This window comes from Scyliorhinus torazame, chromosome 19 (genome assembly GCF_047496885.1).
Source record: "Scyliorhinus torazame isolate Kashiwa2021f chromosome 19, sScyTor2.1, whole genome shotgun sequence".
Taxonomy (NCBI): domain Eukaryota; kingdom Metazoa; phylum Chordata; class Chondrichthyes; order Carcharhiniformes; family Scyliorhinidae; genus Scyliorhinus; species Scyliorhinus torazame.
The window spans coordinates 93,286,754-93,413,291 of NC_092725.1; the positions used below are offsets into that span (position 1 = coordinate 93,286,754).

The 126,538-nt window shown below is 49.0% G+C and overlaps 1 protein-coding gene across 4 annotated transcripts; it reads right to left on the reverse strand.

Annotated features, from left to right (window-relative positions):
* Positions 1 to 1,519: 1,519 nt before the first annotated feature.
* On the reverse strand, positions 1,520 to 111,908 carry dram1 (DNA-damage regulated autophagy modulator 1). Of its 4 annotated transcripts, XR_011936506.1 has the most exons (8): positions 111,568 to 111,899; positions 89,112 to 89,179; positions 82,415 to 82,557; positions 74,463 to 74,640; positions 62,815 to 62,879; positions 52,931 to 53,023; positions 39,371 to 39,548; positions 2,927 to 3,042 (listed from the first exon to the last, which is right to left on the reverse strand). XR_011936506.1 is itself a non-coding variant. In XM_072484780.1 (7 exons), the coding sequence occupies exons 1-7, from the start codon at positions 111,696 to 111,698 to the stop codon at positions 2,899 to 2,901; spliced, it is 744 nt and encodes a 247-aa protein (XP_072340881.1). In that variant the 5' UTR covers positions 111,699 to 111,908; the 3' UTR covers positions 1,520 to 2,898. The 4 variants fall into 4 exon arrangements, 3 of the variants coding, with proteins under 3 accessions (XP_072340881.1, XP_072340879.1, XP_072340880.1); XM_072484780.1 differs by lacking the exon at positions 39,371 to 39,548 and having other exon boundaries at positions 1,520 to 3,042; positions 74,463 to 74,562; positions 111,568 to 111,908; XM_072484778.1 differs by lacking the exon at positions 39,371 to 39,548 and having other exon boundaries at positions 1,520 to 3,042; positions 111,568 to 111,902.
* Positions 111,909 to 126,538: the final 14,630 nt, after the last annotated feature.

Here is a 126,538-nt window from a genome sequence, read left to right on the forward strand (position 1 = left end):
TTGATTTGCACACCAAGTAGCAAAAGGTTTTGTGGTGGAAGCAGAACTCTGGGCTAAAATGATCTGGGCTAAAATTGATATCGCTCTCTGAAGATTAAATATTAAAGGCGTGGTTATAAATACAAGTTGTAGACTGGTGTCAGCACGAGATGTGTAATGAATGCCCCACATCAGTTAAAGATTAGAGAACATTCCGCTACCTTCATTGATTGCACAGCTTTTCAGTAGTTCATCTTCCTGGAATGAGAACACATCTCGTCAACAGCACCTGTTGGACACCTTTGGCATTTTTTGAGTTCATTGGGTTCTGAAAACGAAGTCTCGCGGGAATTAAACTAATATTACTTAGATTTCTGTCCATTACAGATTAGAAGCAATTGGTCAAGATATTCAATTTCAGAGGATGAGGGTATGGCCGCTGTGTCATACTCCAGTGGCCTGGTCCTGAACTAACCAGCAGTAACGAGCATGTTCAAGCAATGGACAGACAAATCAGCAGACTACCTGAACTGAATCTGTATAATCCAGAGAAGTGTAAACTCAGGTAATTTGATCAAGATTTATAAAATAATGAAGGGATTAGATTGTGTTTACATGGACAAATTGTTTCAACTAGACAGACTGAAAGACTTGGGGGTTATACAGCTTGCAAATTAAGTAAGGGCAGAATAAAGTTGAATGTTGGGTAGTTCTCCGATAATAGTAAAAGACTTGAATTTGTATAGCACCTTTCATGAATTTGGGATGCTTCAGAGTACTGAAGTATTTGAAATGTCACTATCGTAGGAAACATGCCACCCAAACTACACACTACACAATGTAATAATGACTAGCTATTGTGCTTTAATGATGTTGATTGTGGGATCAATATTGGACACGACATTCGGGATAACTCCCTCTTCCTCAAAGGACAATGGGATTGCTGTTACATGCTAAAGAAGGAGCCATACTGCCTGGATATTTATGTTCCAGTCCCTCGTGGGATTTGAGCCCTTTAGATTCTTATTCACAATCAGGAGTACTAGCTGCTAAGCAATGCTGTTGGCTTGGGTGGTGACTGCTGATTTGCTGTATACCTAGAAAAGATGGCTGGTCCCTGTCCGGGTTGCAAATAAAACAATAGGTAACTCTGGGTGAGTGGGGTCCAGACCAGTTTTGATCACCTAAAGAATTCTGAGATGAGATTTTCAGATTTTTTTGCTCTTGGCCTGCACTTAAATCTAATTTTGTTACTCCAGCACCTTCCAATTAAATTGCTCGTTTTTATATTGTAACAAGGCTGTGAGATTTAGTTTTGGATTACTCCAATAAGAAGCCAGTACAGACATGATGGGTTGAATGGCCTCCTGTGCTTAATGGTTCTATTAACAATGCTGCTGCCTCTCAGTAATGCCACATTTAGCACATGTTGCTAACTTTGGTTGGCTCTTAATTTGTTGCGCGTTGTGTCTTTACTTAATTTGCACTGTTTCTATAATCTTTGCTCTAGAGTCGCCAGGTATCTTTATGATACCACCACGAGGTTCAAGTTCCAGTACTGATCAATAACTTGACACACCAATTAGTAAGATTCAAATCAAAACACATTTATTATACACCGTCAATCACTACTCATGCATAAAACTCTACTTACTAGAGGCCACCTCTGCTATTACTAATAGGCCTATACTTGGCTTCGGAACTGGCCCACCAGGTCAGGGGAACAAATGGCCTTTTGTTCGATTCTGAGTCTGCAGGATTCAAAGCTGGTATGGACTGGTAGCTAGGAGCGCCTATCTCGTAGCGTGCGTTGACTGGAGACTTACTTGGTTGTTGCGGCAGCTAGGTAGTTTCACTGTCGAGGGTTTCACGCTGCTGAGTGACCTGCCAAGAAGGATGAATTGAACTTGGGGACTACTTTATAGTCCCCGGGGACTTCGGGGCGGACCCCGTATCTGGTTCCAAGTGATTGGACTACGTTCCGATCACTTGGATCGATTTCTCCAATACTGGAGCCGTTCCCTGATCGCTGGGCGGTCCTTGAGTGTCCGTTGGCATTCCTTTGTCTTGGCTCCTGCTGGCGCTGAGGAGTCTGGCTTGGCCTTATTCACCTTACATGTTTCAATTGTTCCCGGGGATCGCTCATTAGTATGCAGATGGCTGAGAGTTTCAGTGCTGTCTGGGTTTCTGCAAATTCTAATACACAGGAGACTTTGCACCTAGTTTTTCCTGGTTTGGCTGAATTTCCCTGCATTCTTTGCGGATTTCCATTTTAAGTCGGGAAGTGGCCAACCCAGTGGCTACACTCCCTCCTTGTGATCCCTAACGCGAAGCGTGAAGGATCACATAACTGCATCATCTTCACTTCCTGACCCAGCGAACACTCTTCCATGGCCTCTACACTGACCATAACTATGTATGAAAATTTTTAACTAACAATTCTAAGTGGCAATATGTCACAACAGGGACATGCATTACAACATTAAAAAAACAGTACCTCTAACTATCCTCAATAAACTATCCTCACTCAAATCAAAAATAATCTACAACACTTTAAATGTACAAATAGCAGCAACAAAGTTTCTCTAGCTTGGCAGTCAAGCACAGAGATTTACATTCTCTCAGTTGTTTTTATTCACAAAATGGCGCCGAATGAATGTCCTTTATTGTAGATCAAGGAGTTCGGGGGCCTGGTGAAAACCGAAAATAGGGGATCACATCCTGTATACCAGGGTGCGAGAGCGGTAGGCTCTCCTTCGCCATTTTCTCATGCGGATAGTCTGCACGATGCTGCAGAATATCGCCAGTACTAGAAGGGATTCAATTACGTATGAAAGGGAGTACCATGTTATAAACCTATCGCACCATGATAGTGTGTTGTTACTTGTCACTGGGCTCTGGGTGCTATGGGGAAGTGAATCATTGACGGCCGGAGGGGTTGGGGTCAGGATTCGCATTCGCACGGAACCGGATACAGATTACAATAACGACGAAAAACACGTATGACGTCTTCATTGTTTTCTCTTCTTTTCCTTCCTCTGGAGTTCCTGAGGTTCCGGAGTTCTATGGACACAAGCATAATATCTGTTACTATCTTGTGTAATATCTTGAATGTTAGCATGTCTGTCTTTAAGTGCAAATTTCCCTTTATAATTGGTCACCATGTGTGACTCCCTCATTTTTTTTAAACCAAAAATTTGGACTAGACAAAGAGAATACTACCGTACTACGAGCCGCCTCACAGCCTGTGTGATTTACCATCCTAGTGTTTTGAGGATGTAAATAGCAGAGGGAAACAACCAAAATCAAACAAAAGAATTTTGAACATAATGAGCCACAAATGCGGTGCGTATGGGACGCGGGGGGTAAGATTTGGATGGAATCCCCGGGTAGGATGGTGATCTATGCCGTATGTGCTCTACCCGAGTGTAGGTGACCAGAGGGGGGGTCCTCAGGCAGGGCGGAGACCAATGCAGTTTCTCCACTGCCTGAGCAACCGGCAAGAACGGGTAAGAATGTGGTCATCGTGGGGGGTTGCTGTAAAGATTCTACCGTCAAACCAGAAGAGTAGTTATGAACGGGGGTCTGGCAAACTTTCAGCGGTTTCTGCCGATAAGCGTGCTGGCAAGTTTTCACAGGTTTATGCTGACAAATATGGCGTGTGGCCGTGGAAGCGATTTAAACTGAAACAAAGAACATTAGGCAAACAAAACATGCAACGAATATTGTGCAGGTTCCATCAGGACACCGTTTCTCCCAAGCGGTTCCTTTTAAACATCATCTGGACACCTCAGTTATCAGTTGCGAACAGGGTCGCAAAGGGGTTCTCGTTTTGGGAGTCAGACTCAAAGTCATCCTCTTCTCCCGGATGCCATACTCCTGAATGGATGAGGGTTGCCAAAACTGCATGGTGTGACTTGGGGTCCATCTCGTTGTTTCGGAAGAGCCTGTATGAATTGTCACAGTGCCAAAAGGTGTTGTCTAATTCTGTGAGGACGGAGTTGGGGTCATCATCGTAGGGCGGTGGTCTTTGGTGAGGTTTGTTGAGGAATGTGATCAGGAAGGGATCACTCGAATCGTGTTCAGATTCGCTGGGTGTGGGTCCTGTTGCATGGGGATAGTAAGGAGGCGTGCTGTGGCTATTGTCTGTCACAGTCGCCGTCTCTGCTGCTGCTGTCTGTGGGCGTTCTGGGGCGGAGTCTAGAGTTCGGGGGTGGAGTCGAGGGAGAGTCCGTGGATGGGTTGGACGTGTTGGGGGACGGTAGGGATATGTTGGCTGTGAGCGGGGTGTGGTCTGCTGCATCGAGCATGACGTGGCGTGTGTGGTTACACTGCGAGCCATATGCCTTGAGCTGGTTAATATGGAACCACGCACTCTTCCCGTTGGGGTTCTTAATTTTATACACGGAGGGGCTTACTTTGTCCGCAACGGAGTACGGATCCGAATACTTGGGTGACAGGAACGAGCTGGGGTTGTAAATGGAGAACATGACCTGCTGTCCTACTTCAAACTCAGTCGCGTGCACTGTCTTGTCGAAACAGGCCTTTCTCTGTTTCTTCCTGGTGCCTAATTTTACTGCGGCTGCTAGCTGAGCCGTTTTTACATTTTCCACTAATTGACTGCGTTCTCGTGTGTGAGGGACGTCACTTCGGGGCTGGTCAAGTCAAGTCCTAATAAAAATTCTGTGCCTTTCATGGGTCGTCCTGTCATGAGAGTGTGTGGGGTGTAGCCTGTGGATGTTGAAACAGTGTTACGTAAAAACATTAATGCAAAAGGGAGGACTGAATCCCAAGTGGTGATCTTTTGTCAGACCATTTTCCTGAGGGTTGCTTTTCGGGTCCGATTCATTCTCTCCATGATACCACTTGACTGGGGGTGGTATGCGATGTGGAATTTTTGGGTAATGCCAAATATCATGAGGATGTTCTTCATGACACGTCCCGTAAAATGGGAACCTTGGTCGAATTCAATGCTGCAGGGGAGTCCCCATCTCGTAAAGATGTGAGTTAAAATCTTTGCTGTAGTCTTTGCCGTGTTTGTCCTAGATGGGAATTCTTCTACCCATTTTGTAAACGTGTCTATGACAACTAACATGTACTTGTGACCATTCCTGCTAGGGGGCAATGGTCCTATAAAATCAATCTGGAGGTTAGTCCAGGGGCCATTAACGGGGCAGGTGTGGCTAAGCTGAGCTTTCTTTTTTTTCTGTCCGGATTGTTTTGGGCACAGATAAGGCAATTTTCAACGTAGTGCGTGACGTCGTCCTTTAAATTCGTCCACCAACAGAGCTGCCTGAGGTGGGGTCAATTTCCTGATGCCCATGACTATCATGGAACGAACAAATAAGCTGATTCCTGTCCTGTTCAGGAATCACATAAAGGGTGTCTTTCAGGATCACACCATCATGTGTGGTCAGTGCATTTGTAAACCTATCATATGGGGCTGGAAAGTTTCCTTTTAAAATCTCCCTGAGATTACTATCTTGCTTCTGGGTCTGCACTAAATCCTCGATATTAGTCTGTGAGACCTGAACTGCAATCACTGGGGCGTTTTCGGGGGGGTTCCAAAAATATCCGTGTCTGGAACCTGCTTTAGCCAGTGCGTCGGCTTTTACATTTCCAGGTGGGGAGGAACGGTGGTGACTTCGGACTTTAATGATGCCAAAAATCCTGTCCTGTGCTTTGTCTAAAATGGGCTGGAGCAATGGGGCTGAAGGGAGGGGTTTTCTGTCGGCGGAAACAAATCCTCTTGCTTTCCACAGGGGTAGGAATTCTGTGAGGCTGTTGCAGACATAGAGGCTGTCCGAGTATATGTCTGCTGGGCTGGGGGAAGGGTGATCTATAATGTACACAATGGCTGCTAGTTCTGCTGCCTGCGTGCTTAAGTGCCCTGGTAGTTTTAAGGAGATTTCTTCTAGGGCGAGTCCCTGCGTGTCCTCAACATAGATGCCGCATCCTGTAATGTGCTTCCCGTCTAATACAGTGGAAGAACCATCCACATATATTCTCAAAGGTGCGCATGTGTCTGTGTGCTGGGGACTCTGGTGTGAACTACCTATGTTTCTGAGGGGTGTTTTTGCAATAAAGAGGCCTGTGTTATGGTGCGGTGAGATGATTTCACATTCGTGGGGGTGCCTGGGTACTGAAGGTTGTCGGCTAGGAAAGTGTGGGTCTTGGTCCTTTTAACAGTGATGTCCCGTCCCTGCAAAAGAAGGGTCCATCTGGCTGCTCTAATCTGGCTTACTGTACCGTCCTTAAGTCGTCCGTCTAGTAAAAGTTGGGTGGGGTGTGTTCCGTGAGGATTGTGTTGGGGTTTAGTCCGGTGATGTATGAGAAGTATTGAACTGCCCAGAAAACTGCGGCCGAAAATCCCTGCTGCACAGGATCTAAAACTTTGGAGGCGTAAGCCACGGGTCTTAACTGTTTGTGCCGTTCCTGGAGGAGCACGGCCGAAAGGGTGCGGTCTGTGCTAGCTATCTCTATAGCATAGGGGGAAAGCGGGTCTGGAGCCTGTAGTGCGGCGGCTGCAATAAGTGCGTTCTTTAAGGCATCTACTGCATCCGTGTGCTGCGGAAGCCATTCCCAAGGGGCTCCTTTCTTTAGGATGTCCGAGAGGGGTGCTGCTTTGGTGGCGAAACCGTCAATCTGGGTTTCGGCAGTAGCCAACCAGTCCTAAAAACGACCGGAGGGCTGAATCATTCTGGGGAAGGGGCAATTTGACAATCGAGTCAATCCTTTATGCTCGATCTCGCGTTTACCATGTGTGATAATCGTTCCCAAATATGCCACTTTGTCTTCCAAAAGTTGGGCCTTTTTGGGGTTCACTTTGCATCTAATCTGCTGTCGGCGTACCAGGAGTTCGGCCAGAAGCTCAATGTGCTCTGCCTTGGTGTCTGTCTACAGTAATAGGTCATCCACATACTGGACCAGACATTCGGGGCGAGAAAATTTTGATAAACCATTTGCCAGCTGTCGGTGGAAAATGGAGGGGGAGTTGTGGAATCCTTGTGGAAGGCATATCCACGTGTACTGCTGATTTTTAAAAGTGAAGGCAAATTTTACTGGCATGCTTTTGCCAATGGAATGGACCAGAATCCGTTACTGATGTCCAAAACCATAAAATAGTGTGAGTTGTGTCCCTGTTTGAGCATGGTCTCGGGACTTGTGGCTACCGTGGGGGCTGCTGCGGGGGTGACTTTGTTGAGTTCCCGGTAATCGATGGTCAGTCGCCATGATCCATCGGGCTTTCTCACTGGCCAAATCGGGGCATTATTAGTAGAGGCTACTGATCTAAGTACGCCTTGTTCTAATAAGCTATCGATAACTTTTGAGATTTCTCCCACTGCCTCTTGGGGAAATCCATATTGCTTCTGGGGTCTAGGGTCAGGTCCTGTTATTTGAACGGAACCAACCATCCTGCCGCGGTCATGCTGATGACTCGCAAATGCAGTCCTGTTTTTCTGTAGAACTGCCCTAACCTGTTTGTCTGCACTAATCGTGGTCGGGTCAAACTAAAAATCGCCGACTGCGCTAATCTAATTAGCATACTCACCTACTGTGAGCGTTGCGGGGGCTCTTGCTGACTTTGTCATTTTCCAGACACATTGATTTACTGGGTCAAATGAAAGGTTGTGGGAGTTCATGAAATCGAAGCCCAAAATGTGTTCTGCTGTGTGGTCCAGATCGACCAAAACTATGGGGTGTTTTGTGGTAATATTGCGAATTTGAATGGGTACAGGGGCTGTGATGTGTCCCTGTTGTGAGTGGCCTGTGAAGCCGCTGAGGGTGATTGTGGCTGCAGTGGGCCACGTGTCTTTTTGGAACATGGTGGAGGAATTAATTGTGGTGCGGGACCCTCCTGTGTCCCAGAGAAATTCGATGGGCTGTCCCCGTATTTTCACTGCAACGACTGGTCGGCCGGACCTATCCTAAAGGATGTCGCAGTCCCAAGTGGGGGAGTCCGAACACCGTCAATCAGTTCCGTTCATGTCTGTCTGGTCTGAACGGGTGCTTGCACTGTATGGGCTCTGTCCTGTTTCTATTCAGAGTGCCTGCCTGCTGGGCTCTCTGTGGTTTTCGTGGGGCGTTGCATTCTCGTGCAAAGTGACCTAATTGTCCACAGTTGTAACACTCCTGTGGTTTCTGTGGGGGGCTGTTCATGCTTTCGTTCACCCATGCGGGGTTCTGGTGCGCTTTAACTGCTTGGATATCTGCCTCTGCCTGCTGTTCTTCGGATTTCCTAATCGCGGGTTTGTTTTGGACAGATTGCTCCCAGGTGCGGGACAAACTTTTTAAAACCCATTTTTCATTGTGCGCTTCTTCCGAGGGGTCATATTTGGTGCAAGCTTTTTGTCCTGCCTCTGTGGCATGGGAGATAAGGGTACGGGTCCATTTGGCCATGTTTTCTGGGGACAAATGGGTGCGGGCTAACTCTCAAAAAAACTGCTGTAAAATGGATCCACAGGCGTCCAGCAAACGCTGTGGGGTGTTCTGTTTTCTTCTGCCTGCACTTATTCAGGCCTTCTACTGGGTCACCTCTGTTATAACCGATCACATCTAGGATCGCCGTGTGCATCTCTGCAAAGGTGCCTCTTCCTACATTCTGTGGGTCGGGAAGGGCTGCTACAACCGGAGGGTCTAAGCTTAAAACTGTGAGCTTCACTTGCTCACGCTCATCCAGGCCGTACATGGTCGCCTGCTGCTTCACTCTAGCAAAGAAGTGGTGGGCGGTCTGAGGTGGGGAGGAACGGTGTGATCTTTTCGCACGGGTCCCGTAATTGGGTCATGGTTAAGGGGGTGGTGTAGAGGAATTCTGCGTCTCCTTCCAATGTGACTGTGTGGTGGGTAGTGACTGGATTCATGGATGCCTGATCTATCTGCTCCTGTGGGGTGTTGGGGTGCTTTTCTCTTTTGGGGCTTTCCTTGCGCACATGTTCCCTGACATACCTATGCGCGGTTTTGTTTAATTCTTGCCAATCAGGGCCGTCTTCCTCATCTAATTGGGATCCAAAGGTGCTCTGAAACCCATTTTGCACTGAAAGCAAAGACTGCAGTTCCGCAATCTGCTTCCGGCACTTTGCGTGATCTAATGAGCTTTGTCTGTGCTCCATGGTGGTAGTATGGAGTGCTCTTAACGCTGCAGTCAAAATGCAGAAGTTTGAGAAGGAAATGTAAGCTTTTTAAGTCCTTGACAGGTTAAGGCACAGACATTAGTGGATAAGTACAGAAAAATAGGAATAAACAATGGACCAGAATTGGAGTAGTACAGACATGTTAGAGGATTTTGAAGTTGGAGGAGATTACAGGATTGTGAAATTGGAGGAGATTACAAAGATCGTGAGGGGTAAAACCACAGAAAGATTTGCAAATGTGACTTGGCGCGAGATACAATATGGGTGGCAAGGTTTCGATAAATTCAAGATTACACAGTCTCAGAGTAAGGGGCGAGCCATATAGGTCTAGGGTGAGGAGACATTTCTTCATTCAGAGGGTGGTGAATCTTTGGAATTCTTTGTCCTAGTGTGCTGTGCAGGCTCAGCTGTTCAGTATGTTCAAACTGAAATTGATAGATTTCTACATAATAAAATCATCGGGGATAGTGCAGGAAAATGGCTTTGAAGTAGAAGATCAACCAAAATCTCAGTGAATGGCTTAGTGGGCTCTTGCAGGCTGAATGGCCTACTGCTGCACCTATTCATATGTTCTTATGAGCGGCATTGTAGCACGGTGGTTGGCACTATTGATTCACAGCACCAGGGACCCGGGTTCAATTCCTGGCTTGGCTCACTGTCTGCGGAGTCTGCACGTTCTCCCTGTGTCTACGTGTCTTTCTTCAGGAAAGTCCAGAGTGATTCGCCTGTGTTTTCACGCTGGAGTGGGGACATAGCCCCATTATTGGAGAATCCCGCCCATGGAGTTGGAAGTTTAGCTTGGGGTTGAACAAGGCACCAATAATGGCTTTGATCTTCCACATTGAAGAAACTAGCTCATTTAAGACTCAATGCCAGATAAGCAATCTGATATTAAAGATCAGGGTTCTCTTCTAGCCCCTGTATTAAACCAGGAATGATGCTGTTCATCTGGCTCACTTATATTTTTCTTTCATAAGTGGGACTGCCAAATTAGGTGCTGACTTCAAAAATACTTTGTGCTTATGCCTTACAGGCTGGCAAACTTATTCTGGCAAACTTGCTTTTTACAAAGGGTAGAACAGATGGTATTTTTTCCTAGATTGCAATCACATGATAATTAATTGGGCCAAAGGCTGGTGAATCAGGCGAATGTTGAAGCCACTGGCATTGCCTGTTCCTTCATTCACCGAGATAATTACTGGCCATAGTGTTAGATCAATGCTTGTTTCTGAGACAGAAGGTTATGGGTTCAAGCCTCACTCCAGAGGTTTAAATACATGATCTAGGTTGTCCATCAGTGCAGTACTCAGTGCCTTCCTGTTGGAGGTGCCACCTCTCTATTGAGATATTAAACCAAGATCTTATCTGCCCTCGCGGGTAGATGTAAAATATTCCATGGCACTATTTGAAAAGAAAAGTCAATTTCTCCTTGTGCCCTAGCCAACATCTTTTTCCCAAGGAACATCATTAAAACATTTTTTCTTTAAGGCCTCTGTCTAAAGGCAGGTCCTTGGTGATTATTTGCACGCATAAAAAATGCTACTTTGACTGTGAAATGCTTTGGGACAACCGGAGGTCTTAACATGCGATGTGAATGAACGCACTTTCAAATAACCCCCATGTCCTTATTATTAAGATATAATTTTGGTAGAACCACAAGCTGAGTTTTTTATTAAAACATTGTGTTCCTGTCATAAGCAGCTGATCTCTTGCATTCTATTTCAAGGGGCTGTTTGGTCTAAGAATTCACCAAATGAGATCTTTGTTGTTTTAATAAAAGCAAAACAAATGAAAATGTTCACAGAATTATTTAATAATTCACTGTATTAAAGAGGCATTTCCACAATCTCTCATTCCCAGTTGAGGGTGTGTGTGTGTTAAATGTAGGGCAGTGGCATTATTGCTGGATTGTGAACACTTGATTTGTAGAATTACCTCAAACTATTGTTTTCACATTTTAGCCAGTCAGTCAATGTAACACAAGGACACCTATGTCAGACTGCTGTTCATAGACTACAGCTCCGCCTTCAACACCATTATCCCGACAAGATAATAACCAAACTCTGCAATCTTGGACTTGATCCCTCCCTGTGCAGCTGGATCCTTGACTTCCTCACCAACAGACTGCAATCTGTCAGGCCTTTCACAGTAACTTCATTGCATTGTTAATGTAAGCCTACTTGTGACAATAAAGATTATTATTATTTAAACAACACCTCCTCAAGAGTCCTCAACACCGGGGCCAAGCAAGGATGTGTGCTCAGTCCTCTACTGTACTCCCTATACACGCACACACGACTGCGTTGCAAGATTTAATTCCAATTTGATCTATAAGTTTGTGGGTGTATGACTGTGGTGGGTCATATCACAAACAACGACGAATCAGAGTACAGAAGGGAGATCGATCACTTGGTTGCATAGTGTAGCAAAAACAACCTCTTTAAAAGTCGGAAAGACCAAGGAATTGAACATCAACTTCAGGAAGCGTAGCCCGCCCCCTGTCCCCTGGCTACCTCAATGACTCCGAAGTGGAGATGGTCGATTGCTTTAAGATCCTGGGGATCACCATCACCAACAGTCTGTCCTGGTCCACTCGTTGATGCAACAGTCAAGAAAGCCCAACAACGTCTCAACTTCCTACGGAAGCTAAAGAAATTCTGTATGTCTGCATCGACTCTCTCAAACTTCTACAGATGTGCCAGAGAGAGCATCCTATCCGGTTGCATCGCAGCTTGGTATGGCAACTGCTCGAACCAAGATTGCAAGAAACTGTAGAGTCTGGTGATCTCAGCCCAACGCAGCAAACAAACTTGCCACCCTCCCATTGATTCTGTCTACACCTTCCACTGCCTCAGGAAGGCAGACAGCATTATCAGAGACCCTTCACATCCAGGCTTTGCCGTCTTCCAGACCCTTCCATCAGGCAGAAGTCTGAAGACCCGCACATCCAGACATAGGAACAGCTTCCCCACAGCTACTAAACTCAATGACTCTCCCTCGGACTGATCTGTTCCATGTAAGAACACTATTCTCGATGCCCTATGCTGCTCTTGCTCATGTATTTGCTTTGTTTGGCCCTTGTTTCGCACTGTAACCAATCACCATTTGTCAATGTACTTTGCCGATTATTCTTTTTGTCTACTGTGTACGTATTGTGTATGTTCCCTTGGCCACAGAAAAAAATGAATTAATCAATCAATCAATCAAACATGCTCCTTCAAAATGTTGTTTGGTGGATTATGGATCATCTTCATTTGTAGTCGCTGACTATCCGCATAGCTGAGAACATAGTAACTGGAGTAGACCAGTCAGCCCCTCAAGCCTGTTCCCCTAATTTAGTTAGATCTTAGCTGACCTGTGTCTCCGCTTCAACTACCTTCCTTTGATCCATATCACTTGTTTCCTTTATCCAACAAAAATCTGTCATCCTTCCTGATTCAATATCAGGGTCAACAATTTCCGATTGAGCAGCACTGTAGCACAGTGGTTAACACAGTTGCTTCACAGCGCCAGGGTCCCAGGTTCAATTCCCAGCTTGGGTCACTGTCTGTGCGGAGTCTGCACGTTCTCCCCATGCCTGCGTGGGTTTCCTCCGGGTGCTCCGGTTTCCTCCCACAGTCCAAAGATGTGCAGCTTAGGTGGATTGGCCATGCTAAATTGTCCTTAGTGTCCAAAAAAAAAAGGTTAGGTGGTGTTACTGGGTTACAGGGATAGGTTGAAGGTGTGGGGCTTAAGTGGGGTGCTCTTTCCAGGGGCTGCTTCAGACTCGATGGGCCAAATGCCTCCTTCTGCACTGTAACTTCTATGATTCTATGATATGAGATCATAATCACCAATCAGCATGGATTTCAAAGGGGAAACTTTTGCTTAATTTTTTTGAGTAGCTATGGCAATGCATTGGATGCAATTTATCTGGATTTTCAAAAGCGTTTGATAAGGTGTCTCATAGTAACTAATGAATAATGTCAGACAATGTGGAGTCGGGGAAAGTGACAGAACGGATTGCTACTTTATGAGAGAATGCTGAGATTGAGAGGAAAGGATTGTTATTTAGATTGGCAGAAGGTGGGAAGTGGTATTCCACAAGGTTCAGTTCTGGGATCATTCTTATTTACTGCAGCGCAATCTCAAATGGGGTGTGGAAGTTTGGTGAGCTGAGGCAAACTTAAATATCTTTAAAATCTAATTTTAATTAAAATTTTAATTTAAAATCTAATATTGTTTGTATTTAATATTTAACTGCAAGTACTGTTTAACTTCTATGTCTCATCCAGGGGCCTAAACAGGGAGGTAGAAGCTATCTACTGGCAGCAGCTGAAATAGTTAATTAAGAAAACTGGCTTGAATTGGTCTCTGCTGGACCTGGGCTCAGCTACCTGTGTTCAGAACATAGAAATCCAGATACTCCCTGTGTGAGCAGCACTGAGTGCAACTTCCCTGTAGGAAGTGGTTTCTGCTCTACTACAGTGGAGGTGGTAAACTGTTGGTCGGTATCTGGTAAATATCCGGTAAGTGGTCAAGGTCTATTTTCCTAAGATTTAAAATAGTAGTGGAATTTGTGATCATATTAATAAATATCTTTTTAAAAATTAATAATTGAATAACCTACTTGAGTAATTAAACTTCATAAGTATGGCAGGACAGTTGATGTGTTAAGGCTGCAGCCTGTGGGAGCTCATGGATACTGGTGTTATCCAGGGCAAGCACATCTACAGTAAATGTCTGCGGCTTGAGCTTCAGCTCAGAGTCATTGAACTGTGGACACTGCGACACATCAAGGAGGGAGAGAGTTACTTGGATGCTTTGTTTCAGGAGGTGGTCGTATCCCTTGGGTTTTCCCGTTTGGAAAGTGGACAGGGACAGGGGGTGTGTGGCTGTAGCTGAAGCGGATAACGAGACCCTAGAAGGCAGGATTATCAGCCACTGCAATGGTCCAACAGGTTTCAGGTTAATTCAGCTAGGTAGGATGTGATTGGAGGGTGCAGGGTGGATGAGCTAACTGACCATGGCACTGTGGTACAGGAAGCCATTCAAGTGGGGGGAGCACATAAGAATGCAGTGGTAGTAGGGGCAGTACAGTGAGGGAGATTGACATTGTTCTCTGTAGCAGGGAGCAAGAGTCCAGACAGCTGTGTTGCCTGTCCAGTGCCAGGGTTTGGAACATCCGCACTGGGCTGGAGAGGAACTTGTGGTTGTTGTCCAATGACATAGGCAGGATGAGGAAAGAGGTTCTGCATAGTCAATGTGAGGAGCTAGGCACCAAATTAAGAAGCAAAACCTCAAAGGTAATAATTTCTGGATTATTATCTCAGCCAAGTGCAAGTTGGCATAGGAGAAATATGATTAGAGAAATTAATGCGTGGCTCAAAGACTGGTGTGGGAGAAGTGGGTTCCGATTTGTGGGACATTGGCACCAGTACTGTGAAAGTGGGATCTGTACCATTGGGTTGGTCTCCACCTGAATGGAGCTAGGACTGATGTTCTAGCGAAATGCATAACAAAATGAATGAAATGAAAATCGCTTATTGTCACAAGTAGGCTTCAAATGAAGTTACGGTGAAAAGCCCCTAGTCGCCACATTCCGGCACCTGTTCGGGGAGGCTGTTACGGGAATCGAACAGTGCTGCTGGCCTGCCTTGGTCTGCTTTCAAAGCCAGCGATATAGCCCTGTGCTAAACGAGGGAAGTAGAGAGAGAGAGTTACAAGCTGAATATCAGGGAAAGGAACCAAATTTGTGAAGATGGGGTATATCAAAAAGTAGAGACAAGGCAAGAGAGATAGATACTAATATGGGAAATGATAAACAGATGGTGACAAGAAGGGACAGAATACAAATCTAAGAGTAAATCAGCAGATAAGGCTACATGTTACAATAATAATAAAAAAAATAAAAGGACAACATTAAAAGCTCTATCTAAATACACATTGCATTTGAAATAAAACTGATGAACTGATCTAATTTTATTAAATTCATTTACGGGATGTGGGCGTCACTGGCTAGATCAGTATTTATTGCTCATCCCTAGTTGCCCTTCAGAAGGTGGTGGTGAGTTGCCTTCTTGAACTGCTGCAGTCCTTGAGCTGCAGATACACTCACTGCTGTTCGGGCTGGAGTTTCGGGATGCTGACTCAGCGACAGTGAAGGAACGGCAATATATTTCCAAGTCAGGGTTGTGAGTGGATTGGAAGTGGTGTGGTTCCCAGGTATCTGCTGCTCTTGTCCTTCTAGATGGTAGTGGTCGTAGGTTTGGAAGGTGCTGTCTGAGGAACCTTGGTGAGTTACTGCGTGCATCTTGTAGATGGTATACATGGCTGCCACTGTTCATCGGAGGTGGAGGGTTTGAATGTTAGTGGAAGGGGGAACGATGAAGCGGGCTGCTTTGTCCTGGATGGTGTTGAGCTTCTTGAGTGTTGTTGGAGCTGCACACATCCAGGCAAGTGGAGAGTATTCCATTACACTCCTGACTTGTGCCTTGTAGACGGTGGACAGGCTTTGGTGGGCCAGGAGGTGAGTTGCTCGCCATAGGATTCCTAGCCTTTAACCTGCCCTGGTAGCCACAGTATTAATATGGCTAGTCCAGTTCAGTTTCTGATCAATGGTAGCCCCCAGGATGTTGATTGTGGGGGATTCAGCGATGGTAAGTCAGGGGATGGTGGTTATATCCTGTCATATAGGAGATGGTCACTGCCGGGCACTTGTGTGGCATGAATGTAACTTAAATTAATAAGTACGATCTGATAGCTAGGGATATGGCTACAGGATGACATACATTAAGACATGAAGAGTATGTGACATTTAGGAAGGGCAGGAGTTGGAACAAGGTGGAGGGGTGGCTCTGTTAATTCATTATGGTATTTGGAAGCACAGTGGTGCAGTGGTTAGCACTGCTGCCTCACGGCACCGAGGTCCCAGGTTTGATCCCGGTTCTGGGTCACTGTCCATGTGGAGTTTGCACATTCTCCCCGTGTTTGCGTGGGTTTCGCCCCCACAACCCAAAGATGAGGTGTTTCATAGAATGTTTTCAGGATAGTTTCTTAAAACAGCACGTTTTGGAGCCAACAAGAGGACAGGCTATTCTAGACCTGGTTTGTGCAAGGAATGAGATGGGATTAATTGATAACCTCATAGTCAAATCTCCCTTAGGTAGCAGCGATCATAATACGATTGAATGTTACATTCAGTCTGAGGGAGAGAAGGGTACGTCCAAGACTAGTATTTTAAATTTAAATAAGGGCAACTATGAGCAGGGCTAGCTAAAGTGAACTGACAAATGTGCTTAAGGGATAGATCAATAGAGGTTCAGTGGCAGACATTTAAAGGAGTATTTCAGAATGCTCAGAATCGACACATTCCAATGTGAGAAAGAAACTCCAATAGGAGGGTCCATCATCCATGGTTAACTAAAAAAGTTAAAGACAGTATTAAATTTAAAGAAAAAACATAGAAGTAAATCATTGACACATGCAGTGCGGAAGTAGGCCATTTGTCCTGTCAAGTCTGCATCGATCCACTCTACCCTTTACCCGTAATCTCATTACTTAACCTGTACAGTGTTGGCACAGTGGTTAGCACTGCTGCCTCACAGCTCCAGGGTCCCAGGTTCAATTCAGGCCTCTGATGACTGTCTGTGTGGAGTTGCACTTTCTCACCGTGTCTGCATGGGTTTCCTCCAGGTGCTCAGGTTTCCTATCACAGTCCAAAGATATGCAGGCAATTTAGCAAGGCAATCTATCTACACTGCATATCTTTGGGTTGTGGGAGCATGATCCATGCAGACATGGGGAGAATGTGCAAACTCCACACTGTCCACTCCGGGGTCGGGATCAAACCCGGGTCATCGGTGCCGTGAGGCAGTAGTGCTAACCACTGCGCCACCATGCTGCCCTGGCCAAAGTACAGAATATGAGAGCAGGCAGGTTATGATGGAGCTGTATAAAATGCTCTTTGGGCCACAGCTAGAGTACTGTGTACACACTATAGGAAGGATGTGATTGCACGAGAGAGGGTGCAGAGGAGATTCACCAGGATGTGTTATTAATTATTAATTAATTAATTAATTAAAAATTAATACTCATGTTAAGAAGTAAAAGTGAAGTTCAGTATCACAGGTTAGATGATGCCATGTTGCACCCTCAAAGGTCTGTGGGAGGAGAGTGAGTCTAGAGGAGGTGGAGTTGAGTATCACAGGTCAGATGATGCCATGTTGCACCCTCAAAGGTCTGTGGGAGGAGAGGGAGTCTAGAGGAGGTGGAGTTCACAGTTTTGAGGTTGTGGGAAAATCAACTTGAGTAAGAAACTGTGATCAATCTTCATTTCAATAAATGAGACTAGGCAGCAGGCGGAACGTTTCGATGGGCAGCACGGTTGCATTGTGGATAGCACAATTGCTTCACAGCTCCAGGGTCCCAGGTTCGATTCCGGCTTGGGTCACTGTCTGTGCGGAGTCTGCACATCCTCCCGTGTGTGCGTGGGTTTCCTCCGGGTGCTCCGGTTTCCTCTCGCAGTCCAAAGATGTGCAGATTAGGTGGGTTGGCTATGCTAAATTGCCTTTAGTGTCCAAAATTGTCCATAGTGTTGGGTGGGGTTGATGGGTTATGGGGATAGGGTGCTCTTTCCAAGAGCCGGTGCAGACTCGATGGGCCGAATGGCCTCCTTCTGCACTGTAAATTCTATGATGTTGCCTGGGGTGGAGCGATGAAAAAGGGCTGGTTAATAATAATCCTTTATTGTCACAAGTAGGCTTACATTAACACTGCAATGAAGTTACTGTGAAAAGTCCCTAGTCGCCACATTCCGACGCCTGTTCGGGTACACAGAGGGAGAATTCAGAATTCCCAGCCGGTACGGGAATTGAACCCATGCTGCTGGCCTTATTCTGCATTACAAACCAGCTGTCTAGCCCACTAAGCTAAACCAGCCCTGTGTAGGCTGTAGTCAATTTCCTCACAGCAGCGATGGCTGACCAGGGGACCTGATTGAGGTGTACAAAATTATGAGGGACATGAATAGCGTAGATAGGAAGAAACTTTTCCCTTTGGAAAGGGGTTAATACCCAAGTGGTGTGGATTTAAGGTAAGGGGCAGGAGATTTAGAAGGGATTTGAGGAAAAGTCTTTTCACCCAAAGGGTGGTGGGAATCTGGAACTCACTGCCTGAAAGGGTGGTAGAGATGGGGACCTTGAAAACATTTAAGAAGCATTTAGATGAACACTTGAAATGCCATTGTATACAAGGCTATGGAGCAAGTGCTGGAAAATGGGATTAGAATAGTTAGGTGCTTGATGGCTGGCGCAGACACAATGGCCGATGGGCCTCTTTCTGTGCTGTAAAATTCTACAACTATGAGGACACTAGTAACATCCCAGAAATAATTGTAAATCGGGAAATAGAAGGGAAGGAGGATCTCAGTAAAATTACAAACACCCGGGAAGTGGTATTGGGCAAATTATTGGGTCTGCAGGCTGGAGCTAATTAGAGGACAGGTAACGAGATGGGATTAAATTCATAACCTGATTTCTGTGAAGAGGGGAGATTGAATAGAATAAGTGTATATTTCCTGGAGTTTGGAAAAATTAGAGGAGATCCCATTAAAACGTATACTTAGGAGGTTTGACAAGATAGTTGCTGAGAAAATGTTTCCCCAGGCTGATGAAGCTAGGACATAGGATCACAGCCTCAGGATAAAGGGTCTTCCATTTAGGACTCAGGCGAGAAGAATTTTTTCAATCAGAGGGTCGTGAATCTTTGGAATTTTCTATCTCAGCGAGCTGTTGGTGATTGCTTGTTGACTATATTCAAGACGGAGGATGATAGATTTTTGGATGACAAAGGATATGGAGGTAGTGTGGGAAGGTGGAATTGAGGTAGGAAGTCAGCCTTGACCTTATTGAATGAGGGAGCACAATAGCCTACTCTGCTCCTATTTCTTGTTTTTAACCTTCCTGTGAATTGTTTTGAGGCATTTACATGAAAGGCAGTGTATAAAAAACAAGTTGTGATCATTCACCAATATAAGCTGCAAATTGTAAATGAAAAATGTAATATTTTATGCATCATGTTACTGCCATTCAACCTTTGAACCAGTCGAGGGTGCTGCTGTCCATTCTCTTCATTGAGTTTGCAATATAGCTAACTGGCTCTGTTGTGTTCCGTCCATTCATATTCTGGGTCGCTTTGTTTCCTCACCCTTAACCTCGTTGACATGCCTTTGACCTGTTTGACCAGTCTATCCTTTTTTTTATTCCTTCATGGAATGTGGACGGCACTGGCTGGTCCAACAGTTAGTTATTGCCAATCCCTAATTGCCCTTCAACTGAATGGCTTGCAAAGGCCATTTCAGAGGGTTTCCTCCCCATACCTCTCAACTGATGTCTGCCAGTGTGGGACGATCTTAAACTGATACCATTCTCATCTATTTAAACATCACCCGTAAATCCTTATAATGTCTTCTCCTCCTACTCCCACACCATTACCTCTGGTATTGCCCGTGGATCTATATTTGATCCCCTCCTATCTCTCATCTACCTGCTGTCCCATCTGAAAATACAGTAACAGTTTTCACATGTACGCTGACAACGCCAAGTTCGATCTCACCACCAGGAATGCGTGAGAATGTGCAGTTAGTCACTGACAGGAATGCGTGAGAATGTGCAGTTACTTCGATGGGACTTCGATGTTGTGGCCATTTTGGAGACATGGATAGAGCAGGGACAGGAATGGTTGTTGCAGGTGCCGGGGTTTAGATATTTCAGTAAGCTCAGGGAAGGTGGTAAAAGAGGGTGAGGGGTGGCATTGTTAGTCAAGGACAGTATTACGGTGGCAGAAAGGACGTTTGATGAGGACTCGTCTACTGAGGTAGTATGGGCTGAGGTTAGAAACAGGAAAGGAGAGGTCACGCTGTTAGGGGTTTTCTATAGGCCTCTGAAAAGTTCCAGAGATGTAGAGGAAAGGATTGCAAAGATGATTCTGGAAAGGAGTGAAAGCAACAGGGTAGTTGTTATGGGGGACTTTAACTTTCCAAATATTGACTGGAAACGCTATAGTTCGAGTACTTTAGATGGGTCCGTTTTTGTCCATTGTATGCAGGAGGGTTTCCTGACACAGTATGTAGATAGGCCAACGAGAGGCGAGGCCATATTGGATTTGGTACTGGGTAATGAACCAGGACAGGTGTTAGATTTGGAGGTAGGTGAGCACTTTGGTGATAGTGACCACAATTCGATTACGTTTACTTTAGTGATGGAAAGGGATAGGTATATACCGCAGGGCAAGAGTTATATCTGGGGGAAAGGCAATTATGATGCGATGAGGCAAGATGTAGGATGCATCGGATGGAGAGGAAAACTGCAGGGGATGGGCACAATGTGGAAATGTGGAGCTTGTTCCAGGAACAGCTACTGCGTGTCCTTGATAAGTATGTACCTGACAGGCAGGGAGGAAGTGGTCGAGCAAGGGAACCGTGGTTTACTAAAGCAGTCGAAACACTTGTCAAGAGGAAGAAGGAGGCTTATGTAAAGATGAGACATGAAGGTTCAGTTAGGGCGCTCGAGAGTTACAAGTTAGCTAGGAAGGACCTAAAGAGAGAGCTAAGAAGAGCCAGGAGGGGATATGAGAAGTCTTTGGCAGGTAGGATCAAGGATAACCCTAAAGCTTTCTATAGATGTGTCAGGAATAAAAGAATGACTAGGGTAAGAGTAGGGCCAGTCAAGGACAGTAGTGGGAAGTTGTGCGTGGAGTCCGAGGAGATAGGAGAGGTGCTAAATGAATATTTTTCGTCAGTATTCACACAGGAAAAAGACAATGTTGTCGAGGAGAATACTGAGATTCAGGCGACTAGACTAGAAGGGCTTGAGGTTCATAAGGAGGAGATGTTAACAATTCTGGAAAGTGTGAAATTAGATAAGTCCCCTGGGCCGGGTGGGATTTATCCTAGGATTCTGTGGGAAGCTAGGGAGGAGATTGCTGAGCCTTTGGCTTTGATCTTTAAGTCATCTTTGTCTACAGGAATAGTGCCAGAAGACTGGAGGATAGCAAATGTTGTCGCCTTGTTCAAGAAGGGGAGTAGAGACAACCCCGGTAACTATAGACCAGTGAGCCTTACTTCTGTTGTGGGCAAAATCTTGGAAAGGCTTATAAGAGAGGATGTATAATCATCTGGAAAGGAATAATTTGATTAGAGATAGTCAACACGGTTTTGTGGGAACTTCCGGTTGCGGCTATGCGGAGCTAAGGCGCACATTCGGCGGCTTCTGCAAAAACGTACTTTTGGGCTTTTTTCAGGGCCCCTAACGGCACTTTTTCGGCGTTTCCCGGTGTGTGAAGGAGTCTACAACAGCTCCCCGTCAGTATATGGCTTCAACTAAGAGCGGGGCGACAGAAACGGTGGTGGTGGACCCAAAGAAGGTGCGAGTGAAGAAGGACAAAATGGTGGCGGGCGGAGACCAGGCAGCGTGGATGCAGTGGGCGGAAGAGCAGCAGGAGGGTATCCAGCTCTGCTTCAGAGAGATTAAAACTGACCTGCTAGAGCCGATGAATGCGTCTATTGATAAGCTGCTGGAGACACAGACGGCCCAGGGAGTGGCGATCTGTGAGGCTCACAATGAGGACGAGATCATAGGCCTGGCGGTAAAGGTGGAGGCCACGAGGCGCTCCACAAGAAATGGCAGGAGCAGTTCGAGGAGATGGAGAATCGGTCGAGGCGGAAGAATCTGCGGATTCTGGTCCTCCCGGAGAAGCTGTAGGGGCCGGACATGGGGGCCTATGTGGTCACCATGTTGAACTCGTTGATGGGAGCGGGGTCCTTCCAGGGGCCCCTGGAATGCTGGCGATGAGGCCCAAGGCTAACGAGCCTCCGTGGGCGGTGCTGGTGAGGTTCCATCGGTTCGTCGATCAGGAGTGTGTGCTCAGCTGGGCCAAGAAGGAGAGGTGCAGCATTTGGGAGAACGCGGAGGTCCGGATATACCAGGACTGGAGTGCGGAGGTGGCGAAGAGGAGGGCCAGGTACAATCGAGCGAAGGCGGTGCTGCACAGGAAGGGGGTGACGTTTGACATGTTGCAGCCGGTGCGACTGTGGGTTACCTACAAGGACCGGCACCATTATTTTGAGTCTCCGGAGGAGGTGTGGGCCTTTGTTCAGGCCGAGAAGTTGGACTCAGATTGAGGGTTGGGACGGGCGATTGGGGACTGCGGTTGATATGCTATGTTTATTTTTGTTTCGAGGGGGGGGCCATTTTATTGCTCTGGGTTTCTTTTTCTTTGTGTTTTTTCTCTTTTGGTCGGTGAGGGTGGCTGGGGCGGGTTGGGCACTGTTTTGGTTGGTTTGGTCGGGGGGCTCTTGGAGGTGAGATGGGACCCCGCGGGGGAGGGGGAGGCCCGAGTCAGGGGTGAGGGGACCGGGCCTGTAAAAGGAGCTGCGTCAGAGGTGGCGGGGCCTGGTAGGTGGAAAGCGCGGGCTTTTTCCCGCGCTGAAGACTGGAGGGGGCGGGGCCGGGGCGGGGAAGCGAATGTTGTTTCCCGCGCTTAGAACAGAAGGGGGAGAGCCTATGGATGGGGACGGGAGAGGAGGGTGTGCCACACAATGGGAGGAGTTGAAGGAGAGGCGGGAGTGGCCGGGGTCAGCAGGAGTCAGCTGACTTGCGGAAGTGCAATGGGGGGAGTAAATCAGCTAGGACGGGTCCTAGCCGGGGAGGGGTGGGGTGTTGGGTGGGGGGGGGAAATCGAGTTGCTGCTACTATGGTCAAGGAGGCGCTGGAGCGAGTGTGTGGGGGGGGGGGGGGGGGGGGTTGAGACGGGGGTATGCCGCTGTGGGGAACGGGCCGGGTGTGGGGTGCGGGCGCATGGCTGGCCGAGGAGGGGTCATGGCTAGTCGGCGGGGGGAGGGGGGCGGGTAGCCCCCTGATCCGGCTGATAACCTGAGTGTAAGGGGACTGAATGGGCCGGTTAAGCGGACCCGCGTGTTCGCGCACCTGAAGGGGCTCAAGGCGGATGTGGTTATGCTTCAGGAGACACACCTGAAGGTGGCAGACCAGGTAAGATTGAGGAAAGGGTGAGTAGGTCAGGTGTTTCACTCGGGCCTGGGAGCCAAAAATCGAGGGGTGCGATCTTGGTGAGAAAGAAGGTGTCGTTTGAGGCGTTGAGTATTGTGGCAGATAATGGCGGCAGGTACATAATGGTAAGTGGTAAGTTGCAGGGAGAGAGGGTGGTACTGGTCAATGTGTATGCCCCAAACTGAGACAATGCGGGTTTTATACGGCGTATGTTGGGTCGTATCCCAGACTTGGAAGTGGGGGGCCTGATAATGGGGGGAGACTTTAACACGGTGCTGGATCCGGCACTGGATCGCTCCAGGTCTAGGACGGGTAGGAAGCCGGCGGCGGCTAGAGTGCTGAGGGGGTTTATGGACCAGATGGGAGGGGTGGACCCTTGGAGATTTGCAAGGCCGTGGGCTAGGGAATTTTTATTCTTCTCACATGTCCATAAGGCTTATTCCCGAATCGACTTTTTCATCTTGAGTAGGACGTTGATAGCAAGATTAGAGGATACTGAGTATTCGGCAATAGCCATTTCGGACCACACCCCGCATTGGGTGGACTTGGAGATGGGGGAGGAGAGGGACCAACGCCCGCTGTGGCGCTTGGAGGTGGGGCTGTTGGCGGACAAGGAGGTGAGCGAGCGGGTCCGAGGAAGTATAGAGAGGTACCTGGAGACCAACGACAAGGGGGAGGTCCGAGTGGGGATGGTATGGGAGGCACTGAAGGCGGTGGTGAGGGGAGAGCGGATCTCCATTAGGGCCCACAAGGAGCGGAGGGAGCGGGGGGGAGAGGGAGAGGCTGGTGGGGGAGATTGTGAGGGTAGACAGGAGGTATGTGGAGGAGCCCAAGGAAGGATTGTTGAGGAAGAGGCGTAGCCTCCAGGCCGAATTCGACCTGGTGACCACCAGGAAGGCGGATGTGCAGTGGAGGATGGCCCAGGGGGCAATTTACGAGTATGGGGAAAAGGCAAGCCGGATGCTGGCACATCAGCTTCGGAAGCGGGACGCAGCTAGGAAGATCGGGGGAGTTAAGGACAGGGGAGGGAATGTGGTGCGGAGTGGAGCTGGCATCAATGGGGTCTTCAGGGACTTCTACGAGGAATTGTACCGATCCGAGCCCCCACGGGAGGAGGGAGGGATGGCCGCTCCCTGGACCAATTGAGGTTTCCAAAGGTGGAAGAGGGACTGGTGATGGGATTGGGGGCCCCGATTGGGCTGGAGGAGCTAATCAAAGGGATAGGAAGCATGCAGGCGGAGAAGGCACCGGGGCCGGACGTTTTCCTGGTCGAATTCTATAAAAAATATATGGACCTGTTGGGCCAGCTGTTAGTTAGGACCTTCAATGAGGCAGGGGAGGGGGGCCTTGCCCCCGACGATGTCCCGGGCACTGATCTCCTTGATCCTGAAGCGGGACTAGGATCCCCTGCAGTGTGGATCTTACAGACCGATTTCCTTGTTAAATGTAGATGCCAAGGTGCTGGCGAAGGTCTTAGCCTTGAGGATTGTGTGCCGCAGATCATCCATGAAGACCAGACGGGGTTTGTGAAGGGGAGGCGGTTCAACGCGAATGTGCGGAGGCTTTTGAACGTTATCATGATGCCGGCGAGGGAGGGGGAGGCGGAGATAGTGGTCGCGATGGAAGCTGAGAAAATCTTCGGTAGGGTAGATTGGGGGTACCTGTGGGAGGTGCTGAAGAGGTTAGGGTTTGGGGAGGGGTTTATCAGGTGGGTTAGGCTGTTGTATGTGGTCCTGATGGCGAGTGTGGCCACAAACAGGAGGAGGTGCGAGTACTTTTGGTTGCACCGAGGGACGAGACAGAGGTGTCCCTTATCCCCCCCTGCTCTTCGCACTGGCGATTGAACCCCTGGCTATGGCACTGAGGGAGTCAAGGAACTGGAGGGGGTTGGTGCGTGGTGGGGAGGAACATAGGGTGTCACTTTATGCGGACGACCTGCTGCTGTATGTGGCGGACCCGGTGGGAGGAATGCCGGAGGTAATGAGGAAGTATGGGCTCCCCCCCCCCCCCCCCCGGGGAACACCTTCAGGTACTTACAGGTAAGGGCATTCGCCAGACGGCAGGTGGTGGAATTCCCGCGGCTATGGCCACACACAGTACAGGACAGGGTGCTCTCGGGTGGGGGGGGGGGGGAGTGGGGAAGATCTCGGAAACTTGCCAGGTGATGCAGGAGGAGGACGAAGCCTCGGTGGTGGAGGTAAAAGGTAAGAGGGGGGAGGAGTTGGGACAGGAAATTGAGGAAGGGGTGTGGGCAGATGCCCTGGGGAGGGTGAACTCTTCATCATCGTGCGCGAGGCTCAGCCTCATACAATTTAAGGTGCTGCACAGGGCACACATGACCGGGACAAGGATGAGACGGTTCTTTGGGGGCGAGGACAGGTGTGTTAGGTGCTCAAGGAGCCCAGCAAATCACCCCCATATGTTCTGGGCATGCCCAGTGCTGGAGGAGTTTTGGAAGGTTTATAAGAGACAGGATGTATAATCATCTGGAAAGGAATAATTTGATTAGAGATAGTCAACACGGTTTTGTGAAGGGTAGGTCGAGCCTCACAAACCTTATTGAGTTCTTTGAGAAGGTGACCAAACAGGTGGATGAGGGTAAAGCAGTTGATGTGGTGTATATGGATTTCAGTAAAGCGTTTGAAAAGGTTCCCCACGGTAGGCTGCTGCAGAAAATACGGAGGCATGGGATTCAGGATGATTTAGCAGTTTGGATCAGAAATTGGCTAGCTGGAAGAAGACAAAGGGTGGTGGTTGATGGGAAATGTTCAGACTGGAGTTCAGTTACTAGTGGTGTACCACAAGGATCTGTTGCGGGGCCACTGCTGTTTGTCATTTTTATAAATGACCTGGAGGATGGCGTAGAAGGATGGGTGAGTAAATTTGCAGACGATACTAAAGTCGGTGGTGTTGTCGATAGTGTGGAAGGATGTAGCAGGATACAGGATACAAATGGAGTTTAATGCAGAAAAGTGTGAGGTGATTCATTTTGGAAGGAATAACAGGAAGACAGAGTACTGGGCTAATGATAAGATTCTTGGTAGTGTGGATGAGCAGAGAGATCTCGGTGTCCATGTACATAGATCCCTGAAATTTGCCACCCAGGTTGTGAGGGTTGTTAAGAAGGCGTACGGTGTGTTAGCTTTTATTGGTAGAGGGATTGAGTTTCGGAGCCATGAGGTCATGTTGCAGCTGTACAAAACTCTGGTGCGGCCGCATTTGGAGTATTGCGTGCAATTCTGGTCGCCGCATTATAGGAAGGATGTGGAAGCATTGGAAAGGGTGCAGAGGAGATTTACCAGAATGTTGCCTGGTATGGAGGGAAGATCTTATGAGGGAAGGCTGAGGGACTTGAGGCTGTTTTCGTTAGAGAGAAGAAGGTTAAGAGGTGACTTAATTGAGGCATACAAGATGATCAGAGGATTAGATAGGGTGGACAGTGAGAGCCTTTTTCCTCAGATGGTGATGTCTAGCACGAGGGGACATAACTTTAAATTGAGGGGAGATAGATATAGGACAGATGTCAGAGGTAGGTTCTTTACTCGGAGAGTAGTAAGGGCGTGGAATGCCCTGCCTGCAACAGTAGTGGACTCGCCAACACTAAGGGCATTCAAATGGTCATTGGATAAACATATGGACAATAATTATGATGTCATTAGACGTGACTTGGGGGGGATAAGGTGGAGAAGTAGGCTGCAAGTGTTGGGCACACTGGATAAGTGGAGCTTGTTCAAGGATCAGCTACTGCGTGTTCTTGATAAGTATGTACTGGTCAGGCAGGGAGGAAGGCGTCGAGCGAGGGAACCGTGGTTTACCAAAGAAGTGGAATCTCTTGTTAAGAGGAAGAAGGAGGCCTATGTGAAGATGAGGTGTGAAGTTTCAGTTGGGGCGATGGATAGTTACAAGGTAGCGAGGAAGGATCTAAAGAGAGAGCTAAGACGAGCAAGGAGGGGACATGAGAAGTATTTGGCAGGTAGGATCAAGGAAAACCCAAAAGCTTTCTATAGGTATGTCAGGAATAAGCGAATGACTAGGGAAAGAGTAGGACCAGTCAAGGACAGGGATGGGAAGTTGTGTGTGGAGTCTGAAGAGATAGGCGAGATACTAAATGAATATTTTTTGTCAGTATTCACTCAGGAAAAAGATAATGTTGTGGAGGAGAATGCTGAGACCCAGGCTAATAGAATAGATAGCATTGAGGTACGTAGGGAAGAGGTGTTGGCAATTCTGGACAGGCTGAAAATAGATAAGTCCCCGGGTCCTGATGGGATTTATCCTAGGATTCTCTGGGAGGCCAGGGAAGAGATTGCTGGACCTTTGGCTTTGATTTTTATGTCATCATTGGCTACAGGAATAGTGCCAGAGGACTGGAGGATAGCAAATGTGGTCCCTTTGTTCAAAAAGGGGAGCAGAGACAACCCCGGCAACTATAGACCGGTGAGCCTCACATCTGTAGTGGGTAAAGTCTTGGAGGGGATTATAAGAGACAAGATTTATAATCATCTAGATAGGAATAATATGATCAGGGATAGTCAGCATGGCTTTGTGAAGGGTAGGTCATGCCTCACAAACCTTATCGAGTTCTTTGAGAAGGTGACTGAACAGGTAGACGAGGGTAGAGCAGTTGATGTGGTGTATATGGATTTCAGCAAAGCGTTTGATAAGGTTCCCCACGGTAGGCTATTGCAGAAAATACGGAGGCTGGGGATTGAGGGTGATTTAGAGATGTGGATCAGAAATTGGCTAGCTGAAAGAAGACAGAGGGTGGTGGTTGATGGGAAATGTTCAGAATGGAGTTCAGTTACAAGTGGAGTACCACAAGGATCTGTTCTGGGGCCGTTGCTGTTTGTCATTTTTATCAATGACCTAGAGGAAGGCGCAGAAGGGTGGGTGAGTAAATTTGCAGACGATACTAAAGTCGGTGGTGTTGTCGATAGTGTGGAAGGATGTAGCAGGATACAGAGGGATATAGATAAGCTGCAGAGCTGGGCTGAGAGGTGGCAAATGGAGTTTAATGTAGAGAAGTGTGAGGTGATTCACTTTGGAAGGAATAACAGGAATGCGGAATATTTGGCTAATGGTAAAGTTCTTGGAAGTGTGGATGAGCAGGCGGATCTAGGTGTCCATGTACATAGATCCCTGAAAGTTGCCACCCAGGTTGATAGGGTTGTGAAGAAGGCCTATGGAGTGTTGGCCTTTATTGGTAGAGGGATTGAGTTCCGGAGTCAGGGGGTCATGTTGCAGCTGTACAGAACTCTGGTACGGCCGCATTTGGAGTATTGCGTACCGTTCTGGTCACCGCATTATAGGAAGGACGTGGAGGCTTTGGAGCGGGTGCAGAGGAGATTTACCAGGATGTTGCCTGGTATGGAGGCAAAATCTTATGAGGAAAGGCTGATGGACTTGAGGTTGTTTTCGTTGGAGAGAAGAAGGTTAAGAGGAGACTTATTAGAGGCATACAAAATGATCAGGGGGTTAGATAGGGTGGACAGTGTGAGCCTTCTCCCGCGGATGGAAATGGCTGGCACGAGGGGACATAGCTTTAAACTGAGGGGTAATAGATATAGGACAGAGGTCAGAGGTAGGTTCTTTACGCAAAGAGTAGTGAGGCCGTGGAATGACCTACCTGCTACAGTAGTGAACTCGCCAACATTGAGGGCATTTAAAAGTTTATTGGATAAACATATGGATGATAATGGCATAGTGTAGGTTAGATGGCTTTTGTTTCGGTGCAACATCGTGGACCGAAGGGCCTGTACTGCGCTGTATCGTTCTATGTTCTAAGGGAATAGTGTAGATGGGCTTTAGAGTGGTTTCACAGGTCGGTGCAACATCGAGGGTTGAACGGCCTGTACTGCGCTGTAATGTTCTATGTTCTGCCTCGTCCCCAATGCAGCCTGAAATATTCCGAACTCACCCGGTTCGTTCACACACCCGTACCGGTGCCCGGTATAACAGCCGGTCCCAATCCACAAACCACTGCCCAAACACAAACCGCCGAAGCACCTCCCACATATAGTCCCACCCCACCCGGTCGAAGGTCTCCTCTGCATTCATGGCGACCACCACCTCCACACTTCGTCCCTCCTGTTAGACGACAAATGCGTCCCCTTAACAAACCCGCCTGGTCCTCCCCGGCACACAGTCCTCAAACCTCAAAGCCAAGATCTTGGCTAGCAGCTTAGCGTCCACATTCAACAATGAGATTGGCCTCCAGGACCCACACTGCTCCGGATACTTGTCCCTCTTTAAAATTAAGGAGGTCGAGTTCAGCTTCTTCTCAATGGGTTGTCCATCATCGGCCCCGGAGCTCACAACATCACTGCTTGGACCTGCTGTGAACTCTCCTGAGAAGCTCAGACCCCCACTGCTTTGTCCTGCTGTGAACTCTCCTAGGCAGCTCACATCATCACTACTTTGTCTTGATGTGGACTCCCCTGAATAGCTTTCTCCAGCAAATTTAGTTGTGAGATCCTGACCTGTTTGTGTTTCTGGCCCTCTCTTCGTTATTATGAAACGATCCATTTTAAATTCTTCAATCCTGTTGCTTGCTTGCAACTACAAAATGGAGGAATCTCTCTTCAGTGATTTCGCACCCAGAGCACATGATATCAGTGTACAGGGCATGTGACCTGCTCTCTGCCGCTGCTTCTGGTGGGAAGACTCCATCAATTTAAAAAAAAAAAATCTGCTCCATTTGATTTGATCCAGGGACAGCTCTGACGTCCGGATGCGGTGGTTTGCCCTGCTGGGCTCCAGGTCTGCCCACTGCTGCATCCGGCTGAGGGGACAAGGATGCACGGGACAGCCAGCATTCGTGAAAGCCGTCGTGGCCGATATTTTTAAAAGCTGGTTGGTTGCAGCCTTCGGGCACTTCTTCCCACGATCGGGAAAGCTGCGACTGATCACTCCGCGACCCTCCTGACACCCGTCCATGATCCAACCGCAGGTCATGACCCTGAGTTTGAAATTGAGTGCCCTAAGGGAAAATTGAACTCCTCGCTGTGATTCCAGACAAGGTTCTTCTAAAAGCATCCAAAGACAGATTTCCATCCCCGGTAAAGCCAAAGGAACATAAAGACTCTCTCCTCTCAAAGACTCTGGGTATAATTGCCTAGACTAGACTGATGTCTTCTGGTTTTCTCTTGGAATATACGAAGAAGGGGGTTAAAAGTTAGCTGAGAGAGCTGCCAGGATTTTACTGCCTGCCTCCGTGTCTGCCTTGCGTGTGTGTATGAAGTTATCCACTCTGAAGGTGTGTAATACTGTTACAGAAGCAGTGGCCTTGGCAATAACTATATTTTGCAGGAATATCTAAAACTCTCTCGCTGATTGACTGGGAAGGTCAATCAGCCAGCAAAAAGGGATCGCAACTGGAAAGAAGAACCAAAATGTCTCTACCAAACCACAGAACAGCTGAACTGAAAAATCAACTACTTGCCTTCAGAAGTCAACTATACTGGAATCAATTCGTAACGGCCACAAAACTTCATCACCTACTCCCCGCAACTCAAGGACTGTTGTGTACAACTTTTTATTTATATTACTTACTATTGGATTCAATTCTTACTTCAAACCCACATAAAGCTAGATGCATGTGTTTTACCATTTCTGCTTAGCTCTTTAGTAATTCAAGGAAGCCTGGTTAAATTGGCTCCTTTGTAAACAAAATCAATGGTTCTGAAAATGGTATCCAAGGGAAAGGGAACCTGATTAAACAGGAGGGGGTGGGTTGAGTAAAGACACAGAGCCAGTTATCGCTTTGCTCGCGGGTTTGTAACTATTTGGGGGTATGCCAGCGGATAGTGACAAATTGAGGGGTCTCGCTCTGATCAACAATTTTTAGGGACCTCATCTGGTGGTAACTTAAATCGTCCAGAGATAACTTGGAACTAAACTGGGGGCTCATCATGCCGATATTGTTCCCACAGAGGGTTAACCAACTGGGGACTTGTGCTTGAGAATCTGTCCCCACAGATGAAACGGAAATAAATTGTTCCTTCAAACCGATTTTCTTGAGTCTGTATAGTTATTCTTTAAAAATGTGCACGTTTGATGCCAGTACTTTTCGAACAGAACTGGAGAGCGTTACAATTGAGGATTTAAAACTTCTATCCCTTGAGCAGTTAGAAGAGTTAGTGAGGCACTTAGAATTTCAGCTGAAAGCCAGAAAACCTGAAATATTAAAAGGGGTGGCCAACGGTCTGTAGGTAGAACATGAGGATGTTGAAATGGATATTATAGCGGTAGAGAGATTAAGATTGGAGAAGTTGAAATTAGAATTTTAGGAGAGAGCAAAGAAAGGGATTAGCAACTAAAATAGCTCAAACTATGGAGCAAAAATCCTGTTATGACTCTTCAAGATCTTGCAACTCAGACTAGAGGGTTGAGACAACCTGGTTCACTCATTTAATCCCCAAGTTTGATGAAGCAGAGGTGGAAGCCTTCTTTATCTCTTTTGAGTGGTTAAAGTGGCCAGTCCAGCAGGGGTCCTTATTATTGCAGAGTAAGTTTTTCAGGAAAACTCATGAGGTTTATTCCTTCTTGCTTGAGGAAAGTGTAATTGACTATGATGCAGCGGAAGGGGCTATTTTAAGTGTATACCAGTTAGTGCTGGAGGCATATCATTAGAAATTCTGTACCCTCAGGAAATGGACTGACCAGACATATTTGGAATTTGAAAGGCTTTAACAACTTGCTTTGGACCTGTGGATGCTGGCAGTTAAAACAGAGGCCACTTATGAAAACCTCCATGAAAGAATTATTGAGGTATTTAAAACCTCCGTAACCCGCCCAATAAGAGCACATCTAGAAGGGGGGAGGCGGGGGGCAGGCAGGCAGCAGCAGCAGCAGCCACAAGGGTCAGACAGGCAGCCACACTGGCTGATAATTATGAGTTGATCCACAGATCCTCATTCTGGAAAAGACCCTCCCTGAGTCGACCCCAACCGACTGGGATAGGAAAAGGAGCACCCATGGGAGAGAGGGAAATTCTGGGGGCAGAACAAGCCTTAATGTGTTAACTGCTGTAAGGTAGGGCATGTCCTGGCCAATTGCTAGCAGCATGGGAAAAACCAGTGGGGTTTATAGAGAATGAGAGTCATTCAGAGAGCATAGCAGACCAGGTTATGTCTGAGACTGCAGCTGTGAATCCCTGTAGGGGCACTCCTGGGAGTGCAGATGAGGTTAAACAAATCTCAGAGTTACCCGGATTTTGAGTCCCAAGAAAGGATATCCATATTCTCCCAGAGTGAGGCGAATAAACCTGTCGTGATACTGTGGGGTACAGGGGTCAGCCAGACTCTACTGCTGAGAAAAGGCATGACATTCCCACCAGAGTAGTCTAACAACACCAGGTTAAAGTCCAACAGGTTTGTTTTGAATCACTAGCTTTCAGAGTGCAGTGATTCACCTGAGGAAGGAGCTGCGCTCCGAAAGCTAGTGATTTGGAACAAACCTGTTGGACTTTAACCTGGTGTTGTAATACTGTGCCCATCCCAGTCCGACACCGGCATCTCCACATCATGATTCCCACTAGAGATGTACATAAGTGCCAAGGCGTTTGTAAAGGGGATTGAAGGAGGGTACATGGCCATTTCCCTTTACCGGCAGCATCTGGAACGCAGCCTTGTATCAGAGCCAATGACCTTGGGAGTCGCACCCAATTTGCCTGTGGATGGGGTCGACCAGCATCAACCTGGCAGCATCAAGTGTAATAGTGTCCCCAGTGATCTCAGAGAAGCCCATTGCGGTCAAGGAGACTGAACAACTGCAAGAGAAGCTGCCTGACACTTTCCCTGACAGTATGGTCAGACAATCTCCACCAGAGGAAGCTGATGTGATGCTGCAGACTGAATATCCTCCGGTCTGGTTATCCAAAACCTTTTTTGGGAGTCTAGAAGATCGTGAGGAGGAAATAAATAAATCTTCCTTGGTAGCGGCCAAGCAAGCTGACCCACGGTTAAAAACATTCGCTCAGACTACACACACAAAAGCTGAGGCAGAGACAGTCCATGTTAAAAATGAGGTGCTGATAAGAAAATGGAGATCTTCCTCACAGACCTGCAAATGAGAAGTGGACAGTGATCCACCAGGTAGTGGTGCTGCCAGGGTACCATGGGGAAATCTTACAGCAATCCCACAAAATCCCAAAGGCTGTGCATGCTGATATACGCAAAACCCAAGCCCGCATCAGCCACACCTCCACAGGGACGTAGTAAGGTTTTGCAGAACCTGCCATATGTGCCGGGTTGCAGGAAAACCACAGCCTGCAATATGACACGGAGCTATGATTCCCATTCTGGTTTTTGGGGAACCATTCAGCAATATGTTAGTGGACGGTGTGGGGCCCCTACCCAAATCAAAAAAGGGGCCACTGGTATATCATTACCAGCATGGACATGGCTACCCATTTTCCAAAGGCTGTTCCTCTAAGAACCATATCTGCCCAAACATATTCCTTATCCAAAGTATTCCAGGAGGTCATGGGTAACCTGAACTGAAGTCTTCAGTGTATCACCCACAGTTTCAGGGAGTGCTAGAATGATGCTACCAAACCCTCCAACAATGATTAGGGCATACCGCCACGAGCCCCCCCGCCTCTCCCCTGGGATAAAGGATTATGTTTCCTCCTGTTTGCAACCAGGGATTCATCCATTGAATCCACTGATTTTACTCTATTCAAATTAGTTTACAGGCACCAAGTGCGAGGGCCTCTGAATCTAATCAAAGAGAGGCTTCTGGGGCAGAAGGACAAACTCTCCATATTAGACCAAGTAACCGTGTTCCAGGAAAATCAAAATGACAACATGATTTGATAAAATATTGTTTATTTATAAAATATATTATACCAAACACTATGTATAGTGAAACACTTCATGAGGACGGCATAATAGACATCTATCTAATTTCTCTCAACCATTTTAAATGCATTAATCATTCAGACAAGCAGTTTTCTAATACAGTTCTCATCAGTTAAAAAACTACAATTCACACACGAAAGCTGTGAATTGACACACAGAAAGAATTATTATTCAAAAGCATCACTTATTCCATACCCCTCCCCCAAGTGAATTTATTTTATTTTTATCGTATTGCGATGATCCAACATCAAGATTAATCCAATTTTGATAAATTTATAATAAGAAAAGTTGTGTTCAAAGTTTAGAGGGGCTGGTTTAGCACAGGGCTAAATCGCTGGCTTTGAAAGCAGACCAGGCAGACCAGCAGCACGGTTCAATTCCCGTACCAGCCTCCCTGAACAGGCACCGGACTGTGGCGACTAGGGGCTTTTCACAATAATGTCTTTGAAGCCTACTTGTGACAATAAGTGATTTTCATTTCATAGAGGTAGTATTCCTTACCATCTTTTACACTGTCAGGGTGCATTTATGCACTAAGGTTAGTGTCCCAGCAGAGCAGTTTTACTTTGCTGTGATTGCGAAATCAGTTCATCTGCTGCTGAAACCCTCATCCATGCTTTTGTTCACTCCAGACTTGACTGTTCTATTGCTCTTCTGGCTGGCCTTATACTTTCCACCCTTCCTAAACTTCAGCTCATCCAGAACTCTGATACCTGTATCCCGACTCCCACCATGTCCCAACCACCCATGACCGCACTCCCCCCCCCCCCCCCCCCCCCCCCCCCGCCCCCCCCGTCCATCCCAATCCCAAACACCTCAAATTTAAAATTCTCATCCTGCCATTCAAATCCTTCCGTGGTCTCGTCCTTCTTATCTCTGTAACTTCCTCCAGCCCTATAATCCTCTGCGATCTCTGTGCTCAGTCAGTTCTGGCCTCCTGCACAGCCTTGATTGTAATCGTGCCTTCAACTGTCCAGGACTCGAGCTCTGAAATTCCCTCCTGAAGCCTCTCCACCTCTCTTCTTCTCCTCAAAGATGTTCCTTTAAAAGTTACCTCTTTAGGGCAGCACGGTGGCTTAAGTGGTTAGCACTGATGCCTCACGGCGCCGAGCTCCCAGGTTCGATCCCGGCTCTCGATCACTGTCCGTGTGGGTTTCGTCCCCACAACCCAAAGATTTAATTTAATAAGAAAAGCAAATTACTGGACTTCCAGTGACGGCGGACGGGAGGCAGCCGCACATTGGAGGGCTCCTGTTCGGAATGGTATTTTCGGGGTTTAACACCCAGTCCCAGGGGCAACAGAGGCGGCAAAAGCAGGGAGAAGGCACAGTGAAGGGAAATGTCGAAAACAAGTAAAAAAACAGCTGTGAAAAAAGCAGCTGAAAGTCCGTCGGGGAGTGGAAAGGTCACCGCGGGGACGGCAAAAAAAGTTGAGGCTGGGGCACCAGGGGAAGCCGCATTGCCCACGGCTGAAGAAATGACTACGGTGATGGCCGCGGAACTCAAAAGGCAGTTCACAAAGCACATGGAGGCGATGAGGAAGGAGATGGGGCGGTATTGAAAGTGCTGGTGGAGGAGGCGATTGCCCCGGTGAGGGCGGCGGTATTGGGCGGAGGTGCGGGAGCAAGGTGAGGCGCTGAAGGAAGTGGAAGAGACATTATTGCAGCACAGTGATCAAATTACCTCGATGGAGAAGGAGATACGGAAGGTGATAGAGATCAACAAGGATCTGCGAGCCAAAATGGGTGACCTGGAAAACAGATCCAGGTGACAGAATCTGAGGATTGTGGGTCTTCCCGAAGGAGTGGAAGGTCCGAGGCCGACTGAGTATTTTGCCATGATGTTGGCGAAGCTATTGGGGGAGGGGGATAATCCCTCCCGATATGAACTGAATCGGCTCATCGGTCGTGGAGGCCTGTACCATAGGAGAGTGAGCCGCCAAGAGTAGTAACTTTGTGTTTTCGTAGGTACAGTGTGAAGGAGAATGTCCTGTGCTGGGCAAAGCAGAAGCGGGTGGTGCAGTGGGCTGGAGCTGATACACGCATATATCAGGACTTTACAGTGGTGCTGGCGAGGAGGCGGGCTGCCTTCAGCCGGGTGAAGAAGGCACTGTACATCAGTAAGGTGCAGTGCGGCATAGTATATCCAGCTAAGTTAGTGTGACCTATAAATCCAAGGACTTTTATTTCGGGACGGCGGAAGCAGCGGAGGAGTTTGAGATGGCAGAAGGACTGTGGCTGAATTGAGAAGTGGTCATGTATCAATGTAGCCTCATGTAACTGTATTTTCCTCACTGCGGCTGGTGTATGTGCTAAATGAGCTAACGTTGTATATACTTGGATAAGGGAAGAGATGGGACTTTCGCTTGCAATGATGGTTCTTTGGGGCGTGGGTGTGTATGCGGGGTTTGTGTGCTAAAGGGGATTTCTTGGTTTTCCTGGGACCGGGCAAGGGGGAAAGAGACCCGGACGGGGTTCTCCACGTTGGCCGGTTTAAGGCGGCCAGTGAACGGGAGTGAGGTGGGGGGAGGGGCTGCGGCCATCAGAGCCTGGCAGAACAGGTTCCGATGAGTCTAGCAGGGCTGGAAAGTTGGGGGGGAAGGGGCAGCACAGTAGCATGGTGGTTAGCACAATTGCTTCACAGCTCCAGGGTCCCAGGTTCGATTCCCCGCTGGGTCACTGTCTGTGCGGAGTTTGCACGTTCTCCCCGTGTCTGCGTGGGTTTCCTCCGGGTGCTCCGGTTTCCTCCCACAGTCCAAAGATGTGCAGGTTAGGTGGATTGGCCATGCTAAATTGCCCTTAGTGTCCAAAATTGCCCTTAGTGCTGGGTGGGGTTACTGGGTTATGGGGATGGGGTGGAGGTGTGGACTTGGGTAGGGTGCTCTTTCCAAGAGCCGGTGCAGACTCGATGGGCCGAATGGCCTCCTTCTGCACTGTAAATTCTATGTTTTTAAAAAAACAGAGGTTGGGGGGAAGAGTTTTGTAAGAGGAAGTGGAGGGGAGGAGTCCGGGAGTCGGGGAAGTGGGGGGGGGGGGGGGGGGGGGGGAGAAGGGCTTGCAATGCATGGGTGTCATTTACAGTACTCGTTCGAGGATTCGATGGCATTGAATGTTGGGGGGGGGGGGGGGGGGGAGGACTCTATAGGTCAACGGTGACCATAGGTGATTCCTGATTCTTTTTTTCTTTTTTTTTTCTCCTTTGTTTGTCCCACCATGGGAGGGTTTGTTTTATTTGATGCTTATATTGTCAGGTGGACCGTTGTTTGGTGTGGTGGGAGGATGGGATCGTTGATGTTGATAAGGGAATTGACTTTGTATTTGTTACCATTTACTGCTTGTTGGTGGGGTGTAAATTTTGAAGAAATGTGAAAATGGAGAATAAAAATATTTTACAAAAAAAAAAGCAAATTACTGCAGATGCTGGAATCTGAAACGAAAGAGAAAATGCTGGAAAATCTCAGCAGGTCTGCCAGCATCTGTAGGGAGAGAAAAGAGCTAACATTTGGAGTCTGATGACCCTTTGTCACAGCTCAAAAGCTTTGTCATCAGACTGGAAACGTTAGCTCTTTTCTCTCCCTACTGATGCTGCCAGACCTCCTGGGGTTTCCAGCATTTTCTCTTTTGTTTAATTTAATAATCGCTTGTTGTCACAAGTAGGCTTCAATGAAGTTACTAAAGCCCCTAGTCGCCACATTCCGGCGCCTGTTCGGGGAGGTCGGTACGGGAATTGAACCCGCGCTGCTTGCCTTGTTCGGCACTACAAGCCAGCTGTTTAGCCCACTGTGCTAAACCAGCCATTGATGTGCAAAGTAGGTGGATTGGCCACGCTAAATTGACCTTAATTGGAAAAAATGAATTGGGCAGTCTAAATTTATTTTTAAAAAGTTATCTCTTTGACCATGATTTTGGTCACCTGTCCTTGTATCTCGACATGCCTTGGTGTCAAATTTGTGATTATAAAACTCCAGTGAAGTACCTTAGAGTGCTATATATAAATGTAACTTGAAGTGCAGGGTTTTGCTGCAGCGTGAATACAGCCTTTAGTAGTTTGGGTCTGGACAGGCAGTGTTGTGAGGTCAGAGATTCACAGGAAGAGAAGGTTAGAACAGGTTTGCAATAGCCAATTAGCACTCCAAACTCACAGTGAACAGAAGACAGACACAATTTCAGTTTGTGGTGTTTAAACAAGCCAAAGTTAGATTTGGGGTTCAGGTTCTTGGTGTAAGTGGATCAATGAGATTCCAGCTGATCACGCATCATTCAGAAACCAGCTGGATTATTTTACATTAATTGAATGATATGCAAAGCAAGTTTAAAGTAGGAAAATATCTTGAGGCAGTTCACAGTTGGAATCGCACCCTCATAATGCGGCTGAATGTTGAGTGATGAGTGGAGTGCCCCAAGGATCCATACTTGACCTTCTGTTTCTCAACTATATGCTGCTCCTTGGCAACAGCACCTGAAAATACAGCTTCCGTTTCTATATGAATGCTGACAGCACCCAGCTCTACCTCGCCCACCATCTCTTGACCCCTGAACTATCCAGCATGCTGTCAGACTGCTTGTTCCAACATCCAGTTCTAGACAAGCAGAAATTCGCCTCAATTAAATATTGGGAAGATCTTCAGTTCTCACTGCAAACTCCGTTCCCTTGCAACTGACACCATCCATCTCCCTGACCACTGACTATTAGCAATCTTGGCATTAAAATTCATCCCAAGATGACTTCATATCCTCTTCATCATTGAGAACTTTTACATTGGAACATTGTCCGTCTCCAGCCCTGCTTCAGCGTATCTGCTGCTTTTGTTACTTCCAGACTAAACTATTCAGGTGAACACCGGTCCAACCTCCCACCTTCCAACACCACCACCCACCCCTCCATAACCAAACTCTTCCAAAACTCTACATTCTGTATCCTAACTTGCACTAAGTCCCATTCACCCATCACCCTTATGCTCATTGACCGCTACCACAGCTCCCAGTTAAACAATGTCTTGATTTGTTTGAAATTCCTCACTGGCACCTTCCTCTCCCTATCTCTGTAATCTCCTTTAGCTATACAAACATCGGAGAGGCGCATTTCTTGAATTTTGACCTCCTGTGCACCCACATCTTCTCTTGTGCTTTCCTTGGTGGTTGCAGCTTCAGATATCAGGTGTAAGCTCTGGAATTCCATCCCTAATTCTCTCCATGAAACTCACCTGTCCTAATATCCCGTTCTTTGGCTTGGTGTCAATTTTTGTCTGATACTATTTCTGTGAAGGACCTCGGGACATTTTGCTACTTAAAAGGTGCAATATAAATGTAAGTTTTTGTTAGAAGAGATAGAGGAGAGTCTATAAGATACAAACCATTAAAAAAGACAGAAAGGAATGCTGATGATGATCTACATTTTCTAACATCTTTCTCGGCCCCAGAAATGGTCACTGAGTACACCGACTGGAGAGAGCAAAGTGTTTTTTATAATATGTTGTATGATTCATCGTGCGAGTCTTGAAGTAACACTGTTTTCACGTTTATAGTGAATGTCTGTCAGACAGAAAGAAAAGAAACATTGACTCTGTGATTCAGACAAGCATCGTTCAGTTCCAACAAGCTCGCAGATTAACAGCACAGGCTGTAAATAAATCTCAGATAAATGTTACATCAGAACATAGAAATAAAAAAGTGGGGTCAGAATGATGCACATGGGCAGCATGGTGACGTAGTGATTAGCACTGCTGCCTCACGGCGCTGAGGACCCTGGTTGGATCCCGGCCCGGGTCACTGTCTGTGTGGAGTTTGCACATTCTGAGTGGGTCTCACCCCTACAACCCAAAGATTGGCCATATCTTTTTATTAAGACAGTAAAAAATATATACAAGGCCAAACGGTACAAACACTAATTTTGTGTTGGAGAAACAGGGTACCCTCCCCTCAGTACCAATGTACGGGGAGTGGGGGTGGATACTCTGATTATTAAAACAGTTCACAACACAGTTGTACAAAAAACAAAAGGTACAAGCACTAAACTTTGCGCTGGAGAGATCAGATACCTTTGCCTCTGTACCAACAGAAGGGAAAGGAAGGGGGTGTGGTGGGGAGAAAGGGGAAAGGTGGGTGGTGGGGAGGGCCCAATAGGACACTGCCTGAACTACCTACAGAGGCAGAAAAACAAAAGAACGTTCAATTATGATGTGCTAGATGACGGGAGTCCCCCAGAGGGGGTGAGGGACGACACAGTGTCAGGCACGAGTGAGCCCTGCACCCCACTGCAGAGAGCCTCATGTGCACACTCCGTTCCTGACACTGGACGGCTGACAGTCTTCGGACAGTCACCCACCGGTTCCCGAATCCTCCACCACACTGAGTGCGGCGGGTGACACGGGCCCACCAACAAACCCATGGCCTGTCTTGATCCCGCCAGGTAGATTGGCCACGCTAAATTGCCCCTTAATTGGAATAAAAAAGAATAAAAAAACAGATTGAACCCATGATTCAACGATAGAACCCTCTACTCTGAGGCCAAAGGTCGCTAGTTCAAATCCCATTCCAGAGACTTGAGCTCATATTCTAGGATGACACTCTCTGTGCAGTACTGAGGGAGTGCTGCTCTGTCAGAGGTGACGCCTTGCAGATGAGACTTTAAACTGAGACCCCGTCTGCCCTCTCAAGTGAATGTATAAGATCACACAGCATTATTACAAAAAGAACAATGGAGATCCAGTGGTATTTGTCCCCAAACCAACCTCACTCAAACAGATTGCCTAGTCATAGGTTTATTGCTACTTGTGGGAATTTGCTGCTTGAAAATTGCTGTGTTTCCTACATTATACTAGTGTCGATACTTCAAAAGATAAATGATTGGCTGTAAAGCACTTTGGGGCAAAGGTTCTGAAAGATGTATTCTCTGATTATATAAATATTAATATTGTGTGTCAGCTGTGTACACACCTGTGGGTGGATTTAATGAGGTGAATGTTTAACCTGTGGCTTGAAACACTGCTGTTTGAGCCCTTCAGTTCATTTGCTTTTACATTTCTCACTCACTGCATCTTGCACGTCCCCTATTCTGATCGCTCCATCATTAGCAATTGTGTCTTCAGCTGCCTGGGTTTCTATCTTGCATCTCTTTTTCATCCTTCAAACGTAACCTTTTGACCAAGCTTTTTGACACCTTTTTTTCACTTTTACTGTCAACTGCATTAATTTATTAATTATAACAATAGTAGAGCTGAGAAATTATTGACTATTAATCCAGAGAATGTGAGTTCAAATCCCACTACGGCGGTTTGAAAGTAGGAATTCAGTTTTTTTTTAAAATCCAGAAATAAAAAGCTGGCAATCATGAAACTCTTGAATTGTCGTAAAAACCCAATTGGCTCACTGATGTCTTTGGCAAAGTGACTGGGTCTGAACATCTATCAACATGACGACCAGAATCAGATTATCTGGTCATTATCTCACTGCTGTTTTGGGGATCTTGCTGTGCACAAATTGGCTGCTGCATGCCCGCCCTTCATTGCAACAGTGATCACATTTTGAAAGTACTGGCTGTGTAGCTCTTTGGCATGTGCTGAGCTTGTGACAGGCATAATAGAAATGCAAGTCTTCCTTTCCATTTGTAGCACAAGTCCCTATACGAACTTGATGAACTGCAATTGTCCTCTGAAGAAACCCAACAAAACATTTGATTGTCACCTAACCACTACAAGTGAAGCGAAGGAAGTGCAAAAGATCATACAGCCTGATCAAGAGGTGATTGATAAGAAGGTGTCAGATGTCTTTAAAGAATTTACTTGTGTGGGTAAAGTTTACTCATGTGTATCAGGAGTAGCAGGTAAAGAAGTCACAATTTTAAGAGATACGGGAGCTAGTCAATCATTAATGGTAAGAGATGAGGAGTTATGTAGTTTGGGAAGAATGTTGCCAGAAAAGGTGGTGATATCTGGAATTCAGGGTGAGAGGAGTAGCGTTCCATTATATAAGGTAAGGTTGGAAAGTCAAGTGAAGAGTGGTGAAGTGGTAGTAGGAGTAATAGAGAAACTATCTTGTCCAGGAATACAGTTTATCTTGGGTAATGATACAGCTGGATCGCAAGTGGGAGTGATGCCTACTGTGGTTGATACGCCAGTGGAAAATCAGACAACTGAAGTGTTGAAGGACGAATATCCTGGGATTTTTCCAGATTGTGTAGTAACAAGGTAGCAAAGTCAAAGGTTAAGACAAGAGGAGAAATCAAAGAGTGAAGATGAAGTTGAAGTGCAATTATCAGAAACGATTTTTGATCAGATGGTTGAAAAAGAACAAGAACAGGTGGAGGATGAGGCGGATATTTTTAGTTCAGGAAAATTGGTGGAGTTACAACAGAAAGATATAGAAATAAAACGGATTTATCAGAATGCATAAACGGAAGAAGAAACTGCGTGTGTACCAGAATGTTATTACCGTAAAAGTGATGTCTTGATGAGAAAACGGAGACCTTTACATATGCAGGCGGATGAAAAGTGGGCAGAAGTTCATCAAATAGTATTGCCGGTGGGGTATAGAAAGGAGGTGTTGTGAGTTGCACATGAGGTACCAGTGGGAGGTCATTTGGGAATAAGGAAAACGCAAGCTAAAATCCAGAAACACTTTTATTGGCCTGGACTACATAAAGATGTAGTTAAATTTTGTGAATCATGTCACACATGTCAAGTGATAGGGAAACCTCAAGCAGTGATGAAACCAGCACCCTTAATACCCATTCCAGCATTTGAGGAACCTTTTACAAGGGTCCTAATTGATTGTGTAGGACCGCTTCCTAAAACAAAAAGTGGGAATCAATATCTTTTGACTATAATGGATGTGTCTACTAGGTTTCCAGAGGCCATTCCAGTACGTAATATTACAGCTAAAAAGATTGTGGAGGAATGACTTAAATTACTTAAATTCTTTATTAGATATGGACTACCCACAGAAATACAATTGGATCAAGGATCAAATTTTACCTCAAGGTTATTCATAGAAGTAATGGATAGCTTGAGAATAGAACAATTTAAATCAACTGCGTACCATCCAAAATCGCAGTGAGCGTTAGAAAGGTGGCATCAGACATTAAAGACAATGTTGAGGGCTTATTGTCAAGATTATCCAGAGGATTGGGATAAAGGAATTCTATTCGTACTGTTTGCAATTAGGGACGCACCTAATGAGTCAACCAAATTTAGTCCTTTTGAACTAATTTTTGGTCATGAAGTAAGAGGACCACTTAAATTGATTAAGGAAAAATTGGTTAGTGAGAAATCGGAAATTACCTTATTGGATTACGTGTCAAATTTTAGGGAACGATTAAATAGAGCAGGCGAATTGGCGAGACAACATTTGAAAGTTGCACAAAATGTGATGAAACAGGTCGTGGACAAGAAATCTAAAGTTCGTAGTTTTGCCAGTGGAGATAAAGTGTTAGTGTTGTTACCAGTGGTAGGTGAACCTTTAAAAGCTAGGTTTTGTGGACCTTATCAGATTGAAAGGAAATTAATTGAGGTGAATTATGTGATTAAAAACGCCAGATAGCAGGAAGAATCACGAGTGTGTCATGTGAATATTATTAAAAGGCACTTTGAAAGGGAAGGAGAGAAAAAGGAGGTTTCAATGACTTGAACTCAAAGTGACGAACCAAATACAGATGAATGTGAATTTGACATACCTCAAATTAAATTGGAAAATGAGGATGTTCTTAAAAATTGGGATAAATTGTTGAGTTACCTTCCAGAGGAAAAACAGAGGTGAAAGAGTTATTGTTATCACATGGGCAAGTTTGTGGAGATAAACTGGGAAGTACTAAAATGGCTATACATGATGTAGATGTGGGAAATGCTGTTCCTATCAAACAACATCCATACAGACTTAACCTTTTAAAATTGGCACAGGTTAACAAGGAGATTGAGAGTATGCTTTAAAATGGCATAATTGAAGTGGGTTACAGCCAATGGAGCTCACCCATAGTGATGGTACCAAAACCAGATGGTACCCAATGGTTGTGTGTGGACTATAGAAAGGTTAATGCAGTTACAAGAACGGACTCTTATCCTATCCCACGTTTGGAGGATTGCATTGAGAAACTGGGACAATCAGCTTTTATTTCCAAATTGGATTTACTTACTGGTTACTGGCAGGTACCTTTATCCGAAAGGGCGAAGATTTCAGCTTTTGTGACTCCAGATAGTATATACCAATTCAAAGTTATGCAATTTGGCATGAAAAACGCCCCAGCCACATTTCAACGATTACCTAACAACGTTGTTTCAGGATTACTCTATTGTGCGGTATACATCGACGATCTGGTAATTTTCAGCCAGACATGGAAAGACCATTTAAAACATCTGATGAAGTTATTTGATCGACTTCAGGAGGTGGGTTTGGTGATAAACCTAGCCAAAAGTGAGTTTGGAAAAGCCCAAATCACTTTCCTTGAGGAGTTTCCGATACCCTCAACACGAAGGGAAATAATGCGATTTCTTGGCATGAGTGGATTTGATCGAATATTTGTGCAAATGTTTCGTAGCACGATTGCTCCACTGATGGACTTGCTGAAGAAACGTCAAAAATTTTAATGGACAGCAGACTGTCAACAGGCATTTGACTGCCTGAAAGCTACAATAACCAATGCTCCTGTGTTAGAGAGTTGCAAGGGACGCTATGATCAGATTGAAGGAAATTATCTGACTTTAAAGAGAAATGCCAAGGCGTAGAGAAATGGATGGATTGTGCAGAGACCTTCTTGTTCAAAGCGACTGTCAATCGAGACGAATTTCAGTTGGAGGAAGAAGGAAAAAAATGGACTATATTATTATACCTGTTTGCGTGTATTGTTTTTTTGAAACAAACAAGTATATGTCCTGTGTGCATTTCTTAAACGATAGTGCAAAGGTGAAGAATGAAACCATCTTGAAGTTGATGGGTTTCTTTTTCTTGGGGGGGGGGGGGGGGGGGGAGGTGTCATGTGAGAGTACCCTTTAAGAAATGGGTGTTTAAGAAATGCACCTTTAAGAAATGGAGCTGCTCATGTTACTGGAGTGATGTCAGAGTGTGGGTGGAGCGGAGCTCCACTTCTGCTTTTTTAGTTTCAGTTTGAGAAAGCTTGAGAGTGTCTGTGAGCTGCACTGATGTTGATCTCTGCCATGAAGGAGTATCACTTAATCATTTGGTGAAGTCAGAGGAAGTATAAATGTTTTCAGTCTTTTTTTTAAAAATAATATATTATTGAAAATTTTTGGTCAACCAATACAGTACATTGTGCATCCTTTACACAACATTGTAACAATACAGATAATAATGACCTTTTTTAAATTTAAACAAAAACAACAACAAATAAATAAATATTAAATAACAAAAAATAAAAACTAGCCCTAATTGGCAACTGCCTTGTCTCAGGCCACACCCCCCCCCCCCCCCCCCCATCCCCCCCCGTCCCTCCCCCCCCCCCCCCCCAAGTCCTGGGCCGCTGCTGCTGCCTTCTTTGTTCTCCCCTATCTATCTTTCCGCAAGATATTCGACGAACGGTTGCCACCGCCTAGTAAACCCTTGAGCCGACCCCCTTAGGACGAACTTAATCCGCTCTAACTTTATGAACCCCGCCATATCATTTATCCAGGTCTCTACCCCCGGGGGCTTGGCTTCTTTCCACATTAGCAATATTCTGCGCCGGGCTACTAGGGACGCAAAGGCCAAAACATCGGCCTCTTTCGCCTCCTGCACTCCCGGCTCTTGTGCAACCCCAAATATAGCCAACCCCCAGCTTGGTTCGACCCGGACTCCTACTACTTTCGAAAGCACCTTTGTCACCCCCATCCAAAACCCCTGTAGTGCCGGGCATGACCAAAACATATGGGTATGATTCGCTGGGCTTCTCGAGCACCTCGCACACCTATCCTCCACCCCAAAAAATTTACTGAGCCGTGTTCCAGTCATATGTGCCCTGTGTAATACCTTAAACTGAATCAGGCTTAGCCTGGCGCACGAGGACGACGAGTTTACCCTGTTTAGGGCATCTGCCCACATCCCCTCCTCAATCTCCTCCCCTAGCTCTTCTTCCCATTTCCCTTTTAGTTCGTCCATCATAGTCTCCCCTTCGTCTCTCATTTCCCTATATATATCCAACACCTTACCGTCCCCCACCCATTTCTTTGAGATGACTCTGTCCTGCACCTCTTGTGTCGGGAGCTGCGGGAATTCCCTCACCTGCTGCCTCGCAAAAGCCCTCAATTGCATGTACCTGAATGCATTCCCTTGGGGCAACCCATATTTCTCGGTCAGCGCTCCCAGACTCACAAACTTCCCATCCACAAATAGATCTTTCAATTGCGTTATACCTGCGCTTTGCCACATTCCATATCCCCCATCCATTCCCCCCGGGGCAAACCTATGGTTGTTTCTTATCGGGGACCCCCCCAGTGCTCCGGTCTTTCCCCTATGTCGTCTCCACTGTCCCCAAATCTTCAGTGTAGCTACCACCACCGGACTCGTGGTATAGTTCCTTGGTGAGAACGGCAATGGGGCTGTCACCATAGCCTGCAGGCTGGTCCCCCTACAGGACGCCCTCTCTAATCTCTTCCACGCCGCTCCTTCCTCCTCTCCCATCCACTTACTCACCATTGAAATATTAGCGGCCCAATAATACTCACTTAGGCTCGGTAGTGCCAGCCCCCCCCTATCCCTACTACGCTGTAAGAATCCCTTCCTCACTCTCGGAGTCTTCCCGGCCCAAACAAAACCCATGATACTCTTTTCTATCCTTTTGAAAAAAGCCTTCGTGATCACCACCGGGAGACACTGAAACACAAAAAGGAATCTCGGGAGGACCACCATCTTAACTGCCTGCACCCTCCCTGCCATTGACAATGCTACCATGTCCCATCTCTTGAAATCTTCCTCCATCTGTTCCACCAACCGCGTCAAATTTAGCCTGTGCAATGTGCCCCAATTCTGAGCTATCTGGATCCCCAGGTAACGAAAGTCTCTTGTTACCTTCCTCAACGGTAGGTCTTCTATTTCTCTACTCTGCTCCCCTGGATGCACCACAAACAGCTCACTCTTTCCCATGTTCAATTTATACCCTGAAAAATCCCCAAACTCCCCAAGTATCCGCATTATTTCTGGCATCCCCTCCGCTGGATCCGCCACATATAGTAGCAGATCATCCGCATATAAAGATACCCGGTGTTCTTCTCCTCCCCTAAGTATTCCCCTCCATCCCTTGGAACCTCTCAGCGCTATCGCCAGGGGCTCAATCGCCAGTGCAAACAGTAATGGGGACAGAGGACATCCCTGCCTTGTCCCTCTATGGAGCCGAAAATATGCCGATCCCCGTCCATTCGTGACCACACTCGCCACTGGGGCCCTATACAACAGCTGCACCCATCTAACATACCCCTCTCCGAACCCAAATCTCCTCAACACCTCCCACAGATAATCCCACTCCACTCTATCAAATGCTTTCTCGGCATCCATCGCCACTACTATCTCCGTTTCACCCTCTGGTGGGGCCATCATCATTACCCCTAACAACCTCCGTATGTTCGTGTTCAGCTGTCTCCCCTTCACAAACCCAGTTTGGTCCTCATGAACCACCCCCGGGACACATTCCTCTATTCTCATTGCCATTACCTTGGCCAAGACCTTGGCATCTACATTGAGGAGGGAGATTGGTCTGTAGGACCCGCATTGTAGCGGATCCTTTTCCTTCTTTAAAAGAAGCGATATCGTTGCTTCTGACATAGTCGGGGGCAGTTGTCCCCTTTCCTTTGCCTCGTTGAAGGTCCTCGTCAGTAGCGGGGCGAGCAAGTCCAAATATTTTCTGTAAAATTCAACTGGGAATCCGTCCGGTCCCGGGGCCTTTCCCGTCTGCATGTTCCTAATTCCTTTCACCACTTCTTCTACCGTGATCTGTGCTCCTAATCCCATCCTTTCCTGCTCTTCCACCTTGGGAATTTCCAGCCGATCCAAAAACTCCATCATTCTCTCCCTCCCATCCGGGGGTTGAGCTTCATACAATTTTTTATAAAATGTCTTAAACACTTCATTCACTCTCTCCGCTCCCCGCTCCGTCTCTCCATCTTCGTCTCTCACCCCCCCTATTTCCCTCGCTGCTCCCCTTTTCCTCAATTGGTGTGCCAGCAATCTGCTCGCCTTCTCTCCATATTCATACTGTACACCCTGCGCCTTCCTCCATTGTGCCTCTGCAGTGCCTGTGGTCAGCAAGTCAAATTCCACATGCAGCCTTTGCCTTTCCCTATACAGTCCCTCCTCCGGTGCTTCCGCATACTGTCTGTCCACCCTCAAAAGTTCTTGCAACAACCGCTCCCGTTCCTTACTCTCCTGCTTCCCTTTATGTGTCCTTATTGATATCAGCTCCCCCCTAACCACCGCCTTCAACGCCTCCCAGACCACTCCCACCTGAACCTCCCCATTGTCATTGAGTTCCAAGTACTTTTCAATGCATCCCCTCACCCTTAAGCACACCCCCTCATCCGCCATTAGTCCCATATCCATTCTCCAGGGTGGACGCCCTCTTGTTTCCTCCCCTATCTCCAAGTCTACCCAGTGTGGGGCATGATCCGAAATGGCTATAGCCGTATATTCCGTTCCCCTCACCCTCGGGATCAATGCCCTACCCAACACAAAAAAGTCTATGCGTGAATAGACTTTATGGACATAGGAGAAAAACGAGAACTCCTTACTCCTAGGTCTACTGAATCTCCACGGGTCCACCCCTCCCATCTGCTCCATAAAATCCTTAAGCACCTTGGCTGCTGCCGGCCTCCTACCAGTCCTGGACTTCGACCTATCCAGCCTTGGTTCCAACACCGTGTTAAAGTCTCCCCCCATTATCAGTTTTCCGGTCTCTAGGTCTGGGATGCGTCCTAGCATTCGCCTCATAAAATTGGCATCGTCCCAATTCGGGGCGTACACGTTTACCAACACCACCATCTCTCCCTGTAATTTGCCACTCACCATCACGTATCTGCCCCCGTTATCCGCCACTATAGTCTTTGCCTTGAACATTACCCGCTTCCCCACTAATATAGCCACCCCCCTGTTTTTCGCATCTAGCCCCGAATGGAACACCTGCCCTACCCATCCTTTGCGCAACCTAACCTGATCTATCAGTTTCAGGTGCGTTTCCTGTAACATGACCACATCTGCTTTAAGTTTCTTAAGGTGTGCGAGTACTCGTGCCCTCTTTATCGGCCCGTTAAGCCCCCTCACGTTCCACGTGATCAGCCGAGTTGGGGGGCTTCCCACCCCCCCCCCCCTTGCCGGTTAGCCATCATCTTTTTCCAGCTTCTCGCCCAGTTCCCACGCGGCTGTATTTCTCCCAGACGGTGCCCCCCCGCCCATCCTTTCCCGCACCCACTCCCCCCCTTTCCCCAGCAGCAGCAACCCAGTAATTCCCCCCTCCCCCCCCCCCCCCCCCCCCGCTAGACCCCCCGCTAGCGTAATTACTCCCCTCATGTTGCTCCCAGAAGTCAGCAAACTCTGGCTGACCTCGGCTTCCCCCCGTGATCACGGCTCGCCCCGTGCGGCGCCCCCTCCTTCCTGCTTCTCTATTCCCGCCATAATTATCATAGCGCGGGAACCAAGCCCGCGCCTCTCCCTCGGCCCCGCCTCCCATGGCCAACGCCCCATCTCCTCTCCCTCCCCACCTCCCCCCATCACCACCTGTGGGAGAAAGAAAAGTTACCATACCGCAGGATTAATCATACAATCCCTCTTCGCACCCCCCCCCCCACTCGTCCCACCACTTTGTCCAAACGTTCATTTTCGTAGTCCAATCATTCCAATTTTTCTTCTACAATAAAAGTCCACGCTTCATCCGCCGTCTCAAAGTAGTGGTGCCTCCCTTGATATGTGACCCACAGTCTTGCCGGTTGCAGCATTCCAAACTTTATCTTTTTTTTGTGAAGTACCGCTTTGGCCCGATTAAAGCTCGCCCTCCTTCTCGCCACCTCCGCACTCCAATCTTGATAGACGCGGATCACCGCGTTCTCCCATTTACTACACCGAGTTTTCTTCGCCCATCTAAGGACCATTTCTCTATCCTTAAAACGGAGAAATCTCACCACTATGGCTCTGGGAGCTTCTCCTGCTCTCGATCCTCGCACCATAACTCGGTATGCTCCCTCCACCTCCAACGGACCCGTCGGGGCCTCCACTCCCATTAACGAGTGCAGCATCGTGCTCACATATGCCCCGACGTCCGCCCCCTCCACACCTTCAGGAAGGCCAAGAATCCTCAAGTTGTTCCTCCTTGCGTTATTTTCCAGTGCCTCCAACCTCTCCACAGATCGTTTCTGGTGTGCCTCCTGTATCTCCGACTTCACCACCAGGCCCTGTATGTCGTTTTCATTCTCTGCTGCTTTCGCCTTCACGACCCGAAGCTCCTGCTCCTGGGTCTTTTGTTCCTCTTTCAGCCCTTCAATCGCCTGTAATATCGGGGCCAACAACTCTTTCTTCATTTCCTTTTTTATCTCCTCCACGCAGCGTTTCAAAAACTCTTGTTGTTCAGGGCCCCATATGAAACTGCCACCTTCCGACGCCATCTTGGTTTCTGCTTGCCTTCCTTGCCGTTGTTCCAAAGGATCCGCTGCAATCCGGCCACTTTCCTCTCCTTTTTCCATCCGTGTCCAGGGGGAACACCCTTCTGGTTTACCGCACGGTGTTTTCAGCCGTTAAAATTGCCGTTGGGGCTCCTATCAAGAGCCCAAAAGTCCGTTTCACAGGGAGCTGCCGAAACGTGCGACTCAGCTGGTCATCGCCGCACCCGGAAGTCCAAATGTTTTCAGTCTTGAATGTAAACCCTGATGTGCTCCTGTTTTGAGGTTTGTTAAGTCTTTTGGATGGTAAAAAGACAGCATACAGGTGTGGTATTCTTTGGGGGGTGTATTTGATTTACTGGTTGTTAAGATGTTCACTGTTCAAGGTTAACTGGAGTTCATAGAATAAACATTGTTTTGTTTTAAAAAACATTGGTCCATGTCTGCTCACCATACCTGTAGAGTGAGCCGTGTGCTCCCCAATCTATTAAAAGTTGTGGGTCAGGTGAACTCCATGATACACTTTGGGATTCTCTAAACCCTGGCCCATAACAATGCACAAGAGTGACTGGCTGGCATGGATTAAGGAAATAATTCAGCATCAGCTTTAGTATAAGAATTGAAGTATTGAGTGATTCATGTGGGCGGCAGTGGAGAGGGGCAGGGCAGAGATGCTGGCAGTGATCAAGGCTCCCCATTTACCATGAAGGAGAAATGTTCACTTGAGAGGTTTGGATGGTTGTATCAAGGTAAATTGGGACCCCAATCTCAGGCACCCCCAGCAAAATTTACTTTTGGTAATTCAGTGATACAGGACACGATCTGCCGGCCTCGTTGCACCCGACCCGATGATGCGACAAGGCCTTTAAATCTCGCGAGAAGCGCCTCACAAGATTTGCGATGCTGGTTATGCCTTGCAAGATCTAACAAAGCATTGTGATCTGGATCCCGCCCTCAATGGGAGGAATCTAGATTTACAAATTCAAGTGAGTAGTTAGTCTCACTTGCATATGTCTACACCGGGGTTATCCAAGACATGGGATCGACCGGCCTTGCCTCAGAGACCCTGCAGTAGCGCCCTGACCTTGTGAGGTGGGGCATGGGGAGTGGGCTCGAGGACCCCCTGATTGGTAAGTTGGGGAGGATCTGGATGATTCGGCAGGGGGTGTGAAGAGATCGGGGTGCCATTTAAAAATTGTGCCTCAATCTCTTCCTGTACTGGCGAGCTGAGCGCGTCAGCGCAGGAAATTAGTCTCAGTACAGCCTCGGCGGGGCATTCCTCACTGATGCCCGGAAAAGAAGCAGAGTTCCATTTAATAGCGGGGTCATTCTCGGTGCTGCACACAACAGGAAATACCTCGCTAAGCATGCCCGCTCAGTGTGCCCGAAACGGGACTCTGTTTTTTTTCCCCATTAAATTGCGTCACAATGTTCGGAGGAACAGATCCTCTCAACTAATTTTAAAAATTTGTTCGTGGGATGTGAACATTGTTGGCTAGGTCAGCATTTATGACCAATCCTGAATTGCCCTTGAGAAGGTGGTGAGCTGCCTTCTTGAGCCGCTGCAGTCCCTGTGGTTTAGGTACACCCACAGTGCTGTTAGGGAGGAAATTCCAGCATTTTGACACAGCAACAGTGAAGTAACACATCAGAGTGGTGTGTGGCTTGGAGGGAAACCTGGTGGTGTCCCCATACATCTGTTGCTCTTGTCCTTCTCAGGAATAAAGGTTGTGGATGCGGGAGGAGGTTTGGCGAGTTGTATCTTGCAGATGGTTCAAGTTGTGAGGAGGATAGGGATATAGATAGCTTAAGTGAGTGAGCAGAAATTTGGCAAATGGGATATAATGTTGGAAACGGTGAGGTTGTCTACTTTGACAGGAAGAATAGAAAAAACAGAATATTATTTAAATGGAGAGAGACTGTAGCATGCTGCACTATGGGGGCATCTGGGTGTCCTTGTACTTGAATCACAAAAGCTTGGCATGCAGGTACAGCAAGCAATTCGGAAGCAAATGGACTTTACTGCAAGGAGTGTAGATTATAAAAGTCGGGAAATCTTGCTACAAATGTACCATTGCTGAGCCGGCCCTGAAGTATTGTTTACTTAAGGAGGGATATTCTGTATTGGAAGCAGTTCAGAGAAAGCATTGTACGACTGCACTTATACTAAACGAAAACCCTTCACTGATGTCCCAAAGCGATAACAGACAATGAAATACTTTAGAAATGTGGCCACTGTGGGAACTATAACTGTAGCATGAAGCGGCTTCACATCAATACTGCACAAGTCCAATCGAAGCCACAGCTGAGCTCACTGAACTCAAGTAACCTTGAATATTTTGGACCAATTCCTACCTGAAACTCCTTGATATAAGTGATGAAGAAGAAATTAAAGTTGAATGCAACCAGCCACTCACAAACTGCGCTGACCACCTGGAAAGTATAGCCCTGGAGAAAAGAGGACAACAGTTCTGAAGACATTTATTTAAACTAGAACCTGGAAATAAAATAGAAGTCAAATGGAATAGAGATTCCTGTTCTTAGTTATCGAGTGTGATGTGCTTGAGAATCTAGGCCGGAATTCTCTCTCTGGTCCCGCTGCAGTGAATGGTGATTTGGCTGCGCGCTAAATTCTCCATTCTCGCTGGCAGCTTTGGTGGGACGAACGGATCAGAGAATCCTGCCCTAAGGCTCAACTTCAAAGAAAGTTTCAGGACAGGATTCTCCTATTCCCCCAGACACATGTTTCTCTGTGCCACACCGTTCGTTGGTGGTGGAATTCTCTTTTCCCGCTGCTTTACAATGGTATTTCCCATTGAAGCCACCACACGCCGCTGGGAAACCCTTGGGTTGGGGTGCACTGTCAGCGGGAAAAGAGAATCCCAACGGCTGTAGAATTCCGACCTCAGTGTTACAGTGAAGCACAGCTATATTTTGACGTTGTGTGATGAGTCAGCAATCTCCATGTTTTGCATCTCACTGGATTAAAAATGGCTGCCCACTCACCAGGACCTGTTTTGGACAATCACAGTCAACATCTGCTCCACCTTGTCAAATCAGGTCACAGATGCTGAGCTGAGAGTTACAGGATAAACTGTTGCCTTATACCCAGGTACTAATCTTAGGCATATTCTGCTTTCCTCACAGATGATTATTCCTAGTTTGCTCGGACATGTTTCCTGGTGTCCACCCCTTCTCAGCCCAGGCCCCCTCCCTGTCTATCTCGAGTCCTGTACTTCTCCAACAACCCCTTAAGTCTGGTGCCTGTCTTTTCAGCCTCTCATGTCCTAAGTTTTTCTCCTTATCCTCTTAATCCTGCATTGTCCAATCCTCCTCAGTCCCGTTCTTGCCTCACCACCTTTGAACCTCTTTCCTTCAGACCCCAGTCTTTTGTGTGTTGACCCTGTATGACAATGTTCATAGAGTGACCTGAAAATGTATTTTAAATGTTCCTTCCGCACAATGTTCTTTTTGACCTAAAATACTAATTTAAGGATACCCAAAACCAAATGCTTTCTCATGAATGACAGCCGTGTATATCGTAAGGTACACTCAAAGAAACACTTGCATTATCAGACACAATTCAGTCCAAGTAAATTTCACTTGGCTCTCCCCCTTCACTCCAGCACATTGTGGTAGTGCATTAAGGAGATGGGAAGGGGCATGGGGTCATGGGAGAGCAACTGCATGAATTGGACTAATCTTTACCATTCTAGGAATTGTTTAGAGGTCAGGAGTTGATAAAGCCTTTAGTGTGAATCTGTTGTTTTTAGACTTAGTTCAAATGCCAGAAAACTTCTTGCTGCCAGCTACAAACTGAAGAACAAAACGTTAAGTGCCAAAATTAAATCTATAAGTGCCACCAGCACTAATTCTAACAAATATTAGTGCAGACAAATAACCCCCCAAAAAATCTGCAACTTGCTTTGTCCTGTTGGAGCAATGACTGCTCAATATTAACTGATATCAGGAAACGTGTGTGTTTGGCCTGTTGATATACTCTACCCAATCTATCCACATACAAGTGACCAGGAATCTGCCAGAGGTCTCTTGGGTCGCATGCTATTGGAGCACTCCCCATCCTGGAGGAAATAACCAAATGACATTTGGAACCAAAAAGAAAATGCTGAAAAATCTCAGCAGGTCTGGCAGCATCTGTAGGGAGAAAAAAGAGCTAACGTTTCGAGTCCAGATGACCCTTTGTCGAAGCTGAGCTCCAGTCATCTGGACTCGAAACCTTAGCTCTTTTCTGGAACCTTTCTTGTAAACCTCCCCTGCACTTTCTCCTACACCTTTCTATAGTGTAGCGCCCAGAACTACATACCATACTCTAGCTGAGGTTTAACTTGTGTCTTGTATGAGTTCAGCAGAACACATCTCGCCAGGTGTGATCCAGATAATCATATTTTTTAAATGAGCCATTAGCCTCAATTTAATATTCAAGGCCTACGTGAGGCCGCAATCCCGTGGCACCGGGGAGTCACCAGCCGCATGGCGAGGTCTCACACGGGCGTGATTAGTGCTGGTCTCCACAAGCGGAGACAAGGGATGATGGCCACTCCGGGGGTCTAGAGAGCTATTAGAGCCCCTCAGGTGGTTTGGGGCAGGGGCAGGGCAGTACCCTGCCACTCCTTCTAGCACCCTGGCAGTGCCAACCTGGCACTGGGCAGTGCCACTGCCCAGGTGCCAGGCTGGCAGTACTAAGAGTCGGGACCTGAGGAGGGCCATGCCCATCAGAAGGGTGGGGGGGGGGTGTATGAAGGATGGGGAAGTTAACCGCGGCATGAAGGAGCTTCATAAAGATTGGGAAGGTAAAGGGGGTGTTCTGAAAGGGGTGGTCTTGAAAGTGGGTGGCCGATCCCATAATGTGGTGTGCTCACTTGCAGGGGTGGAATGCCAATGTCTGCAGGGGGTACCATTGCCAAGGGGTGGGCGGTGTTCACTTAGAGATCGGGGCACACTTACAAAATGGTGCCTGGATCTCTGAGGAGCCAGTCTCGCCAACGAGTTCAGCTCCCCACTGCTGAAAACATTTGGGCTACACAAGGGAGAAACTCGCCATGGCCCCCCAAAAATGACTAATCATGGGTGAAACTAGGTCTGGATCTCACCCAAAAATCCAACGGGAAACTTATCCAAAAGACACTGAGAAATGTTTTGGGTGAATCAAGCCCTATAATCTTTCTCACATGTCTGTTGTGCAGCACTGTATGCCAAGGGTTCTCAAGGAGAGACAGTGGCATAGTGGTAATCATTTCTGAACCTTTCTAGTGACAGAGTTACCTCAACTGTTACCATGGCCTGAATAGCATCTGCTTTCTTGGTAAAGACGGATGCAACGTATTCATTTAATATCTCAGTCATGCCCCAACCCCATGTGTAAATTCCCTTTTAGATCCCTAATCGGCCCAACTCCTCTTTTTCCCATCCTTTTACTATCTATAATGCCGATAGAAAATCTTGAGATTCCTCTTTAGGTTGGTTGCCAGACTTTCCTCATAATCCCTCTTTGCTTTTCTAATGTGCTTTTCTATCTCCCCTCTGAATATTCTGTATTCCTCTTGGTTCTTAACTGTGTTTACTACCTGACACTTGTCTTAAGCACATTTTTTCTTCCTTATCTTAATTCCTTTCTCCTTTTTTGTTCAGGGAGCTCTGAATTTGTTTGCCTCACCTTCCCCTTTTGGAGGAATATACCTTGATTGTGTCCAAACCATTTCCTTTTTGAAAGGAACCCATTGTCCAGCTACAGTTTTCCCCACCAACCTTTGGTTCCAGTCTATCCGGCTCAGCTACGTTCTTGCCCCATTGAAGTGAGCTCTCCCCCAATTAATTATTCTTTTTTTTAAAAAAAAAATTTAGAGTACCCAATTCATTTTTTCCAATTAAGGGGCAATTTAGTGTGGTCAATTCACCTACTCTACACATCTTTGGGTTATGGGGGCGAAACCCATGCAAACACAGGGAGAATGTGTAAACTCCACAAGGACAGTGACCTGGGACCTCGGCGCCGTGGCAATAGTGCTACCCCTGTGTCACCGTGCTGCCCTCAATTAATTATTCTTACTCTGTGGTTTGCAAGGGCCACAAAGAATCCAGCACGAGTTTTAAGGATACAAAGTAATAACATTTATTTACTATAACATATATACATAACAGTAGCAGTAACTTCCCTTGCTACATACTCCTTCCTGCTGGTTCCTGAACTGGCCAGCTTTATTTATACAAGGAGTTTACTAGTGGTTTCTCCGCCCCCCTCATTGGGGAAGCTCATACTTCCACAGGATTGTGGGATAGTCATTAGTCCCCAGCCAATGGTAAGTAGGCAGGTTATAACATCCCTCCCCTCCAAAGTCCAAGGAATCCACCGAAGACCCTGGCGAAGGAGGGCGTCGGACTCGTTTGGCCGCAGGCCGGACACCATTTGCACGCGGCGCTGGATCAGGCGGCGTGTAACGAGATGGAGACCGGCGCTTCCGTAATGAACGGCGCAACGGTTGTACATCCACGACCCGTGGACCCGAGGATTCCCCCTCTGATGCATCCTGTGTCTCCATCTCGGAGTCAAGACTCTGCTGCCTCCGTCATGTCAGCGTCTCTATCTCCATTCGGTTCCGTAACGACCTGCGCAGGCTTCGAGTGAGGCACCAGTGGAAGATTGTGAGGACTACCTTCCCTTGTCTCTGGTCTCTGCGGCTGTTGAAATGAGCTCCGGGGGCGGGGAATCTTTTGAGGGGATGGTCTTCTGGACCGAACGTGGTCTACATGTTTTCGCTGGAGACGACCCTGGGCTTGCACTTGGTAATATATAGGGCCTGTTTGGCGAAAGATTACACCAGGAACCCATTGGGCACCACCAGCAAAATTCCGAACGAACACTGGGTCACCAGGCGCAAACTGCCGAATCGGTCGATGCCGAGAAAAATCCCTGCCCCTGCCGTTCTTGTGTGCGGCGTATTTTTGCGCCAATGTCCGGGAAAACCATACTAAGGCGGGTGCGAAGTCTCTGGCCCATTAGGAGTTCTGCGGGAGCTACCCCAGTCACTGCATGGGGGGTGGTCCTGTACGTAAACAAAAAGCGAGCCAGTCTCGTGTCCATTGATCCGGAAGCCTGCTTCTTTAGGCCTCTTTTGAATGTCTGCACTGCGCGCTCTGCCAACCCATTTGAAGCCGGGTGGTAAGGGGCAGTGCGGATATGGCGGATGCCGTTCATCTTCGTGAACCTCGCAAACTCCTCACTCGTGAATGGAGTGCCGTTATCCGTGACCAGCACCTCGGGGAGGCCATGCGTACTAAACGATAAACGCATCTTTTCAATTGTTGTGCAGGACATTGTCCCCTGCATCTTATGCACCTCTAGCCATTTAGACTGGGCGTCAATTAGTAGAAGGAATATGGATCCTTGAAAAGGGCCTGCGAAATCTGCATGCAAGCGTGCCCAAGGCCGCCCTGGCCATTCCCAGTGATGTAGGGGCGCGGCCGGCAGAAGCTTCTGATGCTCCTGGCAAATGGAGCAGTTTTGGGCCACCTTCTCAATGTCGGTGTCGAGGCCTGGCCACCAGACATAACTCCGGGCCAACATTTTCATTTTGGTCACGCCTGGATGCCCATTGTGCAAGTCTGATAGTATCAGCTCCTGGCCTTTTTCCGGGACAATCACATGCGTCCCCCACAAGAGGATGCCGTCTTCCACGCTGAATTCTGACAGCTTGGAGGAAAATGCCCGCAACTCTCCTGGGAGCTGTCTATGCTGCCGAACCTTTGACAGGACTGGCTCCGTCTGGGTCCACTCACGAATCTGTGATGCCGTGACAGGTAAGGTGTCCATAAAATTTAGGGTTGTAACCACCTCACCGGTCGTGGGGGTCGACATGGGGCTGGTCGATAAAGGCAATCGGCTCAGTGCGTCGGCATTTGCTATCTGCGTACCTGGTTTGTGCTCCAGAGAATACTCGTATGCAGCAAGCAACAAAGCCCAGCGCTGGATCCGTGCAGAAGCAATGGGCGGTATTGGCTTATCCTCTCTGAAAAGTCCCAGCAGGGGCTTATGATCAGTCACGATAGTGAAATGGCGGCCGTACACGTACTGGTGGAAGCGTTTCACCGCAAAGACCACTGCCAGGCCCTCCTTCTCGATCTGCGCGTACTTCTTCTCCGCTGCAGTCAATGTGCGGGAGGCGAAAGCTATCGGTCGCTCGGCCCCGTTCTCCATCTTGTGGGACAGGACGGCCCCAATACCATACGGGGATGCATCACATGTGACGAGCAAAGGCTTTCCAGGATCATAGTGGGTTAGTAACCCAGACGACGACAATTGTTGCTTTACCCGCCGGAAAGCGGTTTCTTACGGCTGACCCCAAACTCAGGTGTGATTTTTCTTTAGCAGAAGGTGCAAAGGGGCCAGTGTAGTTGCCAGATTGGGGAGGAACTTCCCGTAATAGTTTATGAGACCGAGAAAAGAACGAAGATGCAAAGTGTCAGTCGGGGCGGGGGCATGTTGAATTGCACGCACCTTCTCTGCAACGGGGTGCAGACCTTCGCGGTCCACCCGATAACCTAGGTAGACTACTTCCTTTGCCTGAAATGCGCACTTTGTGCGACGTAAACGGACTCCAGCCTCCGAAAGGCGTCTAAGGACAGCCTCCAGATTTTCCAAATGTTCCTGCTCCGACGTCCCTGTAATCAAAACGTCATCTAGGTAGACAGCCACACGTGGTAAACCTCTCAAAATACCCTCCATAACACGTTGAAAAATTGCGCAGGCAAAGGATACTCCAAAGGGCAACCGTGTATATTCATACAGGCCCCGGTGTGTATTAATCGTTACATATGGTCGGGAGGCAGGGTCCAGCTCCAACTGCAGGTAGGCGTGACTCATATCTAATTTTGTGAACGAGAGTCCACCTGCAAGTTTCGCGTAGAGATCCTCTATGCGAGGCATTGGATATCGGTCGAGTCGGGAAACCGTATTCACTGTAAGTTTATAGTCGCCACACAAGCGTACTGTGGCATCTGGCTTCATTACAGGTACAATTGGTGCTGCCCAGTCAGCAAAACGAACGGGCCTGATAATACCCAAACTCTCCAAACGAGTGAGCTCCCCTTCTACCTTCTCGAGCATGGCGTAAGGCACTGGGCGCGCCCGGAAATAGCGTGGCGTGGCTCCTGGTTCAACTTGGATACGGGCTACGGCCCCAAACCAGGCTGGAATACACCTGGGTATCGTCCTAGCACCTCAGTCAACCCTTCAGAAACTGTTTGGAGGATGTGCTGCCATTGCAACCGCAAATGGCGCAACCAGTCCCGACCCAACAGGCTGGGCCCATGGCCGCGCACCACGATAAGTGAGAAACGCCCCTCCTGGCGTCCATAGACAACAGGGGTCATTGTACTTCCTGCAATGTCCAGTGGTTCCCCCGTGTAGCTGGCCAACCTGGCCTGTGAGTCGGTTAATGTAAGGGTCTGTATACCCTGCTTGATGCGGTCGAATGTCCTCTGGGCGATCACGGAGACCGCTGCGCCAGTATCCAACTCCATCTCAAGCGGGTGGCCATTGACCCGTACTGTCACCTTAATGGGGGCCACAAGGGGAGCTGTCACACAATGCAGCTGCAGGCAGTCGTCCTCCGTCTCCACGTCCTCAGGAGTAGTCGCCGCAGGTTCATCCACATGGAAGGTACGGCCTCTGGGCTGGTTCCAGTTACGGCTCCTGGGCTGGTCCCAGTTTCGGATGGAACGACGGCGCCTCTGGCACCCCCCAGGACCGCCGTCCACGACGGGGTCGGCGCCTACAAGTCTGACACGGACATGGCTCCTCATCCATTGGCTCTGGAGAAGGCTCCCTTCGGGGAGGAATGTCCGACGGCCACTGGCGTCGGTCCGGACGTTGCCTCGCCCAAGGTACCGCAGGAGTGCGGGGGAACGTTTTCGGATGTAAGGGGTTGCGCCCCAAGGCATGCACTTCCATTCCCTGTAGCTCCTGTACTCCTCGCTCTCTCGGGACAATACTATTTGAATGGCCCGTTGAAAAGTCAATGTTGGCTCCGCTAACAACTTTCTCTGGGTGGCCGCATTGTTAATACCGCAAACCAAACGGTCGCGTAACATTTCTGACAAGGTCTCACCATAGTCATAGTACTCCGCAATCCTGCGTAGCCTGGATAGAAAATCGGCAAGGGATTCTCCAGGGGTCCTCTCAGCGGTATTAAACCGGTAACGCTGGACTATCGTGGACGGGGTTGGGTTAAAATGTTGCCCCACTATATTCACAAGTTCATCAAACGTTTTGGTGTCCGGCGCAGCTGGGTACGTAAGGCTCCTAATCACCCCAAACGTATGCGGGCCGCAGGCGGTGAGCAATATGACCACCTGGCGCTCGTTTTCAGTGATATTGTTTGCCCCGAAATAGTAACACATCCGTTGTGTGTACTGGTTCCAGCTTTCCAGCGCAGCATCAAAAACATCCAAACGTCCGTACAGAGGCATGGTATAATAGAAAACAACTTCCAACCTGTATCCAACAAAAATCCAGGGAGGTGGCTTCAGCCGTGTAGACGGCTATTCACTTTAACCTTCGTCGCCAGTTTTGTAAGGGCCACGAAGAATCCAGCACGAGTTTTAAGGATATAAAGTAAAAACATTTATTTACTATAACATATATACATAACAGTAGCAGTAACTTCCCTTGCTACATACTCCTTCCTGCTGGTCCCTGAACTGGCCAGCTTTATTTATACTAGGAGTTTACTAGTGGTTTCTCCACCCCCCCTCATTGGGGAAGCTCATACTCCCACAGGATTGTGGGATAGTCATTAGTCCCCAGCCAATGGTAAGTAGGCAGGTTATAACATCTGGATTGCCCATTGTCCTTTTCTATTGCCATCCTAAACCTTATGATACAATGATCACAGTCTCCTAAATATTCCCCCGTTGACACTTGCTCTACTTGGCCCAAGAACCAAGTCCAACAGTGTGGTTGGACCGGATATACACTGCTGTAGAAACGTTTCCTAAACCCAATCTAGGACCTCTTGACCCTTTCTGTCCTATACACTACCATTACCCAAGATAATATACAGGTAATTAAAGTCTCCCATTGTAACTATTCGAGAATGTTTGCACCTTTCTGTAATTTCCGTGCTAGTACAGGTGCCATTAACCCCCAGGGCCAGTCCCAATGTCCCAGGAATCTAGGGTGGGATTCTCCGACCCCCCCGCCAGGTGGGCGAATCGCCGGAGGTCGACGTGAATCCTGCCCCCGCCGTCCTCCCAATTCTCCCGCCCCCCAAAAACCGGTGTGGCGTGAGTCGTGCTGCCACCCGGAGAATGGCGGGGTCCGGCACGACTCAATGGGCCCCGGGGCTGTCCGGATTCTCCGGCCCGCGATGGGCCGAAGTCCCGCCCGTTCTATGCCGGTCCCGCCGGTGTAAATTGGAGTTGGTCCCTTACCGGCGGGACCTGGCGGCGCGGGCGGGCTCCGGGGTTCATGGGGGGTCGCGGGGGGATCTGGCCCCGGGAGGTGCCACCACGGTGGCCTGGCCCGCGGTCGGGGCCCACCGATCCGCGGGCGGCGGAGGCCGTGGTCATCCGCCATTCCCGGTGCGGAGTGACCCCATGTGCGCATGTGCCGACTTGCGCCGGCCGGCGGAGGCCCTTCGGCGCCAGGCCCCTATCACACTGGCCGGCGGGGCACCAACCACTCCGGGGCGGGCCTAGCCCCTGAAGGTGCGGAGGATTCCGACGCCCGAGTGGTTCACACCACTCCCCCCACCCCGTCGGGTACGATAGTATCCTGCCTCTAATCCCTCCATTCTGCACCACCTTTCCAGCCACACCCCCATCCCTCTAATGGTCTAAGGGGAAAATAAATAGGGGTCAGGGATAAATTAGTTTCAAAATGGGGCTATTATCTTAGAATGGTTCGAGAAGGAGGCTAAGTATCTCATTCTGTCTGTGCTTGCTCTCTGAATAAAATAGCTCAGCTCGTCCCACTCCCCTGTCTTTTCCTGTAACCCTGCAAATGTTTTCCCTTCAGCCATTTTTCCTCTAAGTTGGGTGGCCCATGGACACGCAGAAAGCTGCAAGTTCCCATGCAGGCCGCACACACATTGACCTCTTTACTTCACCATGTTTATGCGGCTATGCAAAAATAATTAAAGGAGCCGTGCGCTAAAACAAATCACCCTGTAGTCTGGAAAAAAAAAAATGGTGCACTAGTTGACAGACAGGCAGAATCATACCTTAGTTCCTTTCTTCCAATCTAAATTTGGGTTGCTGTGAACGGCGAGGGCATAACATACAATCACTGGAGAGGGCAGAGGTCAAGGAAAGTCAATACAATTTCTGTAAGAAATGAAAAGCACTCAATCATAGGTTAGGCCTGACCTAGCAAACACACGCGTGCACGTGTGTGTGTGTATGTGTGTGTGACCTTTAAGGACCTTTCCTTAAATTTGACCACACAATGCTTGTCATGGTTTTCTCTCACTCTGGTTGGTGCTGGTGCTTCTGGTATTTTGGTATTTCTCAAATATCCGGCCTCAGGGATCATTTGAGCACCAAGAGCAGCAAGTGGCTGGGACTTGGACAGCCTGATTTTAACAACTTGCATTCATATTGGACTTTGAGCACACAGAACTGACAATGAATGTAAGAAAGATACACTAAAATGGGTGACTAAAAGCTTAATCAAAGAGGTAGGCTTTAAGGAGTGTCTAAAAGGATGTGGAGACAGGTGAGGGGTTTAGGGGGGGAGTTAATGTGCAGACAGGTGCCATCAATAGTGTGATGAAGGGCGTAGTGGGATATGAGCGTGGGAAATAGAACACAGAGTTCTAGAGGGTTGTAGGGCTGGACATCGTTACAGACATTGGGAGCATTTTAAAGTCAATATTTAAACAGTTTAGTGCTACACAGTTTCCCGAGCCCAAAATGATTTCATCACCTTCCTATGATTGTTTTAGCTGCTTAGTACCAGAGGAGGGAGGTACTAAACAGAGGAAGACACTGGCTGGAATTCTCTGCCCATTTAGGCCAGCAGGATTCTCCAATCCCACTGCAGTAAATGAGCACCAAATTCTCCGCTCTCAGTGGCAACGGTGGCGGGGCCAACTTGGAGCGAAGAATCCCACCCCTGCTAGTTTGACAGTTAACTATACCTACTTGGATAGAGTTTAACAAAATACCAATACTATCAATTATTTGACAAGAAAACAGTTCAATGATATAAATTCCATTGCTCAAAGTGTAGTTAACCTCATCATGATGTGTAAAGAACTGTAATAGGTAAATGAGTAGCTGTTGAGTGGACTACCATTGACTGGGACCTAATAGTGAACAAGGCCTAGTCTGTAATGTTTCTTTGAATGTATCGAAGTATCTCAGAGTGCAACATGATGTATGTAGAACTTTGTGTGATGGCCGTTTAGAAATGTTTGTAAATAAAATATATTTTTGAAACAAAAAACCAAAGGCCTATTGTGAGTTTCAAGAGGCAGTTCATTGAATTTCTTTACATATTTTTTTCAATTTAGTTAAATCAAGCACAGTTGTTTCACAGCTTCAGGGTCCCAAGTTCAATTCCCGGCTTGGGTCACTGTCTGTGCAGAGTCTGCACGTTCTCCCCGTGTCTGCGTGGGTTTCCTCCGGGTGCTCCGGTTTCCTCCCACAGTCCAAAGATGTGCAGGTTAGGTGGATTGGCCATGATAAATTGCCCTTAGTGTCCAAAACGGTTAGGTAGGATTACTGGGTTAAGGGGATATGGTGGAGGTGTGGGCTTGGGTAGGGTGCTCCTTCCAAGGGCCGGTGCAGACTCGATGGGCCAAATGGCCTCTTCTGCACTGTAAATTTTATATTCTAGTATTCTAAGCTGAAACTCCACTATTATATAAACATGCCCACCAATTAAAACAAGGGGCAGGATTTACCGTGCAACCCTCCACGTATTTTGCAGCGGCGGGAGGCGTCCCGCCATTGGCCAGCAGCAGGATCTTCTGGTCCCATTGTTGTGGAACGCACTTCTCACCGCTGGGGAACCCTCGGCGGGGGTGCCCTATGACGGGACTGCAGGATCCACCAGGGTGAATGGCCGCCAAGTTCTGGCCAAATGTTTTTTGGAAGAATCAATATATTTAATATTTTACCTTGTAACAATTAAATATGACCTGTTGACAGAATTGTCGGCCAGGACCCACCATTCAGAGTATCCAGGAGAGGGACTGACCATGGTAACATCCACCTAATTCAGATGCTTTGGGCAAGATCTACCAGTTGCATTGCGCCCGAAATGCAGCGTGGCACAGCGCAATATGGCCGTTAGATGCTGGGAGATCCCATTTCTGGGATCTACCCAGCTCGCCATGCCTCGTGAGATCTAACACGATCTTGCGAGACGTTGCAATGTGAATCCTGCCCATTGAGGGCAGGATCTCTTGCTGGCAAACCTGCATATTAGAGTGAAACAGTTAGTCTCACTAATACTCACTCTACAGTCCCACTGGAGCACAAGATGGTGCCGGAGTGTGGCGACTCTCTGCGAGCTCTCCCTAACAGATCCACTTTTTACTTAACTTACAATCATTCTAATCTTTTAAAATTTAATTCTAACACTTGCCCTATTATGTACTTTCTTTTATTTCCTTTTCTTTTCATGTACTTAATGATCCATTGAGCTGCTCGCAGAAAAATACTTTTCACTGTACCTTAGTACACGTGACAATAAACAAATCCAATCCAATCCAATCCAATCTGCATTCCTGAGATCTAACCAAGTCATAGAATCTAACTCCCTCTCCTTGGAGATCTTGGGTGAGTGCTGTTCAGTGTTGATCTCCACAAATGGAGGCCAGACGGAATGCCAGTTGGGGGTCTTCCAGGGGATGGAGGCCTCCAGGTTCATGCCCTATAGGCTGGATGGTACCCTGGTACTGCGGGTGTCACCTGGGCACCCTGGCACTGCCAGCCTGGCACCCTGGCCACTTGGGTGTCCAGGTGGCACTGGCAGCTGGCATGGGTCATTGCCAGGATGCCAGGCTGGCACTGACAAGGTGCCAAGCTGGCATTTTGTACACAGCGGTGATTGGGCCGGGGTGTGCCCTGAACGGGGGGGGGGGGACCCCTTCTCGTGAGTTGGGGGTTCGGGGGTCAAGTTGGGGGCTCAAGAGATCGGGACGCCAATTAAAAAGGTGGATTTCGGCGGCAGCGGTGCGCAGGGGCCTTCTTGGAGGTGAGTAGTGAGTTTAAAAACCTTACCTTTACAGGAGCAGCCCTTTGGATTTCGGCGGCAGCGGTGCGCAGGGGCCTTCTGGGAGGTGAGTAGTTAGTTTAAAAGCACTTACCTTTACAGGAGCAGCCCATTGGATTTCGGCGGCAGCGGTGCGCAGGGGCCTTCTTGGAGGTGAGTAGTGAGTTTAAAAACCTTACCTTTACAGGAGCAGCCCTTTGGATTTCGGCGGCAGCGGTGCGCAGGGGCCTTCTGGGAGGTGAGTAGTTAGTTTAAAAGCACTTACCTTTACAGGAGCAGCCCATTGGATTTCGGCGGCAGCGGTGCGCAGGGGCCTTCTGGGAGGTGAGTAGTTAGTTTAAAAGCACTTACCTTTACAGGAGCAGCCCATTGGATTTCGGCGGCAGCGGTGCGCAGGGGCCTTCTTGGAGGTGAGTAGTGAGTTTAAAAACCTTACCTTTACAGGAGCAGCCCTTTGGATTTCGGCGGGAACCGGAAGTTCGACCTCTGGCAAGTCCCCCCCCCCCAATAAATTCTGGTGGAGAGGAAACCCGAGACACTACACGTGTAGTGTCTCCCACCCACCCTCCTCCTCTAACCTAATAATAAGACCCATTGGTGTAAGGTAAGTGCCATATTATATTATATATTATTAGCATTGTGCAGGCCAAGGATTGGAGGTGGAGGAGCAGTCTCTGTCAGCGAGAGAACCTGAGAACATCTCAGAAGGTAAGCAAGTGATTTTTACTTTTATACCTTTTTTCAAATTGTGTGTGTCGGGGGGGACAGAAAAGCTGTGACCTGAGTGGCTGGTTGGGATTCTAACCTAATTTTTTTTTTTTGACTATTTGGGAACTAATTAAACATAATAACTTAATTATAATTTAGAGGATATCTAAGCCAGAGATCGGAGGATATTATAGTTAGCTATCGCATTTCTATTAGAAATCTAGTGCTAGGAAACAGATAGTTGACAGTAACTTTGTAATTTAAAAAAAAAGTATTTATTAAAAAAAAAAAGACAAATTTTAATTAATTGACGCAATGTCAGTTAGAGGGGTGCTGTGCTCTGACTGTGAGATGTGGCAGGTCCGGGAGGCTTCCAGCGTCCTGGATGGCTTCATCTGCAGAAAGTGCAGAAAGTGCACCCAACTGCAGCTCCTCACAGACCGCATGGTTCGGTTGGAGCAGCAATTGGATGCACTTAGGAGCATGCAGGTGGCGGAAAGCGTCATAGATCGCAGTTATGTAAGTGTGGTCACACCCAAGGTGCAGGCAGAGAAATGGGTGACCACCAGAAAGGGCAGGCAGTCAGTGCAGGAATCCCCTGTGGTTGTCCCCCTCTCGAACAGATATACCCCTTTGGATACTGTCGGGGGGGATAGCCTATCAGGGGAAAACAGCAGCAGCCAGAGCAGTGGCACCACGGCTGGCTCTGATGTTCAGAAGGGAGGGTCAAAGCGCAGAAGAGTAATAGTTATAGGGGACTCTATAGTCAGGGGAACAGATAAGCGCTTCTGTGGACGTGAAAGAGACTCCAGGATGGTATGTTGCCTCCCTGGTGCCAGGGTCCAGGATGTCTCCGAACGGGTAGAGGGAATCCTGAAGGGGGAGGGCAAACAGGTAGAGGTCGTTGTACATATTGGTACTAACGACATAGGCTGGAAGAGGCATGAGGTCCTGCAGCAGGAGTTCAGGGAGCTAGGCAGAAAGTTAAAAGACAGGACCTCGAGGGTTGTAATCTCGGGATTACTCCCTGTGCCACGTGCCAGTGAGGCTAGAAATAGGAAGATAGAGCAGACAAACACGTGGCTAAACAGCTGGTGTAGGAGGGAGGGTTTCGGTTATCTGGACCACTGGGAGCTCTTCCGGGGCAGGTGTGACCTGTATAAGATGGACGGGTTGCATCTAAACCGGAGAGGCATAAATATCCTGGCCGCGAGATTTGCTAGTGTCACACGGGAGGGTTTAAACTAGTATGGCAGTGGGGTGGGCACGGGAGCAATAGGTCAGAAGGTGAGAGCGTTGAGGGAGAACTAGGGAATATGGACAGTGTGGCTCTGAGGCAGAGCAGACGGGGAGAAGTTGCTGAACACAGCGGGTCTGGTGGCCTGAAGTGCATATGTTTTAATGCAAGGAGCATTACGGGTAAGGCAGATGAACTTAGAGCTTGGATTACTACTTGGAACTATGATGTTGTTGCCATTACAGAGACCTGGTTGAGGGAAGGGCAGGATTGGCAGCTAAACGTTCCAGGTTTTAGATGTTTCAGGCGGGATAGAGGGGGATGTAAAAGGGGAGGCGGAGTTGCGCTACTTGTTCAGGAGAGTATCACAGCTATACAGCGAGAGGACACCTCAGAGGGCAGTGAGGCTATATGGGTAGAGATCAGGAATAAGAAGGGTGCAGTCACAATGTTGGGGGTATACTACAGGCCTCCCAACAGCCAGCGGGAGATAGAGGAGCAGATAGGTAGACAGATTTTGGAAAAGAGTAAAAACAACAGGGTTGTGGTGATGGGAGACTTCAACTTCCCCAATATTGACTGGGACTCACTTAGTGCCAGGGGCTTAGACGGGGCAGAGTTTGTAAGGAGCAACCAGGAGGGCTTCTTAAAACAATATGTAAACAGTCCAACTAGGGAAGAGGCGGTACTGGACCTGGTATTGGGGAATGAGCCCGGCCAGGTGGTAGATGTTTCAGTAGGGGAGCATTTCGGTAACAGTGACCACAATTCAGTAAGTTTTAAAGTACTGGTGGACAAGGATAAGAGTGGTCCGAGGATGAATGTGCTAAATTGGGGGAAGGCTAATTATAACAATATTAGGCGGGAACTGAAGAGCATAGATTGGGGGCGGATGTTTGAGGGCAAATCAACATCTGACATGTGGGAGGCTTTCAAGTGTCAGTTGATAGGAATACAGGACAGGCATGTTCCTGTGAGGAAGAAAGACGAATGATATTGTAGGCCTCGTCAAAAAGAAAAAGGAGGCATTTGTCAGGGCTAAAAGGCTGGGAACAGACGAAGCCTGTGTGGCATATAAGGAAAGTAGGAAGGAACTTAAGCAGGGAGTCAGGAGGGCTAGAAGGGGTCATGAAAAGTCATTGGCAAATAGGGTTAAGGAAAATCCCAAGGCTTTTTACACTTACATAAAAAGCAAGAGGGTAGCCAGGGAAAGGGTTGGCCCACTGAAGGATAGGCAAGGGAATCTATGTGTGGAGCCAGAGGAAATGGGCGAGGTACTAAATGAATACTTTGCATCAGTATTCACCAAAGAGAAGGAATTGGTAGATGTTGAGTCTGGAGAAGGGGGTGTAGATAGCCTGGGTCACATTGTGATCCAAAAAGACGAGGTGTTGGGTGTCTTAAAAAATATTAAGGTAGATAAGTCCCCAGGGCCGGATGGGATCTACCCCAGAATACTGAAGGAGGCTGGAGAGGAAATTGCTGAGGCCTTGACAGAAATCTTTGGATCCTCGCTGTCTTCAGGGGATGTCCCGGAGGACTGGAGAATAGCCAATGTTGTTCCTCTGTTTAAGAAGGGTGGCAGGCATAATCCCGGGAACTACAGGCCGGTGAGCCTTACTTCAGTGGTAGGGAAATTACTGGAGAGAATTCTTCGAGACAGGATCTACTCCCATTTGGAAGCAAATGGACGTATTAGTGAGAGGCAGCACGGTTTTGTGAAGGGGAGGTCGTGTCTCACTAACTTGATAGAGTTTTTCGAGGAGGTCACTAAGATGATTGATGCAGGTAGGGCAGTAGATGTTGTCTATATGGACTTCAGTAAGGCCTTTGACAAGGTCCCTCATGGTAGACTAGTACAAAAGGTGAAGTCACACGGGATCAGGGGTGAACTGGCAAGGTGGATACAGAACTGGCTAGGCCATAGAAGGCAGAGGGTAGCAATGGAGGGATGCTTTTCTAATTGGAGGGCTGTGACCAGTGGTGTTCCACAGGGATCAGTGCTGGGACCTTTGCTCTTTGTAGTATATATAAATGATTTGGAGGAAAATGTAACTGGTCTGATTAGTAAGTTTGCAGACGACACAAAGGTTGGTGGAATTGCGGATAGCGATGAGGACTGTCTGAGGATACAGCAGGATTTAGATTGTCTGGAGACTTGGGCGGAGAGATGGCAGATGGAGTTTAACCTGGACAAATGTGAGGTAATGCATTTTGGAAGGGCTAATGCAGGTAGGGAATATACAGTGAATGGTAGAACCCTCAAGAGTATTGAAAGTCAAAGAGATCTAGGAGTACAGGTCCACAGATCACTGAAAGGGGCTACACAGGTGGAGAAGGTAGTCAAGAAGGCATACGGCATGCTTGCCTTCATTGGCCGGGGCATTGAGTATAAGAATTGGCAAGTCATGTTGCAGCTGTATAGAACCTTAGTTAGGCCACACTTGGAGTATAGTGTTCAATTCTGGTCGCCACACTACCAGAAGGATGTGGAGGCTTTAGAGAGGGTGCAGAAGAGATTTACCAGAATGTTGCCTGGTATGGAGGGCATAAGCTATGAGGAGCGATTGAATAAACTCGGTTTGTTCTCACTGGAACGAAGGAGGTTGAGGGGCGACCTGATAGAGGTATACAAAATTATGAGGGGCATAGACAGAGTGGATAGTCAGAGGCTTTTCCCCAGGGTAGAGGGGTCAATTACTAGGGGGCATAGGTTTAAGGTGAGAGGGGCAAAGTTTAGAGTAGATGTACGAGGCAAGTTTTTTACGCAGAGGGTAGTGGGTGCCTGGAACTCACTACCGGAGGAGGTAGTGGAGGCAGGGACGATAGGGACATTTAAGGGGCATCTTGACAAATATATGAATAGGATGGGAATAGAAGGATACGGACCCAGGAAGTGTAGAAGATTGTAGTTTAGTCGGGCAGTATGGTCGGCACGGGCTTGGAGGGCCGAAGGGCCTGTTCCTGTGCTGTACATTTCTTTGTTCTTTGTTCTTTGTTCTTTGTGTCCCAAACTCGCTGCATGGACGAGTTCCCGCGAGCGAAGGTCCTCAGTGCAGAAAACGGGGTCAAGTGCGGCCTTGTCGAGGAGTTTCCCCATTGAGGCCCCTGATGTATTCGAATGGCCATTAGATAGCGGGGTGTTTCTCGCCACTCTGAGTGCCAGGAAGCACACGGTTACTCTTGTGCTATAAGGGTCTGTTCCCATTGGGGTCGATTGCGCCCTTTGTCTCTAAAATTCTTCACAGGACTAAAGAGAGCTCTGAGCTGAAACAGACTGGCTGTCAGCTTGGCCAGATTGGTAGCATTTTCACATCTGGATCACGGTGGGTTGCAATCTCTGACAAGGACACTAATATATAATCTGAATTGACAGAGCAGTGCCGTTTTGGAGTGTCGCTTTTCTAGCGATGCCCTCTTTTGGTTGAAACATTATACAAGGGCCCGCTTGCCCTCTCAAAGTGGATGCAAAAGATCCCATGGGGGAGATGGTGGCATCGTGGTAATGGCACTAGTCTAGTAATCCAGAGGCCCAGGTAAAGCTGGTGGAATTTAAATTCAATTAATAAAAATCTGGACGATAAAGACAATCTTAGTAACGGTGAACTTGATAACTATCATCAATTGTAAAAACCATCTGGCTCACTAATATTTTTTAGGGAAGAAAGTCTGCCATCCTTACCCTGTCTGGCCTACATGTGACTCCAGGCCACGAAATGTGGTTGACTCTTAACTGCCATCTGAAATGGTCTGGCAAGCCATTCCGTTCAAGGGTAATTAGGGATGGGCAATAAATACTGGTCTTGCCAACTCCCTCCCATGAAAGAATAAATTTAAAAAAAAATATTTTGCAAAAAAAAAAAGCTGAAACTTTTTGTTCAGTGTCCTGTGTAAATATTTATCCCTCAAACACAATCACTAAAAAAGATGTGCTGGTTACTGTCTCACTGCTGTCTGTCGGAGTCTGCTGTGTGCACATTGGTTGCTGCATTTCCTGTATTACTACAGTGCCTGCACATCCAAAAATAATATGCTTCATTGTCTGTAAAGCTTCATAGAACATCCTGAGACTGTGAATCATAGAATCCCTACAGCGCAGGAGGCTATTCAGCCCATTGAGTCTGCGCCGACGCTCCAAAAGAGCACCTGACTAGGCCCACTCACCCTATTCCCACAATCCCAACTGACCTTTAGATATTAAGGGGCAATTTTAACGTGGCCAGTCCACCTAATCTGCATATCTTTGGACTGTGGGAGGAAACTGAAGCACACGGAGGAAACATATGCACACACGAGGCGAATGTGCAACTCCACACAGTCAGTTACCCAAGGCTGGAATTGAAACCGGTTCCTGGTGCTGTGAGACTGCAGTGCTAGCCACTGTGTCAGAGGTAGTAGAGAAGATTTTCTTTCTTTAAATGAGACGTTATACCAAGATCCTATCTGGCTGTTCAAGATTTACAGAGGAGCCATTTCTGCCAGTATTCTGGCCGGCATTCCTTCCATAGCCAATGCCACTGACAGAAAAATTATCTCCTTATTCATCACAATGCTGCCTCTGAGATCTTCCTGAGTGCAAAATGGCTGACCTGCTGCCACCACAACAGTGGTGAAGGTAATTATGACACATACAGAGACATTTCTAACAGATACTAAGATGCACGGTATTCAATTCTGATTTATTCTTAATATCATGCTGCTGCGGGGAAATTCCACACATTGAGGAAACCACAGACACCTAATATTCTCTGATGCATCAGCGGAACACAAGGCTTCCCAACAACAGTAAAACTTGGGGAAATTGTTCCAACCACGGATTGCTGCTGCTCTTCAACAGTGTGTTTGCAGCACGGATATCCTGATTTCAGTCTGTGGTTTCAGACTTCAGTTTCTGCACTCAGATATTTTGGATAGGGTTTGACCTGAACCTCTCCAAAGCTGTGATATAACTTCCACCACTTTGTATCCCAGACCCCTTGAGATAAAGACCAACATTCAATTTTTTAAAAACAATATTTTGTACTTAGCTAGTTTTTCGTGATTTTTGTACTCGCCCCCAAGTTTCTCTACTCGATAGATCATGGCTTCTTAAACATTTAGAACATTCTCTGACCTCTCTTCCATCGGTCCAAAGTAGATAACTTGACACTTTCCTGCCTTAATGATTAAAAACACAACTACACTCCTCATCACAGATTGAAAACCGAAACATTCTTTAACCAGCTCTGGGTGAACTGATTTCATCCACAGGAAGTGATCATGAATCATCAACATTAACTGCTAGACTTCAGAGACTTTTGTTAGTCATTGGCAACATGGTATGGGAATTTTCCACTCTTCAGAAGCAGATAGGAAACAGTTTGCAACACTTAACAGAACCCAGAAGGTTCAGGAAAGTTCCTAACTCCAGATTGTGTAGGAGTCGAGAGCTCTCCATTAATTGGCTCGCCTCACTTAAATTAGTGATTCTTTTTCTGCAGCTCTACACATTCCAAATTAATCTGGAGAGACTTTGCTGGCCTTTGCATGATAATTCCCAATGTTCACTTTTTTACTTTATTAGTTTCCATCAATAAATGTCCCAAGATGTTGCTCAGGAGTTTGCATCCTCGAAATGTGCTCCTGGTTTTTTCAAATTTTCAGTGCGTGCCATTGAACCTGACTGAATTCTAGAAGCAGTGCTCCTCCTGCATTGAATGGTCATTGGGGTTTACAATCACAGCTAGCCGCACATTATGACAATGTATTTACAGCACAGAAACAGGCCATTCAATTAATTCATGTTCCACTTGAACCTCCTCCCACCCATCTTCATCTCACCCAGTCAACATGTCCTTCTATTCCTTACTCCCTCATGTGTTTATCCAACCCCCTCCTCAGCTATTTCCTATGGTCAGAAACTCCACATACTGTGTCCACTAGTACTTCATGGAACTTAGAGAGATCGGCTAATTTAAATGTATAAAATTCTGACTTGCTGGACAGACTGGATGGGGGAATGTGTTTCCTCTGATTGGGGAATCTAGAACAAGGGATCACAATCTCAGGATACGTGGTAGGCCATTCAGGAGTGAGATTCGGAGAAATGTTTTCTCTCAGAGGATGGTGAACCTATGGAATTCTCTCTGCAGAAAGCTGTGGAGGCCAAGTCACTGCATATATTTAAGAAGGAAATAGTTAGATTTCTGGACTCTTAAGTGCATCAAGGGGTATGGGGAGAGTCAGACATTGAGTTAGAAGATCAGCCATGATCACGTTGAATAGCGGAGCAGGCTCAAAGGACGGAATGCATTTCCTGTTCCTATTTTCTATGTATCGCTGTTTCTATTTGTTTAATTTATTTCAGATCGTACTCTCAAATGGAAATAGCTTCTCCGCACCTCCCCCATTAATTCATTTCAGAATCTTCAAGTCCTCTTTCAGTTCGCCTCTCAGTCCTCTCTACTCGATGACTGTAATAGGCTCCAAGCAAATTACACGGTATGCCAGAGCAGCAGTCAAGTTGGGATTGTTTCGTTCCTTTCCAAAGGCAAGATAGGCTGAATGGCCTCCTTCTCTGCTGTATCAATCCATGTAAAACTAGCTACGGATTAACCTTCAGAAATTTACACCAATGCTCAAAGTCCAAATGATCCCCATTGTTTTATGATGTTCCTGATAAGATCAATCAAGAAGATAACACTCCACCACAAAAAGGATACTAGGGATGGTGGCTATGACAGATGCTATAGCCAGCATTGACCTAAAGTAACATACCAGAGCAGTGTGATGGTAAGGCATCATTTTGATGGAAATCAAACTCTGCAACACAAGGTATACGGTTCCCATGATGAAAGCCAGTAGTGCCCCAATGTCATGAACATTTCTCAAAGCAGTTTCCTAAGCACAAGACAAAAATAATTAAAGTGAAATATCCAGAAAGTGAAAGTTGTGGCATTAATAAAATCATCTCATTTGATTGGAGTCAATAAGGAGATTTAGAAACCAGAGGACACACATCCAAGGCCGTTGATGAAAGAACCAGAGGGGAGAGGAGGAGAATGGGGTGTTCAGTGATATAGCCGTTGTAATGATGTACACAGAACATCTAGTTGTTTAACTAGAACGGTGATTTATTAACAAACAGTAACAAACTATAATACAGACAATGGCTACTAAATGAATTCAGTGACTTCTCCTGGAGCTGCTCTAGGTGCGACCATCTTCTTGTACAACGTACTACCAACTGGCGGATGTCTCGCTTCACGTGATAGATCGCTGTCGCCACCAGCTGTTCGGAGGTCACATTGCTAATTATATACAGAACTGTGCAAAGGTATATCACCACATCCCCCTTCCTCTGGATCTGTTAACATTTACATTTGAATATCACTGTGTCTTACAAAACAGGATCTGCATTGTAAATTTACACATGTCATATGTACAGTTGCAACTGTGCTTCACGCAACATGATATGCCTGATGATTTTAAACATGTCTCTTGTGCACAGCTTATTGGTAATTCACAACGACATCATCCCATTGGTCTTATCTTTTATCGGCTATTCTATGTCACTTTAACTTCTGGAAGACCGGTTTTCTGGCTGGTCTTTTTTGTACCACCAACTTGTTTAGCCTCTCAACGCGATGCGTCCTGAAGACCTGTTTTCTTGCTGGTTTTCTCTGAGTCACCAGCTTTTTCAATTTTCTAACACAATGATTGTTATTGCGTCTTTGTGTGCTTTCTTGCCTGCCGGCTACATTGCCGATGCCTTCTTCTTCAGTGTCGCCGGTGCTACTCGGTCGACCCACTGTAGCCTCAACCCTTCTTTACTTCCTCTTCCTTCTCATGGGAGGGATCCTCCGACTGCTCCACTTTTTGTTTTTTGCTTTAGTAGCATCTGTCATGCTGCTGGACTCTGCCATGGGACTGGTTGCTTCGGGCGATTTTGTCACAGTAACTGCTTTTGGATCGTCTGCTGTGCAGGCTGACTCTGGCTTTTGTGGCACCATAGCTGATTTCGGAGACTTAGCTGGATCAAGGACTTTTGGTTGATCCGTGGTTGCATCCACATAGAATCATAAAATTCATAGTGCAGAAGGAGGCCACTCGGCCCATCGAGTCTACACCAGCCCTAAGCCCACTCCTTCACCCTATACCCATAACCCACCAACCCCACCCAATGTTTTTGGATACTAAGGGCAATTTAGCATGGCCAATCCACCTAACCTGCGTATCTTTGGACTGTGGGAGGAAACTGGAGCACACAGAGGAAACCCACGCAGACGCGGGGAGAAAGTGCAGATTCCACACAGACACTGACCCAAGCCGGGAATCGAACCTGGGACCCTGGAGCTGTGAAGCAACTGTGCTATCCACTTCAGGAACAATCTGCAGAGCCTCGCACTCCGGTGTCTGGGCTGGATCAATGTTAGCCGTTGCTTCTTTATTTTGTGTTTGAGCTGCAACTGGTGGCTCATCCTCACTTGATAGGACAATATATGCTTCGTCTTCTGTTGTAGAGCTGCATGCAGATATACCCATCTGCTCTTCCAGCACGTCTTTTGGTGGAGTGGCGTCGAGTATTGGGGGGTCCACTACAGGAACCATTTCATAGGTATGAGATGATTCACCGTATTACTCTGGAGCCAGTTTCACCAGATGGGGATTATTTCTTCAGTTACCAGTATGTTCACAATCGAGTTACTCTCATCTGATGTGTCTGCTACTGCTATCTCACTTTCAGCCTCTGCATACGCCATCTTAGAGTTTTCACACTTGACATTGTGCTGCGCAGACTGATCCCTTGTGATCACCTCGTCACTCCTGCCAAACCACCTGAATACCGTTTCATACTCGTTCTCATCATCTAGCTCACCATCTGAGTCTCCACTTTCTTCATTGTAATCATGGTCGCTGTAATTATCATCGTAATAATCAGCATCGGAGTCATTATCATCTCCAATTGCTTCTCCTGTAAAGTACGATATTGCACGTGGAATTATGTATTCACACGAGAAGTGACTAATTTCAAAGTCAGCAGCGAGTTTAGCTGCAGAACTTTCATCCAACACTCCCATGTTGTGGAACTTCAGGACGACTGAAGAAATTGAAGAAAGAGTCATTTGGTACAGTTTTTGTAACTGTTTTATGAATAATCGACCCTTATCTTTCGGCTTTGTTTTAACGGTTCTCAGTGAGACTTTTGTTCTTTCTTCCAGTCAATCTGGAACCCTGCGCATCCCGTGATTTCTGGTTCGTCAAAGAATAAAAAGTCAAACTCGTCAGACTGCAACTCCATCTGGTATACTTTCATGACTACCTCATTTGTGAAATAATCATTTGGCTCAAACTTAAATTCCAGAGTGAAGCTCATGGGCTGTTCAAGCTCTGAACATTTACACTTACATTTTGTAGATACTTTAATATAGGCTCAACATGCTCCTGTATCATGACCTGAGCAAATTCACATTCTTGAAGACTGTTAACCAGAATTCTGGAATTCCCTTTGGTTCCGTCACCTCTTCATCTGGTTCGTTGTCCTCCACTTTAACATTTGCTTGTATCTCACCGGATGCTGCGACATTATATCTTGTTGTCAGTCGCAATGACACTCCGTCGCAGCACTGTCTGGAATGTACAGTCGCTCAACTAGGTTCAGGGCCTCACATGCATCCGTTCCTATTTGCGTTTCGTGTCCACAATGGAAAATGGTATGATGTGATCTCTGTTGTGGACCCATGCTTTGAGTTAACATGCACCTAGCGTCTCAATCTCGTTCCCACTGTAGTCTGTCAGTAATCACATTTGATTGACAACTTTTGGTTTAACTTGCAGCCTGTTCAAGTCTGGCAAACTGAGGAGGTTGGCCCTCGCTCCCGGTGGCGAGCTCGCATTTTATCAATGTGGCATTCAGCATCACTGGAATTGTCCATCTGTCTTCGATGGTATCAACTTAACCAGCACTATTGTCACAACTGGTGAGTAAGACTTCTTCACTTTTCATACTCGGACTCATCGCGTCCTTAGTCAAAATCAGATCACTGAAAAACAATTCTTCAAAGGACATCTCATCAAATGCATTGACTGACCGTGTTTGGTCCACTGTAGGACACAAAAAACACTGCTTCGTAAAATGATTTGTACGGCCACACTTGGAACATACTCTCCCAAATGCTGGATATTGCCGGGACCCATGATGACTGCGCATCGTTGGCACAAGATGCTGGACCTGATCGCCCGCTTAAAATGGCCGCCCATACTGAGACCACGTTTTTTTATTGAACTGTGTCACAGTGCTGATGGTGCTGGCATCTTCTTCTAGATTGGCGCCAAAATGTTTTAGGTTGAGCGTACTGACCTGATGTGCAGCTAGCCCATTTGCATGGCAGATCATGATAGCATTTTTTAATTTCAGGTCTTCTTCCCATAATAACCTCTCACGTACTTTAACATTCGATATCCCAAACACTATCTGATCGTGGATCATTGATGACTTTAGAATACTAAAATTGCATGACTGCACCTTCAAGTTGGTTACAAAGCTATCAAGATTTGCCTGCTTTTTGGGTATGTGTACGAAATATGTGATGTTCAATTGTTTCTTTTTTTTTCAGAGAGCAATGCCGATCAAAGTATTTTATTACCTCATCATAGCTCTTGCTTTCATCTTCACTATCAAAAAGGCAAGGTATTGTATATTTCTATTGCTTGAGGACCTGCTACTTTGTGCAGCAACGCAATACGCCTCTTGTCAGGCTGTGCCTGCAGGTCAAGGGCAGCAACATAGAGTCTAAATTGCAGCTTGAAAACACGCCAATTTTCATCTACATTACCTGAGACTTGAAGCTGGTAGGGTGCCTTCAAACCTTCCATCTCTAGCCTTTTCTTGCTTTGAGTTGCAGATGACCATAGTTCACCAGATCGGCAGAGGAATCTCTTTTCGTTCTTAAGCCTATTTTGCCATGTCTTCTCCGTTGTTACCTTTAAGTGTTCTGCAATCCTAGTACCATGTTGTGTTGTGTGATGTAACCATTGTAATGATGTACATAGAACATCTAATTGTTTAACTAGAAAGATGATTTATTAACAAACACGTGGAAAGATTACTAACAAACTATAATACAGACAATGACTACTAAATTAATTAAGTGAATTCTCCTGGAGCTACTATACGTGCGACTATCTTCTTGTATGACCTACTACCAACTGGTGGATGTCTCACACCACGCGATAGATCTCTAATGCCACAAGCTGGTCAGAGGTTGCATTGCTAACTATATACAGAACTGTATACAGGCATATCACCGCAGAGAATATTGTTTTATACAGCATGTTATTTGATCTCGAAGATCCTGCCTGAGAGGATGGTGGAAGCAGATTCAATAACTTTCAAAAGAGCTTGATAAAGAAAAATGTACAGGAATATAGGGAAAGAGGAGGCAATTGTGATAATTGCATAGCTCTTTCAAAGAGCTAGCACAGGCCAAATGCTTCTGTGCTGCAAGATTATAGAATTCAATATAATTGGAGTGGCTCCTCACTTCTTTAGAAATATAAGTAATCACCAATTGTTGTAGCCATCTGGGATGGCCACTTCCAGAATACAAAATGGACACTCGCAAAGAATGTAAGGAACTGTGGACAATGTTAGGAAACCAAGCAGGCACAGAGCCTGTATGCATAATTGGAGAAACAGCTCCCAGACGGAATTGAAACTATAGGTCAATTCGCATATTGATGGCCCATCTCCGGGAACAAAGGAAAACCACTCAAGCAACCGATACGGTTTCAGACATCCCGGCGCCAGTTCCCCAACCGAAAGCAAGGCCAACAGCCACCATAGACACACCCAGCCATCAGGGCACCCACCCATTCATTGGTCAAGATCAATACCAGTGATCGAGAAGCGGCCCAATTAATTGGGGCCAAGTTTAAGGCCCGCCTAAAAGCGCGCAAAGCCCCTCCGGGTATAAGAAGGAACCCCGACGAGAGAATCGCTCTCTTGGATTTGGCTCTCAAAGCGGAGAGACCCATCCACCAGCTACACCAGAAGCAAATAAGTCCAAGGTCAACGCTCGCTACCAGATGGACGACCTTAGCTGTTCTCCTGTACCACTTCGAACCCAACAACCTCAGATCCGAACAACGGCCATTGTTCCTCTGACTGAGTGGGCACCCGAAGCCAAGTATAGATGTTAGCATTAGAGATAGTTTAATTTGTAGTACTTTGTGCATGAGTAGATATTACTGTGTGTATAAATAAATAGTATTGACTTTGAACTAACTAACTGGTGTATTGGCTCTTTGATCAGTATTCGGGTTTGAACCTTGTGGCGGTATCGAGGGATACCTGGCTACTCTAAAGCAAACATAATTAGGATTAAGGAAGGCGACCATATTGACCGCCATATTCATAACCAGAGAAACAGAGCAACATTGTATCTTATGTTTGCTCTCAGGAGCAGGGTGATTCTGGCAAGTTTCCAATTTCCAAAGAGAGAATCTGTTGACTCTACTACACTACACACCAACTGAGCCGGGAAACTGCAAGGGAGGCAAACAACACACGATCAGACACAACTGAGCCTCACTATATTTACACACAGGATTTTGTCCGAGTAGAAAATCTAGGCTTTAATTTCCTACTCGACATTCCCTTTGAACATGTCTTGAATGTACAAGATATTAAAATCATCCCTTCCTGGCATGCTGATCACAGTTTGCATATACTTGTCATACAAACAAATAACAAACTTCTTCAAGCTTTGGGGCAGAACTTTGTTTCACTGCCTTCAATCTCAAAATTTGCCTTAGTATTGGGGCAAACATTTGCATGAAGATTTTAACTTCTCACACCTGACACTGTTTTGATAATGTCACCGCCTTAATTTTGCATGCAATGAGTTTTCAAAAGGTGTCAGGAATCAGTGATTTCCAAATGCAGTGCAGTGATCCTAGATTTTAATCAAACAGGAAAGTACGCAGATTATAGAACTAATTCTAAATCAAGATATCAGTGGTGGGAGGATTGAGGGGTTAGATTAATAGTCGAGTCTACTATATTCTGTAAACTTTATGTACCTTATAATTTATACAGGAATGAACTGTTGACAATATTAAAAAGATTAACAGAGGTCGATCTAATTCCGGAAGAAACAGGGAGAGATGACGGGTGGGATTCTCCCAAGAGGAGTCTAAGTGCCGACGCCAGAGTAAAAACCGGAGTGTTTTACTCCGGCGTCAGCACCCATTCCCACATCCCATTCTGGGGACTCCATGGGGCTGGCAGGGGCATGGCGCGATTTGCAGGGGCGGGACCTCAGCACGGCGTCGGAGACCCGGCGCCGCGTAAAAGGCACAGCGCCTTGGGTCCCGCGCATGCGGTTGGGCAGGCGGTAACTAGCGCATGCGCAGTGGCCGTCCTCCCCAGGCCGCCCCGCACAAAAATGGCGCAGGGATATAACATTGCCGATGGAGGAAAGGAGGCCCGCCGACATGGTCTTCATTATGGCGGAGGCGGAAGAGACCCCCTCCCCTGCGTATGCGTCAGCATATGCGTCAGCAGCTGCAGACGCTCCCGCGCATGCGTGGACCCGCGTCGCCCGACGAAGACCTTTCAGCCCCAGCTGGCTTGGCGCCAAAGGCCTTTCCCACCAGCCGGTGGAGCGGAAACCGCTCCGGCGTGGGCCTCGCCCCTCAAGGTGAGGGCTTGGCCCCTAAAGGTGCGGAGACTTCCGCACCTTTGGGGCGGCCCGACACCGGAGTGGTTCCCGCCACTCCATTATGCCGGAACCCCCCGCCCCGCCGGGTAGGGGAGAATCCCGCCCCTGGAGTCACAGAATGTGGCTGGCTCTTAATTGCCTTCTGAAATGGAAGGGCTAGCCATTCAGTTGTATTCAAGAAGGCAGCTCACCGCCATCGTCTCAAGGGCAATTCGGGATGGGCAATAAATACTGGCCTTACTAGTAAAGCCCACAACCTGTGTATGAATAAAATTTAATTCTTTGCCGAATTCTCTTTAAATTCAGACCGCATCTTCATGAAATTTATCGCAAGACATAGGAAATATTGAAGTAACCAAAACTTGTTTCTATTTGTTTGTTTTTAAATAAGTCACATCCCTGTTAATAAGGGACATAATTGACTAGAATATGTTCTTGCTGAGGTGAATTGTACCACACAGCCTTCATGTGTTAACCATGGCTCATTGGATTGCACTAATGCCTCTGAATCTGAAGGCTGCAGGTTAAGGTCCCACTCCAGGATTTGTGATTATAATCCAAAGAGACTGACTAGTGCAGTAATGGGAGCGTGCTGCACTATCAGAGACACCACTGTTCAGATGATACGTTAAATCCTGCCTGCTCAGGTGGACCTGGAAGATCTCACAACACCATTTTAAAGAACAGCAGAGGAGTTCTCCCCAGATGTTCTCAATATTTATTTCTCAACTAACATCTCTCAAACAGATTGTCTGGCCTTTATTGCTTGTGGGAACTTGCCATATGCAAAGTGGCTGAGCATTGCCTTCCTTCCCTTCTTCCTTCCCCCCCTTGTTTCACACTGGGTAAGAGCGCAGAGGTTGGTGTGCTGGAAGGATGCACAGTACTGTATTGCACATGTGGACAAAACAATTGGCCCAGATCCTTTGACATTAGAATCCATATTGTACCTGAAAATTTGCTACGATGCACATTCCGAGGCAGCCAAGTGCACCACAAATTAATGCAGGAAGATTCAGCTTCAGGTTAATTGTAGCCTTCCTCTCGTTCAAGGTCAATAACAGTTTATAGCGAGTGTACATAACCACCAAACCTGAAAAATTATGCAAAAGAGATCAATCAACTGACGAGCTAGCACAGATTCAGTACTTCGGTTTGTGGTGGGTTAGACGATACTCAGTTTTAGCGAGACTGGCATTTCATAACATGGGGCACTGGAGAGAAATGCTTCAGCTACAAACTGTGACCAAGGAAGTTGCGATTTTGGTGTAAGGTGTATGACATGCTCAAGACTTTTAATATATTACTTGTTAATCTGTAGTTTTATACATTGGAGACCAGGTTAAACATTAAAGTCAGGCAGGGTTAAGCAGGGTTACAGTGTGTGGAATAATTAGACCCAGGCAGAGGAGTTGGTGGGAGATGGGTTTGGGAAAGATGCAGAGAGAAAATACAATAGAGAAAGAGCAAAGTTAAGGTGAATAGCATGGATTTGTTTAAGGGCAGCTAGAGAAACACATGACGGAGAAAGGAATAGGAGCAATTGCAGCTAGATAAAGATGGGTTGGAGGAGGCTTCTGTGGATCAGCTGGGCCAAATGACCTATTTCTTTTTAAAAAAATGTTTATTCAAAGTTTTTCCAACAAACATTTTCAACCAATTACCCCCCCCCCCCGTCACAAAAATGAAAAAGAGAAGGAACAGAACAGAACATAAACATATCAATCCAACATAATACAGAACTTGTACAATGGGTTCCCCCCCGCACACATTGACTCTCCCATATGTTTATGTTTTTCCTTTTTCAAGTGCCCCTAGGAAAACCCTCTTCCCTGCCCACCCATATACCGCCCCCCCCCCGAGAAAGACACCCCCCCCCTCCCCTCCCCCCCTCCCTCCCTGGGTTTCTGCTGCTGCTGACCGACCTTCTTCTCCGCGGGATAGTCTAGGAACGGTTGCCACCGTCTGAAGAACCCCTGCGCAGACCCTCTCAAGGCAAACTTTATCCTCTCCAGCTTGATGAACCCTGCCATGTCATTGATCCAGGCTTCCACACTGGGGGGCTTTGCGTCTTTCCATAATAGCAAGATCCTCCGCCGGACTACTCGGGACGCAAAGGCCAGAATGCCGGCCTCTTTTGCCTCCTGCACTCCCGGCTCGTCCGCCACCCCAAATAGTGCCAGCCCCCAACTTGGCTTGACCTGGACTTTCACCACCTTAGATATAGTCCTCGCGAAACCCCTCCAGAACCCATCCAGTGCCGGGCACGACCAGAACATATGGGTGTGATTCGCCGGGCTTCCTGAGCACCTCCCACATCTATCCTCGCCCCCAAAGAACCTACTCAGCCTCGCCCCTGTCATATGCGCTCTGTGAATAACCTTAAACTGTATCAGGCTAAGCCTGGCACACGAGGAAGAGGAATTAACCCTACTCAGGGCATCAGCCCACAGACCCTCTTCAATCTCCTCCCCCAACTCCTCCTCCCATTTGCCCTTCAGCTCCTCTACCAAAGCCTCCTCCTGTTCTTTCATCTCCTGATATATCGCCGAAACCTTGCCCTCTCCGACCCATACACCCAAAATCACCCTGTCCTGAATCCCCTGTGCCGGGAGCAACGGGAATTCCCTCACCTGCCGCCTCACAAACGCCCTCACCTGCATGTACCTGAACGCATTTCCCGGGGGTATCCCAAACTTCTCCTCCAGTGCCCCCAGGCTCGCAAACGTCCCATCTATAAACAGGTCCCCCATCCTTCTGATCCCTCCCCGATGCCAGCTCTGAAACCCCCTGTCCATCCTTCCTGGGACAAGCCGATGGTTATCTCTGATCGGGGACCACACCGAGGCTCCCATCTCACCCCTGTATCGTCTCCACTGCTCCCAGATCTTTAGCGTTGCCGCCACCACCGGACTCGTGGTGTACCTTGTCGGCGAGAGCGGCTGCGGTGCCGTCACCAGCGCCCTCAGGCTCGTTCCTTTGCAGGACGCCATCTCCAACCTCTTCCATGCCGCCCCCTCTCCCTCCATCACCCACTTACGGATCATCGCCACGTTGGCTGTCCAATAGTAGCCACCCAGATTCGGCAACGCCAGCCCTCCTCTGTCCCTGCTACACTCCAGAAACCCCCTCCTTACCCTCGGGGTCTAGTTTGCCCACACAAAACCCATGATGCTCCTACCTACCGCTTAAAAAAGGCCTTGGTAATCATAATGGGAAGGCACTGGAACACAAAAAGAAACCTCGGGAGGACCATCATTTTAATCGACTGTACCCTGCCCGCTAGCGAGAGTGGCAACACATCCCATCGTTTGAAGTCCTCCTCCATCTGCTCCACCAGCCGCGTCAAATTAAGTTTGTGCAGGGCCCCCCAACTCCTAGTTACCTGGATCCCCAAGTACTGAAAGCTCCTTTCCGCCCTCCTCAACGGTAGGTCGTCTATCCCTCTTCCCTGGTCCCCTGGATGCACCACAAAGAGCTCACTTTACCCTACTTATAGCTTATAGCACGAGAAGTCCCCAAACTCCCTTAGGATCTGCATGACCTCCACCATCCCCTCCACTGGATCTGCCACATACAGCAACAGGTCGTCCGCATACAGCGACACCCGATGCTCCTCTCCCCCTCGGACCACCCCCCTCCATTTCCTAGACTCCCTTAACGCCATGGCCAAAGGCTCAATTGCTATTGCAAACAACAGGGGGGACAGGGGGCACCCCTGCCTCGTCCCTCGATACAGCTGAAAATACTCCGACCTCCGCCGATTCGTAACCACACTCGCCACCGGGGCTAACCCAACTGATAAACCCCTCCCCAATCCTAAACCTCCGCAACACTTCCCAGAGATACTCCCACTCCACTTGGTCTAAGGCCTTCTCCGCGTCCATAGCTGCCACCATCTCCGCCTGGCCCTTCACCAATGGCATCATAATCACGTTTAGGAGCCTCCGCACATTGGTGTTCAGCGGCCTGCCCTTTACAAATCCCGTCTGGTTCTCGTGAATCACCCCCGGGACACAGTCCTCAATCCTCATAGCCAGCACTTTTGCCAGCAACTTAGCGTCCACATTAAGGAGCGAAATCGGAAATCGGAAACCCTGCCCCCTATACGACCCGCATTGCAGTGGGTCCTTGTCCCGCTTCAGGATCAGAGAAATCATCGCCCCGGACATTGTCGGGGCAGGGTCCCCCCCTCCTTTGCCTCATTGAAAGTCCTCACCAGCAACGGGGCTAACAGGTCCGCATACTTCCTGTAAAACTCAACCGGGAACCCATCTGGCCCCGGGGCCTTCCCCACCTGCATGCTCCCCAGTCCTTTAATCAGCTTCTCCAACCCAATTGACGCCCCCAAACCAGCCACCTCCTGTTCCTCCACCCTCGAGAACCTCAGTTGATCCAGAAATCGTCGCATCCCCTCTTCCCCCGCTGGGGGCTGAGACCTGTACAGTTCCTCATAAAAGGCCTTAAATGCCTCATTTACTTTCACCGCACTCCGCACCGTAGTTCCCCTACCATCCTTGGCTCCACCTATCTCCCTCGCTGCCATCCTCTTATGGAGCTGATGTGCCAGCATCCGGCTCGCCTCCTCCCCATACTCGTACGTCGCCCCCTGTGCTTTCCTCCACTGTGCCTCTGCCTTCCCTGTGGTCAACAGGTTGAATTCCGTCTGGAGACTTCGCCGCTCCCTAAGTAGTCCCTCTTCAGGGGCCTCTGCATATCTCCTGTCCACCCTTAGGATCTCCCCCCAGTAACCTCTCCCTATCCCTGCCCTCTCTCTTCTCCCTGTGAGCCCTGATGGAGATTAACTCTCCCCTGACCACCGCCTTCAGCGCCTCCCATACTACCCCCACCTGCACCTCCCCATTGTCGTTGGCCTCCAAATACCTTTCAATGCACCCCCGTACCCTCCTGCACACCTCCTCATCTGCCAGTAATCCCACATCCAGACGCCACAGCGGGCGTTGGTCCCTCTCCTCTCCCACCTCCAGCTCCACCCAGTGCGGGGCGTGGTCTGAGATGGCTATGGCCGAGTACTCCGTTCCCTCCACTTTCGGGATTAGCGCCCTGCTCAAAACAAAAAAATCTATCCGGGAGTAGGCTTTGTGCACGTGGGAGAAAAAAGAAAATTCCCTGGCCTGCGGCCTGGCAAACCTCCACGGGTCCATTCCCTCCATCTGATCCATAAACCCCCTAAGCACCCTGGCCGCCGCCGGCCTCTTTCCAGTCCTCGATCTGGAACGGTCCAGTGCTGAGTCCAACACCGTATTGATGTCCCCCCCCATTATCAGGCCTCCTACCTCCAGGTCCGGAATGCGCCCCAACATGCGCTTCATGAATCCAGCATCATTCCAGTTCGGGGCGTATACATTTACCAACACCACCCATGTCCCCTGCAACTTACCGCTCACCATCACATATTGCCCTCCGTTATCCACTACGATATTCTTGGCTTCAAATGACACCCGCTTCCCCACCAATATTGCCACCGCTCTATTCTTCACGTCCAGCCCCGAATGGAATACCTGTCCTACCCATCCCTTTCTTAACCTGACCTGGTCCGCCACCTTCAGATGTGTCTCTTGGAGCATGACCACGTCTGCCTTCAGTCCCTTTAAGTGCGCGAACACTCGGGCCCTCTTCACCGGCCCGTTCAGGCCCCTCACGTTCCACGTTATCAGCTGGATTGGAGGGGCTCTCACACCACCCCCCCCCCCCCCCCCCCCCCCCCCCCCCGGGGCTCTCTCTCTCCCCCCCCCCCCCCCTTGCCGACTAGCCATCTCCTTTTCTAGACCAGTCCCATGCCCGTGCCTCCCGCACCCTCCAGTCCCCCAGACGGGGGACCCCCGCCCCGACCACCTCTTCTGTTTTCAGTTCCGCCCTCCCCCGGCCAATGCAGCAGCAACCCTATATCCCCCCCCCCTTCCCCCACCCCCCGCTAGATCGATATCTAGCTCTTTTGCTTCCCCCATAACACTCCTGTAAGTTAGCTGTCACCTGCTGACCTCGGCCTCCCCCGCCGTCCCATTGACCCCCCCCCCCGGGTATGGAAATCCCCCCTCCTCCTCCCCAGCAATCAGTGTGCGCTCCTCCATCCCCCCCCCCTCGGTCCTTCCCTAGCGCGGGAAAAAGCCCGCCTTTCCTGAGCCAGCCCCGCCCCCTCTGGCGCAGCTTCTATTGCGGCCTTATCCCAATTCCCCCATCCCCGGGCCTCCCCTCCCTACAGCACCGGCGCCCACATTCCCTCACAGTCTCCCCATCAGATCTCTTCCCCCATCCCCATCCATCGCCCAACCCATGGAACAGTCCCTACGCATAGTTAAAACCCTGTATACAACCGACATCCCCCCCACAACCACAGACCCTCAATTTGAGTCCAACTTTTCAGTTTGTATAAAGGTCCAAGCCTCTTCAGGCGTGTCGATCCTGAAATGTGACCCACAATCGCGCTGGCTGCAGCATTCCGAATCTCACCCCCTTCCTATGCAGCACCGCCTTGGCCCGATTAAAACCAGCTCTCTTCTTTGCCACCTCCGTACTCCAGTCCTGATAGATTCGGATCTCCGTATTTTCCCACCTGCTGCTCCGCTCTTTCTTGGCCCATCTCAAGACACACTCTCTGTCCACGAAACGATGAAACCTCACCACTACCGCCCTTGGCGGCTCGCTGGCCTTGGATCTCCTCGCCAGGACCCGATGCGCCCCAACTGGCTCCAGGGGACTCGGAGAGGCCTCCGCACCCATCAGCGAATTGAGCATCGTGTTCACATATGCCCCGGCATCGGCCCCCTCCACCCCTTCAGGGAGACCCAGAATCCGAAGATTCTTCCTCCTCGACCTGTTCTCCAGGTCCTCGAATCTTTCCGCCCACCTCTTGTGCAGCGCCTCGTGCGCCTCCATCTTCACCGCCAGGCCCAAGATCTCGTCCTCGTTCTCTACGGCTTTTTCCCGCACCTCCCGGATCTCCGCCCCGTGGGCCTTCTGGGTCTCCTTTAGCCCCTCGATCGCCATCAGCAGTGGCGCCAGCACCTCTTTCTTAAGCTCCTCCACGGAGCGCCTGAGAAACTCCTGCTGCTCCGGCCCCCATGCCGCTCGATCTCCGCCCTCTTGTTTTTTCTCCCTCGCTTCTTTCGCTGCTCCAAAACCGCTTTTTTGACCGCTCCACTTCTGGTCCACTCTATATACTATGGAAGGGGAACCTTGCTCTCACCTTCCCACACGGGAAGTCGTTGAAAAATTTCCGTTGGGGCTCCTCTGGAGAGCCCAAAAGTCCGTTCTAGCGGGAGCCGCCGAAATGTGCGGCTTAGCTCCGCATAGCCGCAACCGGAAGTCGACCTATTTCTGAGCTATAGATTCCATTTACTGTGGGTCACTGATGCCGTGTTCCAAGTCCTCCATTTCTAACTGGAGTAGCTGCTGACCCTGGGGTCGTCTTACTTGTACCTCGTCCAATTGTCTGAGGCTTCTGTAGAACTACTTGCAGTTTAATTGTTTCCATATTTCTCGTAGTGTGATATTACTTGCATATATACACAGAATAAACAGTGGAAACCTGACAAGAAAATTATCCACAACAAGCTGAGTGTGTCAGAAAGCACAAACTCAAATCGAATCCTGCTGTCAAAACAAGGTGATAAATTCTTTACTTACCCAGAAAAGCAGAGAGGTTTATCATTAATCCAAAAATGCAGCTTTCTGGAGGTTTTGTCCCCGTATCACTAAAAGAAAATATTTTAAAAGGTTATGATGCAAAGCAACATATATTTCGAGAAACTGTGGTACAAATATTGTTATGAAAAACAGTCGTATTGGACGTGAAATGTTTTGTTGCTCTCTCCACAAATGCTGCTAGGCCTGCTGGGTGTTTCCAGCATTTTCTATTTTTATTTCAAATTTCCAGAACCTGTGGTATTTATCTTTTATTATTTATGATGTAAATATTGCATGAGGCATTCTGTCCACTGGCGCAATCAATTTGCATTATTTCTCCATAATATATCAAATGTACAGCATTCAGTTGAACTGGTCCATGCCAGAGCCTTTGCTCCACACAAGTCTCTGCCCAACCCTCTTCATCTTAGTCAGTGGTTTCAAGTGGTCTAGGGACTCCTGTTTAGAGACTTTCCAGGAGGGTCTAGGAATAATTGAGCTGGGGCCAGTCATGGGCTTGTTGTGAGCTGGGGGTTAGAGTACAATCATCATGTGGGTAGTAGAGTGTGGGTGGGTTGCCTAATCCAGGAGGGGTGCGGGCATGAAGGAGAGTTAGAATGGTACAAAGAACATCATCAGGAAGACCAAAGCTGGTATTTGACGTTGGGTAAGTTCAGCCTTGTAAAAAATGCTTTATTTTTGCAAAATATGGGTGTTGCTGGCTAAGCTGCCATTTATTGCCCATCGCTAATTGCCCCGAGAAGGTGGTAGTGAGCTGCCTTCTTGAACCACTGGTGTCCATGTGGTGTAGGTACAACCACAGTGCTGTTAGGGAGGGAGTTCCAGCAGTTTGATTCAGTAACAGTAAAGTAATGGTGCTACAGGGTGAGATTTTCCAGCTGTTCAAGCCGGCGGGATCTTCCAGTCCTGCTGACGCCGTACACCTGCCATGGGTTTCCCAGCGGCGTTGGGTAGATTCAATGGGGAATCTTACGGGAAAATCCAGAAGATCCCGCTGCCAGCCAACAATGGACCGCTTCCTGCTGCTGAGAAACACGCCACCAGGAGGCCAGAGAATCTCACCCATAGTTCGAGGTCAGGATGGTGTATGGCTTGGGGCCGAACTTGCAATGGTGGTGTTCCCTTGCATCTGCTGTCCTTGTCCTTCCAATTGGTAGAAATTGTGGGTTTGGAAAGTGCTGTCAAAGAATCATCGGTGATTTGCTGTTGTATCTTGTAAATGGTACACACTGCTACTGTGGATCAATGGTGGAGAGTGTGAATATTTAAGGTTGTGGATGGGGTGTCAATTAAGTGGGCTGCTTTGTCCTGAATGGTGTACAGTTTCACAAGTGTTGTTGGAGCTGCACTCATCATGGTTCAAGAGAGGAGCTTATTTAAACAAAAGGTTAAGAACCATGAAAATGAAATGAAATGAAAATCGCTTATTGTCACAAGTAGGCTTCAATGAAGTTACTGTGAAAAGCCCCTAGTCGCCACATTCCAGCGCCTGTTCGGGGAGGCTGGTACGGGAATTGAACCGTGCTTCTGGCCTGCTTGGTCTGCTTTAAAAGCCAGCGATTTAGCCCAGTCTGCTAAACCAGCCCCATGATTCTACGTAACAGCATAACCTTCCATTCCTCTTGCTCCCTTTCTCTCTCGGTTTCTTCCTCTCTCTCATGCATTTAAGTGTTTTTTGATTTAGAATGTTACAAAAGCATTTCAAGAAATGTTTAGGCAGTTAATCTGCATTCTTCAGGTGAAACTGGTTTCGGGAAGCTCACCTGGGGCACTGGGAGAACCCCAACCAGCTCTTTGTTGAGATGGGATTTTGTACATCTGGGGCTGGATTGTCCATTTCAGGGACTATGTCCCCACGCTGTTGTAAAAACTGTGGCCTTTAATGCCAGAAAAACTGGTCTGAAAAGACCACTAATTCATAACCCTGCAGGGAGCTAGCAGGGACTCGTTGGGAACCTCGCAGCTTTAGTTGCAGATATGGGCCCCCACAGTTTTGGTTCCGAGTCCGCGCAAGGTGGTGGTCTCCAGCAGCTGCGCCGTGCTCCATGGCGTACTCAGTCCGCAGAGCTGGACCTCCCAAATAGTGCGCCTGATTGGCCGCGTGCCCGACCCTGACCGCCCACCCAAAAATTGCCCGATCCCGTATGAAGCACCCCTGCCCTCTGATTGGCCCACCCCGATCATGGCAGCCGCGGGCTGAGTCCGCAGCAGCCACGTGAACATCCCGAATGGCAGGACCATCAGTAGCCTTCGGCTGGTCGAGGGTGGAGAATGGCGGGGCGGGCCTCCAGCAATGGCCGCAGATACGGGATACGCAGGGCGGCACACTCTCCGACTACACCACTTTTCAGGGCCCGGAGAATCGGGGGGCGCGATTTTGGTGTCAGGGTGCAGAGAATCCAGCCCCTAGCCTCAGTTTAACATCTCCTCCTGAGAAATGGCATCTCCATTCGTGCAACACTCCCTCAGGACTGAAGTAAAGGTGTTGGTTAAAACTAAATGCTCAAATTCTGCTGAGTGGCTACTAACTAAGCCAAGCCATACCTTGAAGCATCTAACTGTTTCAACTTGGTTAATGAAGCACGCACAAGTTGAAAGACAATCGGGTTTACAATTCACTCTACCCAGGGCTGTTGAGATTCAACAAATAAAGAACCTTTTATTCCTGCGGCGTCCTTAATGTAGTAATGTGTCTCAAAGTGTTTCAGAGAGGATGACACTGAGTCACAGAAGGGCATCAGGCCAATTAGAGCCTGACCAAATGATGTAGGTTTGAAAGAGCATCTTAAAGGAAGAGAGGGAGGTAAAAAGGAGATGTGTAGGGAGATAAATTCAGATTTAGGGCCTTGACAAATTGAAGACACAGCCACCACTGGTGGAGCAATTAAAACGGTAGGTGCTCAAGAAGCCAAAATTGGAGAAGAGAAGAGATCCCACAGGGCTACGGGGTAGGGGGACATTACAAAGATAGGAAGGGACAAGATTAGGGGAGGATTTGAAAATAGGGATAAGAATTTTAAAATAGAGATGTTGCTGGACCAGGTATCAATTTGGTTACTGGGAACAGGGGTGATGATGAATGGGACTTGTTGTTAGTCAGGGCACAGGCAATGGTGCTTAGTGGCTTCACGTTTGCAGAGGGTGGAGAGTGGGAAGGCAACCACTGGTACATTGAAATAATCAAGTCTAGAGATAGAATTCCTTTATTAACCTAGGCATTATTGTTTAATATCTGTTATACTTATATAAGAGCTCCTCGAAATCATTTTCTGCTGTGCATTTATAGTAATGTCTTACCAGCAGCAATGAAGCTGAACAGGGCACTTTAAGATAATGCATGCATGATATGACCGGAGGTGACGTCATCGAACTTTTGCACGGCAACTGTGCAGAATAGATCTTCAGCCTGTGCTGAACTAGAATAGAATAGAATCATAGAATCCCTACAGTGCAAAAGGAGGCCATTCAGCCCATCGAGTCTCCACCGGCCCTTGGAAAGAGCACCCTACTTAGGACCATGCCTCCACCCTATCCCCGTAACCCATTAACCCTACCTAACCTTTTGGACACTAAGAGGTGTCCACCGAACCTGTGGAGGAAACCCACGCACGCACGGGGAGAAAGTTCAAACTCCATAGTCATCCAAGGCCGGAAATGAACCCGAGTCTCTGAAGCTATGAGAACCAGTGCTAACCACTATGCCACGGTGCCCCCTTTAGTTTGTTGAACCTCTGTGCCTCCTAGCCTCAACCCTACAAGCACCAATACGTAAAAGAAACTGGCAATGGTGGAGTCGAACAATGCTTCCAGCCACTGGAGGAAAAGAAAATTGTCAAGAAATTCAAAGAAAAGAACTTTAAAGAGAAGTTCTCCATCTGTTCTAATCCAGGATGCACTCGGAACGCATTCAGTAGCCGCGAGTAACAATTATTCTGCAGCAACATATCTAGAGCTAGGGGTATTTTAAAAGAAGGAAAACAGGCTGAAGCTCGGGTTATGCCTTGTTTTAAGAGAGGAAAAGCACGGTAGTGCTAAAGATTTGTGACACACTGCGCATGTAGGTCCTTCCATAGAGAGAAAATGCGGGAGCTTTTGGCACCATGGGACTGTTTGATGAGAATACAGACCAACGGAGCTTGTATGTGGAACAGTTTCATTATTTTATACAAGCCAACAAGTTAGTGGAGGATCTAAAAGTTCCCACATTGCTGAGCATACAGGGGGAAAACATTCCTGGAGTCTGTGCAGCTGGCTGAGCCAAGCACAGTCAAGAAGAGGGGGAATCAACTGTACAATTTGTAGCTACACTGCAAAACTGGCAGAGCACTGTGAGCTCGGGGATGTATTAGACGATACATAGAACACACATTGCAGAAGGAGGCCATTCGGCCCATCGGGTCTGCATCAACCCACTTATGCCCTCACTTCCACCCTATCCCTCAAACTCAATAACCTCTCCTAACCTTTTGGACACTAAAGGCAATTTAGCAAGGCCAATCCACCTAACCTGCACGTCTTTGGGCTGTGGGAGGAAACCCACGCAGACATGGGGAGAACGTGCAGACTCTACACAGGCAGTGACCCAGCAGGGAATCGAACCTGGGACCCTTGTGCTGTGAAGCCACAGTGATAACCACTATGCTACCGTGCTGCCCTTGATACAATCCGGGATAGACTGGCCTGTGGTTTGAGAAGCGAGGCAATTCAAAAGCAACCTGACTTTAAAGAAAGCCATGGAAGTTGCTGTATTTTTTTTTTTTTAATTTAGCGTACCCAATTATTTTTTTTTCCAATTAAGAGGCAATTTAGCATGGCCAATCCATCTAACCTGCACATCCTTGGGTTGTGGGGGTGAAACATGGGGAGAATGTGCAAACTCCACACGGACAGTGACTCAGGGGCGGGATTCGAAACCGGGTCCTCAGCACCGCAGTCCCAATGCTAACCACTGCGCCACATTCCGCTCCTGGAAGTTGCTGTATTAATGAGCTCGCAGCCAAAGACTGTCTACAAAGGAAAGCTCTGACATATCCTTCTGAGACCCTCTAGAATTCTGTTGAAAAATTACACTGAAGAAGTGGATCCGTTGAAGGGCCATATTGATGTAGCAGTACAATTAAATGGACAGACAGAAGATTTGATCTTACACATAGTCAAAATAAATTATCCAGCACCAATGGGTAGAACTTGGTTGGAAAATATCTGACTAAATTGAGCGGAAATAAACCTAATGAGCGATTCTTAATCAGGTCTTACCAAAATCTTGAAGAAACATGCTATTATATTAACGGTGAGCTGGGAGGTATGAGTGACATCTCAGTGAAGTTGAAGATCAAAGAAGGAAGTCAGGCAAAATGCTTAAAGGCAAGGTCAGTACCACACACAATCAGACCAAACGTAGAGACAGATTTAGAATGATTGGTGAAGGTGGGAGTCCTGGAACCTGTCAACGTTAGTGAATGGACTACCCCAAATATAAAACTAAACAAATCTGCATGGGTTTGTAGTGACCTCAAAGGAACAATTAATCCTGCACATTTTGCAGAACAATGCCCTCTATCCCTTATCTGTTCGCAGGGTTGGCAGGAGGACATATTTTAACAAGATTGACCTAAGTCAAGCATACCTGCAAACAAATGTAGATCAGGAGTCGCAACAGTTCTTAACTATTGCGACACATAAAGAGCTATTTTGATATAGAAGATTACCATTTGGCATCACTTCAGCTCCGGCATTGTTCCAAAGAGCAATGGACCAAACCTTAAGCAGGTTAAGCTGAGTCCAGTGTTACGTGGATGACATTCTGGTTGTTGGTAAAGATGAGGAAGAACATCTTCGTAACCTGGATGCCACATTGCAAAGATGAGAAGTTTATGGATTAAGAGTCCAAAAATACAAATGCAAATTTTTCCAATCTTAAATCAAATATTTTGGACATGGAATCAATGCCAAGGAACTTCTTGGGCTGGATTCTCCGAAAATGGGGCTCTGTCCCCACGCCGGCGTAACAACGCAGGCATTGCACTCCCGAGTTTCCTAGAAAAAAAAACATCCCGATTCACTTACCTTCAGGGGGCTGGCAGGGACACGGAGTGCTTCACGCAGCATTGGCTACTGATACGGGTCCCCGCACTTCCGGTTCCAAGTCCACGCATGCGCACGGCGGCGGCCTCCAGCGCCTGCGTCAAGCGCCATGGCGGACTCGGACCTACACCAACAAAGTAGGCCCCCCCCGATCGACCGTGTGCCGAGGATCCTTCCGGCCCAATTGCTGACCCGGCCGCCCATAAGACCCCCCCGGTGCCCGATCCCCCCGCCCCCTAACAGGGCGGCCAGGGACTGAGTCCGCAGCCGCTACACAATGTTCCTGACCTGCCCTACGTGGTTAGAACCATGCCATCGGGAATTTGGCCTGCTGGGAGCGGAGCATTGCTGGGCAGGCCTCTGGCAATGGCCCCCCAGCCGCATGCTGTAATTCGCAGATGCGTGGATATTCGGGGCCCGGTGAATCGCCGGAGCGGCGCCGGGTCTGATTCCGTCGTAAATTTTGATTCTCCGTTCCCGTGGCAAATGCGATTTCGGTGCGGGGCTGCAGAGAATCCAGCCCCATAAGTCTCCTTCAAAGATCAAAGCTATTACAGAGGCACCAGTACTTCAGAACGTTAACCAACTTTGAACCTTCTCAAGCTTACCAAATTACTATGGAAGGTCTGTCCTCAATCTGACAACCATTTTGAAACCCTTGCATAATCTACTACTTCAAAATAAGAAGTGGAAGTGGGTGAATCAATGTGAGAAGCATCAGACCCCTGAGGTTTGCCAACAACCACACAGAGAACGACGACCTCCAAATAGTCTAATTTATTATATTTTTTTAACAAATATTTTATTGAGGTATTTATGGTTTTATAATAACAGAAGAAACAGTGTGTTGTGTTGGGTGCGCTGCTACACAGACGAACCAACACGGTTGCGGATGGTACAACTCAGTTTTAAAGAACAAAGAACAAAGAAATGTACAGCACAGGAACAGGCCCTTCGGCCCTCCAAGCCCGTGCCGACCATACTGCCCGACTAAACTACAATCTTCTACACTTCCTGGGTCCGTATCCTTCTATTCCCATCCTATTCATATATTTGTCAAGATGCCCCTTAAATGTCCCTATCGTCCCTGCTTCCACTACCTCCTCCGGTAGTGAGTTCCAGGCACCCACTACCCTCTGCGTAAAAAACTTGCCTCGTACATCTACTCTAAACCTTGCCCCTCTCACCTTAAACCTATGCCCCCTAGTAATTGACCCCTCTACCCTGGGGAAAAGCCTCTGACTATCCACTCTGTCTATGCCCCTCATAATTTTGTATACCTCTATCAGGTCTCCCCTCAACCTCCTTCGTTCCAGTGAGAACAAACCGAGTTTATTCAATCGCTCCTCATAGCTTATGCCCTCCATACCAGGCAACATTCTGGTAAATCTCTTCTGCACCCTCTCTAAAGCCTCCACATCCTTCTGGTAGTGTGGCGACCAGAATTGAACACTATACTCCAAGTGTGGCCTAACTAAGGTTCTATACAGCTGCAACATGACTTGCCAATTCTTATACTCAATGCCCCGGCCAATGAAGGCAAGCATGCCGTATGCCTTCTTGACTACCTTCTCCACCGGTGTTGCCCCTTTCAATGACCTGTGGACCTGTACTCCTAGATCTCTTTTATTACTAACAATATTTATAATGTTAAACTGGTTACTGTGGTTCATTCATTATCCTTGAATCTGTGGATCTATCCCTAACACTATCTTGGAGTGGCACTCAGCACATGGTGTATGTCTGAGGGGCTTGCTGTGAGCTCTGTGCCCTGAGCTGTCTCCTGCTGGAATGAGCGGGAAGTGTCGTGTTTCCCGTTTTATAGTGTGTATGCTCTTGCCTGTGATTGGCTGTGGTGTTGTGTGTGTATTGATTGGTCCGTTGATCAGTCCATCAGTATGTATGTATGTTTGCACCATGATGTTTACCTGAATATCATGACACAGTGTACATACAAATATAAACATAGTGCAAAAGCCATCTTCCTCCCTCACAGGTCCCACCTTTTCTAACACTCTACTCGAGACTAAACTAAACCCCAACCACCACCACCCCCCCCCCCCCCCCCCCACTTCTGCTGACGGTTAATATTCCCCAAAGAAGTCGACGAACGGCCGCCACCTCTGGACGAACCCTAACATTGACCCCCTCAGGGTGAACTTAATTTTCTCCAGACAGAGAAAGCTAGCCATGTCGGTTAACCAAGTCTCCGGCTTCAGGGGCTTTGAGTCCCTCCAAGCTAACAATATTCGTCTCCGGGCTACCAGGGAAGCAAAGGCCAGAACGTCTGCCTCTTTCTCCTCCTGGATTCTCGATTTTTCCGACATTCCAAAAATCGCCACCTCTGGACACGGTGCCACCTTTGTTTTCAACACCTTGGACATGACATCCGCAAACCCCTGCCAGAATCCCCTAAGCTCCGGACATGTCCAGAACATATGAACATGGTTCGCTGGTCCTCCCGCACACCTTACACACCTATCCTCTACCCCAAAAAACTTGCTCATCCGGGCCACTGTCATGTGCGCCCGGTGATCGACCTTGAACTGTATCAGGCTGTGATGTGGAGATGCTGGCGTTGGACTGGGGTGAGCACAGTAAGAAGTCTTACAACACCAGGTTAAAGTCCAACAGGTTTGTTTCGATGTCAGGCTGAGCCTGGCACATGATGTGGACGTGTTGACTCTGCTCAACGCGTCCGCCCAGAGACCCTGCTCAACGCGTCCGCCCAGAGACCCTCCTCTATCTCTCCTCCCAACTCCTCTTCCCATTCTGCCCAGAGACCCTCCGCTTTCTCTCCTCCCAACTCCTCTTCCCATTTGTGATTCAGCTCCTCAGTCTGTGTTTCCTCTGACCCCATGCGTTCCTCATAAATGACCAAAACCCTCCCTTCTCCCACCCACATTCTGGAAACTACCCTGTCCTGTATCCCCCTTGGTGGTAGGAGCGGGAAGGTTGAGACCTGCCTGCGCAGGAAGTCCCGTGGCTGCAGGTACCTAAACTCGTTTCCTTCCGCCAATTCAAATTTCTCCTCCAACTCCCTCAGGCTGGGAAAGCTCCCATCTATAAACATATCTCCCATCCTCTCGATCCCTGCTCTCTGCCATCTCCGGAACCCTCCATCTAGCCTCCCCGGGGCAAACCGGTGATTATTGCAGATTGGAGATCAGACCGATGCTGCCTCTGTTCCCACATCTCTCCTCCACTGCCCCCATACTCTCAGGGCCGCCGCTACCACGGGGCTGGTGGAGTACCGTGCCGGCGGGAACGGCAGAGGTGCCATTATCAACGCCCCCAAAATAGGACCCTTACATGAAGCCGCCTCTACTCACTCCCACATCGACACCCCCCCCTCCACCCACTTCATCATGGCTATACTCGCCGCCCAGTAATAATGACTAAAGTTCAGCAGCGCCAGCCCGCCCTCCTCCCGGCTGCGCTCCAGCATCCTCTTTTTAACTTGCGGGGTCTTACCCATCCATACAAAGCACCTTGTTAACCCGTTTAAAAAAGGATCAAGGAATAAAAATGGGGAGGCACTGAAACACAAACAGGAATCTCGGGAGGACCGTCATTTTCACTGTCTGTACCCTCCCAGCCAGTGACAGCGGGAGCACATCCCACCTTCGAAAATCCTCCTTCATTCGGTTTACTAGTCGGGCCAGACTTCACTTGTGCAGCCGTTCCCATTCCCGCGCCACCTGGATGCTTAGGTACCGGAAGCTTCCCCCCACCTCTGTAAACGGCAGCTCCCCCAATCGCCTCTCCTATACCCTTGCCTGGATCGCGAACATCTCACTTTTCCCCATGATCAATTTATAACCCGAAAATCGTCCAAAATCCCCCAGAATCCTCGTAATTTCTTCCACCCCTTCCAGTGGGTCTGACACATATAAGAGCAGGTCGTCTGCATATAGCGAGACTGTGTTGTGTTCCACCCCTCCGGACCACTGGCCAATTGCTAGTGGCTCTATGGCCAGTGCGAACAACAGCGGGGCGAGGGGGCATCCCTGCCTCGTCCCACGTTGCAGCCTAAAATAGCCCGTTGTCAACCTGTTCATCCGAACACTTGCCACCTGAGTGGCACCTGATACAGCAGCCTGACCCAGTCAATGAAGTCCCGTCCAAATCCAAACTGCCCCAGTACCACCCACAGATAATCCCATTCCACCCGGTTAAATGCCTTCTCTGCGTCCATTGCGACCACTATACGTCCCTACCCTCTGGGGGCATCATAATCACATTCAGCAACCTTCTTACATTGGCCACCAACTGCCTCCCCTTAACAAATCCCGTCTGGTCCTCCCAAATCAGGTCCGGAACGCAGTCTTCAAACCTTGAGGACAAGATCTCAGCCAATAGTTTGGCATCTACATTTAGTATGGAGATTGGTCTGTAGGACCCGCATAGCTCCGGGTCCTTATCCCGCTTCAGGATCAATGAGATAGTGGCCTGTGACATCGTCGGGGGTACCCCCCTCTCCCTCATTAAATGTCCTCATCAGCAGTGACCCCAGTATCCCAGAAAACTTTTTGTAAAACTCCACCCGGTACCCATCTGGTCCCAGGGCTTTACCCGACTGCATGGCCTTCAGCCCTGCTGCTACCTCTTCCAACCCGATCAAGGCCCCCAGCCCTTCTACCAATCCTTCCCCCACCTTCGGGAACCTCAGCCTCCCTAAGAATTGCCTCATCCCTCCCGGCCCAGCTGGGGGTTCCGACTGACACCGCCTGCTGTAGAATTCCTTAAACATCTTATTGACCCCAGCTGAATCTCCGACCAGGTTCCCATCCCTCCCCCTTACTTTCCCAATCTCCCTGGCCGCCTCCCGCTTTCTAAGCTGCTGCGCAAGCATTCTACTGGCCTTCTCCCCATATTCATAAATCGCCCCCCTCGCCTTCCTCAGGTGCTCCACCGCCTTCCCTGTAGTTAACAAACTCCACCTGTAGCCTCTGTCGTTCCCTTAGAAGACCTTCCTCTGGGGCCTCCGCATGACTCCTGTCACCCTGTAGTATTTGCTTTATCAGTCGGTCCATCTCTGCTCTGTCTACCTTCTCCCTGTGGGCCCGTATTGAGATCAGCTCCCCTCTAACCACCACCTTCAGCGCCTCCCAGACCACTGCAGCCGAAACGTCCCCCGTGTCGTTCACTTCCAGATAGTTCTGGATACATTTCCTCAGCCGCCTACACACCTCCTCATCCGCTAAAAGTCCCACGTCCAGCCTCCAGTGCGGGCGTTGGCTACACTCCTTGCTCACCTGTAGGTCAACCCAGTGCAGGGCATGATCCGAGATCGTGATCGCTGAATAATCTGGGTCCACTACCCCCGTCAGTGAAGCCCTATTCAGGATAGAAAAGTCAATCCAGGAGTACACTTTATGCATGTGCGAGTAGAAGGAAAACTCCTTCACTCTCGGCCGCCAAATCTCCATGGGTCCACCCCCCCTCCCCCCTCAATCTGCTCCACAAACCCCTTTAGCTCCTTTGCCATTGCTGGCACCCTGCCTGTCCTTGAGCTAGACCGGTCCAGCCCTGGGTTAATGACTGTGTTGAAGTCACCCCCACGACCAGCTTATGCAAATCCAGGTCCGGGATCCTCCCCAACATCCTCCTTATGAGCTCCACATCATCCCAATTTGGCGTGTACACATTCAAGAGCACCACCGGCAGCCCTCCAGCTTGTCGCTGACCTTGATGTACAAACCCCCACGTCCGCAACTATTCTTCCCGCCTCGAATGACACTCGCTCGTTGATCAGGATCGCGACCCCTCTAGTCTTAGAGTCCAGCGCCAAGTGGAAAACCTGCCCGACCCATCCCTTCCTTAATCTGACCTGGTCAGTTACTCTAAGGTGCGTCTCCTGCAATATTACCACGTCCGCCTTCAGTCCCCTCAAATGCGTGAACACGCGTGCCATCTTAACCGGCCCATTTAGCCCTTTTACGTTCCATGTGATCAGCCTGCTTGTGGAGCTTCTCGCACTCCCCGCCGATCAACCATCACCTTTCTTGGGCCAGTCTCCAGCCCGCGCCCCATGCATCCACAGGCCCGCCCCAAGGCAGCGTCCGTCCCTGACCTCCCTATTGTCCCACAGCAAAAGTCCCTCCTCCATCAGCAGAACATTTCCCCCCTCCCTCCCCAGTACCAGCACTATACAAATAGCCCCCTTCAACAAGCATAACATCTGCTCATCCCCCATTGCGCTTCCGTGAGCTAGCTCGCCCAGCTAGCTTGGTGGCCCCCGCCCATGGTGCCAGACAGTTTCCCACCAATTGCTCCCCTCCCGCTCGGATACACATGCAAACAAAAACAATCCCAACACAATTGCTCAAAAACAAAACAAAGAAAATCAAAAAGAATATCCAACATCTAACATTCACATCTCCATCCTCCATCAGTGCAAATGCAAACTTTAACTCACACAGCTCATCCGCAGGCCCCAAATCGATACAGAAGGCATTACAGAGAACGTCCAAAAACAAAATCTTTTAAAAATATGAATGCTGAGCAAAGTTCAGTCCAAACACCTCAGTCCGCTACCAGCCCTTTCCTTCTAGCGAAGTCCATCGCTTCCTCGGGCGACTTGAAGTAGAAATGTTGCTCTTTGTGAGTGGCCCAAAGGTGGGCCGGATACAGCAGTCCACACTTAACCTTCTTCTTGAAAAGGCTCGATTTTATCTGGTTGAACCCTGCTCTTCTCCTGGCCACGTCCACGCTCAGATCCTGGTATATACGCAGGATGCTGTTCTCCCATCTGCAGCTCCATGTTTGCCTGGCTCACCGTAGGCTACACTCCTTGTCCAGGTACCTGTGGAATCTCACCACTATTGCTCTCGGGGATTCACCTACACGTGGCTTCCTCTCTAGCGCTCTGTGCGCCCTGTCCACCTCCAAGGGTCGGGCGAACGTCCCCTCCCCCAGTAGCTTCTCAAACATACCCACTGTGTATGCCTTGCGTCCGTTCCTTCAGATCCCTCCACAATTCTCAGGTTCTGCCGGCGGGACCTGTTCTCTAGATCCTCCACCTTCTCCCGGCCTTTTCTGTTGGTCTCTCAACATCTCCACCTCCAACTTCACTGCAGCTTGGTGTTCCTCCTGCTCAGTCAGTGCCTTCTCCGCTTTCTGGATCGCCCGGTCTTGAGCATCCAGTCTGAGTTCCAGCCGCGCAATCGATTCCTTAATCTGGTCTAAGCATTCCTGTTTCTGCTGGGCAAAGCCCTCCTGTATGAGCTGCATCAGCTGCTCTGTCGACTGCTGGGTCGTCGAGCCAGAACTCCGGTAGTCCGCCATGCTTTCTCCCGCTGCAGCCTCAGCCCAAGCCTTCTCCGTTCACCTACTTCTTCCTTTGCGAGCACTCTCCTAGTCCGCTTCTCCATGCACTGATGTAGGATTCCTCGTCACAGTTGCATCCAACATCAATTTTCAACAAAGAAAATCAGTGAAAAAGGTCCGAAGTTCCAACTCGATCGGGAGTCACCAAATGTGCGACCTACTCCTTCATAGCCGCCACCGGAAGTCCAAATAGTCTAATTTATTGACTGTTGTTAATTAAATGTTCATTTGTGAACCTGGTCATAGTTGTATTTGTATTTCTGATGTGGATTACAACCGTCAACAAGTGATCCTGGGACATTCACTCAGTACTTTGAAAAATTCACTCCATTCCTTCAACCTTTGACTTCAGGTTTAGCTTTGAAAGGAAATTAGTTTCTATTTCATGAGGAAACAAGGCACAGATTTTCTGGAAATTAACTGCAACGAGGTATCTAACCGTCCACATTCGAACTGTCACTTCCTCAAAATAATAAGCCTAGTCAGGTTAAATCCCTATATGAAAATTGGGCTAATTTGATTCAATTATTGAGCCTGCTTTTAAAAATGTATAATGCTTGGTTAAATGAACAATAGAATGGTTAAAGCACAGAAAGAGGCCATTCTGTGCTGGCTTTCCACAAGAGCAGCTCAGCTATTTCTGCCTCCTACCTTTTCCCATGCTGCAAATCTTTTCTCTTCCGATTAATATCCAATTCCCTTTTGAAAGCCCTGACTCAATTGGCCTCCACCGCACTCTTAGCCAGTTATTCCAAACCTTAACCACTAGTGTGTAAAATAAATTCCTCATGTCGCTTTTAGTTATTTTGCCAAACACCTTGGGCGCAATTCTCCGCTCCCGCGCCGGTTTGGAGAATCGCCTGGGTCGCCACATTTTCCCGCCACGCCGGTCCGACGCCCTCCTGCGATTCACGGAAGCGACCAGATCGGCACCATCGCGTTTTGCACGGCGCGGTCCAGTGAATCGCCCGAGACAGCCAAAATGGCGATTCACCGGTACCCCCGCGATTCTCAGTTCCAAATGGGCCGAGCGGCCTGCCCAAAACGGCGGGTTCCCCCCGGCACCGTCCAGACATGGTCGCTGCCGGCGGGAACAGCGCGGGAACGCTGGGGGAGGGGGGGGCGGCCTGCGGGGGGGGGTAGGGGGGATCCTGCACTGGGGAGGCCTCAAATGGGGTCTGGCCCGCGATTGGTGCCCACCGATCGTCGGGCCGGCCTCTCTGAAGGAGGACCTCCTTTCCTCCGCAGCCCCGCAAGATCCTTCAGACATCTTCTTGCGGGGCGGACTTGGAGAGGACGGCAACCACGCAAGCGCGGGTGACGCCAGTTATGCGGTGCCGGCCGCGTCATGTATGCGGCACCTCCTTTACGCGGCGACAAGGCCTGGCGCGCGTAAATGACGCAGCGCCGCTCCTAGCCCATTATCGGGCCCTGAATCGGTCGGGATAGGGGCCGTTTTGCGCCGTCGCGAACACTCTGCCTCCATTTCAGAGAATCGCGCCCCTTAAATTGGGTGTCCTCTGGTTATCGGCCTATCAAATGATGAGAATAGGAATGGATTGAAATGTGGCTGGTATACCCATGAATTTTGAAAGATATTTAAAATGTTAAAGTGAATTTGATAGGAGTGATACCGAGAAACTACTTCCTCTGATAGTGGAATCCAGAACAAAGGGGAAATAATCTTACCACTAAAGCGAGGCCATTCAGGAGTGAAGTTGGGAAGCACTTTTCCACATGGAAGGTAATGGAATTCTGAAACTCTAAAATTCTGGAACTCACTCCTGCAAAGGCTGTGGACAGTGAAAGTCACTTCAGCTTCCATTATGAGATCAATGTGCTTTTGTTGGCTAAGGCTATCAAAGGATATGGAGCAAATGGATTTGAGGTACAGATCAGCCGTGATCTAATTCAATGGTAAAGCAATTCTGAGAGACTGAATAACTTCATGTTTCTATCTCCTTTTAGCTCATTTCCAATCTATCAGTGGTTGTCAGCCCTACACACCCATGCTGTCCACTCCCTCATGATGAACCAATACAGAGAGCACCAATTGGCCCTCTGTGATAGAACCATATAGTCCCTACAGTACAGAAGGAGGCCATTCAGCCCATCAAGTCTGCACCGACCCTCCGAAAGAGCACCCCACCTGGTCGCATTCTCCCACCTTATCTCTGTAACTCTGTAACCACACCTAACCTTTGGACACTATGGGGAAATTTTGCAATGCCAGTTCACCTAACCAGCATATCTTTGGATTGTGGGAGGAAACCAGGGCACCCAGAGGAAACTCATGCATACTTGGGGGGAATGTGCAAACTCCACAAAGACAGTCACCCAAGGTTGGAATTGAACCCGGGACCCTGGTGCTGTGAGGCAGCAGTGCTAACCACTGTGTCACCATGTCACCCCCTAGAGTGGCAGAATGGGATTGACTGAATTGCTCTATAGAGAGCTGGTATGGGTTCAATGGGCTGTATGGCCCATTGTGCCATAAAAAGTCCATGGTACTTATTCCATCTAAATCCCCCATTAGCTTGATGTCCCAGATCAACAATTTGCTTAGATTAGAGAAAGAAAATTTGTATTTATGTGCATCTTTTCCCCAAGTCCAAATGTTTCTCAGCCAATTACATATCTTTTAGATGAATAGCCCTCATCATCGCCAACTTCCATCAACTCACCTCTAGCTGGCTGGACCCTAAACTCTAGAATTTCCTCCCTAAACCTCTCCATCTTTAAAACATCTCTTTTTGACCAAACTTCTGCTCACCAGTCCTAATATCTCCTTATGTGATTCAATGTTTTGGCTGACTGCACTCCTCAGAAGCAATTTGAGACAAGTTATACTTCCAAAGGACCTGGGTTTGATCCCAGCCCCAGATCACTGTCTGTGTGGAGTTTGCACATTCTCCCTGTGTCTGCATGGGTCTCACCCCTACAACTTACTTCTAAAACTTTCTTAAAAACCCTTCTTGAGGGGGATGTGTGTGCCAATGGCCAGCATTTGTTACCTATCCCTTATTTCCCTCAAGAGCAGTTAAGAGTCACGTGTAAGCCAGATGGGGTAAGGATGGCAGATTTCCTTTCCTAAAAGGACATTACTAAATGAGATGGGTCTCTATAACAATTGGCAATGGTTTCATGGTCACCATTACAAATTAATTTCCAAATTTGTTTTGAATTGATTTTAAATCCCGCCAGTTTCTTTGTCTCCAGAGCATTGGCTGGAGTCTTTGGATTACTATTCCAGTAACATTACCACTATACCGCCATTTCCCCTCTAATATAAATGTGATGCTCTGGTATTGTATTTTTTTTAAATTAAAGGGCAATTTAGCATGGCCAATCCACCTACCCTGCACATCTTTGGGTTGTGGGGGTGAGAATGTGCAAACTCCATAGACAGTAAACCGGGCCGGGATCGAACTCGGGTCCTCGGCGCCTTGAGGCAGCGGTGCTAACCACTGCGCCACCGTACCGCTGCAGTCAAATGACTTGATAACCTTTCTTCCCCAAAAGCTGTAGATGGAAGTATAGGGGGCGGGATTCTCCGCTCCCGCGCCGGGTCGGAGAATCGTCGATCGCGCCGATTTTTCACGCGGCGCCGATCCGACGCCGTCTCGCCATTCTCCCACCCGGCGTAAACAGCCTAATCGTGAACGGCGCTGGCTGACGGTACGGGAGAGGAGGTGAGCGGTCGGCTTATTGTGCTTGTGACACTCTCGAGACGGACACAGACGGGGCTGCGGCCGATGGAGGGGGCCTCCATATTGGGGAGGGGGGGGCCGGGCCTCTATGTTGGCGGGGCGGGGTGAGGCCTCTATGCTCGGGGGGGAGGGCGGGCCTCTATGTTGGCGGGGCGGGTCCTCCATGTTCGGAGGGTGGGTGCGGGGGGGGGGGCGTGTGGACGACATGCCAGCCGTCATGCCAGTGCAGGGCATTGCCAGAGCCACTGCTGCCAGAACAGTGGCCAGGCTAATGGGCACCGTCCCCGGGCGCTGTCCACCCGGGCCTTGCCCATGGGTGCGGCCCTCCCCCAGGGGAAGACCTCCCAGCAGCCGGCATCCATCGGTGGCAAGGGGCGGGTCCGCACTCTGGCATCCCCCAGTGAGGGCATAGCCATCCAACGATGGCGCTATCACGAGGGATGGGCAGTACTGGGCGGAGGACGGAGGGTGTGGCCAGGGGCCTGGGTGCATGTGTGGCTGTGGCGCATTCAGCAAGCCGGGGCAGACATGTACCTCAGGGCACCTCGCTGTAGAGGGGACAATGCGCCATCCTTAAACATGTTGTATACCCCTACCATCTGCAGATCACAATGTTTGGGCACTAGCCAGCGATGTTGGCCGCCGTGGCGGGAGCCGCTGCCTTGCATGTGGCCCTGTGGCAGCATCGGCGGATGCCGCAACCAGGGGTGTGATCGAGAGGTGCTTCAGCTTGTTGAAGATGTACCACCGTACCGCCCCACCTCACCACCCAGCACCTTCACCTCCCACACCACCCGACTACCTTACCTGCCACACCACCACATGCACAGCAGCCTCCAACTGCGGCACAACGGGCTGGTCTCACACGATTGCCTGTGGAAGCCGGTGTGTTCAATGCCATGAAGGATGATGACAACCTACTCTGCGATGAGCTGTGGGCTCCAAATTGTTAGCCAATGTCTGACTCATGGCCACAGCTACACCCTCCACGTGGGTGGTCCCTGTACACGTAACGGACATTCCATGGACATCTTGAACAGCTGGTGGCGGGGTGCCGAGTACGGTGGGGGGTATCTTTACACCCACCTGGGCTCACCGTTCCACCGACCTTTGAACACAGTGCCAATCAGTTCCATTCACGACCACGCGGCCACCGGACATAGGACAGAGGCATCTTGCATTGGTCTAACAGTGAGTTTAATTGTAATGGTAACATACAAGTGCCCTAGCCCCTATAACTATACTGTGCCCAGCACCTGTGCCAACTTACTAGGTGTCAAACTTCTTGGCCTTACGGGCCCTACCACTACGTCTAGGTGTTTCCCCAGATGGTACAGCAGGAGTGGAGGCGGACTGCTGAGACTCCGGCCCTGCGACTTGGCTCCCCGTTGCGTGCGTTTCCTGGGGCGGCCCAGCTTGGATGGGCCAGGCTGCTCCGTGGGCAGGCTTTTTGGCATGGTGCCACCCTGTTCTGCCCACCAGATGCGCCAGGGACTGGGATGGGGGGAGTCTGAGGATCCGCGGTGTTCCGGGACCTCCCTTGCAGGAGTCACCGGGATGGGCCCCTGAACCACCTCCTCCCTCGGGGTGCCCGGTGGTCCACGGGCCTCACTATGGGACGGGAGTGCAAGCGGAGACAGGCCCTGAGGCACCCCGACACCTGGCGCTGCCAGTCCTGGAGGCCCGCTGCGGTATCGACCAGAGTCTGAATGTTAGCAGCGATGGAGCTCAGAGTGGGCTATTCCTGTCTGGAACTGCGCCACCTCCCTCTGTGCTTGCGCGACGCCAATCAGCAAATGGGCGAGGCCGCCGATGCTCTCAGCGATGGCCTGCTGAGACTGAGCCATCGCCTGGGCAATGCCGCTGATGATCTCAGCGATGGCCTGCTGAGACTGAGCCATCGCCTGGCCAATGCCGCCGATGCTCTCAGCGATGGTCTGCTGAGACTCGGCCAGACTGCGAAGCGTGGCTGAGATGTCCAGTTGGCTCTGGCCCATGGCTGCCTGTGAGAGGGCAACCTTGTGCTGGGTCACAGATGACGCATTCACATGAAGCCCCACACCTTGCATAACCTGACCCATGGCCAAAAGCGTTACACCCATTGCCTTCACCGCGGACGACACCCGTGCGGTGTCGGCCTGGGTGGCAGCCATGACCGGCACCACTCCTTGCTCCTGGACGCGGATGGACTCCTCCACCTGCGCCTGCAGTTGCTGGCCGTCGTCTAGTCCCTGGGTTTCTAACTGCATCGGGTCTATGGGTGGGTCTGGAAAGTCCAGGAACCCGGGAACCGTCTGGCCGGCAGCTGGTTGCTGGGGTTGGCCTGCCCTCCGGCCATCCGGCCCCTCGGCTGCTCCTACCTCCACCTGCTGCAACGGTACGGCTGTGTGGTGCGCACCAGTCTGTGTCCCAGAAGCCTCATCACTGAAGTGCCCAACGGAGGTGCGAGTCTCTGCGATGGTGGGGATGACTGCAGTGACGCCAAGTCTGGGTCGTTAATGGTCCCAGAGTTTGGTGGTTCCTGCGTCGAGCCCTGGGCCGGTGTTCTTTCTTTCGCCCCCATCTGAGGGGCACTGTGCGGTCTATCCGTCATCTGTGTGTCAGTGTCCTGGGACTCAGTCCTCTGTGCGTCCGACTGCTGTCTCACAGTGACGGAGGAAGGCCTTTGTTGCCGTCTGCCATCCACGCCGTGGCATCCGTCCCTGAGGGCATCTGGACCTGGCAATTGTGGGGTCCGAGCAGCGCCAGACGGTCTGGGCCGATCGGCTTAAGGTCCTGCAACACAATGCAGCATGTATCATTATACAGGCAGACCGGGGTCAGAGTGTGTGCTGAGGGGGAAATGGGGTGAGGGTGTGTGCTGGGGAGGGATTGGGGTGAGGGTGTATGCTGGGGGGAGGGGGGGTGTAGGCAGGCAGGGGACTCTCACTTGCTGGTGTGCCTCCAATCTGGCAAGGGGCAACCTCCTGGTCCCCGCCTCCGCCAATGAGGTTCAGTGCCCTCTGCTCATGTACTGTGAGGGGGTGCAGTACAGGTGACCCCCCTGTCAGTTCTCACACGCTACCTGTGGTTGTGGGCGGTCTTCTCCTGGGGGGGGGGGGGGGGGTAGCAAAGCATCAGAGTTAGTCGGTACACAGCATCCCGCACAGGTGCCGCCTATCTGATGGCATGGGAGCACTGGGCACCCGGCCACGGCGGCTCTCAGCGGTGTGCAGCCCATTAGGGTCAGTGGTGGGTTTCGCAACACTCCGGGGTGGGGGGGGTTTGGTCACATGTGTGGCTGGTAGGGGTTGGGTGGTGCCAGGGGCACGTCTCGGTGTACTCACCCTGGCTGCCCTCGTCAGGTCGCGCACCATCTTGCAGCACTGCTCGGCCGTCCGTGGGGTTTGCCCCACCGCGCTTACCGCAATGCCCACCTCACGCCAATTCCTCCACACTGTGCTGGCAGGGTACAGGTGGACACGTCGACTGCACAGGATTTCCCTCCTATTTTCGACCGCGTCCAGCTGCGTCTCTAGGTCGTGGTTACCGAACCTCAGGGCGGCACGCCGGGGGGCGTCTATCTCGCCGGTCTCGTGAATTTGCGACGCTCATGCACATTTTAAGCGATGTGGTGCCGCGCCATTGGGTCATCGCGCGAATGACGCCACACCCCCCGCGCTTCCCGACGTGCCCCTTTTGCAGGCCAGGATACGTTGTCGGATCGGGCCCCTGGCGGCGGCGTTTACGATGGCATGGGGACTCTGCCACGGGATGGCAGAATCCTGCCCAGGATACAGGGGAAACTCTTGTGTTCTTCTCAGAATTGGGCAGCACGGTAGCATGGTGGTTAGCACAATTGCTTCACAGCTCCAGGGTCCCAGGTTCAATTCCGGCTTGGGTCACTGTCTGTGCGGAGTCTGCACATCCTCCCCATGTGTACGTGGGTTTCCTCCGGGTGCTCCAGTTTCCTCCCACAGTCCAAAGATGTGCAGGTTAGGTGGATTGGCCATGATAAATTGCCCTTAGTGTCCAAAATTGCCCTTAGTGTTGGGTGGGGTTACGGAGTTATGGGGATAGGGTGGAGGTGTTGACCTTGGGTAGGGTGCTCTTCCCAAGAGCTGGTGCAGACTCGATGGGCCGAATGGCCTCCTTCTGCACTGTAAATTCTATGATAATCTGTGAGACTCGATGGGCCGAATGGCCTCCTTCTGCACTGTAAATTCTATGATAATCTATGATAATAGAGGCAGTAGGATCTTTTAGATCCACTTGAGGGGGAAGACAAAACTCTTTCATTGAATCAAAGATGTTGATCCAGCCCTTACCCCAGCCCTGCTGTGACCACAATGATGAAAGTAAAATACAGCAGATTCTGGGGGAAAAAAACAGAAAATGATGGAAAAACCCATCAGGTCTGGCAGCGCCTGTGAAGAGCGAAAATAGAGTTAACGTTTCGAGTCTAATATGACCCCGCTTCTGAACTGTAATCACACACCTTCCTGTTTGCTAGAATTACCCAAATTGCACTTTCCAATTATCCTCTGAAATCATTTTAATCCTTGACTCAGAAAAGAAATCTAAGATTAGCTACATGCTTTCGAAAACAAAAAAAGGCGTTGGTGTGGGGTGGGCGGTTTATGAAAGTCAATCCTGTTCTACAAACCAGGTGGCTAGCGGGTAGGAAGATAACGGATAAAATTATTTGAATCTTAACAGCAGAAACAGTTGATTTCCTGGAGCAGAGCATCTAAAAAGGCGACAAACCGCACACTGATTGTCTGATTCACGGAAGCCTGGGCGCTTTTAGTACTTTTATTATTTTTGAAACAAAGGAACAACATGCAGTTTAAACCCGAGGGAAGGGTTTCATATCTAAACCCCATTCAGACTGACTGCATTCTGATAGTTTCACAAAAGGTCGGGACGAGAGATCCCAGGCACATAAGGAAAGTGAAACCTTTGTCGAGACTCAGTCCAGGGACCAGCCCCAGGTCACTGGCAAAAATACTCTTGAGTACTGAGTCCAGGGACAATGATTTAAAAATGCTCTTGAGTGCTCCTGGAACAGAAACATTTAACTTGACCGAGGGGAGTTCGGCTTGGAGCGAAGTTAAAACAGACATTTCATCAAACTCAATCTGGCGAATTTCTCTCTCCTACTGGCCAGCTTTTGGCAAACAGTGGGTTATAAGAGCCATGCAACCGGCGAGTGGAGTCGGGTTGCTTCCTCGCGGCCGGGGTAACTAGTTCACAGAGACAGGACAGATACATTATCCACAGGCGATAGGGTTTTCACTCAATTGAAACGTGACTCCTGGCTCACTCACCTGATGAAGGGAACCAATGGGCGGACGTGTCTCATCAGCACAGCGATGGCGAATGAAATGGCAAAGGCGGCACAAGACCAGATGACCAAGGTGACTGGTAGAAAACTAGTCCCTATCATAAACCACCACATTTTCCTCCAGCGAATTGATTCCTGCTCCTTCACGTTTCGGTGACACCCAAATCCCCTGTTCACTCGTCCTTCCGGATCTTGAATAATGGTAAATGTGTCTGACTCACCCACCCACTTTGTGGAACAAAGAAACCTCCCCTCCAAATGACGATAGACCAAATGCAGCCCGCTTTAAGTAGTTTTGAGAACATGGATTATGAGATGTAGCAACTTCCCTTTTCGCTTCTCACGTGATGAATGATTTAAATCCTTTGCTGAACTTCTGGTAAAATATGTTGATGTGTGACCTGTATCGGCTGGTAATTCAGGTACAATCCAACCTCACCAACCGCACTGAGCAGTCTGTTCAAAGAAAACCTTGAAATTTTCGGGGGAAAACCCTACATTTTCATAGCTGAGAGATAGCGACAAGTTATCAGTTTGGTTAATATGTGCGGAAGACTTCACAGAGAAAAATGCAAAATTGGCAATTGACGAAAGGTGAACTCGCTCCAGGGATTGGTGCCAGATCCGCTGAGCTCCCAGCTCCGTTTTCAGCTAAACGCAGACTATCTGTTCAATCATATTACTGTTTGTGGGATCTTCCTGTGTGCAAGGTTATGCCGGGTCACCTACATTACAACAGTGACTACATTTCAAAAAGACTTCCAAGAGCCGGTGCAGACTCGATGGGCCGCATGGCCTCCTTCTGCACTGTAAATTCTATGAAATCTATGACAGTAAAACTCTTCGTAAAGTCCTGACATCATAGAATGTGCTATAGAAGTGTAATTCTTCTGTTCCACTCATCACACAAGGCAGCAAAGCAAAAGAATAATCTTTATTAGTGTCATAAGTAGGCTTACATTAAAACTGCAATGGTTTCTATGAAAATTCCCTAGTCACCACACTCCGGCACTTGTTTGGGTACACAGAGGGAGAATTCAGAAGGCGGGATTCTCTCAGCCCACGCCGGGCCGGAGAATCGCCGGGCTGGGCGCGAATCGCACAATGACACCCCGATGCCAGTCCGCTGATTCTCCGGTGAGCGGAGAATTGGCGCCTGTGTGGTTGGCGCGGTGCCGGTCAGGCCCGCCGATTCTCCGCCCGGAATGGGCCGAGTGGCCGCAAAAAAAAATCCGAGTCCTGCCGGTGCCATCCATGTGTGGTCTTACCCGGCGGGACCTCAGCATGCATCCATCCGGGGGTGACCTAGTGGGAGGGAGGAAGTGGGTCCGGCACCGGGGGGGCCTCCGTTGCGGCCTGGCCCGCGATCGGGGCCTACCGGGCTGGGGGCCTCTTTTGCTCCGCAGCGGCCCATGTATCCCTATGCCATGCTGCATCGGGGCTGGCGCGGAAAAGGAAGCCATCGCGCATGCGCGCAATTGCGGCAGTCGCAGCACGCATGCGCACACCTGTGGCGCCCATTTGTTGCCGGTATTGGCAGTGGAGCGGCGTGGGTCGCTCCAGTGCCATGCTGGCCTACTGAGGGGCTTGGAATCGCTGCTCCCGGGAGCCTGTTGATGCCGCCATGAAAGGCGACGGCGTTTATGACGGCGTCATCACTTAGCCTCAGGATCAGAGAACACCGCCCATAATGTCCAAATTACCCATCAAGCACATCTTTCGGGACTTGAGGAAACCGGAGCACCCGGAGGAAATCCACGCAAACATGGGGAGAACGTGCAGACTCGCACAGACAGTGACCCAAGCTGGGAATCGAACCTGGGACCCTGCCGCTGTGAAGCAAGAGTGCTAACCACTGTGCTACCGATCTTTTTTTTTTTCAAACAGCGTACAGATCCTGAGGCATAAAGTACAAAAGCAAGGAAGTTTTACCTATGTGTACATGACTATGTTCATTTCGAGAATGGCAGTGGTGGGCAACCTTCTGTGGCCAGGGGCCATATGTGGCCCATTTAGGTTCTGAGTGTGGCCCATGAGACATTTTGCTGACCGCTGCCTATGGGCAGGGTTACCACATTCCACGATTTCCATCCCCGTAGTTTTTTTCCTACCGGTATGACTGAAGTGATACATACATAAAGCAAGGGCACGTGAAGTGAGGTGTGTGCTGATTGCACAAAACATTGACTGTGAGAGCCGTGCCCTCCCTCTGTGTCCAAAGAGTAAATATTTCTTCTGTTTTTACCATTGAAGTTGATATTGATATATAAATGATTAAGAATTTTTTCTGTAAGTTGTGAAATATTTATTGTATGTTTAATCTTATCCATGGGGTCATGTTTAGTGAAGAAGCCATATTTCAATCTTGCGCATCACTGAAATGAAGAAGGGCCACTCATGCAGCCCACTCAAGTCTAGGTTGCACATCACTGATATAATTTCAGGCACTTTTGGAAGGAAGTCAATGGACGCGATCTTACCGAATTGCAACAGAGCCTCAGAGAAATCCAATTGCCCCATTTGTAACAGAGCATCAAAAAAGACCACGCTATCAAATGGTATTTCTTTGCAATCTAGGGCCTCAGCAGGGAAGGCCCCGCCGAGGCCACATTTAGCCCCATTTCTTGCACTATGGAGGTCCGCTCAGGAGGAGATCAGGATGTCATTTAAAAATGCTGTCCTGATCTCTCGACCCCTCTGATGTGATCCTGTCACCTATACTCAACTATGGGGGCCCTCGGGCCTCCCCCAACCTGCCTGACAAGGGCAGGCCTGATCCCCGGCATGGGCACAGTGCCAGCCAGGCACTGCCCCTGCCACCTGGGCACCTTGGCAGTGTCAGCCTGGCACCCTGGGTGCCAAGGTGGCAGCACCAACAGTGCCACCCTGCCCAGAGGACAATGACCTAGGGGCCACCGATCCCTTGGGAGACCCCCCCCTAAGTGCCATTATATTTGGTCCTGTTTGTGGGGACCAGTACTGAATGGTGCTCACCTAAATTCTTCAAGTAAAAGGGGTTAGATCCGAACCCCTTGGGTAGATCAGGCTCAGTCTAATATGCAGATTTGCCAAATACTGACCTCGCCCACAATGGATGGGATTCAGATCCTGTTACATCTCCGGGCAGATCCTGGAAGAGGCCTCTCGCGGCATCTACTGGCCACATTGTGCCCCTGTTCACCTGAACGGGGCGTGATGAGGTCGATAGACAGTGCCCAATGTCCAAGACAGGGCGTAGAGGAGATTCACCAGAATGGTGCCAGGGATGAGGGACTTCAGTCGTGTGGAGAGAATGGAATGTGTTCCCCTTTGAAAGGAGGAGGCTAATGGGTTAATACAGAAAGATCTGAAAATACTCAGCAGGTCTGGTAGCTTCTATGGATAGAGAAACAAATTTAATGTTTTGAGACAAATATCATTTCAGCAGAACTGTTAGAAAGTCTTCAAAATTATGGTAAAGTAAATAAGGAGGAATGTTTCCACTGGCAGGAGAATCAGTAGTTGTACTGATTTAAGGTAATTGACTAAAAGAAACCAGTGGAGACTAGGAAAATTTCTGTTTCTCTGCTAATAAGTTGGTGTGATCTGGTACATTCTACTTGTGGGTGGTGCAAACAGATTGAAAAATAACTTTCAAAAGACAATAGTATAAATAATTGAAGGGGAAAAATGTGCAGTGGTCGAAGGAAAGACTGGAGAAATGGGCTATTTAAAGTATTTTTCTCCATAAGCTGACAGAAATGTGACAGGTCAAATGACCTGTATCTGTGCGGCACCTTTAAAAATGGCATTGGATACATTCCTGAAAATGAAAACATTGCAGAGTTTGGGGGAAACTGAGTTTGGGGGAAATAATTAATACATAGTTATCAACTCATAGTTGGTGGGTTGGAGCAGATGCTGGCCAACTGGGCACATAATGTAAATATAGGACTTTACAAATCCTTCTTTGCATGAGATATGATAATATTGGGAAAACACACACACACTGGGCAGGATTCTCCGAGCCCGCGCCGGGTCGGAGAATCGCCCGAGGGGCACGCGAATCTCGCCACGCCGCTCTGACGCCGGGCCGCTGATTCTCAGTCGACAATTGCGCTGGCGCGGTCACCGTGGCACCGGTCGGGGGTCGTTGAAAGCGACCCCCTGCGGCGATTCTGCGCACTCGACGGGCCGAGTGCCCGCCGAGCCCCGCCGACGTCGTTCGCGTATGGTCCTACCCAGCGGGACCTCGGCGTTCTGGCTGTGGGGGCTGTCCTGGTGGGGAGGAGGGGGGAGCCGACTCCAGGGGGGGCCTTCAAGGTGGCCATGCCTGCGATCGGGGTCAAGTGATCGGTAGGCGCACTAATTCCGGGGGGGGGGGGGGGCTATGTTCCTCTGCGCCGGGCCCCTGTCGGGCTCCGCCATGTTGCCCGCGGGCCGGCGCGGAGACGGCCATGGCGCACATGCATGGACCCGCGCCGGCCATGTAGGCCGTCTTTCAGCGCCGGAGCAGCTCACAGCACTCCGGTGCCGTTCTAGCCCCCGAGGAAGGGGGGAATGACAGGGCCTGGAGGCCTGTTGACACCGGCGTCGCTCGCACCGGTTTTGACGCCGGCGTCAACAATTGGCCGAGATTTCGGAGAATCCCGGCCAATATCTATCAGATGTAGATAATTTTTTAATGCGGCCATCGGCTTCAAAATAGCAAAAGTAAGTTTGGGGGAAATGCGAGAATGGCATAAAACCTAAACTTATCTGGAAGCTGGGCTTAATTGAGAGAACATTAAAACATTTTGGTACAGTAGATTAGTAAATGATGAAAAAGATCCCATTATACAGCGAGTTGTATTGGCGGCATGGTGGCGCAATGGTTAACACTTGCCTCATGGCACTGAGGAACCAGGTACGATCTGGTATTGGTAAACACACACAAAATCTATCAGATATGGATAATTTTTCAATGGGACCGTTAACTTCAAAATAGCAAATCCCACAGCGATAATACTTTCTTCATGAAGCTCAACCATAAGGGTTGAAAACACCAAGGATGTGAAGTTGTGAGTAGCAAAGACTTTGGGGGCGATTCTCCAATATGGAGCCCAAGTGTTCGCGCTGTCGTGAACGCCGCTCCAGCCTCCTTACGCAGCGCCAAATGGGCGCCAACCTGCGCATGCGCGGGAGACTTCTTTAGCGCGCCGGCCCCAACTCAACATGGAGTCGGTGTTCAGGGGCCGGCCACGCCAGAAAGTAGGCCTGGGAGGGGAGAGGCTGGCCCGCCGATCGGAGCCCAGAACCCATCGGAGGCCCCCCCTTGTAGAAGGAGCCCCCCTCCCCCACCCCACAGGCCGCCCCCCGATCGTTCGCCCAGGGTTCCCGCCGGCAGCGACCAGGGGTGAATGTCGCTGGCGGGACTCTGTCGTATCGGCGTGGCAGCTCGGCCCATCCGGGCCAGAGAATCGGTGGCCCCGCCGATTCCAGCGGCCCGCGGCTAGCGCCACGCTAAACTTGCCGCCGCAAATGGCGCCGATTCTCCGCGCCTCGGAGAATCGCGTGCCGGCATCAGGGCGTCGTGGTGCGGTTGCGGCAATTCTCCGGCGCGGGGCTCGGAGAATCGCCCCCATAAAGCCATCTTTCACCCTGAAAACTGAAGGAAGCTGCTTGAATTTTGCTTTTATTTGTACTGGAAGTTGAGATGTATCTCAATTGCAGGTGTAGAATTTGTTCACCAGTCATATCCAATGAAATCTCGAAACCCCAAATTACAGAGACATTTAATTACCAATGATGAAACCTTCATTCATGCCTGTGTTACCTCTAGACTTGACTATTCCACCACTGGCTGATCTCCAACATTCTACCCTTTAGAAACTTGAAAACATCGAAACTCTGCAGCTTGGATGTTAACTTACAAGAGATCGGTGGAGATGGGGAGAATTTGTTAAATGTGGCAATTTGTTATGATATGGAATATGCTCAATGAAAGAACAGTGGAAGCAGATTCAATATAATAACTTTTAAAGAAGGAATTGGATAAATTCTTGAAAAGAAAAAAAAAATCAGGGCCAAGTGAATAGAGTAGGGGGAAGTGGGACTAACTGATAATTCTTTCAGAAAGTTGGCACAGACAGGATCGGATCGTCTGCATGGCCTCTTTCTGTGCTTTATCATTCTAGGATTTCAGGAAAAACAGATAATCAACTGCTGACATGAACATCTATCAAATCCCCTCTTAGGTTTCTCAATGTTTCTTTCCCTTGACCATATGTTCCACTAATTCGCTACACTCTCTCGTCATATTGAAACTGTTTTCACCCCTTCTCACTTCCAAAAATTGAGTCTGTGTTCCGTGTCTGTAGAATTTGTGACCTCCCCATCTTGTGAAACTGCTAGAGAGGGAGAGAGAGATTCTATGACAATCTTTCTGCTAAATGGAATCATTTTAATGAGTTCTGCAGAAAGTACAAAACCACAGTCTGGGTACCAAAAAAAAATTATTGCCAAAGTTCAGAAAATAATTACATGTAAAGGCCCATATCCCCTTTAGACCTTTTGGGGTCCTTCCCAAACTTAACACATGCAAATGGACTTGTGATGTACAAATGGTCTGACTGACCATTTGGATATCACAAGTTATTTCACAACAAGAAATGATACACTCTGAAACTGTTAGTTCATCATTAGAAGAGACCCAAGTTGACCTCAAGTTAGCTCATTCATCAAAATCACTATTATCCACATTCTTGATTATCTGCAGAAATATTCTAGAGTTGGGAGACAAAATGGGGAATGAGGATTTTGTTAGAATACCATGTGTCATTTTGCTGGATTTCTCAGAGCCAATGCAGGAGAATGAGCAGTTTTAACTGGATATTGGTTTATTTTTATTCAGTCATGGAATGTGGGTGACACTGGCAGCACCGGCATTTATTGCCCATCCCGAATTGTCCTTCAGAAGGTGGTGGTGAGCTGCCTTCTTGAGCTGCTGCAGTCCATGGGTTGTTTCATGTTAAAAGACAGCAATTCTTCTCTCAGTGAGAGGTCTTTATTGAACTGTCTTCAGATGTCTGCCTCCAGAGAGTCGGACTAATGGCAGTCATATGACTACTGAAAGCCTGATGTGACATCAGACTGATTAAATTTCAAAACCCAAACATTCCCTTTTTCATATCGAACAAAAGATACAAACAATTCCCTTTTTCTAGCGAACAGAAGACACATTTGCAAACATGATCCTGTGTGACTGAGAATTACCCAAGTTACCCACTGTTCTCATCCATTAACAACTGCCTGGTTTACTGGTCAGTCACTGTACACGCATTGTGAACCTAGTTTATAAATCGTGTAGGCCTCTTAATAAATGCGTTTGTTGACATTGGCTGTTCCGCACTTCCGGTTGCGGCTATGCAGAGCTAAGTCGCACGTTTGGCAGCTCCCGCTTGGAACGGACTTTTGGGTTCTTTTCAGGGTCCCCAACGGAATTTTTCGACATTTCCTGGTGTGGGAAGAAGACTGCAACATTCCCCCGACAATGTATGGCTTGGACCAGGAGCAGGGCGACTAAAAAAGTGGTGGTGAACCCAAAGAAAGTGCGAGCGGAAGAAGTGCAAGTTGGCGGCGGGCAGGGACCAGGCAGCGTGGATGCAGTGGGCGCAGGAGCAGCAGGAGGTAATCCAGCGCTGCTTCAGGGAGCTCAAAGCGGACCTGCTGGAGCCAATGAAGGCTTCTATTGATAAGCTGCTGGCGACCCAGACGGCCCAGGGGGTGGCGATCCGCCAGGCCCGACAAAAGATCTCCGATAACGAGGACGAGATCTTGGGCCTAGCGGTAAAGGTGGAGGCGCACGAGGCGCTCCACAAGAAATGGCAGGAACGGTTCGAGGAGATGGAGAATTGGTCGAGGCGGAAGAATCTGCGGATCCTGGGCCTCATGGAGGGGCTGGAGGGGTCGGACGTGGGGGCCTATGTGGTCACCATGTTAAACTCGCTGATGGGAGCGGGGTCCTTCCATGGGCCCCTGGAGCTGGAAGGGGCCCATAGAGTGCTGGTGAGGAGACCCAAGGCTAACGAGCCGCCGCTGGCGGTGCGGGTGCGGTTTCATCGGTTCGCTGATCGGGAGTGCATGCTCAGGTGGGCCAAGAAAGAGAGGAGCAGCAGGTGGGAGAACGCAGAGGTTCGAATATACCAGGGCTGGAGTATGGAGGTGGCGAAGAAGAGGGCCGGGTACAACCGGGCGAAGGCGGTGCTGCACAGGAAGGGGGTGAAGTTTGGCATGCTGCAGCCGGCGCGACTGTGGGACACCTACAAGGACCGGCACCATTATTTTGAGTCTCCGGAGGAGGCGTGGGCCTTTGTTCAGGCCGAGAAGCTGGACACAAACTGAGGGTCGGGATGGGTGGTCGGGGATTGCTGTTGGTGTGTTACATTTTGAGGGGGGGTTCTTTGCTCTTGTTTCTTTTTGATTTGATGAGGGTGGTTAGGGTGGGTTGGGCACGGTTTTGGTTAGGTCTGTCGTGTTGGCTCTTGGAGGGGGGCAAGTAAATGGAGTAGGGGTGGATGGCCGTTAGGGGGGATGGGGCCCCGCAGGGGAGGGTGAGGCCCGAGACTGGGCCTATAAGGGGAGCTGCGTCAGAGGTGGCGGAGCCGGGCAGGTGGAAAGCGTGGGCTTTTTCCCGTGCTGAAGGCTGGAGGGGGCGGGGCCGGGGCCGGGAAGCGAGGGTTGTTTCCCGCGCTTGGGATGGAAGGGTGAGGCGGAGAGCCTACTGATGGGTAATGGAGGAGGAGGGGATGTCCCACAATGGAAGAGTTGAAGGAGAGGCGGGAGTGGCCGGGGTCAGCAGGAGTCAGCTGACTTGCGGACTGCAATGAGGGGAGCAAAGCAGCTAGGAGGGGTCCTAGCTGGGAGGGGGGGGGCGGGGGGAACTGGGTTGCTGCTGGTATGGTCAAGGGGGAGCTGGAGTGAGTAGAGGGGGTTGGGACGGGGGTCTGCCGCCGTGGGGAACGGGCCGGGCGTGGGGCGCGGGCGCGTGGCTGGCCGAGGACGGGTTATGGCTAGTCGGCCGGGGAGGAGGGGCGGGTAGCCCCCTGCTCTGGCTGATAACCTGGAACGTAAGGGGACTGAACGGACCGGTCAAGCGGGCCCGGGTGTTCGCGCACCTGAAGGGGCTGAAGGCGGATGTGGTCATCCTCCAGGAGACACACCTGAAGGTGGCAGACCAGGTAAGATTGAGGAAGGGGTCGGTAGGTCAGGTGTTTCATTCGGGGCTGGATGCCAAAAATCGGGGGGTGGCGATCTTGGTGGGAAAGAGGGTGTCGTTCGAGGCGTCGAGCATTGTGACAGACAATGGCGGCAGGTATGTAATGGTAAGTGATAAGCTGCAAGGGGAGAGGGTGGTGCTGGTCAACGTGTATGCCCCGAACTGGGACGATGCGGGTTTTATGCGGCGCATGTTGGGTCGGATCCCGGACTTGGAAGTGGGGGGCATGATAATGGGGGGGGGGAACTTTAACACGGTGTTGGATCCGGCACTGGATCGCTCCAGGTCAAGGACGGGTAGGAAGCCGGCGGCGGCTAAAGTGCTGAGGGGGTTTATGGACCAGATGGGAGGGGTGGACCCTTGGAGATTTGCAAGGCCGGGGGCCAGGGAATTTTCATTCTTCTCGCACGTTCATAAGGCCTATTCCCGAATCTACTTTTTTATTATAAGCAGGGCGCTGATAGCGAGAGTAGAGGCCACTGACTACTCTGCGATAGCCATTTAGGATCACGCCCCGCATTGGGTAGACCTAGAGCTGGGGGAGGAGAGGGACCAGTGCCCGTTGTGGCGCTTGGAGGTGGGACTGTTGGCGGACGAGGCGGTGAGTGAGCGGGTCCGAGGAAGCATAGAGAGATACCTGGAGGTCAACGATAACGGGGAGGTCCGAGTGGGGATGGTCTGGGAGGCGCTGAAGGCGGTGGTTAGGGGAGAGCTGATCTCCATTAGGGCCCACAAGGAGAGGAGAGGGAGAGGCTGGTGGGGGAGATGCTGAAGGTAGACAGGAGGTATGCGGAGGTGCCGGAGGAGGGATTGCTGAGAAGCGTAGCCTCCAGGCCGAATTCGACCTGTAGACCACCAGGAAGGCGGAGGCACAGTGGAGGAAGGCCCAGGGGGCGGTTTATGAATATGGGGAAAAGGCAAGCCAGATGCTGGCGCATCAGCTTCGGAAGTGGGACGCAGCTAGGGAGATTGGGGGAGTTAAGGATAGGCGAGGGAGTGTGGTGCGGAGTGGGGTTGACATCAATGGGGTCTTCAGGGACTTTTATGAGGAACTGTATCGGTCCGAGCCCCCACTGGAGGAGGGAGGGATGGGCTGCTTTCTGGACCAATTGAGGTTCACGAAGGTGGAGGAGGGACTGGTGGCGGGATTAGGGGCCCTAATTGGGCTGGAGGAGCTGGCCAAAGGGATAGGGAGCATGCAGGCGGGGAAGGCACCGGGACCGGATGTTTTCCCGGTCGAATTCTACAAAAAAATATGTGGACCTGTTGGGCCCGTTGCTGGTTAGGACCTTCAATGAGGCAAGGGAGGGGGGCGCTTTGCCCCCGACGATGTCCCGGGCACTGATCTCCTTGATCCTGAAGCGGGACAAGGATCCCCTGCAGTGTGGGTCTTACAGGCTGATTTCGTTGTTAAATGTAGATGCCAAGGTGCTGGCGAAGGTCTTAGCCACGAGAATTGAGGACTGGGTGCCACAGGTGATCCACGAAGACCAGACGGGGTTCGTGAAGGGGAGGCAGTTGAACGCGAATGTGCGGAGGCTCCTGAACGTTATTATGATGCCGGCGAGGGAAGGGGAGGCGGAGATAGTGGTGGCGATGGACGCTGAGAAGGCCTTCGATAGGGTAGAGTGGGGGTACTTGTGGGAGGTGCTAAATAGGTTTGGGTTTGGGGAGGGATTCGTCAGGTAGGTTAGGCTGTTGTACGAGGTCCCGATGGTGAGTGTGGCCACGAACAAGAGGAGGTCTGAATACTTTTGGTTGCATCGAGGGATGAGGCAGGGGTGTCCCCTGTCCCCCCTGCTCTTCGCACTGGCGATTGAACCCCTGGCTATGGCACTGAGGGAATCGAAGAACTGGAGGAGGTTGGTGCAGGGTGGGGAGGAGCATAGGGTGTCGCTCTATGCGGACAACTTGCTGCTATATGTGGCGGACCCGGTGGGGGAATGCCAGAGGTAATGAGGATCCTCAGGGAGTTCGGGGATTTCTCAGGGTATAAGCTCAACATGGGGAAGAGCGAGTTGTTCGTGGTTCACCCAGGGGACCAGGAGAGGGGGATTGGCGAGCTCCCACTAAAAAGGGCAGAGAGGAGCTTCAGGTACTTGGGGGTCCAGGTGGCCAGGAGCTGGGGGGCCCTGCATAGACTTAATTTCATGAGGCTAGTGGAGCAAATGGAGGAGGAGTTTAAGAGGTGGGAGGGTTGCCGCTGTCCTGGCGCGTAGGGTGCAGTCGGTTGAGATGACGGTGCTCCCAAGGTTTTTGTTCCTGTTCCAGTGCCTCCCCATTCTTATCCCGAAGGCCTTCTTTAGGCGGGTCAACAGGAGCATAACGGGGTTTGTGTGGGCGCGAGGCACTCTGAGGGTGAGAAGGGTGTTCCTGGAGCGGAGTAGGGATGGGGGGCTGGCACTGCCCAACTTTTGTGGGTACTACTGGGCCGCCAATGTGGCGATGGTGCGCAACTGGGTGATGGAGGGGGAGGGGGCTGCATGGAAGAGGCTGGAGACGGCGTCTTGTGAGGGGCTGGCAACAGTGCCGCTGCCGCTCCCTCCAATGAGGTATACCAAGAGCCCGGTGGTGGCGGCTACCCTCAAAATCTGGGGGCAGTGGAAGCGGCACAGGCGGGAAGTGGGGGCCTCGGTGTGGACCCCAATACGGGGGAACCACCGGTTTGTCCCAGGGAGAATAGATGGAGGGTTTTCGGGATGGCACAGGGCAGGGATAAGAAGGTTGGGGGACCTGTTTGTGGACGGGAAGTTTGCGAGCCTGGGTGAGCTGGAGGAGAAGTATGGGCTCCCTCCGGGGAACACCTTTAGGTATCTACAGGTAAGGGCGTTTGCCAGGCGGCAACTGGTGGAATTCCCGCTGCTGCGGCCAGGCACAGTACAGGACAGGGTGCTCTCGGAGGGGGTAGGTTGGAGAGGGGAAGATCTCGGCAACTTACCAGTTGATGCAGGAGGAGGAGGCGGCCTCGGTGGTGGAGTTGAAAGGTAAGTGGGAGAAGGAGTTGGGGGAAGAGATCGAGGAAGGGAGGTGGGCAGATGCCCTAGGGAGGGTGAACTCTTCCTCTTCGTGCGTGAGGCTCAGCCTCATACAGTTTAAGGTGCTGCACAGGGCACACATGACCGGGACAAGGATGTGCCGGTTTTTTGGGAGTGAGGACAGGTGTGTTAGATGCTCAGGGAGCCCAGCAAACCACACCCATATGTTCTGGGCATGCCCAGCGCTGTAGGAGTTTTGGAAGAGCGTGGCAAGGACGGTGTCGAGGGTGGTAGGATCTTGGGTCAACTGTGGACTCGCAATATTTGGGGTTGCAGGGGAGCCAGGAGTGCAGGAGGCGAAAGAGGCCAGTATTCTGGCCTTTGCGTCTCTGGTAGCCCGGCGAAGGATTCTTCTTCAGTGGAAGGATGCAAGGCCCCAAGCGTGGAATCCTGGATCAACGATATGGCGGGGTTTATTAAAGTGGAGAGGGTGAAATTTGCCTTAAGGGGATCGGTGCAAGGCTTTTTCAGGCAGTGGCGACTGTTCTTGGACTTCCTGGCAGAACGATAGACAATGGTCAGCAGCAGCAGCAACCCGGGGTGGGGGGGGGTTCTATCTTATTTTTGTTTGTCTACACTGGGGGATCTGAGGGGGTGTATATATTTGCTATGTGTTAAATAATAAATTAACAACCCAAATTATGTATGGGGGGAGGGGGGTATGGGGTTGTTTTGTTTTGTATTTAATTCTATTGGGTTCCTTTTTCATTTTGTTGTTGATATTTTGTGAAAACTTCAATAAAAATTATTTTTTAAAAAAAGACATTGGCTGTTCCACTGGCTGATGTTCCTTGTCCAGAGAGTGTCCTTCCCTTGGCCCTTAGTGACTTGTTCCATTTCACGTGAATCTCTGGGATTGATGGTAGTTTTGTACTCAGCATTTTCAGGGTAGCAATCTCTTTACGTGCTTGGCTGTACATCTGGTTGAGTTCTTTACATCTCCGACTTTGAGTTGCCAACTGTAGAATTACAGGTCATTATTTCTACCTGGTACCTTCTGTAATTTCTGACATTTGTTTTCAAATCTCACACAGCTTGGTTCATTGAGGACTTAACGTTTATCAAGAGGAGATACTCAGTTCAAATCTTGTGCTTCAAATTTTCCAATTTGATGTGTATATTTTCCTGTTGAAGTGTTTCATTTATCTTCGGCTCATACATTTCATTGCACCGATGTGGTTGGCAGTCATCTTGTGGTTAAGTTGAATATCTTCTCCCTTGCTCTGGCGCCTTTTGTTTCCCTCTTTCTGGAATTTTCTGAATATCGTCTCCCTTGCTCTGGCGCCTTTTCTTTCCCTCTCTCAGGAATTTTCTATCACCTTCTTTCTGGAGTCTCTTGTTGCCCTTTCTCTGTTGCCACATTTAGGGTTACCAGCTGTAACATTCATACGTAACATTCACTCAATGTTCAAAATGTGCATTCAAGGCTTTCAAAATCTCTGCTGTTTTCTTTGCTGGTTAAATTTTGAGTTGGCTACATTTTGTAGCAGTCCCTCCCCAGCAGTGATAGAAGTGTGGCGATTTTCATTGGTTCCGGCTTATTAGGCACTCTTGTTAGCTCATAGTTTTGCCATTGCAGATGGAAAACTGCCATTTTGCCATGTAGCACATTTAATTTAATGGATGGTATAGTGGCACAGTGGTTAACACTGCTGCCGCACAGCGCCAGGTTCAATTCCAGCCTTGAGTGGCTGTCTGTGTGGAGTTTGCACTTTCTCCCTGTGTCTGCATAGGTTTCCTCCAGCTGCTCCGGTTTCTCCCACAGTCCAAAGATGTGCAGGTTAGGTGGATTGACCATGATAAATTGCCCCTTACTGTCCAGGGGTGCAGGTTAGGTGGGGTTGTGAGGATGGAGCAGGGGAGTGGGCCTGAGTGGAGTGCTCTTTCAGAGGGTCGGTGCAGACTCAATGGGCCAAATGGCCCCCTTCTGCACTGTAGGGATTATATGGTTCTAATTCCTACTGGAGTTGGGATTGGAAAGTTCATAAAGTTTGCGCTGTTCATTCACCCCGTATTTACCTGCAACCTTAGTACTTTTTCAGCAGCGTTTTTTGCAGACTTAAACATTTCTATGTGCTTTTTTGTACTGTGTCTCCTCTGCAACATTTGTAGGATTCAAACATTTTTTTATCTCCATTTCCTGACACCATGGGTGGATTCTCCGCTGCCCGACACCAGCAGCGAGATATGTGATCGAGCAGAGAATGTTGCTTCGAGCAAAAAAAACAAAATTGGCACCCAGCACCGATTCCATTGCTAAATCCGGTCTCCTGCTGGTGGTGGCATTAAGGTTAATGGGCTGGACACCAGACACCCTTCAGGTGGAAGTCACGCTGGGGTGAATTGAAGAGCAGAGCGCAGGTGCCATGGTTGTTGAGGGGGTTCAAGAAGGTAAGAAAATTCCCAAAACATTTCGGCCTTGCTGGGGGTTATCTGACTGGTCTTCATGGAGTAGCAGGGAACGACTTAGTGGCAAGTGCATGGACTTAGGGTGTCCCCCTCGGGACCAGGGTGGCCTGGCTCAGACCCCCATTGCTGCATACTTCATTTAAACCCACCCTTTAACTACAACGTACAGGCTCCTGGCTTTTGACACTGCTTACTGCATGCTGTATATGCTCAGAGGGATTCTGGTTATGTGGGACCCACCCTGGTAATCCCTCTGGAAACCCTCATACCTCAGC

Bases quoted from the DNA above. Each gene is read 5' to 3' on its own strand.
- dram1 (XM_072484778.1), bottom strand. From the start codon at position 111,698: ATGTGGTGGTTTATGATAGGGACTAGTTTTCTACCAGTCACCTTGGTC. The intron at 89,180-111,567 runs GTGAGTGAGCCA...ATTTTCTTTTAG, and splicing joins CCATTGGTTCCCTTCATCAG to TGATACGGGGACAAAACCTC. The intron at 74,641-82,414 runs GTACAATATGGA...TCTTGTGCTTAG, and splicing joins GCATCGTAGCAAATTTTCAG to GAAACTGCTTTGAGAAATGT.